The sequence below is a fragment of the Nipponia nippon genome, unplaced genomic scaffold (assembly GCF_047370975.1).
Source record: "Nipponia nippon isolate SJK-2023a ecotype South Korea unplaced genomic scaffold, ASM4737097v1 scaffold_4, whole genome shotgun sequence".
NCBI lineage: Eukaryota > Metazoa > Chordata > Aves > Pelecaniformes > Threskiornithidae > Nipponia > Nipponia nippon.
In genome coordinates, this window is record NW_028262358.1 from 100096653 (window position 1) to 100224029 (window position 127377).

The window sequence follows — 127377 nt, forward strand, 5'->3', positions numbered from 1 at the left end:
ATTCTATGTCACTGCCCAGGTACATCACTTGTGTTAGGCAAATCTCCCTTCTGACCACCTGGGCCAACTTTAATAAGTCTTTCTTTGCCAGCTTGAGTTGTAGCACATAGCAACAACAGAAATACCAGAAGCATGCATAGGATGGGGTGAACACTGTGTAGCAGACTTCATGTTAGCCTGGCAGATGAGGGAAAAAGGGGAATAAGCCCTCACATAACATAGGCAGTCGTTGTGATCCTGACAGGAATGTGTATTTTACCGGAAAAATAATGAATGAAAGCAGGGTAAAGGTATCAGAACTTGGACTAAATATATTATACTATTGAATAAGCAGCATCCATTAATTTTATAGTACTACTGAAAAAGCAATCAATTTTTTGTGTTGAGTTTTACTCGTCATAATCTCTCCTTAAAGGATTTTTTTCTGTTAATGTTTTTTCCATTGGTTTCTCAGGATAGACTTCCTAGACTGTAATTGCCAATATACTCATTTTTCATTCATAGATGAAAGCTGTTTGAACAGGTACGGAAACTGTTTTTCAAAGTATGCACCAATGAACTAACTCACAAACCCAGAGGTCCACAAAATGATTTCTCTTTTGCCCTTCCTATAATCCCAGTAGTTCTTTCTCTTGCTTCTGTTCCTTCCACTGATGGGCTTCAGTCTATCACCTGGGCTAATTTAAAGCTAAAACATACCATGTGAATAATTCTCTTGGCTAGACACGCTAGGTGGGATTTGGGCTTTACAAAAATGAAATTCAAGAGGAAGAGAAAGTTGGGTTCGGAACAAATTCATAACAAAGCAAGTGCTTTGAAAAAATTGGCAGGCTTTTGAGAATCACACAGATCATACTGGTTCTAAATACGAATTTTGCCCACTTCAGTGCTTGACCGAAAACCAGAAATACTATTAGGTCCTTGGTGGGTTGACCTATTACATCTTGTACAATATTTATAACATATTTATAGCTATAGATGTTTTTATATGTATGCATTTATATCTTTTTTTTTTTTTAGTTGTCAATACATTTTTGTTATATTTACCTGTATGCGCGGATTTTGGTCCCCAGGAACTCTCTCTTGAACTCACCAAAATGCTTTTCTCAATAATTTTTTTGCCATCTGGTTAATGGATATGCTGTCCACAAGATGTACACACTTAACTTCTATTACTTTTCCATTGAGAAAAGAAACTAATACAAAAACAGAGCTTATATATCTGTTCATGACATTCTGAAGGATGAGCGTGCTCCTGTAGGACAAATGTATATTTTACTTACATGGAGAGACTCACTGATTGCTGAACTTCTCTTCTGTTTTCACAGTTCCACAGCTCAACAGTTTAAATGCAGGCTGGATTGAAATTATGCCAGGTCCAATAGTGCAAGAGGCTGAGTGGCTTAAGGACTATTCCGTTTAAACTGATTTTAATTTTAATGTTGTAACTGATGATAATATTTTATAAATTAGTTCATCGCATTAATTTTAATCAAAGCAGTAGCATGTCTCATTAAGATATTAATCTTAACCACAACACATAGCATCATGTCCGGAGGTAAAATGCTCTTGCATGCCAGGACAGGACTGCGATGCGAAGGTCCTGGACATATGACCTGTGGGGTCATTGGAGATTCAAAGGATCAAGGGGTCAGAAAGAAGGCAGTTGACTCATGCAAGCATAGACAATCAGCTTCCGTAGACATTTATAATGCATCTTGAAAGCAAATTTTTTAAGATCCAGGCTCGAGCAACATTCAGTCTGTGGGAGCAGCACAGGGTCAAAAAACCAGCAGCATAAACTGGAGAAGAAAGTGGTGATTCTTCCACATGTGCCAGGAGTGCAGCTGGTAATTCTGCCTGCACTCACCGGCTGGCACGGGCACTGCCTGGCCAAAACAGCTATGAATATTGCATGGCAGGGAAGAATCACTGTGCGTGCTGATTGCTGTGGGTGCTCACACAAGCATGAATAATTCCTGGAGTATTTCACAAAACGTAAGTGACTGTGTGGTGGCAAAATGTGACCAAGGTTAAGAACATTGGAGCATTCCTTTCCCAATGATGCTGGCATTCATTCTCAGCTATTTGAAATACGTGGAGCTAGATTTACAAGAGTAAAAATAAGAATCACAGCAAACCCTTTGCAACAAAAATATGGCTTTATTTAATTTCAACATTTATATTATTTCTAGAGAAAATATGCTGTGTTATTTTCAGCATCTCTTAAACCAGCAAGCCCTTCAAGAAATCGTATTTCAATATGGCACATTCATGTGTGTATCTCTGGGGTTAATTATGCTAGTACATAAGATTATCTCTTGAAAGAATATTTGATTGTTATTATTGCTTTGAATTAGCATACTGGAAGCATTTTTTTTTTTTTTTAATGGTGCTTTAAATAACATTTGTGCCGTTGATTCCTTCTTAGTATAGAAACAGGCCTCAAAATACTCTACGGCTTTAGCTCTTGATCCTAATTCGGGGCTGCAAAAGAAGAGTTTTCACATGAATATGACTAGTCAAAAATACAGATTGGTAAACTGTATAACATGCACTCGGGTCACTTAGTTTTCCTAATTTATATGACCTGGTGATCTGACTAACATGTAACTCATAGTATCACAGAAAAAAAGGCTTGAAGAAATATTCAGCCATCTCATTTGTGGTGTAGCTGTGTGAGAAGATGACAGCTGGCAGACCAAACCTACCTTGTGAGATGCTTGCCTGTCTTTGCAGCAGCCTGATGTAAACTGAGTACTTAAATTTCCACAGAGCTGCAACCATCGAAATTCTAAACTAAATCTCTATTCCTGAAATTTAGGCCCTTTTCTTTTTCTCCTACTCTGAGGAAGGATGGAGAAGTCACTAATATGCCTTTCTAACAGCCCATTATGAAGAGATATAAACTGCTGTGCCTCTGCTCTCTCCCTATTTCTTTTCTTCTGTGTGAAGACATTGAAATCATTACATCTTTTCTAAAGCTCCCATCTGTTTTCCACATCCCATTCAACTGATTCTCCACTAACACTGAACAGTGGTGAGTAATTACCTCCATCATATTATAAGCACTCCCTTCAACATCTTCCTTGAGTGGCATTTTTCTTAAGAGCATCGCCTCTTCAACTCAAGATTCAGTTTGTGGTCCCCTGTACGCCTCAGGTTCTCTCTTGCAGTAGTATTGTCATTCCTTTTTGGTCTCTGTTTTTCATATTTGCTTGTATTCGTCTTCAATGAATTTTATCATATTGATTTCAAGCCATTCCTCTAACGCAAGTGACATTTTTTGAATTCTAATCCTGCCTTCCAAGCTACTTGCAAGTCCTCCCAAATGGACATTATCTGTAAATTTGGTAAGCTTACTGTCCATGTGATTGAGCAAGTGATTAATGGCAATGTTTTATAGTGCTAGAGCTAGAAGACAGCACTGTGGCAGCCTGTGTGAGATGTTCTCCCACTTCGGCAGCAAATGTTTGCTCTCAGAGTCCAGCTTTCCAATCAGTTGCACATCTACCTTATGCGGATTTAATTTAGTCCCTATCTGCTTTGCTTGCTTATGAATGTCATGTGGGACTGTGTCAAAGATATGCTGTATCAAATACATCCCCTATATCTGTTCTGCTGTGAAAGAAGGAAATGAGATCAGCTTGATAGGATTTGTTTCTGACGTGTCCCTGTGCAAGTCCTCTTATCTCCTTACTATTCTCTAGATGCCTACAAATGGGGTGTTTAATACTTTCTTCCAGTGTCTTGGAAATTCTATTAGGGCTGACTTTTCTGTAATTCTTTAGATTTTCCTTTCCTCCCTTGTTAAATATGACATTGTGTTGGCCTTTCTCCAGTTTCCTGGGAACTTATCCTGCTAATCACTAGTGTTTGAGAAATTGCTTTGGTTAAGTATTTTATGGGTAAGTTTCCTTAAGCTGTGCCATCCTAAATACTCTGGTTTACCTCAGTATTCCTTTAGGTGTTCTGTTCCTATTCTCCCCATGATCCTAGTCCCAAATTCTTAATAATAACTGAAATAAAATTTTAGTAATAATTAACCTTTTTTTGTGAAGACTGAAACAAAAAAAAAAAAAGGCATCGAACACTTCAGCCTTTTCTATATCATGTATTTGCTGGCCTCCCTTGTTAAGTACTACATTGTATCTGCTCTCAAGCATAACACATTATTTGCAATATAGTATTGTTTAACTCTAGCAAACCATTAACTTTAATGGAACTATGTGGTTATGCACTCAAATATAAAATAACATCTTATGTCAATGACATTACTTCACAATCTAATTCCAGACCATACCTCAATTTCTTCCAACTGTTTGATTGCATCCCACTTAAAATTAATTCAGTTGTGACTTTATTCTGTGATGCTAGGAAGTGGAATTATTCTGTATTGGTAATTATTAACAGAAAATCATTCACCAAACATAGCTGGCTTATTATCCAAACACTAAATTGTATAGCTAAAACGTTCTATCATCTTTTTAAACAAAACCATAAAAATTTGTTTAAGTGACACTAAAGAAGAAGTTACATATTCAAAGTGTGAATGTAATCAAGTCAGAGAAACAGTAATACTCACCATCATAGCTATACAGAACCTCTTTCATTGGCAACCTGTAGAAAAAGGGGAAATAAAAGGTGAAAACAAAGTGGAGAGAAGAATAAGAACAGTTAAGCAGGCACAGTTCTAAAAACTGGTGGACAACTTCATACAGCACCCTGTCTTTTAAAAACATTGGTTTCCTGCACTGTTAATTTATAACTATGCTTAATGAACTTGGGATGATTTTTCATGCATGGACATGTTTGAGGAAGTACACTGCACACAGCAAATTTCAACAGACAAAGCATCACCATGGCTAAATGCACATTAGAGGAGATTTCAGACTCATGTTAGGTTTCCACTTTTTGTTTGGACGACACCCTGGGAGGAGAGAGTATGTGGCCAACCTTGCATTCACATGGCATGGATGTTGTTTTCCTCCACCTTTGCAAGGCTTTCGACATAGTCTCCTACAGTAACCTGGTACCCAAACCGAGGAAGAGGGTGGACTACAGAATGGATGAATAACTGGCTGGACCACTGGTCTGAAAAGATAGTAGTCAACAGTTCAAAGTCTCTGTTCCAGGTGCATTTCGGAGGATGTTAAGGTGAATGCTATTTGACATCTCCATCAGGGACCTGGGTGGTAGGAGAGCCCACATGTCCAGGAAGTCTGTGGATGTTACTAACTTGGAGGGGAGGGAGCAACTCGTATGCTGAGGGTACGGCCCTCATTCTGGAGGACTTTGCCAGACTAGAGGAATGGGCTAGCAGGAGCTTTGTGAACAAGGGGGACAAGGGGGATGGAGAAAGTGAACAACCCCACGCAACAATACAGGCCAGCGACTGACTGGCTGGGTAGCAGCTCTGCAGAGAAGGACCTGAGGTCTGGTTGAAACCAAACTGAATGTGGGTCAGTCTACCCTTGTTCTGATGAAGGATAACCTCATATAAGGTTGCTTTAATTAGCCAGCAGGTTGAGGGAAGTTATTATTCCCCTCTTCTGGGCACTAGTGATGCTGCATTTGGAACATAGTTTCCATTTTTGAGCCCTCCCAATAGAAAAGAGCTGTCAAGCAACCAGAAGAAACCCCATGAAGGACCATCAGGATGGTTGTGGGCGTTCCTTGATTTCTGGGAAAGGCATATGACATATGAGGGGATGCTACAGGGCATGTTTAACCTGAAGAGTAGGCTAAGGGATATCTATTTTCCCTCTCCAGCTATTTAAGCAAGATTTATAGAGAGCTCAGATTTGCATGGTGAAAGGAAAGGAGGCAACAAGTGGGGAAATTTTAACTAGCCATAAGGAAAAATATTTTTATCATAAGAGTGGTCAAACACTATAACTCATTTTTCTCCGATTCTGTGATTCTCATTACTTATGCACAAGTTAAGTATTGAATAATAAAAAAGCCTTCTTCAAACTACAACTGTGTTCTTGCTACCTATTCAGGGCAAGCTCTTTTTCTCTAAAACTATTACACAGCACTCTTGCCATTATTTAAAGGGGACCAAATACAACAGCTGTTTCTTAAAGCCAAAAAGAATTAGATTAAAATATCAGTTTAAATGACATACTGACATTTCGTACTTTCTCTGTATCACATTTATATTGCTACCCTTTCAGTCTTTTTAATGTAAATTTCCCATATAAGTAATATATTTACAGTAATTCTTTTTATAGCAATCACATTAGAAATAAAATCCTGTAAACGCATAGAATGCTTTTTTCTTGTTAATGCATGGTGACCTAACATGCCCTTTTGTGTCAGTAGGCTATCATTGAAACTTTTTACTTAAAACAAGGAGATATCATTGAAGCTGGCAAAAAGTATTGCTCAAATACCTGTTGCAAGTATAAATTTCCTGTTGCACATATAAAGTATTAAAAATTATAAAGTTTAAAGCATTGTTAAAGTATAAAGAAAATAGAAAGTATGTCTGCTGATATTTAAAGGTTTTATTTGAGAATTTACAAATGTGCATTTTTTGGACCTACCTTTCCATTTATAAATGTCCGAAGACTGCAGTTTGCTGTTCCCTTTTAGTGGCCCATCCATTTAGGAGGTTAAAGAATTTGTAATAGCTAACATCTGAAATTCTTATTCCTTTAGTAAAAGCAGTAGTTATTCCTACTGTTAATGCTCATTTGCAGGGTCATTAAATTTTCAGTTAAATGAACTGTTATGATGATATGGAGAGAGCCTACTGCTGCAGTCCTTGGCTTGGTCAAAATAAACTATGGGTGGTAAGACTACCACTTCGGAGAGGTACTGTTCATTTTGTTCCAAAATATTTTGGAAGATTAGTTCTCATTTTGGAGGTAAGTGACATCAAAGGATTTTCTAATTTGCATCATTCGAGAGCTTTTCTTATATGTATTGCTATTGTTCTTTGCTTTATTAGTTGCTGCCTTAATGTCTATGCTTAGTCTCAGCCTGTGCAGCGTTCTTTACGAATTGCCTAATGCCCCCTAGTTCATTAGATAATTCATAAACTTTGCAAATCAGAAGTGCTGTAAAGACCACTCTGACCCTGCATCCCAGGTGTGGGAACAGAAGAGATGCTGACTGTGTCACAGTGTAACACCCACATGCTCTGCAGCCTGGCTAGCTATGGAGCTGGCAGCGATGCTCTGCCATACTAGTGTATACCAGCTCCTCACTGTCTGGAGGACACGGCTGTAATTTTATCCAAGACTGAAAGTAAAAAGTGAATAGTGTGTCCGCAATGTGATGGGTGGAGAGCCTATGTTTGTGGTTCCAAGGAAAGCACAAGGAGCGACAGTCTTTTGCCCCTGTATGTCTGCATGCAGGGAAGGACCTGACCCATGACCAAATGGAAGACAAAGGTGCGTGAACAAAGGAGTTGACATTTGAGTAGGAGCGGCTGCTGATACAGTTCCCTCTAATTTAATCTGGTATCCACCATAGCCCTGTTCTTGCTTTGACAAGGATCTTCTTTACCAGTTAAAAAGGTATCAAAAAGTACGTGAGACCTGGATCATTCCAGAATATCTAAACACCACCAGCAGCCTTCCCCAGGCTGTCAGGATAAACTAGAGGAGAGGGCAACCTGGACCCTGCCCACATACCTTCCCACCAGAGGCAGGGAAGGGCAGACCTCTGCTATGGGCACAGCCTGCACTCATCCATCCCCACTTCATAGTGATCATGATGTCAAGCAATTTGGGGGGGGGGCATTTTGTAAGCTCTGGGATTTTCTTTGTAAATCCAGGGTACAATGCCAGTATTTTTAACTGGAAGAACATCACTCAGCTCTGATACTGCCATTTGGGTTGGAGCTTTGGTCTAACATAAAACCCCCTACATAAGTTCTTTAGCACAAGGACTCTTTCATAAAATGGGTGCATTTTCTTCTTATATGTAGAATCTATCAATGATTAATACTGACGTTGACCTCTGACCAGGAACACTCCTTAAGTAAATAAAGACTAAGAGCGATGTATAACAGAACTTTGGACCTATTGACATTTTCATAGAATTTAAAATTTCAAGAACTTTTTCTATTAAAGTTGTTTAAAGTGGATCAAAGCAGATTGTTTCCCCTAGGGAAAAAAAAAAAAAAAAAAAAGAAAGAGCTTTTTGTACTGAAATTCTCAAAAATTTGCATAGAAGACAGTCAGTGAAATCCCGTCACCACTGAAGTCCATGGAAACATCTTTTTCTCATGAGGTCTTTTTATGAGTGTTGACCTTACAGATGCTATTGTTGTCTCAAATAATTATTGCAGATCTTTCAGGAATAACAGATAAGACAGAGTAACAGCTGCAGCAAAAGATTACATGAATTTAAAGTAATTGTATAACAGACTTGGGATTTTGCAAGTCATATATGAATAATGGTAATGAGTATATACTTTTAGTACCTGCATGCAATGTCTTTTTATGACATATGCCCCGAGTTCGCTCTAAATATTCTGACTCAGTAAATTCTGGGAATGATTATAACATCATTCACACACCATAACCTGGGCAAACACTAGGTTTACTTTAAAGGAAGACAGTAAGTATTGGAAATTTCTGGTATATCTCTTGGTTAGGTTTTACAGGATTATCCTTCAGATCTTTTTCAGCTGAAAAGGACTGGTTGTAGAGAGAGATTTCACAAGGAGGAGGATGTCCCTTATTTATTGTCCTGCTTTCACAGGGAAGTGACAGATCTGATTTGCTTCATGCTGTTACAGAATGAAGCTAAAGCTGCATGAAGAATAGAATGCTGTTCTTCTGAATACCAGGGTAACTCCTGTTTTTTTTCCCCCCAGTAAATGCTTCACTTTTAGGAAAACAATATGATTACTAAGTAGAAACTAGCAACACCTTTCCTTCTTCCCCTCTCTCACTTCTTCCTAAAGGTCAAGGAAGTGCCTATGTTTCACAGAGCATCTGCCCACCCATTCTTTTTTGGAATTGCATAAATCACTCTGACTTTCTCTCACTGTGTTTTTAGCTCTGAGGGAGGAACATTGCAGGAGAAGAAGTATGAGCCTATACATAATTTTAGATAAAGAAGAGCATTTTGGTGAGGGCAGAGACTATAGGACAGAAATCTAAGGTTCTTATTACAGCAGTAAGAGTAATGTTGGACTTATAACTTGACAGAATTTTTCCTAATCCGTTCAGCATCCAAACAGGACTTCACTGATAATAAAGGGCATTTTAAATTGCATGGAGACTTGTAGGTTATGTAAACTGATAAAGTGCAAATTCAGCATCAACTGTTCCTAGAGTAAAGATAGGCTCCTAAATAAGAAGGAACAAAACAGGTGCCTGAAAGATGTTGTGATTTTAAAAATCATCAACCAAGGCCTACCTTGTTTTCTTCACTGTACTGAAAAGGGAAAGTAGCATAACACATAATTTTGAAGAAACAACCACATAAAAGAGAAAATGGTGAAAATTTCGTGGTTCTTCAGAGACAGCTCAACAACAACATATCTCAAAGAAGCCACCACCTTCAGGACAGCTAAGAAGAGTGTCCCAAATGTTTTGATCTGCTCTTGGATCTATGTTGCTTTCCTGTCTGTCTCCAAGATGGCATAAATGTTGATCTCCTTCTGAGTATCAGTGCTGTATACTTCTGTCTCCAGCAATAGATCTCAAGGGAAACAGATATCTTTGTTCAGTCCTTCTTGACTGAGAATGAGCAAAGAGGGTTGTCTCTAGATGTATTTGTGTCTTCTCTGCCACTCCCTAAGCATTGAAAGCATTGCTCGGTCCCAACATGGTCAGCATGGTATCCCCTGGTCACATCCTCCTGCTAAAAATGAGATTAAAAATTGGGGAAAAAAATTAGATAACATGCCCTGTACAAGTACTTTGAAAAGTTCATTGGAGAAGACTTCCTTTGCTTTGTAATAGAGAGAACAGAAAACCTCTTGAGGTTATTTCCTGACCAGCTTGTGGTGAGCCTCGCACATTTCTTCCCGCTGTGTCTACATGTGGACTGGAGTCCACCTGTATAGTCATAGTCAGTTATGTGACAGTCTATAGGGAACCAGCACAAATACTCAGCTTGCTCAGCTGTACCAAATGGTATCTGACACTGTTTTTTATTTTAAAGCTAACTATTTGCCTCCAGCTAACATTATTTTAAGTGGTAAATGACCATCACCTAATCACTAGATGTTATCAGGGGAAACACGAAGAGTACTGATAACAGCCCAGATAAATCCTCTTCTTTCCAACTGATTGTCTTTGGTCTTTATAAATGCAACCACAATTTCATCTTTATTCTACAGGTCATGGTACAAATGTTCCAACTGTTGGAGTACATTTAAGCTTTTCAATAAATTTGTTGATAGAAATTATGTTCAAAATGTTTGTTTAAAATAGAAGGGAACTTTTAGAAGACAGTGCTGTATATTTTATCTGCCCTGGAACAGAACAAGTTGGCCTCTAACCAAAGGAATTTTGCACTTTTGTTGTCATTGTCATCAATTCAGAACATGCTACAACCTCATGTTTTCAAGGATATCTCAGTCACAGTAGTCTGACTTTACTATGTCAGTATGAGATGCTTCACTTTCTGTGCTAATCTTAATAATGTATCAGTTAAATTGTGTCTTGTTTCTTAAAAGATTTCTCTTTGAAAAGATCTCTTTCTATTAGATCTGCAAAGCTCTCCCTCAACATGTAAACTGTAAAGTAAAAGGATGAGACATGGGGATCTAGCTGTTTGCTTTCCCCTATCTTATTTTCAAATACAGGAAAATCAGCTGTATCATCAAAGGCTGCATATATATATATATACACACACACATGCATACATATATGTATATATACACACATAAATATACACATATATACACATTTTAGAGTGCCTGATGTAGTGTAAATCTCTTTCATCTCAACAACAAATTTATTCCCAGAACTATTCAGTCCCTCTCATAACCCTCTAATGAAATACCTTTACTTCAATAATATTTCAGAAACTTTACAGATGAGATGGAAAAAAACAACCTATCTGAGAAGCTCAGAAAGGTATCTGTTGTCTAACTTCATTTTGTGAAGGCATCTTGGGGCTTCCTTTGTCTAGATCCACAGCAGAAAGCATAACAACTACTTTCGAGAGAACCAAGAAGTGGCTCCTGGGGCAAAAAGGGATTGATGGTGTAGAAACAAGCAGAAAGGTCAAAGGCAAGTGTAAAAGGAGGTGGCTGAAAAGCCATGATAAAGATTCAAACAAAAAGAGATATGAAGTAGCTCTAAGTCCCTGACCCTGTGCACAGAGAGGCCAGGGATGCACATAAGAATAAGAAGCTATGTTCGTGTCTCACATACTCCTGGTGCAGAATAGCAGTCCGTTGATCCACCCAACAAGTGAGATGTCTACCCTTATTTTTTTCTTTCTTTTATTTTTTTTTAAACCTTTTTTTCAGTGGAAACCAAGATAAACTGTAAGGATATATTGACGGGCTCTGTCAACAAACTCAGAATTCAGGCAAACCCTCTGCTTCCACCATGTGAAGGGCTTGACCTCAAAATTCCCTCAATATTTTTCAAAACAACAAGAAAGTTATTTATTTGGTAGCAGTTATTGGCAAACATCCATTTCATTTATTTAAATGCTCATTTTGCTGCTTTTAGCAAGACTAGAATCTAATTTTAAAATACTAAATTAAAAATAAACTGTGTTAAGAAAATGTAATTATCATTCCTACCTATACTGTTAAACTCATCAAAAAACTTGTGAAATATTTATGAACATGTGCCTGGTAACCAAAGGAGGTCTTGGTAGTAAAAATTCATTCTTGTGTACATAAATACATAAATGTACTCATACAGCTATTACTGGTAGTAAGTTATGCCTTCTTATGTGAATTTTTAAAATAATGTTGAAAATGTCCTTTAATTAAAGATGTTCTATTACATTCCAAAGTCTGCAGTAAAGAATATGATAGTTAATTAAATTACATATGTTCATTTCAACATTGAGGCTATAATTCAGCTTCATGTTCATGACCTTGTTGGAAAAAAGACTTGTGTGTGCCAGCAGAACCTTTTTTAATTTTTATATGCTCTGTCTCAAGAGAAAATTAATGATGTGTAGCAGATCGCTTCAGATTTCACTGAGTGAATTATCTAGGTGGTAACCACTATGGTCCTAGAGTTTAGTTATGTAAAAGTAGTAGGGAATTGGCTACTGAATTTAGACTTCAAGAATATTTGGGTCCTTCTTCAAAGTCAGATAAAACTGGCACTAAATTTTGATACTGGGCAAATTTGCACTATGTGTTGTCTTATGTTTTCTTGACAGTCCTTTACAAAATTCTCAATAACTAATTATCCTAAGTGCTTCTGGTAGTTGTAGTATCTGGTATTTAAAACAGAAACTATACCAGTGACTGCAAATTGTGGAATGTGTGATTTAAGTGGGGCTAACTGCACAATTTAACATATCCCGCTTAACATCCCAACAGCACATAGGAGGAACCTGAAGTGTAAATGTTAGTGTTACTCCAAATTCACATAAGCAAGAGTCTGCAAAACAACTCTGGGTTTTTTTTTTTTCATTAATCATCATGAATAATTAATGCTTATCTAGTCCATGCACTGGACAAAAGCAGATTTGGGAGCTTAGCACATTTTTGCTCATCAACTCTACACAAGCTACATAAATAAAAGACAGAGCTAACATGCAAATGCTTAAACCCATTAAATGTCAACTGATTACCTCCTTAGAGCTGAGTGTTTCATTTTCTGGAATAGGCACTATGGGATGACTGGGCTGCCGAGCCAAGATGTCACAGGTTGGAGAGCATGAAGTTAAAAACAGGAAAAAGAAATCTGTTACCATCAGTTCAATTTCTGTATAAAATATCACTAAAATTTAATAATGAGAGCCAATACCCTCAGTCATGCAAAGGATAGCAAGACAATGAGATCCCATTTGTGTTCAAGAGGCTCCCTGTTGAACAGGCTCTCTCTTACTACTCCTTGTCTGTATGCAAATCTATTTCAAGGTAACGCTTGTTTTCTGTCACATCATATTCTCATAATTAAAAGGGTAGGGAAGCGATAAATCACTTTCCAATTTGAAAGAGGCATCTCAAGTAAAAATCACAACAAGGGCACCTACCTTATAATACATTTAGTATGAGATAACACACATAATGTTATTTAAAACTGTCGCTGTATTTCTGTCACTTTGAATACCTGTCTTCTTAAATTTCCTTCAAAAGAGCTCTCCTTAATCTTAAAATTCATAGACATAAATCACAAAAACATTTAACTAAAAACTGCTGTATAACAGTAATTAGTATGTGCAGAAAGGAGTTTTAGATCTCAGTAATTTTCCAGTGTTTTGAGTATTACATGATTTGCATCTGAGTAATGAAGTTTGATGGATGTGACTCAAATGAAGAACCATGCCAATTTCAACAAGATTTTGACTAGAATACAGGTAAATAGATAAGCTGGAGCTCATAAAGGCAATGTTAAGATCATAAACTCATGAGGTTTTCCTATACAGTGACACAGAGACATCCTCTTTAGATCAAAGGCTGCTGAAAGTATTGGGGTTTGGGTATTTTAGGATTGTACACAAACAAGGTTGGAAGAAGCCCGCTATTTTCAATGTATCAAAGGCATTACTTTGTTTTGGTATTTAGATCAAATAGTAAATTAAAAAATAATGTGTTGCTTAAAAAAATATTGCTCTTGACCTAAGAAAATTCATTTTGAAACTGTGCTTTTTGAGAAGCAAAACTGATCTGCTAAACTGGCCCTATAAAGAAAGAAGCATACTGAAGTGGAATATACTCTAATTTTCTGTAATTACACTATGGATCTGCTATGTATTGCTCTCTCCCTTTGTAAATTTGCCTTGATTCATTTTCAGGGAGGCAGGAATCAACTCTAACAACAACCACAGCAGTTACAGAATCTTTGAATAGTTTTATTTTTTTTTCCCCCAAAAAAATGAAAAAGAAAGTGAATAACTTTAGGCAATGTTTCTTGAATTTATTTATTCAATAAATTTAGACAAGGGAATAATTTTAGGCAAAGGAAGGGTAATGAAGGGGTAAGGAGCCTAGATCCTTTCAGTGGCAACATCCCTCCCTCTGCCGCCCACCTGCTCCCGATTTTGGCCAGCACAGATGCTGGGGTGGCCCCCAGACCTTACGCCACCCCACTGCTGCAGCACAGCTCTTTGCAACAGACACAGGAGGTGTTTAACAGTCTACGTGGGGGACAGAAGTCCTGTTTCCAAACCCAGCATCCTGCAGCTACCGAGGGTGGGCAACCCTTGATGATACACAGGTACAAAGTTCTAGCAACACCTGTGGCATCTTGGCAAGCTTATTCATTGAAATAAACCCTAAAGTTGAGTTACCTATCGCCTCACCAGAATATGGCATCTCTGTATTCCAGGCAAAGTACAAAAGGTCAGTCACAAAGAGAAGAGGGAAAGTATTGATCATTTTCTGTTTACTTTCTGATGTGCAGCTAGGCTCTCCGAGAAGAATTGTCCACTGCTTGCAAGAAAGAAAAGCTCCCTGGTCAGGTAGTGAGCCAAGAATGCAACAGCTCTTTTTCTCAAATTGCACAGAGAGCCAATCAATGAAAAATGCACTTTTATTGTGTTATCTCATCCTGGCCTTTCTTGCTGGTATTCATTGCCTACCATGTTAACCTGAAATGCTCCTCTGAGTCATGATTCTGCCTTACCTTGTTCCTTGAGTATGAGATGTCAAGTCCCTCCTTAGACCCGACAAAAGTAATGATCTTTTTTGTCCAAGAAATATATCTGCTTCCTTTACTTTGATAGCATCCTCTTTTCACACTAAAGAGCCAACATGTATAACAGTCTCCATAGAGAGGGAAAATTATCTGTATTTTCTGGACAGATACTCTTATATATTTATTATTTTGGAGAGGCTTAATTGAAAGAAGACAAGCGAGAGGCAAACAAGGACTTCACTGATTAATAGTGGGGGAAAAAAGTTAATACAGTCTTAAGACTTGGAGAAAACCTGAACAATATACAGTTCTCTCTGTTTTCACAAGGCTCCTCTGACATAAACCCCCTGAAGTTATCATAGAAGAGTTTATACGTTCTGCTAGTCAGGTGTCTGGAGACCCGATTTTGCCATGACGTGGGGTCTAGTCTTAAGGAAGTCACATATGGCTACATTTATAAAGAACTTTATGTAGTACTTTAGTGAATATGGAGCACATAAGCCAAGTGTTGTGTCCTTTCTGCTGAAATAATGCTTAGTCTTGCAGGTCTCTGAAAGCAGGGTGTTGGGTTTTTCCCTGGAATTGTACAGTTCTGTCTCTGCCAGCTGCAAAGGAGCTGAGTGCCTGGGCCTGGGTGACTTCATCCTAACGAGCTGGAGGCCTGTTCCCTGTGTTATTTCCATCAAGTGTCAATGTAATCTGAAATGTGTCAGCCTTGCTGTGGAAAATGTCCCATGCCTGTTCTCCCAGAGTTTAACCAAGAGGCTACAGAGCCTTATTCTTTCCTCCTTGATTTTTCCTTACAAGTATGATTTTTGTGTTCTTGAATGCACACCACTCCAGTCCCACAAAGCAGGATGGAACTTGCTGTCCCAGGGCACTTGCTTTCTGCAGCTCTGTGGGTAAGGACTCTTCAGAAGAGAGAGAAGTTCAAATCTCTGCAGGGTGAGATGAGCACTGTTATCAGGTCTCTCACTATCTGGGCAAGTACTAAAAGAGGGCATTGGCATCTCCATGTTGTCTCCTCTGCGTGGTGATCAGCTCAGGGTGTTCGGAGGACACTTAACAGGACAGATCGCCTACCTGATTAAACTCAGCCTTGTACTTGAATCATAGTACAACTTACGGCCCTAAGCACAGAGGAAAGATCCTCACAGAGTATGGTCATCTCTCTGCAAAGATGAGCTGTCAACATCAGTGTACCAGACAGTCAACTTAAAAGTACCAGAATGCAAATTAGGCAGAATGAGGTGGGATTAACCCTTCCTTACTAGACGTGGTGTGACTATCATCCCTCAGAGTCATATAGGAATGTGCTCATGTCCACAAGATCTGAAGTGTGCATGCAACTTGGACTATGTACTTTTTACGGGTGTGTTGTCTTAGTGAGACCTCAGCAAGCTCTGTCACTGACAGTCTTTCATCTCCAGGTCAAAGCAGCTGGCAAGAAGCCCTATTTTATTCCACAAATGTAAAAGGATTACATCTGTTGATGGTGGAAGATCACAATATTTGCTTTTATAATTTCTATTCTTGTTTCCTTTGCCAGTTACAAAATTCTGCATTACTCTTACAAGGTTAATTAATAATGCTTAACTTTTCCAGATGTTACTCAGTTTTTCTGGTAATGTGACATTTTCTTTATTATTTCTAAGAACAGTGAAAGAGCAAAATAGACAAATCTGCATTTGTGGCTGCAAAAATTTGACTGAGGAGAGCAGAATATCCTGACAATATATAAGTATTTGCAGCATGCAAGTTCAAAGGGAAATTATATACCTGGCCAAAATAACCCCTTACAGACTCAGTCAAGGCTTAGAAAAGAAGCGGTTATATAACATCTTAGTTAGACCTTTGTTCATTTAGCTCTGTAGAGTAATCAGCGAGACATATTTGCCTTTGAAAGGTCAGTTTATTGTGCTATGAATCACAGCTGCCTCTGAACTAATATAAAGCTTTCTGAGGTGTTCTCAATATAAGACCTTTTTCATAAATCTAAGTCACTCTCTAGAGGGTCTGCAACCTTTGCTAATTGAGAAACAGGTTTACAATTCTTTGGAACCAGTGAGAGATAATATACATAAGAATGTTTCAACTATAGTAACCAAAGAACAGTCACATGTACACTATTCTTTCAAACTACTCTGTTAAGTCTTTAATCCACTTTGAAAACAAATTAGGTACTCTAGACTCTTAGGAAACATAGAGTCATTCCTTCACAATAGGAAAAATTACTGATTTCTCTAAGACTAAAAATGTTTATTTATACACGCATAATAAACAAAATTTTTTATAAAACAATTTTATAGATAACCACTTTTTCTGAGTATAAGAACATGAAATCCAGGGTACCAATAAATGGTAAAATACTCACAGCAGCAGAGCAAGGACTACCTTCAGCTAAGGGGAGAGAAATTATATAATGCAAACGGACAATTTATAATTATGATGTTTCTAGTCTCTCTGAAATGACACAGCGTAAAAACCTGTTCAAAAATTCAGTCAGTTAAGCATCCAATCCTTTTCCACGTTTCATCTCTCTATAAAAGGAAATGTAAAGTAGAAATGGTGATCACAACAAAGATTTATAATGTGCTTTCAGTCACATATGCAGTGAAACATCCTGACTAACTTGCAAGTCATTATTATACACTACTGTACCTGTGCATTTTTAACCTGAGGATTTCAAAACTCTCTCCAGATACTGATAAGTACCTGCACAAGAAGGACAACTCGCATGCAGACATGGTTCCCTGACAGGTTCTCACAGGACACAGCCCTGGAGGGCACCAGAGTGGGGTGAGACTGAAAGATTTCTCTCTGAATAGCAGAGGCTGGAGGAGTTATGGGGCTTTGCAGTAGGGATTCCTTATCTCTAAGTGGAGCTGGAGGGAGGGAGATGCACGCAAGCCCAGCAGTGCATCGATTTTCCTTGGGCTGCCTTTTCCCGGGCCAAGTTCAACTTCTCATGCAGGGCTGGTCTACAATGGAATTGGCTGGAGATTTTCTGCCAAAATGATTTTTCAATGAAAAATACTAGCAATAGAAAAATGAAGCTTTCTGCAAACGATTTTGATGTCTCCTGCAAGCTCTCACTAGTCATTAAAATGAGGTGTTTAATTGTAAGAAATCCTGTCGTAACTGGAATATTGTGTTTTCTGACCTGGATGTTTCATTTTGTATCACCTCCATAAAATATTAAAATGTATTTCACTATCAGTGCACTTTGTGGCAATCATGGTAAGAGCCTCTATTTTCTCCTGTGGGCTAATCAAGCTCTGCAGTTCCCCACAGGGCTAACAGGAGCTGGTGGCCAGCAAGGGTACCAGGCCCGTAACAAAGATTTGAGGCATGAGAACCACAACCTACATGCCCATAGAGTAAGGCAGCAGAGAAGACAAACATCTTCTAATCACATGGATTAGAACAATCTGCTTTGAGTTAGTTTATATAACTCAAATGATGTATATGGATTTCTGGAGTATTTAAATGTTTTCAAATTTTCATCTGTATTGGAAAGAAAATTTCAGAATTTCGAACAACACAAGTGTTTGAAATTTCCCTCAGCATATTGACTGTGAACTATTTATGGACTCACAGAAATCGAGTCATTGCTTAGAGCAGACGATGCTTCCCTGCCCCAGGAAGGGGCTCATTGCTCATTGACTGATAACAGCCGAAGAACTTTAGCTGCTTTCCAGGTGAGAGTGTGAAACGAAATGGATTTAATTTTCAGAGCTGACCTTCCTCCCACATATTTTCTTCCCAGATTAGCGCAAAACTGAATAAGCCCTGTTTTCTGAGTAAGCTTCTCATGCTACGGAGATCTTTGACCTCAGCTACTTTAAGTCCAAACCACAAACTTGGACTTATACTTCAACAGTATACACATGTAACTGTCACCTACTATATTAAAATTTGTATTAAGATCATAGTCTGCCTATCATATAACTACTGAAAAGACAGCCACTGTTTAATTAAGAAAAAGAGAAAGCTAGTACTATAATTTACAGTTTATCATATATGACCTCTTCATCCAAGTTCAGAACACTTTGCCAAAAAAAAAACCAACACTAACGCCTTGAAGTTCATAGCATCTCTGTAACATAGGTAAATACTGGCTACTTTAATTCAAGCTCTAAGTACATACTTGGAATTTCACCAGAACTAATTATATTTTATATATTTTTCTACCATAACTGAAAGTGGAGTTGATTAAGGCCATATTTCAGTGTACACATTATATCAATACCTGCAATAAAAGTTAAGTGAATGCTAATTGTGCCAATTTATCCTTTAAAATGTAGAGTTTCCAAAGGTTTATCAGCTCACTGTTTACTTTTCCTTGATACCTCAGAAGAGTTTTTTACAATCTAAAAAAGCAGTAGGAAATTGTCTAGAAACATCTGTGTTCAGTGAGGTCGAAGATACAAATTTCTCTATAGCTCTGGGTGTTTTGGAATAGTTTCCATTAATTATGATTTTTTTTCGTTCAGACTTTGTTTTCTCACTGTCTTCAATAAAAAGCACACAAGTATGATTTTTGTTTCTCATAGAGATTACATGCCCACCAAATCGTTTGATATTTTTCACTCAATAGTATATTTCTGCTTTTGCTGTTAATAACAGTCTTTACCTCTGAGTGGCTTCTGTTCTTTGTAATTGTGTCTTTTTTTTTTATTAGTGTATTACAAGCAAGGACATGTCCCCAGATTGCAATTCCCATTTGCCAAATCGTTAATAGAGATTATTTTTTAACATTCCCACTTCCTGTGGTTTCAAATTCCCCTAGAAACTGAGTTGTATCCCATCCAAATCCAGTCATGGATCAGGATCCTAGCATCAGAAGCAGCCTCAGAGCTATGGCAAGCTTGCCCCCGTCACCATGGGGCATGTCATAGAATCCCCTTCACAAACCAACAGAGACATTAGAAGCAGATACTAAGAGTGTTGTAGTATTTGGGCTGTTGTATTTCCTTTGATTGTTGTCCTAAGGTGTGTGTTCACATATTAATCTGAAGATACAGAAGGCTAAGATGAAGACATCTCAGAAACGAGTTGTTAGCTAGGGCTATTATATTTGATATGGTTTATGTACTAGAAATGTCTGCCTGAAATCTACTATGCAGAAGACCAGACACAATCATCCTAGAAAGCCAGGCATAAGACTGAACTCAAGTTTTATATTATGTAGAGACTTCTAAGAATGATGACAAAGCATTTTAAAGCACTTTTTTGGTTCTTGAGACTGGTTTAAGCTATCCCAACAGAGACAATCTGTATAAATGAGAAGGCGGAAAGCAACTGAAGTGGCTGCAAGTATGTTCCAAGAGGAAACCCGGACACTTCCGGGCACAGCATTCACTGGGAAGCACATTTCAATTTCTAAGTATGAAAAATGCCTGCTGGGGTTTGATCCTACTGCATTCAAGAAAACAACTTTTTGTGTGCATTTTCTAAATGAACAGAAGTACACCAGAGAAATACCAGGGTGCTACCATCAACAGCTTCTCCTAGTGGAAATAAGACAGCAAGGCTTTCAAAATTGCTTAACTACCCAGGCCAAAAGGAGTGACACAGTAATCAATTCCCTTTTTTCCTTTGGAAGAGCTGTCTCTGCAGGAGTGGGTAGCAGAGTTCTTTCCAGGCAGTGCCAGACTTAAGACATCTCCATGTTAAGTGCATGCTGCTATGTCTCCTGTTGAGCCTAAGCTACCTTCATGTTCTGTTGCTAATTTGATGGCTTCGAAGAAAGCAATTGATTACCAAGTTATGATCCTTCTAAAGTGCTTTAGGAGAAATGCCTTTCTTTAAAGATGAGCTGAGCAAGAACTCTAGAGGCATTTTCTGCAGGCATTATCAAACCAAGTCCAAAGTGACAGAAGTATTATTTAAGTATGATATGATTAAAATAGCTCACTAAGCCCAAGCAATGCCATAAAAGAATATGCAAAGGAGACACAACAATATTAAGCATTATTATTTTCCCAACAAGGAGGTCCAATTTGTAGTACAGCACTAATGAACTGGCTTGTTTGCCTCTGATTTCTTTTTTCACATTGAAGCAATTGTTCTGGATCACAGATAGTAGAAGGTTGATCAACCACAATACACCTACACAAGTACAGCATTTAAATATCAAAGTTCAAAAGAGAGAAAGAAATGCTCTTCTAGAAATAAAAGCAGCTGGGATGATGTCTGGGAGAAAAGTGCTTTTCCATGGCAACCTTGAAAGGCTGCTGCGTTCACAGAATGTCAATTCCCACTATGCTACTATTAATCAAACACAAACTCCAATGAGTAGGAGATTGGATGGTGAGGCAAACACCACTGATTTAATTTAAAAAATAATAAAGATTCCCTTTAAATGTTCTGCTTACCTATAAGCCTGCAGACCTGCAAGTGATTATGGAAGGCTGACACTTCCAACATGACAACATTTAGTGATTTCAAGAAAACTCCATTTAGGTCCAGGAAAAAAATTAAATTAGCTTGAGCCCAAAGTTGGACATTAAAGAAAACTTGTCCTCTGCAAACTTGGAACTTTACTCATATAAGTAATGTCTGATTAGTTACATAAATGGCAATTTTTTAACATTTCTCATACCTCTTGCAAAAAGCCAGTTCCCTCCAATCCATTTTCAAGGCTGTGCTGCTAAATATTTAACCAACATGGAAATTTTCACGGGGATGGATATGAATCATGTGCTCAGCCCTTGCTGACAGAAAGAAAAGGCAGTTTGAAAGTTAATAGGGACTGAAAGGTGGTCCCCAGCTGAGGGAGCAACACCCACTCATCCCCTCCCTCTTCAGTTGGGCAGGTCATTCCTTTCTCCTTCAAAATGACAGCCAGTTTCCCAAAATCTAATGCTTTCTGCCCTGACAGGTATTTACACTGATTGTGCCTCCATATGAATCATAGAATCATAGAACAGCCCGGGTTGGAAGGGTCCAATCTTTTGTTGGAAAGGGAGCCTAGATGAGGTTATCTAGCACCCTGTCCGAACACATCTTGAAAACGTCCAGTGACGGGAACTCCACCACATCCCTGGGGAGGTTGTTCCAGTGATTGATAGTGCTCACTGTAAAAAAAATTCTTTCATATAACAAGATGAAACCTCTCCCAGTGCAAGTTGTACCTGCTGTCCCTTGTCTTCTCCATGTGGCTCCCTGTGAAGAGAGAGTCTCTGTCTTCTTTGTAGCTACCCTTTAAGTACTGGAATACTGTGATGATGTCCCCCTTGAGCCTTCTCCAGGGAGAAAAGGCCTAGCTCCTTCAGTCTTTCCTCATAGAGCAGGTTCTCCAGCTCTTTGATCATATTTGTGGACCTCCTGTAGACTCTGTCCAGTCTGTCCACATCTTTTTTAAACTGCGGGGACCAGAACGGGACACAGTACTCCAGGTCCAGAGTTGTGCTCTTCCACCCTACACGGTCCTCCATTAAAGGCTGGAGGGATTCCCAGCAGAAGTATGCTTTGGAGTTAAACACAGAGCTAAACGTTACCTCAGGCTCTCCATCACTGCAATAGTTGTGCTCAAGTCCAACTTCCTGAGCTGTTTTATTCCAATCAAAAGGAAAAGGAACTTTTTTAATAATAAAAAGTTCATGTCACATAATTAGTCAAGACCAAGGAGTGTAAATAAGCAGCGCCTGGTACCTGGGGGCAGAGTGGGGAAGGAGAGGCACAAGGGAGATGACAAGGTGATTGAGAACAGAATCAGCTCACTTGAATGTGCAACATTTTCATTTCAGAAGCAGCCTGTGCACAGAAGAGAGGAGAGAGCCTTCTCTGCTCTTCTCCAAGCAGAAGGACAGACACAGTACCTTGGTTCCTTCTGCCTCCTCCTATCAAAGCTAAAACCACGTTGTGAAATGTTTTGGGGCACAGCTTATGGATTTCATCACTCTGAACAGTTATAATCTACAAAATCTGCCAAGTCTATCTTTCAGCTTCATCTGTGTAATTCCATCAGCTATAAAGATTCAGGTACTTGGTGGAGCTTCAAACAAAAACAACCTGGCACAGTGTCCAGTCTGCCTAAACACCACCACAATGTCCTTTCAGTAAAGCATTTCAGATAGAGATAGCTGTTATTTTCTTATGCCCTGAGCCAACAAATGAAATGATACTGGTTTTAGGAGCTCACTATATCTAGCCTCCCTACTATAACACGAGTGATTATTCTGTTTTTTCCCACATCTCATTTCCCATTTCTGAGGGAACACTTGTTTAAGGTAATTTTTTAATGAAAGTGCAGGTGAAGAGTAGCAACTCCATTCACTGGAACATCCTGTCCATCCTCAATAGTATATTTTCAACATATTTTAAATGATTGTAAGAATTTATGTCAGTGGGTTTTGCCCTCTAGTGGAAGATAAAGCAAAATACAACATATAGTTAGAAATGCAACATATACATATAGACTGACCATGTGGACATTGACCATGTGTTTACTGGATGACTGGAGAGTCAGCAAGCGAGTCACAGTGAGTGACCCAAGGGATAAGGAGTGGAGAGGGGGAACTCCAGGGAGTTTACAGAGCTGACAGTCCAGGTTTAGTAGAGAATGGAAAGAAATTCCCATGATGTCAGGATGTTGTTTATAGAACAGGGTTAATAGTTTGAAAATTCAACACCTGATACTGTGTCTACTGTACTGTGTTTTCTGTTACTTTGATTATTTATGATAATAAATTAAATAATTTCTTTTAAAAAACATAAATAGCTCAGACTGCAGTTGGGTGGTGCAGAAGATAGGGTTATTGCAAGAAATAATAGGCAAATATTGTCAGGGGTTTTATCAACATATATGGACTCAAATGTTAAATATTGATCCTGTGAATAAGACTGAAATTAATCTTCCTTTGGTTATCAAAGAATGTTAATACTATAGACCAAAACAGAAACATTAAAAATATTTTAGAGTGGTGAATATTTACTTCTTGTGTAAATAAACCTCAGTTTGTATTAAACTAGCCCAGTATTGACATCTGATTATTCTGTTTCCCAAAGTATTGGGCCACACCTACCTAGAGACTGACATCAGTTCAGAAATACAATACATTTTACTAAATGTACTTACTAGCACTACCAGTAATGCTTAAAAATCTTACCCACCTCTGACAATTGAGTTGTCTCATTTTATATCAGTTAACCTTATCCTCATTGTCTGAGACTTTAAAATTATTGCAAATAATTAAATAATTAAAATTACTTTAAACACTAGGAAACAGTCAATGGTAAACTGAGATATACTGAAAATTCTCCAAAGAAGTCTCAAAAAAGGTATTAGTCTCAAAAATCTTTGTCATTCTCACCAGTCCTGCTTCAGAAGATCTAATTATTGAATTTTTTGTACTTATCATGGTTAACATCATAGATTCCTGTGGATTTTCACTAAATCTTACGGGACGGAAGAGAGAACTTGCTACATTAACTAAATTAAGGGATGCATTTGGAGAAACAAAAGCATTATTTGCCTTCTTTGCCTCAGTCTTTAATAGTCAGACCAGTTGTTCTCAGGGTATCCAGCCCCCCGAGCTGGAAGACAGGGACAGGGAGCAGAATGAAGCCCCCATAATCCAAGGAGAAATGGTTAGTGACTTGCTACACCACCTAGACACACACAAGTCTATGGGGCCAGATGGGATCCACCCAAGGGTACTCAGGGAGCTGTCAGGGATGCTCACCAAGCCACTTCCCATCATCTAGCAGCAGTCCTGGCTAACCGGGGAGGTCCCAGTTGACTGGAGGTTAGCAAATGTGAAACCCACCTACAAGAGGGGCCAGAAGGAGGATCCGGGAAACTACAGGCTTGTCAGCCTGACCTTGGTGCTGGGGAAGGTTATGGAGCAGATCATCCTGAGTGCCATCATGTGGCACATACAGGACAACCAGGGGATCAGGCCCAGTCAGCATGGGTTTATGGAAGGCAGGTCCTGCTTGACTAACCTGATCTCTTTCTATGACAAAGTGATCAGCTTAGTGGATGAGGGAAAGGCTGTGGATGTTGTCTACCTGGACTTTAGTAAAGCCTTTGACAACATTTTCCACAGCATTCTCCTGGAGAAACTGACTGCTCATGGCTTGGACGAGTATATTCTTTGCTGGATAAAAAACTGGCTGGATGGCCAGGCCCAAAGAGTGGCGGTGAATGGAGTCAAATCCAGTTGGCAGCTGGTCACAAGTGGTGTTCCCCAGGGCTCAGTGTTGGGGCTGGTCCTGTTCAATATCTTTATCAACGATCTGGACGAGGGGATTGAGTGCACCCTCAGTAAGTTTGCAGATGACACCAAGTTGGGCGGGAGTGTTAATCTGCTGGAGGGTAGGAAGGCTCTGCAGAAGGATCTGGACAGGCTGGATCGATGGGCTGAGGCCAGCTGTAGGAGGTTCAACAAGGCTAAGTGCCGAGTCCTGCACTTCGGTCACAACAATCCCATGCAAGGCTACAGGCTTGGGGAAGAGTGGCTGGAGAGCCTGGTCGACAGCCGTCTGAATATGAGCCAGCAGTGTGCTCAGGTGGCCAAGAAGGCCGATAGCATCCTGGCTTGTATCAGGAATAGTGTGGCCGACAGGACTAGGGAAGTGATCGTCCCCCTGTACTTGGTACTGGTGAGGCTGCAGCTCAAATACTGTGTTCATTTTGGGTCCCTCACTACAAGACATCAAGGTGCTTGAGTGTGTCCAAAGAAGGGCAATGAAGCTGGTGAAGGGTCTAGAGAACAAGTCTTGCAAGGAGCGGCTGAGGGAACTGGGGTTGTTTAGTCCGAAGAAGAGGAGGCTGAGGGGAGACCTTATCGCTCTCTACAACTACCTGAAAGGAGGTTGTAGTGAGGTGGGGGTCAGTCTCTTCTGCCAAGTAACAAGCGATAGGATGAGAGGAAATGGCCTCAAGTTATGCCAGGCCAAGCTTAGATTGGATTTTGGGAAAAACTTCTTCACTGAAAGGGTAGTCAGGCACTGGAACAGGCTGCTCAGGGAAGTGGTTGAGTCCCCATCCCTGGAGGTATTTAGAAGACGTGTAGATGTGGTGTTTAGGGACATGATTTAGTGGTGGACTTGGCAGTGCTAGGTTAATGGTTGGACTTGATGATCTTAAAGGTCTTTTCTAACCTAAACGATTCTACGATTCTATGATTATCATTGTATGTGGTCCTGACCAAAGTCAGGAGCCTATTTCACTTACATGATGAGAGGTATGGCAGCGGGAAGTGCCCAAGTCTGTGAACGTTTTTGCTTCAGTTGTCACAGCAGGTCAGTACTAGGGCCTCATCTATAACACGGCCATCCCACTTAGCTCCCTGATGACACAACCATTCAAAATGCTGCTGCAGAAGTGTTTGAAGTAAAATTAAATTATCCTCTGAGCTTGTCTTTGATAGAATACAGCACTCTTCAGTGACTTCTGGGCTATATATGATGCTGCTCAACCCTGGAAAGTTACAGTCTTAAGAGTCAGAGTTCAATATAGAAATAAGAATATATAAAATAAAAAACCAAAATTGTTTACAGATGTGTGAAGCTTACAGAAAAACCATGTGAAATACCTTTGCTAACAGCGGACCGTAAAAAATGACCCTAGTAAGAGAGCAAATTTATGTTATGCAGGGAAACGGAAGAAATCAAAGAGATGATGTAGCTCTCATATTTACATTGTACAGGAAGAATCTGTGAACATCAGAGAGGTGTGGCTGCATTTAGTAGTTTGCAAAGCTCACAAAGGTTGTCTGGAATGACCAAATTGCCTTGAGATAAAAAATTGTGGATGAAGAGGCCTCATAATCATCACCATATGGGTGGAATGCAAATACACAGGTTGGGCTGTCCTATGACCTCTGCATTTAAGAGAAGAGTTTTGGGTGCACAGTGCTATGGGAAATCAGAGCAGCAGCAAAATTTCCTTATTTCAGCAATTATTCAGCAAGAATATCCTTGTTAGAGAAAAGAGCTAACATGATATACCAAACAATTACATTATCTTAATTATCTTCAGACAACTTTTCCCTGCTTTATTTGCTTTCCTATACGAATTTCTGCATTTCTAGCAAACAGCAAATACCCATTTTCATTATAAAAACTGGCTTCAGCAGTCATATGAACTGTTTGTTTGTTCATGTGAATGCCCTGCAATGAACCAGGAAACTTGTCAAAAAATACTTGATCATAAAAATCATTGCTGCCTAAATAAACATGTCAGCCCAGTTTAGTAAAAATTGAAACAGAACAAAACCCAGTCTAGCAGATTTGAAAAGGTGCTCTTGTTCATGATGCCTCAAAGACAGAATGGAAGGTTGGTTATAGTTTTAGTTTTAGTTCTAGTTCTAGTTTTAGTTTTAGTTTTAGTTTTAGTCCATGCTAATAAGTGGGTAAAATGGTAAATTCTATAAATCCCACAGGACAGAGGGGCCAACTTCAGACACTATTGACACTGCCTATTAACCTAAATTATGTTTCTACTCAATGGGGAGATAAATGTGTTTCCAGGCATTTCTTCAGAGTCTGATGGCTGACCCACATACATTCTCTGCAGAAAGGATACTTCTCTCTAAAGCTGTCTTGGGTCCCAATGTGCCTAAAACTAGTAACATGTATTTCACCCTGGTGCTTCCCCTCATGAGGAAACCATGACATAGCCTAAAGAAACAGCACCTAATGACTCTGTTTTAACCTCTTGCATCGCAAATAAAGCACATTGTACGTCTCAGAGTGGGATTATGTCTCCTGGCATCAAGGTTTGAGCATTTGCAGCCAGATTCTGTTAGAAAAAAAGGACATGGGAGGGATGCAGTTGAGGGGTCCAAACAGCGTCTTCTATGGACTTCCACAACTGATGCTTTTCTAACACCAGACAGGAGCTCTCTTGAGGTATTGTAAATACCTCATACCAGCTGCTCTTCGAAAAGACTTCAGTTATGACATAGGGCCCAGTTTTCACCTTACAAAGCTCATTAGCGAGCCCTGTCACGCACACTTGGACTACAGAGATTTTGTCTAACTTCTTCACTGCTGTTTCAAAGACAACACAAATGTCAGCAAGGGTGCAATTCCCTTTGCATTGCCAAGAGACAACTGCTTGTCAGGATGACAGATAAAGCCACTGGAAAAGCCTGTATTTCTCTCAGGTTAGCCTCCTTTCCCTCAGTCCCCAAGAAAAAAGAAATAGCCCATTACTTTAACACAGGTAAATGTAAAAAGTAATCTGAGCATGAGGGATGAAATAGATTATTCCTCCTTTAGAGAACAAATAGCTTGAAAGAAGAGTGGTGGGAGCCCTGTCCTAGCTGATCTGGAGGAAGCAAGCCCTGACACAAGCTGTGCTGAGGGAAAGTACTGTGTCTCCAGGGGTGCTGGAGACACAGACATCTGAGATGCGTCTTCCAGAGTACCTGCCAGCACTGAATCCTAATGACTCAGATGAATTCTGCCTAGAATCAAAAGGATAAAAGCCTGACAAAGCTCTTGAATCACACCGCACTTGACGCTCACCTTATTGTACAAAGAGTTGTGACTGTAAGGGCTATAAGGGTTCTCGTGAACGCCACACGTGATGGAAGACAAGTGGCTGAAAGGTCCAGGGTTTAAACAGTCAGCAAGGGAGATGAACGGAGGACGCAAAGGGGACTTAGTTGGAGGGATCAGTTTAGTTGGATACAGAGGGTGTAGGAGAGCAGTCTCCTATGAAAAAAAGAAAAGTAAACAGAAACAGATTAATGGATGCAAAAAAAGAAAATTTGGACAGAAAGCAAAGTGCTTGTCTTGCACCTTTTTTACATTTCATAGGGCTTGATGATTAACTAAGAAAGATACTCTACCTTCATGCCAGCACAATTGCTCTATATTAAGCATTTTCATCAGCATGAAAGTACACACATGAAAACCTGCAGTAGATGTCCCATTAAACCATTAAAGTTATGCTTCGACTGGGATCCAGTGCATCTCCCTCCTGCAGCTCAGCTGACACTCAAGTGACAGAAAAGGAAAACCCAGAAGGATCTTGTGCTAGGTTAAAATGGCCACATTTTGGAACATTTTCAGAGAGGGTGGATTGGAAGCAAAACCAATCTGAAAACAGTGTCTGAGAGGTACAAAAGAAAGACTACCTTATCTATGTACTAGCAGGAGCACTTCAGGCTTTTTAACAAGATGCTAACAAGCTTTTTCAGCTATTTAAGAGTTAAAGCAATGAAGGTGCAGGCACAATATATTTCACTACTGGAAGTTGTCAGCAGTTAATAGAGTTTCTGGTTAAAAAAACCCAATATGTATGTGCTTTTTGCACCTAAAGGATAAAATCCTTTAAAAAAATTGATGTTTAAAAGATTTGAGATAGAGTCAAGGAGGCATACCCAGCTTTTGGCACAAATCTCATGCTTAGGTTTTGTCAAGGCCATTGATACAATACATCCTGAATTCTCACCCACTTGGCTGGCTGAGTCTAGACAAGAAACTCCCCTGCACACTGTGCCTTTGAGCTCAAGACCCAGAAAATTTGTGACAAGAGCTGTGATTAGTTCCGGCAGAAGCTAATATATCGCCCCCCAAAAGAGTGAGCGTGAGCAAACGAGCAGATCAGAGCCCTGCAGCAGCGAGAGCGGCTGGAAGGGGACCAGGCAGCAGTCGCTTCACACTGACCTTGCCTCCTGCCACTCCTCCTCAGAGGCATCAGACCTACTTCTATTAATGTAAACCTTGGCAAACAGCCTCACAGCTTCATGCCAAGTGTAACTAATACATCTTTAGTTCATCATCTTGCTCTTCCATTGCCCAAGGTGGTTTATTTTTTTTAATGACAAAGGACATTCTTGTTAAGTATTTGCAAGCGCATGAATTCTCTAACATTCATTATGAGTTGTTTTCATATTAGTATGTAACAAAATGCCTTATTTTTTCCCAAAAAAAAGATTCTGCTTCCCCAGTTTGAAACGAAAATTTTCATTAAGCCATCATGTCAGTGCTGCTCACGAGTTACACATACTTCCAGAATATTTTATGGTGCTTTTTTGAACGAACTGGAGCATACTTGCAAAATTCCTGAAACGTTACTGAAATGTACTAAGCAAGAGGAAAAAAAATCTTTCTCATGATGGGGACATTACCATCTCCAGTAAGGGCATCTAAAAATGTCGAAAGCTTAATACTGTCAGGTTGGACCTTCAGAAATACTACACTCTCTCTGCAGCAAGTGTTTGATGGGGGGATATCCACTGAATAGCCAGTGCTACAAGTTGTATATATCCCCAGGGGAAGAAAAAAAAAAAGAAGGCAGCATAGGCTAATATCAGAAAAAGCCAAAATAAAATGGGATTTTTCCCTGGTTTATAAATTAATTGGCACACCAGTGTCAATCTATATACAGTGTACTCAGAACACAGATAAAAAGAGCTATCTGTGAGCTGAGCTACATCCTTTCCAGATGATCTTTACTATTTTAGAAATCTCTTTTTGTCTCCATCCATGACTTTGGATTATCTGCATGAGAACAGCTGCCTGTTAAAGCAAAAATCACTATTTTTTTACAAGGGAAATGGCCTTTTCCACATGGGGACATTTCTTAATGAAGCAAACAAGCTATTCTCTGTTGTGCAAAAAAACATGTGTTCAACACAGGGACATGAAGTTGAAGGTCAGCAGTTACAGCTGCCTGAATCGTTATGTCTCAAACTGAATGTCACCCACATAGTCACCAGTGCTCAGTGTCACACTGGGAGGTTTGGCAGGAAGAGGAGGTACTGCGGAAGGCTAAGAAAAATCAAAAGAGAGAAGTTAATAAAGCTGATGCCATCTGGAACCTCATCTAGTCTGTACCATCCTCACAGATGCAGCCTGAAGAGTCTGTCCTTTCAAGATGGGCTGGGTGAAGGAGCAGCAACGTCACCCAGGGAGGGTGTTCTTGGCAATGGTATTAGAAAGAAAACGCAGAGAGAGGGAGAGAACAGAAATGTAAGAGCTGAACCTCCTAGCAGGACTGGCAAAATCTCCAAAGAAAACCAGGGAAAATCAGTAACAGTATGGGCAGTTTTGCCCTCAGCTGCAGTAGATGCCTACTAAGTTCTTATCTGAGGACAAGTGGACTAGCACCAGCTCTTCCACAGAAAGCAGAAAGCCTAGCTGCTAGTCTCCTAGTTTTAATCCACAACTTCCATGTTCCATGAAAGCAGTCAATTTACCTAATTTCAGGGTAATATTGGTGGGAACACCTCCCACTCTTTAGAAGCCAGCTGCTGTGCAGCCAAAAATGCTAACTACTGAGAGCAGGTGAAGAGGGAGAATGTGTGTCCTCATAGGCTAACAGCCCCATGGTTAGAGACGGCCACTGCAAGTTTCAAACTGTTGTCTGGGCACAGAGCCCAGTTTCACAGGCAGTGAGGGCTGCAGCCCTCTTAGAGGCACTAAAACCCCTCAGGAGAGTTTCAGAGATGCTGTAAGATTGTGAACATCCTCATGTGGGCACCCAAGTATTCACGCAGAAGGGACTTGTATCAGCACCATAAACCTACTCTGAGAGGCAAGAGCTGAAGGCTCTGAAGCTGAAGGCGTGTGCTGTGATGTAAGCACGTGCTTTAGTGTTTTCCCTAGATCTGGCTATTATGATATTATTAATTATTATAACAGACCACCACTAGAATCATATAACCATTTTTCACACAAACAAAACCAGTCCCTGTTAAGTCAATGAATCCGTCTAAGCAGTTCATTTTTCAGACCAAAGGTGCCAAAGGTCCCCAAAATAACAAGTATTTATAACAAGTATTTTACAGCAACTTGAGGTATTTCTTAGGTAAGGATAAAAATGCTAATTTATCAGTACTTCAAAGCATTTATAATTGTTCTTTTAAATAAAGGAAGCAAAACTGAACATATTCATTGTGAAATTAACTTTTCCATCTATCCAAGTCAGTGCACTATTTTTTTAGTTAATTTCAATTGATAGCTTTTATATTAAAAAAAAAAATTGGCTTTTGTTATAACAACCACATTTATTCATGGACTTATGACATCCTCAGTACTTCAGTAATATGTACCATAAGTAATTTATAAGGGGTAAGCTGATTTGTTTTCACAATTAGCTTCAAATGTCAGAAAGCTTCTGAGTATGCCAATAACCTCAGGTTTGTATTATTTGCCTGAAGATACAAAGTTTGGTGACTGTATCATTCCTTCATCAGGAAAAACTATAGCCAGCAGAATCAGTGCCCAGCCCTAATGAACGGGAGGTATGAGCTTCCCCTGCTTTTGCAGTGAGGTCCTGCTGAGGTGGCCTAGAGCAGAAGTTCTCTAGCAGCAGCTCTCAGTCAGCTCTCCTCCTCTTTCATCCCAGCCAAATGGCAACACAGTGCCTAGGCATCAGAAGGTTTTCAGTATGTTAAAGCATGAAAAACTCACTATGAACTCACATGTAGTCTCTGAAGTCAAATATTCACTGTCAACCTCAAAAGTTCAGAGACAAATTGTTAATAATAATTTGTATTCATTTTTTCTTGTATTTTATAGAAACTCTACATTCTGTAGAAAACCATAGAGTGAAAAACCTTCTAATGCCAGCCATATGTGTTGCTAGAACCCACTGATGCTACAAAAAAATCTTTCTCTGTTTGTAATGCTGCAGTACTCGAGAAATACTGGGAATGTCCTGCAGTGTCAGAACTATGGGGAGGAATGGAAAGAACTAAAATGAAAATCTTAAAAATTTCAGTTCTAAAAGGAAGAACAGAGGACTGCCATTGCTAAAGTCTCTCTCTAATGTGACTAGAGAGTCATAGAAGTAAGAGAAATTCAATTAGTAAGGTATTTTATTCACATCGTGTCTGGCAAGAGGACTACTGACTTCATTTTACTGCCCTCCAGATGTAAGATTCAGAACAGACTGGATAGGTTAATAAGCTCCTACAGGGACATTCGGATTATGTATTGCAGTTAAGGTTTAATTCACAGTAATGCACACAAACAAAAATGCACAAGAAAAGGCTGACAGAATCATTTATCTGGGGTTTCTCTGAGATAATGTCTCATACAGGTCAGCAAAGTTCAAGATGTGTTTTTGCAAAGTGATCCTACGGCTTTATGCAGAGATCTGTGGGAGAAGATAGCACTTTTGCTGCCCCGTGGGCTGCCTGTTAATGACCCTCATGTGCAGTAGAAGAGCAGTTCCCTCAAGCTGTGGAGGGACCTGAATACGGACCTGGGGAGTGACACAGAAACTCTCTGGGGTTCTTCTGCAGCCTCCCTCGGAGAGGGAAGAGTGAACCTTGCCCAGTCCTTGCTCTCCTCATTTCTCTTTAGAGAGGATTCGGGTCTGGACTCCAAATGGAGGAAGCACTTTTTAGTAGATCTGATCCAGACACCTGCTTGACAGGTGAGCACAGAGTTTCCACTTTCTTTTGTGCAGTGTTTCCTACGGACATCATTAAAAGACCCCCTCCTCAAGATACAGGATTTTAGATCGCCACAAAAAATGTCCCTGTAGAAAGCCCAGCTGCCCACCTCCAGCCTGGAGGCTCTCCTCCAGAAACAAGGTGCCCCTTGGGGAATCATCTAACTTTGCCAAAAAAAAGAGACCAGGACAAAATAAGGATCTGAGATTATTCCATCATCTTTAAGGAAGCTAGCTGAGGCTACTAAATCCTTCAAAGAGTTACTCACCTGCTCAATATCATGATCACTGATTTCTTCAAGGTACTTTTTAAAAGGATTGGGTTGATAGGGCTCCTCCTTTTGCTGTGCACTCTTTCCTTTCACCAGCACGGGACGAATGACACCAGGTTTTGTCTTGACCCATAGCACACCCAGGAGAAAAGAGATGGAAGAAAAATAAAATAAAATACTTTACAATTTTCAGAATATTTGTTGGACAAGTCAACTCCAATGAGGCTGTAGTGACTAGATTTTTTTTTAAAATGTTATTAATAACATATTTCACCATCAAAATTATTCAGGTGTCATGCTGCCTGGCCTACTTTTAATACAGATTGCAGACAAAAATGGCAAGAGCTGTTTTTTATGCACAGAACCTCATCACTGACATCTGTTTGTTACTAACACAAAAATAGATGCTGGGCTGTCAAACTATTGTTCGTGGGGTTTGCTGGATGTTTTTGCTAGCTGTTCAGCTGCTTCTTGATAAATTCATCAAGTCACACTTTATGCACAGCCATATGTCTGCTTTCATGCTGCAAATTCTGTTCTGGGCTCCTCAAAACAGTAACTGTGAAAAAAGGAAGGGTAACGTGGTGCTGTTAACTTACACCCAGGCAGCAACATATTAGGGGAAAGTCTTTCTGGGGAATAATACCAGTGATTGCATGCTGGATTTTGACAGTATCTTTAAGAGTTCGCTTGGAAAAGTACAATTTTAGAGAATTTAGTCAGCACAGATGTGTGATACCCCTCATTTCAGACAAATCGGATTATTTAATCAACAAGAATTTCTTGGTTAGCTACCAGCCAATCAAAAAATTGACTATTAACTTGTCAATTGAGTATATCTGTGATTTTCAGAATTCTTACAGTAAAGTCTGACATGATGGATTGTGGCATAAACTCTAAACAGAGGCTAGGGTATAATTTTAAAATAGACATCTTGTTCAGTAACCAAAGAAAAGGAAGAAAAAAGTGTACATTCTCACTGGAATTTGGTAAGTATTGAAGTCCTGGGGGGGTCTGTGATTGAATTTAAACTTTTCAATAACTCAATTATATTCTTCTCTGTTACAGCTACCCCATAGAAGATGGGCTGTCTTTTTCACAACTGATATAGATAACAGGACTGCTGCTGAGCTCCTTCTGTGGTTGCAGCCAGAGGGCAGCTTGCCCAGCTGGGACTGAGAAACAGGTACTGTCACAGGTCCCCATCCTCAGTAACCAGCAGGGTATGAAAATGAAGAGAAGAAACTTGATTCACCACTAGATTTTTTTTTAAGAGTTAGACTATGTACATTTAATAACGCCATCTGCCTATTTGCAAGAGCAATACACCTAAGCAGTCCGTCTGGAAAAAAGAGACGTTTACTATGAAAGTAAGCTTAAAGTGATGCAGCTGAGGTTGCTGGATGTATCATGTAAACATAGTTATGGATCTGCAGGTATCCAGCAAGGACAGGGCAAGAGGGGTGCCCACTGGAGGGGAAGGGTGCAGGAGGCAGGAGATGTCCCCACATCTTGTGCTTCTGCCTCTCCCCTGGGAAAGGACAGAGCAGTGCCCAGGGGCTGAGTGGAAGGCAGCAAAGGTGGGAGGAGCACAAAACATCTGGGAAGAGCAAGGCCCAGGCAGCAAAATATCTTCCTTTAGCTTTGTATTTTATCCCCTCCCTCCTTTCCACAGGTTGAGGCCCTTTCATCTGCCTCATCAAATAAGAAGAAACTTACTCAACTGGAAGCAAAAAATAAGCCATGAGGTGATATTAACTTTTTTAAAACAGTAATGACTGCCCAGTTGCATTAAAAACTTAAACTTTTTCATTAAGTTCAACTTAGTGAAAGATATGGTACTCATTTAATGAACTTACAGTCCATAGCTCATGACTATTTCTTTGTAGGATTCACCATAAAATAATTATTTTCCTCTCCAAGATTTTGAGAAGAGTTTATAAAAGTGAAAGACTACTGGCTTTCAACACAAAGGTAAATATAAAAATAAAAAGAAAGCTACAGTTGTTATCAAGTCATCATTATGCAGACAAAGGACCTGTGGCCTTCCAGCACTCCTCCACACCATGTAACCATGCAATTAAAAGCACATTGAGGTACCTGAAATCATCAAGGATAAGCTACTCTCCTTATGTAGGAAACCTCTTCCAAAAGCACACTGTAGAAATGCTTTTAAGGAAGCATTTTCTGAACAACATTACACACTCACGTGCTGACTGAATCATATGTTCATGTCTGATTCTGCTAACAGAATGGCAGATATCAGGCAGCAACCAGAATTTTAAATACTTTATTAGCTCCCTGACGAGTTATATAAAATCTTTGATCCAAAACTAAAAACTTGAACTCTTTCTTTGATAGCAGGTGGCACAACTGACACTGCTGAGAAACAAGCTAAGACTTAGTTTTGCCAAGAAAAATGCTGGTCTTCCTACAGCAACACTGAAAAATGGTAAAGTCTGTTATGGTTGCAATGGGCTGCCATCATTGGCTACAGCCCTATTAGCAAATTACACAAGGCCAAGACACAAACTCCAGAGCTGACCCATAATCAGTTGTACTGATTCGGTGCCAGGGTACTCCCTGGCATGGCTTTGGCCCAGGTCAACAAGTGCACAGTCAGAAATAGGAGGATATGGTGGGCCAGGGCATCTCTTGATAGGCAGTATGGACATGGTCACCCTTCTTCAGGGACAGAAGGTATTTTACCTGTAAGAAAATGAGCCATGCATGATATTTGCCCCAAAAGTCACAAGACTGAACTTCTCGTCAGCAGGTGTACAGGCATGTTCACCTCTAATTTTTTCTTCTGTTATTATGACACTGGTTCTCCCTGAGATCTTGCTGAAACCAGTGAGTAAGGTCCCAGTTGCAACCCTGTTCCTCTCAGCAGAGGCCTAAAATCCTCTGAGTCCCATGTTTCTCCTATCCGAGTCACTGTCACTTCCCCTTATCCAGAGTATTCAGAGATCCACAAGGTATGTAGGGCCAGACCCCTCTTTGATAGCTAGCAGTGACTGCATTCCCTCCTTGTGGTGCTTTGTGTCACTACACAGACATTAAGTCGTTCTGGATACCTGAACAACTTTCCTGTCAACAAGAAAGTTGCCTCTTAATGTTTAACGAGGAATTGGCTTTTTAATGTTTTCAATGCAGTGCTGTTTTGAAGCAGCCTGCCTCTGCGACAACCAGACAAATGAGTAACAAAATTACGACATGATCAGAGAAAAATATATAACACAACAGGAGAGGTAGGCTTGGGATAGAAGAGTTAGCTGCCGTCTTTCTTTCCTTCCTGCTCTGAGTCCGTCGGACCTCGCTTGACAAATAGCAAGCATCAAGTCCATCTGTTTGCCTGCATAGCCTTTACAGCCAACTTTTCTGTACAAATAGTCTCTTGCAGTCTTTGAAGCCTTCTGCTTCAAATGCGATAACCAAAGAATTCCCTCATGGAGAAGAACCATTCCCAGTCCTTTCCAACAAACTCATTAGTTTTTGGGGAAAGGACCGTGAGGCAGATGGGGCATGTATGCAACGCAGCACGCCCTAGACAATGCGGTCGTCTTCTGTCAGCACTAAGACAAAGTCACCTGAGGAGCCTCTAAACTGTTGAGAGCACCTGCTTTTGGGCAGTGAGGAACTGGCTCCTTTGTCATGAAGAAGCATTGCAGTTTCCACTGTCAGCAAAAAGATGCTTTTTGCCCTAACAATAAAAACATAGATGCTTTGTCTAGTTGAACTGTGAATCACCTTAACATATTCCCCTTCTATTTCTTTTCTGCCACAAATTAGTCTTCACAAAGGGAAATATGTTGTTGAACATATTAGTTTATTTTCCCTTGTAGAGGCCTTACACTTGCAAAAATGCAATAAAACATTCCAGGCAGTGTATCAGTCTACAATGAAGTTCTCCCTTAGTACATTTGAAGGTGTGAAGGCATATAACTGTGGTCAAAAATATTTCCTCTTCCCGTGGCTAAGTAGTAAATTATTCACATCACTTTGAAAAGCCTAGGAAGGAAGGATAATTATTTTCTCCACCTCCATGCTGAAGCAGCAGCACGTCTTGCACCAGAGCACAGAGAACAAGGACAGTCACCTCTTTGAAATTCAGGTTGTGTTTATTTTTGTTCATACTGAAATATTTGCATTTCAAGAAACAGCTGAATTTTCAACAAGATGTCTGATGCTATATTGTATCATGCTTTCCACTGACTCTATGCTAAACTAAACCAAAGCTAGAATCAGTACAGGGATGAGTCTTTTTCTTAACAGCTGGAGAAAAGCAACAGACCCACAGTGAGAGTAGTGTGAAGGAGGCACTCACATCTGCTGCTGTTCTGGGGAAAGGGGACCAGAAAAGGGAGCAGGTTTGCCCAGGCACTGCTGACTGCCCAGGCTGGTGGCAAGGAGAGGGCTAAGGGCAAACCCTCAGTCCTGAGGCTGCTCTCTGCTTCCGTCTCTGCTTCCTTCCCTTTCTTTAGGAAACTCTTTTAGCACATGTGCATTCCCTTCACACACATTTTCTTTTGGTATATCAGGAATCTCTTTCATTTCCTGCTTTGCTGTGTGATGGCTCTGTATGGCCCACTCCTCGTTATACCTGACATATTTCACTTCAGCAGTGCCTGCATTTTGGTGCTTGACAAAGTATAGATGTAGACCCATGGCAAACACTGCCTTCCAGAAGTCTTTCATCGGTGCTCAAAGGTCATGAAATGATTTTAGGTGGATAGATGCACCCATGACCCCTGATTTTATGCTGGACCTGACAAGTATGCTATATTTGATGTTATTCTGACCTGAAGTGGATCTTAAAAGTTGCTGAATTTTAAGCTTTGATCTCAACAGCTTTAAATGTAGGAAATACCGGAACCTCAGTAATACATGTGCTTCAAATTAATTTGAGAAAAAGTACTTCAAGCTGCCAAGTCACACCTAAAATACCCCAGAACAAAATAAGCCATAGAAATATGTATAGACATTAACTGAAACACCCCAACTTTATCTCCTGGACCAGACCATGGGGATTGTTATCTATTTTTCTCTAATGTTTTTCTTCCTTTCAAGTGCTTGAACTCATACTCTGTCCAGCCTCGAGTCCCTACAACTCCTATCCACAATTCTTTTCATGCAAGAAGCTGCACTGTGTTCTTTCTGTCACTACCATTTAAACCTGCTCACAAAATACAGAAATGCCATTCTGTATTTGGTGTAAATATATATGACTCCTTTTCTACTATTTTTGTATATAAATATACTTCTATAAATCCTTTCATTGCACACTCAAAAACCATGGATGGCTGATGTAGCATTAAAATACCTGAACCAAAAAGACCTAGAACAATAGTACCAAGGTATGCAAGACTGGCCCCTTGTGAATTTTGCTTTATTTGCATGATATATAAAGAAAAAAGTTACTATTAATGACAATGACAATATTGTGTGTTGTTTTGGTGTGCTGGGTATGGCTTTGTACTTTGTTGAGTCATTCACAGTCACCTTTTAAAAGAGTACAAAAATTGTTGATGAGAGTCACAGTGGCATGCCCAATGCTTCACCTGGCCATTGGATAAAAGTCACATAGCTGAGAGATATAGATACAACATTTCTGGTCACCCTAAATAATCGGTCCCTGGTAGAGCTAGCAACTCCACAAGAGGAGAAGTAATTGGCTGAATCATAAATACTGCAAAATTTCTAAGTAAAAATGCTACTACTGAAGAATCGTCATTCATGAATAGAGATCACAATGTGCTCAGAGACAGCATTGCTCTCTGAACAAAAAACATGCACAAGAATTCCGCTGTAGTAACTGCAATTTTAAACAGGTGAAATAAAATATATGGTTAAGTAATTAAAATAGCTATTGGGAAAAAAAAGAAAAAAAAATCAAAGGAGCTGCCAAAAGGATGAAATGGTTATAGGTGACCAGAATACTGCTTAAGACAGTAATGTTTCAGAGAAGGTGTGCATCAGCTTATAAGAGTTTAAGAGAACAGTAAATTGTGGGATGTTCAAAGAGCAGTGCAAAAAGTGAAAAAAGGAATAAGGAGGAAAAGGCTCCAAAGACAGAAAGCTGAGTTTAAATACAATCTAGAGAGGGGAAAAAAAAAAAAGAAAAAAAAGAAAATCTAGCCCATAACATAAAAATGTCATATATTAGGCCAAGAAAGACTTTGAGAAGAAAAACTTGCTAAATTTCCTAACAACTAAAAGTCTATGGGGACAGTAGATATAATCAAGACATAAAAAAGATGCACAAAGATGAGACCAAGGCTGAATATTAATTCCTCACTTCAACTTTCCTCACAGGAAGACTTTGGGAGGTTCTCACACTGGCAAAGAAACAATTTGGAGGAACTGTCTTGAGTAAAGTGTCAATAGGAGATATTTGAGAACAAATCAATAAAATGAGCAAATAAAGTGCAAGGAATAAGTAAAGTTGTGAAGCAACTCCAGTGTGAAATTGCCACACCATGAATTGTGGTATTTAATTTCAGACATAATCAGCACCAGAAGAATGAGAAGTGGCAACTATGGGGCAGGTTTTACTGCAGGATCCTGAAGAGGACCAGGAATCACAGATCATTCTGTGTGACATTTCAAGCTGTGCAAAGTAATAGGAGCAAACTATACTAAAGAACAGAATTAGTATACATATGGACAAACAATAGGGAATGGCTTTTGAAAGGGCACTCATGCCTGATAAATCTTTTACAGTTATTTTAAAGAGTCAGTGATGCGAGAATGCTGGCCGATACAGCAGATGTAGGTTATGTTTAAACTACCAATATGAGAACATTTTGGCACCTAGGAACACAGATTAGATGAAACCAAGTGAGAATCAACAGACCATCTTATGTGAGGCTCAGTGTTTGTTTTTTTTTCCCACTGGGTCCCTAAATGTATGACCAGGGATAATAAAATGAGGCTGCATCACAGAGTACAAAGTCCAGCGGATGTGCAGCCATGCTGCATGTGGATTTCCAAAGGCTTTAGTGAAGGTCTTTCAGCAGGGTCTGCTAAGGAAATGAAACTGCTACAGAGTAAAAGAGAATATTTCCTATGGACCAGTTAGAAGATTGGAAGCAAAAGGCTGGAATAAATGTTTAAATTTCACAGTGTAGAGAAGTCACAAATAGAGTTCCTCAGAGATGTGCTCTGGAATCTGGCCTTTGAATTATGGATGTACATCGACTAGAAAAGAGTGGCTAGTAAGGTGACAAAGTTTGCTGGTAATACTGAATCATTCAGGGGAGTAAAAAAATATCAGTGCAAAGAGTTGCAGAGAGATTTTATGATACTGAGTGAATGAATGACAAAAAGGCAGGTGAAACTTAACTGAATTCAACATTGATACATTTCACAGGGGAAAACGAAACTACATCCTAAATTTACACATGCAGTGATGAACTAGTTAGCTCAGAAAGTAGCTCTTACTACTCAGAAAATATATCTTGGGTTTATTGTATACAGTTCTGTGCAAACATTGGCTTAGTGCTCAATGCAAATAAGATGAACTAAATAAATTACCAGGAATTGTTAAGAAAGGAATAGAAATAACAGTAAAGAAACTTATCACATCATCATGTAAACAGGAAGCGCTGTGTTCAGAGCTAGACAAGAGCAGTTCATGGTTTTAGTCTCCCAGTCTCAAAAACAAAAACCTGAAAAATATATAGAAAAGGGCAACAAGGATCATCAAAGATATGGGACAGTATGCATACTTTTCAAAGAGTGACTAAGCAATTTTGACTTTTCTGTATGAAAAAGAGGTGACTGATAGGGTATTATGGTTAATACCTAGAAAATAATTTGTATTATTTAGAAAGTGAAGAAAGAATAATTATTTGCTGTTTCAGTACAAGAACTGAGGTCAAGTAGTAAGTTTAAAACAAAGAAATAAAGTACTATTTCACACGATGCATAATTAAAAAGTAAACCCTTTTGCTACAAACGTTGTAGAGACCAAAGTATAACAAGATTCAAAAAGTAACTGCAAAAAGTCACTAAAGAAGAAGTGGTCAAAGATTACTATACAGAAGAAATTGATTCATTAGCTGAAATACAATGGGGAAAACTTCTCATCCACATCTCATTTTTTCCCTAAGCATTCATTAGCAGTCACTGTCACTTGGACAGGCTCCATGACCTCTCTTCTGACTCTTCTTCAGGAAGTTTGGCTCCAACAGGACTAAATTGTGATCAGAGCTAAAATGAACATCTGATGCATAATCTCCCTTTCTTTATTTGATTTTCCCCTTGCTTTTCATTAGTTAAGTCAGCTTCAATTTAAACCAGCGTGTAAGAAGAAAATAGATGCCAGAACGTTGTTGCATATAAACAAAATTGTAGAATTGGAATATTAAGAGTCCAAGAACCAGCAGTAGACTCTATAGTTGTCATACACCTCAAGATTCAGCAGGATTCTAGTTTGTCATGTGGTCCATGGGTTTACAAGTAGTGTCAGGATTTACAGTTACTTAAAACAGGTGTGTTTTCAGTACAGAAGAAAGCAATGCAGCTCTGTAGAAGCAATTCAGCTTTGCAGGAGGACATTGACTGCAGCTTCTTTCAAAGGACTAAGAAAGTAAATAATAATTACTTTAGATTTTGCGCTTGTGCAAATTTTGAGAAACAGCGTATCACAGCTGTGCAATACATACCAGCTGATTCTCTGTCACCATAGGTGCTGATTTGTAAAGGTTGGCCTGCAAAAAAGGTAAATATATACAGTATTACATACAACATCATAGTGATTATAGCGATGACCGAAGAAAAATCCATGGACAGCAGTATGCTTAGGTACAGAAGCTTTTACCACTGATGCGGTGACATGCAACTGGTACGAGAAGATAAAATATTGTCATTTCCAGTTTATTTCTAGGTATAATCAAATATGAATACCTGTTGTTAAAATTTTAGGGATACTTTTTTCCAAGTGCAACAAAATTTCACTTTTTCATCTCAATCTAATCTCAAAATGTAAATCATGACATTTCTGAGCCTGCTAGACATTTCTGAGTCTGTTAATTTGCAGCATCAATCTTATTAACACTATCAATTGTATTGGGAGCTCGGTTCAACCTCTCATCCTTCTGACTTCGCATTATGAAAACAAGAATAATCCTAATCAAGCATTACTTTTTTTTTTTTTTCCTGAGTATACATTGAACAGCAGAAGCCCTATTTTCCAGATCAAGGCTAAATGGGATGAATGCAAAATATTTGTGTGTGTATGTTAAATAGCCATGTGGCACATGCTTATTTGCCTGCGCAGTGGTGAGATTCAGAATTTCTGGTGCATTGAACCCTCTAATCAACTCCATCAAGCTCTGTAGTAATTCCACTAGATAACATAGTGTTTCTGTAGAGATGACATGCCCTTCCTTGATGTAGGTGTGATTTGGAGGCCTTGAGACTCTAAAATGTGAATATTCTTCAGTATGGTGGTAAAAAAAGTACTAGATACAATGGTTAGATGTTATAGCTGTAGTAGAAGACAAGTCAGTGCCATTACAGCCTGCACTCTCCGCAGAAGGACCACTACAGTTGGATTTTTATCAACTCAACTAGATGTTCCTCTCACTATTTCAAGCAGAAAAGCAATTCCAGCACATTTGGAGAGGAAAGAACATGCTCTTCCTTTGTTCCCCTGTGACAAAGACTTTGCAGAGATCTGGCCACAGAACTCCAGATGTGATCTCCCAAGTGCTAAATAGAGATGTTTAATCACTCCCTGGAACTGTTGGCTCTACTCCTGCATTGGTGACAAGAACAGCATCACCATGAGTCATGATGGAGGACTGTGCTCCTCACTGAGAGCACTCACATTTCTAAACACAGCCACTGGTGGAGGAAACCTTTCTACCTTTCTCACCCACACGGGGACAGCTGTGATTTAGCACTAAATATACAAGAAGTACATCTTCTGCCCTTGACAGAGTAAACCAGAGCTTTTACTAGTGGTTACTTACATACTAGGGACTCTCTTTCATACCGTTAACCAACTGTGACGAGCAGTCTCACTGTGAGCTTAAAGACATCAAAGCACTTCAGAATACTACAGATACAAGTGGGCTGGAATTAAATTCTCTCACTTCAGTGGTGCAAATTAAGAGTAAATCTCATTTCACAGGGGTTACCTGAAATGTATACAAGCAAAGCAGACCATAGATAAAGAAAACTGCTACTTATTTCTGCATGTCTGTGAGCATTTTTAGCTGCTTCATGTTCTCTCATTTTTTCACTTGTGTGTCATGTCTATAACACTTAAAAAAGATTTTTTTTTTATGATAGAACTGTCAAGAAGAGCAAAAATGTCAATAATATGCAAAGTAATTATTCCAATTAATCATGAGAAATTATTTTTAAAATAGTTGTAAGTGGGCTAAATGACAAAATTATAAATTTGCTAGAACTTGAAATTAAAGTTAAGAAAGCTTTCATTGGTGCCAGTATTTATATGGAAACACAATAACTAAGTATAAGGGCACTCAATAGCCTTAAAAGTAATTTACTGAGAGAATTATTATATTATTATATTACTATTACAAATCAGCAGTATCATCCCTAAAGCCAACAGAGATGCACTATTACAAAATGGTGAATGGGATCATATCAAAGACCATACAGTTTAAAAAGCTGTTAAATGGCAACTGTAGTACTTAGTTGTCAGCTGGTACAAACTGCTGTAATTTCACTGAAGTCAGACATTTTGCCATATTTTTTATACACACCCTTTTGTACACCTATTTGTACAATCATTTACATCCTTAAAAGGTTTTGAAGTGCATGAGAAGACAAAAAATAATTGAGGCCCAGGTAATTCTACGCCATTTTAATGGTTAAATGGCAGGCTCTTTGAACATATTTGTATAGTCTACTACTTCATATAACCTATTGAAGTAATTAGTAATATTATCATGTGTACATACATATATATTTATATGTGTGTGTGTTTATAAATAATACTTCAGCATGATGACAGATTTTCCTATCCCTGACTCATAAATAAATTAAAGCTTCTTTTTAACCAAAAACACCTCCTAAGCAACATTTTGACAAGTGTCTCAATATCAGACATCATGAATACAAAAAGATTAAGAAAATTATATTGCTAAATTACCATTTTAATTCTTTCTAGTAAAATTAATTCAGTTGCATAAACTAAAATCCTACTTCTAAAAGAAAAAAAGATTTGCAAAAAAGGATGGTTGAAAATCTCCAAGACAGCTCACATGAGACACCACAGACCTCCTGGGGGAGCTCACAATTTTATATTACAAGTGTTCATATAACACTCATTCCTGATTTCTACTGGAGACACTGTTAGATTGGCTCAAAGTAGGCACCTTGTTTCACAACAGACATCTTGTACCAACTGTGAAGAAATGTTGGCCCCGGACTATATCTCCTCTAGTGAACAAAAGTCAGCACATACAGAGGCTCAGGAACAGGTCCTTTCCAGTTAATGGTTAGCACACTCCCTTGCATGTTTTGGTCCACACCAACTACCACTCTTCCAGAGAATTCTCCATCATGGTCTGCCTGGTAGCATGGACCATGCTGCTTTCGGTGAGCTGAAGGGATGAGGCCACCCTGGGTCTTGTGCTGGGCTGGGGAGGGGAGTAGGCCTTGAGGGGAGGGAAAAGGAAGGCGAAGAGGAGAATACAACTCTGTGGAAAACCACCTCAGTGTGCCCTTACCCTAAGGGACAGAGGACAAGCCACCACCTGGTTTATTAGCTGGGACAGAGACAGCCTTTGTACGTCTTACCAAGGAAGCAGAGCAAGAGAGAGGTAAAGAGCTGTGATATATGGGGGCTGTTAGGGACACCTGGCTCATCCCTCAGGAGCCTCTGCTGCAGAATGCATCTCTGCAGTGATGGCAGAGTCCAAGAGACCCTGGACCCACCAAGTTCAACCACCACAGCACAGCCTGGAGACCACGGCCTGTTTTCTGACACACAGAAAATTCAACATGCTTGTACAATTTATAGGAAAGGTTAGCCTACCAATAATCCTCTGCATTATTCCCAAATGTATTTTTAAATATTTATTTGTTTCATTTACCTAGAAAGTTCCGGGGGAGATGGGAAAGGAAGACTTTATAAGGGTGATTTTCTGTCCTAGCAAAGAAAACCTAACTGTATGCCTAGGCATATAAGTTGGATACCTGAATTTATGGTATATGTCAGCCACACTTTTGGGAGCTGAAGATCTGCACTGGAGTGGTATTAAATATATTCTGTTCTCACAGACTACCTCTGAAACACACTCTTTTATTTCATTAAAAAGCTGTCTTCCAATATCCTTTCTAATTAGTATGAGCCAGTACAATCTGTCAAGTAAAAATCACAGTATGCAAGAAAATATGCATACCGCCACATTCAAGAAGCAAAATTGAATTGATCAGTCAGGCATTGTACTGGCATAAAACTGGAAGGCCTCTATTGCTTTGCCAGCACTGCCTTGATTTGAGGTTCAATAGAAAAGCTGAATGATGAATAGTAAGCATAGATTTCTCACCACATGACTAGATGAGCTGTAAGTAAAATATGGAACCTGCAGTAACTATGTGTGCTAGTGAGAATTAAAATGTTAATTGGGTTTAATGTTTCAATAATTGAACACATGACTCAATATAGAGATTATCTTTATATGTTGGAATGTGTGTATATGTAACAAAACAGCTTCTATTCATCTAAGGATAAACTGTGGGTTTTCAGCCAGCTCTGTACCTTGGAAAGAAAAGTTTGAGTCAACCCCAGATTCTGATGGATAGGCAAGAACTAAAGGACTTCTACCAAAGCAAGTCCCCTACAGTGCAGGCTGAGTTCAAACAAATGCACCCGTTAGCACCTGTAACAGTCTGTTTGCCAAACAGTTGAGCTCTTGCCCCATGCCTGAAGCAAACAACAACAAAGTATGTGAAGAAATTAATTTTAACATCATATTCACCCAGGTAAAATTATGAATAGACACCACACTGAAGAGATTCCAGCCATGATGGATTTACAGCAGTTGAAAGACATGTCAAGTCTCAATTGCTCTAACATACTCGCTTCTCTGTAGTAGTCAACACCTCATGTCATGCGTAGATGCCTGTGCAGAGTCACCCAGTATTGTAGCAAGAGCAGACAAATTAGACATTTTTGCATGCAAAATGTAGAGTATTTAGGAAAGTACTTACATATCTGGTTTCACGCCCAGCTGCTCTCTGCAGTGTTGTTGAGACCTGGTACAAAATAAGTAGATATATTAAGAGCAGAGTTACTCTGAGGAGTAACTCAAAGAGATTTTCATCATTGTGGCAAGTTATTAATGGCTTGAATTCAAGAAAACTTCAATTTTCTAGAAAGATTCATGCGATACATAAGAATAAGGTATATTAAAGTTTTGCTTGATATGTTTATTATAGAAAATACTATTTCATTTTTACTGCTCAAAAACATTGATCCCACTCTATTGAGGATGGCCTTTAAATTACCTCTGAGAACTGTCATAACAAAATGCTTATTAGTAGATAGCCATAGGTGTGATTGCCCCATGAAATTTAAGTTACATTTGTTCACAAAATAACCTGAAATGGCACCTTTCCATGTCCTCATTTGCAAGAATTTGCTTTCATCTGACTAATCCATGCTGTTTCTAAGGCATTTACTTACAACATACACTCTTTTTTCCTTCCTGTCTATGACTCTTTTTTACCCCCATTTTAAGCACTTTGCTCTCTCATTCTGAGGTCCTCACAACCTTTGGCTTGGACCCTATGCTGCATCCTGTTAAACTCACCTTTTGCCCCCTTTATTTGGTTTCATGATTGTTAACAGATGCCTTCCATTCATTCAAGGCTCAATTCTCCGTTGCCCAAGGAAGCAGGTTATGGATGCTATAGCTCAACTTCGTAGCAGCATTTTAACCACTTTGGATTTAGCACAGGCATTGGAAAATAATCCCTCAGTAACAGTCTCTGCCTGCCTCTTCAGCTACTATCACATTCCATCTTTCAGTTGCCTGAAGCCTGATTAACCACTGCGTGCTGTTTGACAGAAGTAATTTCAGAAATGAAAATTAAATTTGAAGTGTATATTGAATATAGCCACTCAGGAATACCGGTTCTGTGCCCTATGTTTGCATGGTGGACTGAACATTGTGCAGGATATTTTGAATGCATTAACTTTTTGATGTGTTCCTCTGCCAAAAATCCCTTTCCTCCCGTTTCCAGTTGGATTTCTGCCATCTTCAGTGTCTTATAGTTACCACAACCAACTCAAATTTACCTGGGGCAAACTGAGTACAGGATCCTCTTCCCTTGGTTAGTCATCCTCCTGAACCCAGAAGGCACAGCAATATAACTTAGGGAAACCATAATTTTAACATCAGTATGGAAAGTTATCCCTGCCTCTCACTACCTCTTTCTGAGTTATCCAGGGTAAATGGATGTAGCAGACATCCTCCTCCTGTGAGGTGCCAGAGTTAAAAGGAAGTCAGCACTTAAGAACAAGTCTACTTATTCATTTAATTATTCCATTATTTGAAAACCAATAATGAATATGAAAAAAAAAATGTTGTGAAAGATGTTTCCAATTATAGAGGCTAGAAATATTGGCTCCTCTGTAGTAAGGACACATAGATGGGACAAAATCTGGGAGATGGCCAGAGACCCTGCAATATGGAAGACAAGGTATGAAGGATTTCTTCCTTGTGGATCCTAGCCTCTGAAGCCTTAATAAACAGTTTCTCTTTCATAATATAACTCCTTCTGACTTCAAGAAAGCATCCTGCAACAAAGACTGCACTGACTCCAGGGCTACAGTTCTGTCCTTCCATGTCTTTTAAAGCACCAGACACTTCTGCTGATGTTGCATCTCTCAGCTGCAGCTTTCTGTTGTCATAGGCTTTACTGTTGCCATAGGCTCTATTGTAATTTTGCTTGCTTTGATATCTACCTGGAAAGACCACTTGGTGTGTGGGTGGGCTTATTCACCTACCTTGCCAACATCTGACTCCGTGCTCATCTGCAGAAAACTTGGAGAAGACTCACATCGGCGCTGGAAAATTATTTTCAACAGAGAACAGACTTGTTATGACAAGAGATAGAAGGAAAGGAAGAGAAAATGTCAATCCCACATACTGATGGGTTACCATAGTCAACGGGTCCTGCAGGACTTGATCAATGACAGCACACAGCTCTTCTGTTTGTTGTCTGAGCTGGGCAGGGGAGCACATCTGAAAAAGGAGGATGGATCACTCAGTTAAGCTTTGCTTTTTGTTTTCAAGTAGAGATTTGAAAGAATATAACAGCACTACCTCTGAATGGGTGTCCAAAACAGTGCCTTCAGTCATACTAGCACTCTTGGCTGGCTCTTCTAATGCCTGCAATTCAAAAGATTTTGGTGTGATACTGAGTTCAAAATTTTAAAAACCAAGCAAACATATACCTTTTGCAATACTGTGTTTCCAAAGTTGGCACTTTCTGTTTCACCATGGAAAGATGGAAAAAGAAGAAATTACAGGCAAAGTAAGGTTCCTCAGCTTACCAACTTCTGATTCTGAATTAGAGGGGGGGTTGCAGAGAGGGAGAGAGAATATTCAAGCTAGGTGAATTGTCTCTGCTTTTAGAGATCAGAAACTACCAGTTTAAACTGTCTTCTTCAACAATGGCCCCCTCCTTTACAGCAAACGTAACGCAGTGAATGCACGCCGTGTGCCACAGAGGGGTCGGGGGGCTGCCTGTTGCGCACCATTGGAGGAAAGCCACCAGCTGTAAGCAGGTGGACAAGGCAGGGGTCCAAGCATGCAGGAGGCCCTTTCTTTTCCTCCAGTAGACATTTCCTTTAAAAAGTGCCTCCTGTTTAAAGAGGGTGGCAATTCCACATTGCAACAAAAACAGTGCTCGATGTTTTTGGATTTTAGCCCGAAATCAGAAATGTATAAAGCAAAATACGTGTTAGACATATGTGATATCAAACTAAGCAGGTATGCAGTCTCTCCAAAACAAAACACAAGCTTCTTGTGCTTAGATATACCTCCTGCTTTCCTACGCCTGTACTTGGAGCAGGTTTGGGAACAGTGGGAATCAGTTTCCTGATCCCTCTGCTTTATCAGGAAAGTCACAAAACACCCTCAAAAGCCAAACTCCAGTGCTCAGTTCCCTTTCATCTTTGTCCAGAGTCTGCAAGGCACACTCTCACTGCCATCACCCATTTTTGCTTTGAAGTGATTTTCAAATAGACTCCGTGCTGAGACCAAAAATTACTCTGGAAGCCTGCTAATGCGTGAAGCTGGACTACAGGGGAGGGACCCATGGGGTTTGTGGTTTTTTTGTTTAACACATTGTGTTTTTCTGAAGTTTCTTTTCGCCAGTTATTTGGAAAAAACAAAAAACAAAAACCAAAATGATAGTAAGAGAAAAAAAGACCATTCCAATAAGGTACTTCTTCATGCATGTGGGATTCTGTGGGAACAGACTGATCCCAGTGAGGTGGGTATGAGGGCTATCAGTCACAGAAGACATACATGGAGCTAGGAGGAAAATGGCTGAATCTTTAAAAAAAAGAAAATAAGCATATACTTAAGTAATTATTTCTAAGTTTAATTTTGCTGAGTACAATTTTTTTTCTTTCCTTGTCCAGCTACTGGCAGCATACATCTATGTATGTGTAACTGAAAGGTTAATGACAATTTACTGTTAATATTATTTTAATACCATCCACAAATGATCCTGTGCAGAGGCACATTTATGGAACAGCATGTCTTCTATCAGAAAGTACAGTAAGAAAAAATGAAGAGTACTTTCTTTCCAAACAGATTTCTTCCCTCCCCTCTAGCTCTAGACAAACCTGTTGGCCTTAGAGTTGTTGTACTTCAAAAGGAAAAAAAAAGTAAAAGAATGATTATTTTTTACATACAGAAATTAATATAATCTTATCCCAAGACAGAAAATGAAAAGATAAGTACTCTCTCTCATCTTTGCTGTCTCATCACTGCTACCCAGCTAAATTCTCAGATCAACAGACAGTCCTGTAGAAAAGGAGGACTCAGTTGAAGAGGGCTCAGCACTACACTAGAGTACTGCATCCCCAGTTCAGCTTCAGTCTAGATTACATCCTCTTGGTAAACATAAAATGAAGTTATAAAATTAAGTAGAAGAGTTATTCCAGTACCTATAAGGGCCAAGATTGCCAAAGCAGCCTGTTGTAGAGAGATGATGAGTCTGAATGTGAGTTAGGAAAAACAACAAATTTTAATCCGTCATGGGTTTGGAATGGAGAAATTGCTAAGCTTCTCAAAACTCCCAAGAAACCAGTAGGGTAATGAACAAAACAAGGTAATTGTTAAGAAAAACTACATGTTTCTGTTTCATATTCACTTCACCAGAGCAGTTGGGAGAGGGTGAACACAATCAAGGGTAAGAAACAACTACCCAGAAGATATTGAGAAATCTTTCTAGAGGAACTACAGCCACTTGCTGTAGAACTACAGCCAGTCTGTTCAGAACCAAGATTCTCAATAATTTAAGTACCAAACATCCATCAGTTTCAGTAGAAATTGGGTACCCAAATATCTTTGCATTTAGGAGCCTTCATTAACTAAAGAACTCAGGTGAGCACAGCACCAAGGTCTCTGCACCCCACAGTCCCCCTGAGATACGGCCATCATGCAGGAGCCATGCTGGAGAAAGCTGCAGTTTTCTTCTCCCTTTTTGAACCTTTGGGGAAGGAAAATTTTGATCTTCAAAGTGATCCATCTAATTTCTTTCTCTGTTTTATCTCTTTTTTTCTTTTTTTGTTTCTTTTTTCTTTTTTTTCTTTCTTTTTTCTTTTTTTTTTTTTTTTTAATTTGAACAGCCTGAGTCCTCCAAAGAAAGAGAAGAAACAAAGAGAACTAGATTTTAGGCATCCCTATCACCACTACAAAGAAAAAAGGTTCTGTTTAATCTGTTGATAGCTTTTCAAAAATACAACTCAATTTTTTTTCCAGCAGTGCATTTTTTTTTACTTTTCCTCATAGAGAAAAATGTGAGATTAAAAAAGTATGACTGGTGTTTCTCAACTCATTACTGGAGTTATCATGCAATAATGTTATGATTAATTTAAAGCATTAGTGCTATCTACAGTAGTGTTGATTAATACTATGAACAGTATTGAAGTTTCACTTCCTATGCTGATGGTCTAACAATATTAAAAGTGGAACATTCCTATTTAGGCACTCAAATTTTTTTATTATATATGAAAAACAATAGCGGAACCACAATTTAAAAGAGTGCAATTTAGAGAATGAAAATGTATTTGTGACAGAATTTAAATGTTCAGATGAAATAACCAGTTGTTGAACCAGTAATTTTTTCCTTGCAAAGGGCAACTTTGGGAATGTGACACATATATGTCATTGATGTCAGTGATGATGACATCACTTCTCTCCCCCAAGCTATTTGATTGCTGAAGCCATATCAGAGCTGAAAGGATACTGGTAAATGATCCAAACAGGATGTCCAATATTTTATCAGAAGAATGAAAGCTCTTGGCAACATATAGAAAATATAGAACATTGTTTCATCCACCAATGAACCACATCAATAGTAGGAGAAAAAACGAATATTGTAATCTGGATCTGACACAGCTTCCTTCTTACTGTATTATGAAACCCCTGGGCTGAGCAAACGCATTTCTCTTGTATATTTTTCCCATCAATATCTTTTCCTAAGCCCTCAGCACATGCAAAAAAATACCTCTGTATAACGGAACTTCACATACCATGAGTCCCTTTAACTTATCCCTTGAAGATCCTGGGAGATGATACTGAAAAGACCTGACTACTTTTCCTCTGATAAAATAATTAACACTAAAAGCTGCAAGGCTGTTGAAAGAAAGAGGGAGCTCATAGCCTGCTCCTACATTGGCACACTTCGTTATTATTACAGATGAACTAGGTCCTTTATCACTCTACAACTGCACAAATAATTTTCTTTCTTACTACTAGGTATTTATCTCTAGTGTTGAGAAGCATTTTGACATGAACACGTAATCTAGATGCAAGAAATTCACCTAGTAAGTGCACACCAGAAGTACTTGGGGAAAACTAAAATCTTTTTTTATCAAAATATTCTCAACAAATTGTTGTCAGAAATGTTTTCCAGGTCCAGAAAGGTCCTAACATGCTTGATAATAGTCAATTGTCCAGCAGTTAGGTCTACCATCTGAGTGTGGGAAAAATTGGCTTCCGATCTCCTGCTGTATGATTTCAAGGAGTGACTTTAATCTGCATTTGCCATGATCAGTCCCTATACCAATGGATGCTTGATAATATAATAGGTAAGAGTTCCCTCAAGACAAGAACTTAAAGCTGGGTCTCCAATGCAGCAGATCACTGTCATATTTCCTCAGTTGCATTTCTTTCTTTCCATGAAAAATAACCCACCCTCTTTTTCCTTCTGCATGAAGAGGAAAATGTGGGTGTTTTTTTTCTCTTTTTTCTTTTTTTCCTCCACAAGGAGAATATACTGCGTTGCTGTTAGTCTGCTGTGTAGGTGATGGGATGCAATTACTAGGTCTTTGGAGTTTTCCTAGAAGCATAACATCATATGGAAAGACTGTTTTAGACTCTCTTGAGGTTAGCCAAATTGCATTGTGACAAGAGAAAATGTGAAGAACAGCCATAAACAGGTAAAACCAATAACATAAAATAGATCTTTTTCTACATTTATTTAAAAATGAATTTATAGTTCTCTACTTTTCATTAGTTGATAAATACAAGCCAGGTAAGACAACAGTGCTTTCATTTGCACCTCTTCCGCCCATAGCCAGTTATACCTAGTGCTTTTCAGAAGACTCTGTAAGTGTGGGATAAGCCTCGACTGTGAAGCACGTGTGCTTCATGGCACACCCCATTCACCACAGTTCAGACTGGGGGAAGTCTGAACAGAACATTTGCAGCACCTCTTCTCCCCAGGTCTATATGTCCAGGTTTCCTTCCCATCAGAATGATGCCCAGATAAGGGAAGTTCACCCGAGTCAGCATGCAGAGGGGGTGTGTATCTGGACAAACACAGCAAACGCAAATTCCCCTGTATAGACCTTGCTGTAGACCAAAGACCACTGAATTGTTAAGAGAAGACTTTTTTGGTTTGCAATTCCAAAGCGTCCAACAGTTTTTTGGCTTACATCTCAAATCTGATGTAATTCTGAAGATGAAGTAGGATCTGGTTTAAGAGACTGTCTACTTAAAGTTAAGAATTTTTCTGTAGCTCCCTGAAATAAAGTCTTCATCACTGTCTATTTTGACTGAAAGATATTTTTATAGGTATTTGATAAATACAATCTTTAAATAATAGATGCATTACTTTTTAAATACTATCTGATTAGGAATGGAATTTTGAATTAGACTGTGATCACGTCTGTATACTGTAGAAGCTATAGAAGAGTGAGTGTCAGCAGAGGGGTGACTCACTGACTCAACATTAATAAGGCCAGAAGGAACCACAGTGATCTCCTAGTCTGACCTTTTCTTTGAACCACAGAACTTCCTGGAATTACTGTATGAAACGCCAGAAAAGTGTCCCATCTTGATTTTTCAATTTCTGTGATAAAGAGCCCATTTCAGTCTCTGGAAATTTTTTCTAATGCTTAATTAATTATTTCTGTTAAATTTTTGCCGTGTGCCTACATTAAACTTGTCCAGCTTCCTCTTCTAGCCAGTGGATCCTGTCATCTGCTGGGCTGAAGAGTTCATTGTGACAGTCTGTGGACTTGCTTCATTGCTACAAATCTGTGTGGCTATGATTGCACTGCTGACTGACCATGGTTACCACCACCTCAGTATCACCACCTCTGCTCTCCTTTCTCAGGCACTGTGGAGCTGTGCCCTTGCTGGTGAGGACACTGTCCTGCCAGCCTTGCTGTCACCCTGGATCCCGGTTCACCTTCCCTGTGGAGCAGCCCACTCTTGCTGCTCCCTGACAGAGCCTGAGCATGCTAAGGATAAGTCCCTTAAAAACCAGTTTTTGCTCTTCTGGCTGTGAAGGAAGTTACAGCCCAGTCTTCCAAGAGGTATCCTGGATTGGGTTTTTTCTGAGTAGACCACAGCTGATGTGAGGAACATCAGGTTCATACAAAGTCAAATAGCTGGAAAGCATGCCTGTTATGAGATTTGATGAGCCACTCACTTCTGGGGTTGCCAAAGTATAATAGTCAATAAACCTTTTCTTCTAATGAGCACAGATTTGAACAACTCACTTTGAGTAAGAGTACTGGAGGATAAGAAGAATATGTTCTAGAAAAACCATTAAGATGATGATAGCCTAATGGTTTCATAAGAAAAAGTTGAAAAATGGTGGCTGAAATTAAAACATCTACACACACATAAAAGAAAAAATTGACTTGAGAAAGAAAGTTAGACACAAGAAGACAATTTAGAGGCAGACAAAGCATTGTACCTTACATGACATATCAATGGCAGTTTTCTGTCATGGGATCTAATTAATACTGCATATGAATTGTCACTAGGATCACCCACATCGCAGTTCTGACGAATCTTATTTCTCATGACCACTCAAATTAAGTAACATGATTACTCACACAGTGGAAAAAATTGACTTCTGAGAATGTGTGTTTCCAGTTCAATCGCATAGCAAAACACTTTTTTAGCACTTTAGGCAGATGATGTATTCCTAATCATGCATTCAGCTCAGTAGTACCTGTGCCTTGCAAATATTACGTGCCTTCCTTCCTTGCTAAAAAAAGCCACTCAGAAACTTCTCCACATAACCATTATTTTAATGTTAATAAAACGTCACTTATGTAGTTAAAATCTTATTGTCTTGAGTCTCTCTCTTTTTAATGCAGTGCATAAAATGCATTGCATAAAATGGGAGCAACATAATTACTGTCATTGAGCTACAATGTAGCGTGAGTTCCTTCCCAGTTCCCTCCCCAATATTTTTGAGGCAAAGAGTTGGATATTAGGGCTTGGTACAGTGGGGTCTATGTGTGCCATGTAACTCCTTCATGCTTCCTTTAAGAGCCATACTCTAAATGTATGTCAGCTAACACAACAGGACTAGCTTAGGAGCACTATAATTAGCTGCTGGTACAGATCAATAGGAGATTATTATCCATAATTCCCGAGATGAGAGAAAGCATGTAGTCAGGCCATGCTGAAAGATACAGTTTACACAATAAATTAGTCAAGAGCCTCTGCTGAAGGCAAATCCTGTAGCAGAAAACTGACTTCTTGTTAGTTTTACATGACTGTGCTTTTGCTACTGAAGGATACACCAAGGCTAGCATTTTTAATAAAGTGGTGGATAACAAAAAAATCTATCTAAACACAGATATCTTTTGAGTCATTACTTTTTCTACAGATACTAGCATTAGATTGTACAATTCAGTTTTATGTATTGGGGATAAGTAACACGCAGGCTGTGAGTCAATGCCCCGGAGAGCATCAGTGAGACCATCAAAAGGAATCCCCTTTCTTCTGAAAAACTGCAATGAGATGGCTGACATTAACCCACTAGTTCACATCAGAAGCGTGCTCTTAGAATGAATGGCCTGCTCAAAGTCACCTACCTGGTGCAGAGTGGCACAGTCTTAGAGTGCACAAACTGGATGCCTTTCAGAAGAAGTCAACCATGAAGTGGCACTTCAGGAGTCCACTAAATGCTTCCAGCCACTAACAGGCACTCTGCCCAAACAAAACCCTCCCAAAATACATTCTGTAGGGGTATAGGATCCCCTGCATCAGCTATTTTCCTCTACAGAGCCATTTCTATTGGACCGCATTGCATGCTAAGGCAGACATAACCTTCATTAGTGCTTTCAAGCTTTAAGTAAGGGAAGGATCAGGTTTTACGCAAATGATTAAAAAAATCATTCAAGATTAAAAGGACATTGGAAAAGAAAGCAATGTCCCTTTTTTGGAAAAAAAAAAATCTTATTTATAGCAGTTAACTGATAACTACTAGAATACAATCAGTAATATTTCAAGGACAAAATTATGATCTTCAAAATTTTTACACAGTTAAGTTCACCCTCTCCAATGTCTTCAGGCTCTGCAAACTTCTAATGAAATCAACTGAGCTGTGTATGTGAGTACATACTTAAATGTTTAGTCAGGAAAGCTTAATCTTACAGAAATTAAACACAGGCTAAGTTCCTGAACTAGGACCTGAACAGGAAGACTTTTCTGATAAAGCTATAAACTGAATGTCAGAGTGATTAAGCATGTCTTTAAACATATGAGAAACCTAGCTCATTGCTCATGATAGAAAATTTTTGTTAAACTTAGTGGACTATTTTGTGCAAAACTAATTTGGGGAAAAAAAATTTAAAAATAGACATTGATGATTACTGAAGGTGAACCCTTCATGCAAAATTTAAATTTTCAATTGACTTCCAAAGTTGCATTATCTAAATAAGGACTGTACAACACAGTCTTTGTTGGCTGTGGTTTTGGTAGTAAATAAATGCACTAAAGACTCTTCTTTGGATCTATCATCCTACCCTCTAGAAAAAGTTTGTTACCCCAAACTACATACTAGGAACACACCCCTGGCCCATGCTACCTGTTAAAGTGCTCAGGGAAGTTGTTTGGGAGAATGGTAGTTAACAGAGGCCAGTGCATTGGCCAGGACTGTTCTCACAGTTTAACAATACAGCTGGTTAAATTTGTGTATCTTGGGATGTTAAATTTACTAGTATAAGCATAGCCACTGAATAATCACTAACTGACCAAGACCTACTGATTGGTAGGTCCCAGAATAGCAGTGCTCCAGACACTTTCCAATAACAAAACAGACTTTGAGATGTTGCCATACATGGCAATTCCTCTACGGCACTTTTTTTTTTTTACAGTAAATTTATTTGCAGAAATGCAGATTAGTGAAGGCTTTGATCTTCAGTGGAAAGTGGTTGACCCTGAAAAATGGTTGGAATTATAATCCTGAGCAGTTAGTTCCCAGAGCTTACATTCTGCAATATCCCCCACAGAAATGTCAGAATATGTACATAAGGTTGAATGGTCTCAAACATACAACGCAATTCCCATGTCTTTGAGCAAACACTAACCTTCTGTTCCATAAGTAATGTGTTTGTAGGGATTGCTGCAAATGCCTTGTAGCTTGTCTTGATCTTGTACTGCTAAAAGGGTAAACCAGAAAGCAGGAAGAGAAGTAAAACAGGGTAGAAGAGGGAGAGGAAAAGAGAGGGAAGAGAGGGGAAAGGTACGACAGAATGAAAGACAATTCCAATTGTCTTGCAGACACGTTGCAAAAATACAATGCTTATGTATCACCTAAGAAAGCTATTTCTTAAAGAAAATCTAGTGTTTTTGTTAAGATTTTAAAGGACTGTAATGTACATCTTTTGGTTTTAGGAATGAAATAGGATGAAGTGAATTCCCTGTATCAGCTTATAACTTCCAAAGTGGCTTTGACCACTTTCTACTGACTGTTATTCTTAAATGAATATCAGGAGAGGCTGTGAGTTTTTTCCAAGTTTGCTTGTAATTTGTTATGACAATGCACAGCTACTGTTGCCAGTATATACACCTCAACAACTGCTGCTGTGTGGTGTGATCCTGGACCACTAAGTAGAGGGATTTCTGTGATTGACTTTAACGAGACTGATTAGGATCCTTAAATGCTGAATTACTTGCATGAGTGGCTAGATCATTTAAGTCATATTACAGCTTTTCATCTCCTGAATAAGTAACTCTACCACCCAAACAAATATTTCAAAACAAGTATAGGAACTTTCACACTCTAACCAAGCATACAGAACTGACAACCTAAACCATACAAAATGCATAGGTTTGGGTACAAAAATTCTAAGATCGGCCTTAAAATTTTTTTTTAAACAATTTATATTTTAGACTATATTAGCTCACCCAGTTATTTTTAACTCTTTAGAAACTATACTTTCTACATTTTCTTTGCAATTATGGAGGTTGAATTCAGTAATTTTTAAATGATTGATGAGATTCTTTTATAGTTACACGAGTTCAAGAGCTAGGATTCTTAATCACATGACTGCTAGATTTTTTGTTTTTAACAATTAAATAGGGATTCGCTACATAGTTCCCTTTTCAGCAACATTCTAATAAAAAAACATAAATTTACACAAGAATAGTTTTAAGTTATTGATTGATTATTTCTGCAATAGTCACACAGAAATAAAGTTACTCGTTAATCAGTACAGGTTTTTTAATGTACTGCTGTCTGCAACAGTTAATACTGGTGATTATGAGATAACAGGCTGAGCAGCATGCTGTACTTTGGGTTGTTCTTTTGTCATTTTTTTCTTTCCTTTGTATCTAATAAAAGTCTTGATGACAGCAGAGGGGCCAAAATTTTAATTTAGATAAGCGAAACTTATATCATCTTTGCACCTCTCTTGAAATATTGTAGGACATCACCTTTTAATTCTTTCTATACATAATATTATGTTTGCTTTTGACTTTACTCATATTTCTTAGTCAGAAATTGGAGGCTGACAGACATTCAAGAAGTCAATAATCACAATAATAATATTGAATGAACAGTCTGACAAAGTAGATGAGTGTAAATACTGGAAATGCATTTTTTTTTCTTTTTTTGGGGGGCGAGGTAGTAATTTATCTGACATTTAGTGATTCTAACTTGGATGTCTACCATTTAGGTGCTTCGGTCAAAACTAATGCCTTTTATAGTCATAGGCATTTCTACAGGATAATTCATCTCATCCCAAAATAGGCACCTAGAAAGGTAAAATAAAATCATCCTGTAAATACACCATATTCTTTTCCTTAGCTATAATAGAATTGCCCAAGTTGTGCTTGGATATCTAACTTTCAAATGTCAAAAGTCATGTGAGTTGAATCCTGCCCTTTGAACATTTAGATAGTAACACTTCGCTATAAATGTGTGTAGGTTCACACATATATTTATGTATATACAAAATCTGTATGCAGATAAGACAGAAAATACTGTGCACTGAAGTAAGATGGAAGACCAAAATTCCAAATATTAAAATTGGCATATGCACAAAAGGTATCTTTGCTTATAATTGATATTCAATAAAGAAAATTATATAATTGAACATGTAAACAAAATGTAATGTCTTCACTAGCCCATGGGCTTTTACACATGATGAGATGGGCATCTTATATGATGAGAATGCTGTGACCACTTTGAAGTTAGTTGTAACGTTATATGAACTAAATGAAGACATATCAGACTGTTAAAATGTAAAAGTTTCTATACTGCTTTAATGTGCTTTATCACTTCCAGATACTGTAGAACCTGTGAGCAATATGCTATTGTCACAGTGTCTGAGATGAGTGGAAAGTCTTTAATTCAGTTTCTCATCTATATGAATATGTTTCTTGACACATTAGTTCACATTACTTAAAATTATTCTTCAATGCCTAAATACATTTAATAATCCAGTTCATAGGAATCTAGCAGTATTTTTAAACAGCCATGGACAGTTAGGTCTGCTGGCCTGCACCATGGTCCACTCAGAAGCAAACCAACTCCAATATCAAAGCTCGGGCAAATATCAGCCTGGGGAGTTTTGGGGAAAATGTCCTACTTTTCTTGCTGAATCACGTAGGGCACCCACAGGGCATTGCTAGACACACACCTATACAGGCTTAAAATCAGCGACGAACCATGAGAGTGCAGAGCTCCTCATGAGTAATCTTTCCTGCTTTGTGGTAGGTTTTGCAGCTCTGCTGAGCTCCGTGTTGCTACAGTTTTAGTTTGTTCCCCAGCTGTTTTGGGTAGATCTACATGCATTCCTGTGCTACATTCAAGCAGGAAAAATCAAAGCATATGTAGGAATGATAGCCCATGAAACCACTGCAAAGGGTTTTCAAACAAAAGCCAGAAGTTTTTATTCTAATCTGTTCCTGCAGAATTAGCAATTTTTATGTGTCTCCACTCCATCCTACTGTTCATTTTGCTATATTAGGTCAATGAGGACACTATTAAAGTGTCTGCCAAGTCCAGGGAGAGGGTTTGTATTTCCTGTCGTCACCCACAGTTCACACTTCACACTGATCTGTGGATTTATGTTTATACTCACTTTGCAAAACAGTAATATTTTTAAATCATTCACGAACATAAACATATAAAGCATGAGAAAGCACATGTGTTTATATATACGAATGCAAACAGTTAAATAAGTTCACAGGTTATTCTTTGATTTGCATGAATTGGTGCATGCATAGGCATAGGCATAAAAAAGCTCTCCATTAACGAATCCTTTTTGCATAATTGCTTTGATATCATGCTAATGAAACAGTTTGATGTGAATACTGAAAAGTACATCTAATGTAAAAATTCTGGTTTAATAAGTGTTGGTTTAATACATGTCTTAACATTGCTTCAATCACTGTTGAAGCAACATTAAGGTTGCAAAATTACATGTTAAAGTCAAGCACTTCTAGATGCTGTGCTTTTCCCTTGATAATCACTTAGTACATTCATGCATGCAAAAAATGTGTCATGCATCAACAGTCATCAGATAGAGCAACCTGCTTTTTGCCTAGTTCTAAAGTTGAGCTGATTGTACTAAAGATACCTAAATAGGATGTTAATGTTGTCTCTCCTCAATCTTTTCCTTTTTTGTCTGGAAATATACTGAGATTTGAGGCTGGAGTGTTATCAGAGAGCCTGGAACCATTAACACATCAGCAAAGTTCATTGAGCTATGCTGTAAATTAGGTATGGAAATAAATGAGAGCAGGAGGAAAGGGAGGTGTTGAATGCACACTATTACTAACTGTAAATGAAGTCTCAGCCTCACATTTTAAAGCCACAAGAGACCTTTCCTGCACTGAACACCCAGCTGCATTTGATTTAGAGATTTCAGACCTTCTGCATCCCCAGTAGAGCCAGCTTTGTCTGCGTGATTAAAAATTGCCCCAGACTAATGGTCCAAGTCTGTTAAACTGGCCAACATTCTCCCAGTCTCAATGGGGTGATGGGGCAGTTTCAAAAGTGCTACCATATTGCATGGTAAAGTAGAATGAGCAGGAAAAGGGACAGCAGGGAGGACAGAAAGGGTATAATAACCTCTGCAAATATAAATCCAGGGAACAACTCTGTATCACAAGCAGGGAATTTTCTTACTGCCTGTGACTTTCACAGTGCTCATTGCACTGACTAGCAGAAACTGCAACTGCTTTGCAATCTGCAGGCTCAGTCATGCCTTCCAGTTTTGTCTCGGGGGCTTTTTTCTTTGAATTTCTACAATTTCATTTCTCATTTTGTTTCATTAAGTAATACTGACAGGGTGTAGCGACACTGTACAGCTGTGCTTGGCACAATGGTTCCTCTTGGGTCATTTGGGTTTTTAAAAGAACCATTCATGACAATTGCTACTTTGTGCTGATTTAAACCTCTCATTTTCAATTAACATTTTCTAAGCAGTTCAAGTCACCCCTGCCATGGCCAAGCTGTTAGGAACACATCTGACACAACTTGATCTGGCAGACCAGGCTGTAATTTTGTGCTGTGAACAAATAAATCAATAAACTATGATAGCCTTTCTGCGATGGGCAGAGCTCAAATGTCAGCAAGAGGAGGCACAAAGGAAGCATGGAGTGAAAAGATAAGATAAAAAAGGCTGGAAAGCCTTCTGCAGCTCTGATGTCCTCTGCCACCAGCTCTTTCTCTTTGCATAGCAGTTCCTTTTGTTTTCACCTACCTGCTGCATTTTCAATCAGCTTTGCTTTCCTTTCCTTCCCTTCCCCTTCCCATTCTTGAGATTTATCTTTAGGTTTAAAGTGTGACTGGTTCCCAAGCCCTCCTGCAGCAATTGCCATCATTGCTTATTCTCACTCTGCTGGGACTCTCCCGTCTTTGGGCGGATGACAAACAGCAGGAGCGTTGCTGATCTGTCGAGTGTGAGACTTTCATATTTGCAGGAGCCCATGTTGTAGGAAGCTTGGCTGTTTTTCCCTCTCCCTCATTCTCTAGCACAACAAAAGGGAAGAAGGATGAGACTGTCCTTGTCTTCCCTCTCTGGCTCTTGGCCCCATAGTCCTTGCTCAGGCTGAGCTCAGCCGTGCCCCTGGGCTGGTCCCAGAGAGGTGTAGAACAGCTGGGGTGAGTACAGCCTTCTGGGGAGCAGGGAGGACAGGTGGCATGGGGTGCTTAGGAAATGGTTGTCGCTGAAACAAGCAGTTAACATCAATCAGATCATGCTTCTAGCTCAGCCCTGCACCTAAGATCACCATACTTCTATTGGTTTCAGTGGGAATACATGTGGATTTACATTAGCATGGGGTGTATAGAACATGTTTTATGGTTTATTTTTGACACACCGGTGTTTTAAGTGAGCTTCAAAAGTAAGTGCACCAAATGTATATCAGAGCCACTGGACACAAATCCATCTTCAGTAGTATCTCCTCCCACTCATGAATAAAGTATTTTATTTTTATGCTAAAGGATTCCCTACAGCATCTTCCCCTAATACAGAACACATTGCTAGCAATTTGATATGGTAAGATTTAGTCTTTGTTATCTTCCCTGTCAATAGAAAAACAGTTCCTTTTTAAACATTTTTTCCACAGCTCATGTATTTTACTAGCATTGTGCAACACAGATGTGATTTTTCTTACTGGGACAAAGAACTATTAGAAAATAAGCATGCACCAAGAGTACCTTGGGTTTGATGTTTTCATGGTCAGGAGGCAGGGAAAAAGATTGTGGTGAAGTCAGCTCTCTGGGTCTTGATGGCAGTGTGCCTGGCGACTTGTCTGAGACAGGAGATCTGCACTTTAGCACCAGTGAGGTGGCAGATTCCTCAGGTCTTGGAGAGGAGGAGTTAAACCTATAATTTGTGTGCACCAATGAAGAACTAAGCTGCAGTGGATGGAAATTAATATTACCAGTTTGTGGAACTGGTGGAGTAGAATAAGGACGTGAGAGAGACCACTGCTTTGAGACACTTGAAGAGGTAGGAGAGGAGGTACTCATCTCCTGAACAGACATTTGGGATGAATCTGATTTAGATCTAGAAGCTGAATGCAAAAGACTTGGGGAAGGAGGTGAGTGTTTTTCTAGGGTGGGGGAGAATACACCACTAAGACTGGTAGAAGAAAGCAAAGGATATGACTGGCAGGTAAAGATGGGTGAGTAAGTGTGTACTCTCTGAGACTTCTGAGGTGCCCGGGACCTGGAGACAGCATATCGCAGGCCTTCTGGAGAAGGAGAGGTAGGGTGTGCAAGGGAAGAGGGTCCTGGGGCACAAGGAGGAGGCAGTGTAGACTGCAAACCTGGAGAGGCAACTGATTTTCTATGGGAGGAGACAGGGGATGACAGAGGACTTCGGAAGTCTGGAGAAAGCATTTGGACTGGAAGGTGCTTTTTAGGAGAAAGGGACCTCGCCCTAGGGGCAGGATGAGGCTTGGAGGGTAAAGGCAGATGCCGAGCCCATCCTGAAAGCCAATATTCCTCTCTGCTGGGAGAATCTGGCCTTATCGGAGGGCTTGAAACAGATTTCTTGGGGGTTGGGGGAGTTGTTTTGGACTTTTGATCTATTGCGAGTGTTGAGGAACCAAGGGAGCTAGGAGAAAATGTGGGACAAGAAGCAGGGGAAAGCGGTCTCCGCTGAGAAGAGCCTGATCTCAAAATAGCAGTTAAGAGGGTCAGTCTGGTTGGCAGAGGGGATCTGACTCCTGACTTCGCTAAATTTCCTCTAGATGACATTTGTGTGCAAGGCTCATTTATACTACATATGGTTGAAGAGGAGCCATAAAGAGAGGGTGGAGACAAAGGTTTAGGGCTAGGAGATAATGAATGTCTTATTATATGTACAGGGATAGGAGATAAAGCATTCAATATTTTGGAAGAACTGGGGGATAAAGGCTGAGCTGAAGATCCTTGAATTTCAGCTGAACGTGGAGGATCGGGGGAAAGACTTGAGCTCTTTGCTGGAACGGAGGATGTGGTAAAGTCTCCCATTTTGCAAACACAGCCAGCGGTATAGAGACTTGGTGTTTGTAGGTTATCATAGAGGCGAGGAGTGGAGTAACAACTATTTGATGCAGAAGAAGATATTTTAGACATGGAGGAGGGTGAACTATGGGAAGTAGACTGAAAGTAGAGAGATGGATCTTGCTTAGAAAACCCAGTTGCTGACTGCCAGTTGTTACAGGAGTCTTCCAGCGAAGAGGCTTGATTCAGGTTAACCATGGCACCACACACTACTTTCTGATTAGTTGGAGAAATTAAGTGGACAGCAGGTGGTTTAGAGGAAAGATGATCAGAGGTGGAAAGAGTAGAAATTAACTGGAGAAAAAAGAAAAACAGAAATGTTAATATAGGTGGAACCTGTGGAACTGATAAGCACCCCACATACCAATCCTGTAGTGATGCATATAGTGTTTCCATTAGTACTGCTCTGTGGGTTAAAAGCACAGGGCTGTCTTAAACTCGGGAACACAGCCTGATGGATACGGCTCTCAAGGGAGGTGACTGAGTGCAGACAAGTTATGTGTTACTTTATTTTTATGAGACCTCAGTTTTGTTGACATAAACAAGGTTCAAGGCTACTGTATTTTTCATTTGATGTAAAACCCAAGACAGTTGTGCCATCAGTGTCCAGAATCATGTGATGTCATTCACACTGCGTAAACACAACATAAAGTGAGAAAATTGCAATATTGTCCAATCTCACTTTACCAGTTCAGTGGAAAGTAGCCTTTCTGTAAATGAGATTCAGGTCAAGTACTCATTTTCACATTCAGTAAACACCACCTTCTGCAGCACTGTGATATCAGAACAAGAAATTTGCTCAGAACTACTTAAATCAGACATCCAGTTTGTTTTTCACTTTTCTTGTCGTTCACAGAGCAGTGCATTTGACAGTTTGCAGGCATATAAGAGTCCTTATCCCATTCTCCACAGTCATACAATACACTAATAAAACAGTAATGAGCTCTTTCATGAGTGCCTTTTTTCTTAGGTCTGTTCTAATTAGGATTTGTCAAAACTAATTAGAGCATACAAGTATATTATCAACCTTTTATACAGTTTTATGCTTCTAAAGAAAGAATTTCTCTCAAAATCTTCCAAGTTATTATAATGCTGAAATTAAAAACTGGGGTATACACAGTATGAATAAAACATATCAGTATGAAATAGTGAGCTAAGTCAACTGTAAAACCAAAAGGTGACAAATTATCACCTAACTTTTGACTGAGCAATTTGAAAGCAGGGAAATTGACTCTAATTCCTACAAACTTCATATAAATATAAGAACACCTATTTATCTATTGTCTGATACCCTGAAAAGCTTAAGCAATTCTATAAAAGACAATTATAACATCTCATTTCTACATACATGACTTGTGCATGGCTTTGGCTCAGCTTATGAATCCTATTTTTTAATACAAATATCTTCCCCATAAGAGAGAGGAATTATTATTATTATATCACATAGTATTGATACATCACAAAACAAAAATAAGTACAAAACATAATTTTCTAGTGAGAGCACATTCTGGAAGAACCTGTGAAAGCAGAGCAAGACTTACAGGCTTTAAAAGGCTAAACTACACCTAAAATGATAAATATGGGCTAAATAAGCACAACAGAACCCTATTAGCCCATGCAACTTAAAATAAGCTCTTCCTGCTAAATGATACCAAACAAATAGCAAGCTTTGTAAACTGAAGATATTTTCTGTATAAAATACCTTCAGAAAAGCCTTAATTGATAAAAATAAACACCAACCATCAGAATGCCTTTACAACCACACTAACCTCACCTTATTTTGTACGTGTGTTTCCGAAATGGAAAGCCAATGGATGTATACAGTACAAATATTAGAATATAAAAATGAATGTCCATGATACCATTATACCATATATTCTATTGGATTAAGAAATTATGACTCTCATTGAAAAAGCTACTAATTAAGAATAAGAAAAAATACTGGAAATTGAGAATAATTTACCAATATTTAAGCATCATGAAAAATTGTTATTAAACATGTCACGAAACAGAAAATTATTTAACAAGTTAAAAAGCAGCATGGTAATATATCTGATAATTTGGAGCAGCCTGATAAATTTTACAGTGAGTTGATCAACTACCAAAAAAACCCCTGAAATCTCTATTGAAATCTCTATATTTCAAAATAGAATAGATCAATTTCCCTTACAAAGACAACAGATTAAAAGAAAATGAGGAACAAATATGAAACTCCATAATGAAAAGGCAGGATGTGCAATGACTTCTAATTAGTTAAAACTTAATAAGAAAGATTTATAAGCAGCTAGGAAAATGTTCATAGTAACAGATGATAAATATGCTCCTGCAAGTATGATAAAGACATTGTGCTGTAGTATTCTTCCAGTTTGAACACCACTGAACATTTATATGTTTAGCTAATTGATCCATTATTCAAGTCTTCTGAAAAGATTTTGCTATTGTATTACCTACCGGGTTAACTAAATCTATAGATTATTACCCTCTTATTTACAGGATCAGAAAATCATATCAAAGTTGGTTGGAAGTGACTCCTCGAGGTCATCTAGTCCAGCCTCCTACTCAAAGCAGGGCTTTCACCAACACCAGCAGGTCAGGTCAGCTGTGGCCATGTCTCACCAAGTCTCTAAAGCCCCTAATGGAGGCGGCTCCAGCACCCCCAGGAAGCCTGTGTCAGTGCTGCACCACCTCCCAGTGAGGAAGCTTCTCCAGAAGTTCAGCTGGGACCTCCCATCCTTCAATTTGTGGCCACTGCTCTCTCACCTGCCACTGCAGGGAAGAGTTTGGCTCTGTCATCTCTGTAACTGCCCTTCAAGTAGTTGTGGGCTGTTCCTAGATAACTCCTTGGCTGCCTCTTGGTGGGAGTCAACAAAGCTACCTCCCTCAGCCACAGCTCACATGTGCCCAGGCCACCTTTATAGCTTTGTACTGGACCCCCATTCCCTTCTTCACATCTCTCTTGAATTTGGGGGTGAGGAGCCACCAAACTGAGCATGGTTTTACGGGTGCAGCCTCACCAGTGCCAGCAGATGAGATATAACAACTTCCATCCATCAATGGGATTGTTTTGCCTTTTTTATCTATTCAGTTTCTCTACTGGTTTAAAACACTTGTGTAGTTCTACTGGATTAGTGCAGAGGAAGTGAGTGACAGAAATGGGTTTGTGTTCCTATGGTCTGTGATTCAACTACAAGCCTTTTTCTTTTCTCAGGAGCATCTTAGGTATACATTTCCCAAAAGTATATAAAGAAAGTCGAAATAGGTGGCAAGGTTACCTTGGCATGAAGGGATCAAGGAACTTGAAAAAGATATTGTTGCCTCATAGATGATGATCCCAGAAATATCAAAGAGGTCATAATCTTAGTATTGAGTCTTGCCCAGGAGACATTCAGCACATTTGAAATGGCAGAGATGAGCTGGACACAAGGCAAATGGTCTTTCTGGTAAGATCATTGTTTTGGAAGGGCACAAAAAATGTGGTTACTTGTACCAGCAAGACCCTGAGAGATGTGCTGGTCAAACAGGAAAGGGGAAGGAGTGTGACAAATGGAGAGTCCAAAAGGCAGAAATCATATCTGAGAGAGGTTGTGGCTTGATGTAGACCTGGTCTTGGAGTGAGTTAACCATGCTTTGATCTCAGTAGAATTTGATTCTAGATAGGAAAAAAATAAAGTAAATTCCCTACCACAGCCTGCAACCTGAAAGCCAGAAGGACAGAAAGAAGCACTGAAGACTGTGGAAAACTTGGGAAAATCTCTGGAAACAGCACAGTAAATCATCCTGCGAGCTGAGACCCAGTTAATATAGATGCCATTCAGAACAGTCCAATTTCTCCTAACAAGGAAGGTGCATTCTTCCTGGCAATGGCAGGAGTTTGTAGGGACTCTTGACTGAGTTGTCTGCAAAAGCCAAACCAGATGACATGCACTGGACAGAGGAATGCCAAGTGACTTTGACTAGCTAAATAAGCCTTCTGGCTATTGATGCCCCATAATGAGTCAAGAAGTTTCTCCAAGCTGAACTGATGTCCTGGCATTCAGGGGAGAAGACACATCCCCCCTCACCCCAAAGAGCGCACTCTCGAGGGCCGGAGTCAGTCTGCCTCTCTCTCACGTAACTAGACTCTCTTTAACATTAAAAAAAAAAAAAAAGGCACAATATATAAGCAGTAAACTAGCACCAAAAAGTTCCAAGTATGACCAGAAGACCAGAATAACTGATTTTTTTTTTTAACTGGTTATTTTTTCAGACTTTGAATATGGCATAGCATTTTCCAACATCAGTCAGGACCTTTACACCTCAAGGAACAATAGAAGCTTCCATTTTTTCGATGCTTTTCTTTTTTTTTTTTTCTTTCATTTTAAAAAAGTCAGAAACAAATGAAGCTGTAGGAGCCCTATGGTTCAGTTGGAGTGATCCTCTGTACAACACAATAGTTCCCAATGCTGGTTCTTGTTTTTCTCATCTCTGACAGGAAACCCATATTCTAATTATGCTTTTAAATGAACATAATGTTTTATGTAATTACTCTGAAGTGGGACATGATACTGCCATTATAATCCTAGAATTGACAAGGTAGCCCCTATATGGAATCCTTTGTACATAAGAAATCTACCAAAAGATAAATAATACATCTATTTAATCATTTTGTATTTTTCCTTTATTTCTGAACTGATAATACTTCATTAGATAGTAAGCCAGAAGGAGTGATGCCCAAGGAAACATTGAAGAAGAATCAGAACATCAGTGGAAAGCAACTTCGTGAAAAACATCTTCTTATGAAGAGATAAGAGACAGCTAGAGATATTTAGAAAATTAAGACTAAGGAAGTACAGTCTTGAAAAACTGCAACTTAAGAATAATGATGAGATATGCATTACCCATACTACGTACTGTCTCTCTTCACATTCAGATGAACAGCTAGTAAAGTTAAGCTTTAATTCCTTGTTCTTTGCAATCTGTATTTTCTGTTACTTTACCAGGCAAATCTCTGTTTACTTGTCAAGTCATCAAAAGCTTAGGAAGGCTACAGCATATGAATTTTTCTGTATAGTCTTGCAAAAAATCCACATAATTTGTAGCTTTTAAATAAACCACCCAAGTAAGCCTGGCAGAATCTGCATACTGAACATTGCCGAAGTAAATTTGTATTTCCCTAGGACAATTATTCTTTTACAAGCTGCTTCCCCTACATAGATTTATCTATGCTTTTACACCTTCCTCAGGTAAAATTCTCACTGACTTCACTGGGAGTTTTTTGAAAGAAATTAATATTTCATAATGCTGTAAATCCCAAACCAGACTGGATTCCTTATTCACAATTTCCTCAATCAAAAATTGACACTGAATTTGATGAAAAATTGAGTAGCACAAGTATTTCAACACAAGATAGGAAGTTCTATTCATTTTCAGAGACAAAGTAGCCATGCTCAACATTTTTTACAATATGATCAATGAAGAATGGCATTTTCAACCCATGGAAATCCTGTTGAGGTCAAAGGAAATGTCTGAATTTATTCCATGTGAGAAGGATGTTGCTATTTTACTAAAGGCTGAGCTTTCCACTGCATATACAGTCTTGAAAACTATCAGTGCTTTCCAAGATGAGAGATATTAACTTTTCATGCAGTAAATTGGATTGATGTGTTTTGAAAATGAAACATTTCAAAGACCCTTTTTTGAATTCTCCCGTTGGCAATTTAAAATTTCAATAAATCAATAAATGTGCCCTATAAAGATGAACATAAAATGCACTTTTCAACTTCATTAGTTCATTACACTTGTGCAAAGTCAGTGCTAACTAACAATCAGAATAATGGGATTTTTACAGCTTCTTTCTCCAGCATAAAAGGCCGCAGCGGGTGCTGAGAAAAAAATAGGCCTGAGAAGTCTGATGCTAATAATTCAAATGATCTACTGGCTCCATTGATTTCAACGACCTTAGTGAATTTAGACTAGCTAAGAATCTAACACCTTCTGATTAACTTGCTGTCATGTTGACCTGCTCTTAAAGGAAGGAACAATAGATCTGTATTACCTGCTCGATTTATACACCAGAGCTATAGGGAGAGGCAGTAAGTCAGAAGGGCTGGGACAACTCCTTAGAGTCCAAATGTTACAGGAATGGCCAACAACAATGCTAATTAAAGAACAAATTGGCCAAGCTGCTTTATAAATTGACTCCGTGTCCATGTCCATATCCTGAAAGCTTTAGAAAGCAAAGGTTAGCTCTAGAGTTTAAAGAGCAGGTTACCTGATGTTTTTGCAGATCAGCAGTGCTGTGGGAAAGTGCAGCACCTGGAACGTGCCCATCACCAGGAGGTTTCCCTGCCCCGGTGCCAGGGGAAACGTGGGATGTGGCCAGCAGCTGAGCGCTGATGGGACCGTAGCCATTGGAAGGCAGATGAATGTTGTTTGAGGCAGCGGCTACTTCATCTTCATCACCAGAGTCCGTAATCAGGATAAACTCAGCCTTAAAAAGGTCATTCTCCTGCATTTCTCCTTTGCTTGAGTTACACCCCAGGGACTGGAAAGCTGTTCCGGTGCTGTCTGTACAGATGGCAGACACACGGTCTTGTCTGGCCCCGCTCTTTAAGGCCAGCTCATCAGAGACTACGTTAGACTGCAAAAGATACAAGGAAAAAGATCCCAATTAGCTGCATTTTATTTGTGTTCCCCCAAAATGCAAAGTAATTTTGGCTTGCAGCAGTGGTTGGCACTGTGCTACCACAAGTGCAGAGGGTGAATGAAGAATTTGGGCATGAGCATCCAGAAGAAACCAGCTCCCCGGGGAGCCCTCCGCTTCCAACCCCCAGCCGATGCTGCGGGGGCTGCCTTCCCAGCGACCTGCAGAGCAACAGGGGACCCTGATCACAACAATGGCCCAAGCCTGGAGCTGGCACGGGAACCGAAAAGGAGGGTGCAGTCAAGCCGAATGAGCTGTCAGACCAGACTACACCAGACACGATGGGAAGGCATCCCAACTGCAGGATCCACGGGAGCGGACAATGCTCCTCAGAGGAGCCTGACAGACAAATCTGGGACAAAACCTATACATATTAATGAAGAAACAAAGGCCTTTAAGCCAGGGGATTCTCTGAAAAGAGCAGACAAAGAATCTGAGGTCAGAGAGCTTTACTGTATGTTCAAGCTTCTCAGCACAGACCACAATTGTTCTTCGTATCTTCTGCAATTTCCACTTCCAGTATGTAACTTCTCAAGCATGCTTTGGATGAGAGCAGGAGTAGTGCAAGCTGGGCATATGACATGCACATCACCAAATCATTCAGTATTGAAACTACTATGGTAAACCATATTTCTCTTGAAGGAGAAATCAGGTAAAATAGAAATATTGTGTACTGCAAAATAAAGCCTGTAGATGGGGCTCATATTTGAATCCTGATTGAGGAATACAGTAATGACAAATTTCCACTGGCAGCTCCACGAGTCCCTGGAGCTCAGTTCTTTAAAAAAAAAATGGATCATAAAGGGGAATAACACCAGTATTACTTTGGAGGTGTTCTTTTCATTATCTGAAGTTGGTTGGTTTTTTTTAAATATTTTTCAGGTTCTAGACATTTTAGAAAAGGGAGTAATCAGTGCTATGAAGGCCTCAGTACTGCATCAACTGCCAGGAAATGTTTCCTCTGCCTACAGAGAAACACAGAGAGACAGAGGTCAGGAATACCTGATTCTGCATTACCCAAGGAACTACTTACAGCAAAACCAATACTGAGTGGCTGGATATGTAACTCATGAATCAAACATCCTGAGGATAATATTCCAGTGCATGTGTCTTCAAACATGTCCATTCTCTGCCCAGACCAACTGCTTTTTTAGTCAGATAGGCCACTGAAAATGCTGGAGCATGTTCAGGTCAGAGGACTGTGAAAAGTTTATTAGCACCAAGAAGTGCAGCCCCAGCAATGTCCCAGGGAAGGAGATGTTACACAAGAGCAGAATCACCATAAGCATTAATATTAATCTGAAGGTTCCAGTTTCCGCTCAAGCAGCATGGAATAAAATAAGAGGCTGTTAAGCATTGTGAGACAGGAAAGGAATAACAAACACTATGGGCTGGCTAAGGGCAGGAGAACCAGGAATGTTGTGCTGCTGGCTTCACCGTCACGGGAAATCGTCGGGACAAGCTTTCAAAAACAAAAAGCAAGCTTTTACTTTGATGCATTACTACACAGCTCTGAAAGGGATTGGCACCTTTGCTGGAAGCCACAGCACTGGCATTTGCTGAAACCAGGATCCAGTGACCAACTCTTGGTTGATTCTCATGTGATAACACTCCTCACACACCACCCTTGCTCCCATGAAGATTAGGAAGGAATGCCTCCTTGTCTGCCAAGAATATAGCCCTTGCATGACTGACAGAGGACAGTATTGAGATGGGCAAGGGTTTCCTTCCAACATAAACTCTGACAAAGGCAAAACAATCTGTTGAGCAGATATCAGCCTTCTCTTGCACAACGATTCTGCATCTCTGGTAGGCTTTGTAATTAAAATGAAGCACAAGCCAAGAAACAGTTCAAGGGAAAGAGCTTCAGTTCAGGATGCTCAGGACAAAATTTTCTGTATCTTTTGAAAGAGTGGAAAAATTAACACAAACAAAAATCTACCTTATTTATAATCTCTTGATTGCTCAGATCCTTTGGCTCATCTGGAATTGTCACAAGGAACTTAGAGACATCTACAACCTCAAAATGAGTTGGAAGTCTTCCAATGGATGGTACAAATGTGAAGGTCAGTGGTTTGGTTCCAGATTCTTGAGAAGTGACCTACAAAACACATAATTAGTTCAACTTTTTTGTCCAAATAAAAATTATTTTTGTCAGACTTGAAATAACATTAGTTACTTCATCTACATAACTTACAAGTCTATTATTAACTATACTGGTCATTGGGTTTTTTAACAGGTCATTGTATATTAAGGTCTTCTTTAACAGACAGAATACTGCCTTGGTTATACCCAACAATATCATATATATTCTAATGGCGTGGCACAGCAGACAGGAGAAAATTTGTTCAATAGTTTGTTATTCTTTCCATTTTCCATACCAGAAACAGAAAACCATATTCAATTCATTTCAAGGCTGCTTTGATCTTTGTTTAACTCCACGTTAGTAGAACAACAATGTAATTATACTGCTGTATCTGGACATAATAGAGCCCCTAGAGTATTTGCTTAACAACTTATAACAAATTGGAAGAACCTTTGCTCTGCAAAAAGAAAGCAAAACATGTTTACATTTTCTAATGCAAATGAAGTTAATTCTGAACAACATCTGGGATGAATTCTGATTCAAGGAAAGGATTTTCTCCCATTTTCTCTGGACTGTTCAGCCACATACACCAACTAATTCTGTGTCTGTCTTCTCATTTCTCCATCCCCAACTTGCATTCTCACTAGGACCGTGTATGTAGGGCCTGAATGCACTGAAGAGAAGAGATCTTAAGAGAAGGCAATTTGACCTAAATGTTCAGTTTTATGGCAGCGCTCTCCCATCACTTCCATCTCCTTCACAGGAGATACTGGACAGGAAAAAGAAGTCCACACCATGGTGAAACTCTCAGTTGCTTTGCCAGATACCAGGGAGAGGAACTCCAAAGACCTTGGCAAGGTGAGTACAGGGAACTACATCCCAAACCACTGAACCTGATATGCTGACTTTCCCATTACTTGTTGGTGTAGAAAATCCTTCTTTCTGATTCACAACTATGGAATGTATAGATTTTCCCTTGTTTTATCATCTTATTTTATGGAATAGATCCTCCTAGAAGCTGTGCTAAGGCACAGGGAGGACAGGGAGGTGATTTGAGACAGCCAGCACGCCTTCATCAAGGACAAGTCCTGCCTGACCAACCTAGTGGCCTTCTATGATGGAGTGACTACATCAGTGGACAAGGGAAGAGCTACGGATGTCATCTATCTAGACTTTTGCAAGGCCTTTGACACAGTCCCCCAAAATATCCTTCTCTCTAAATTGGAAAGATATGGATTTGATGGGTAGACTGTTCAGTGGATAAAGAATTGGCTGGATGGTCACATCCAGAGGGGAGTGGTCAATGGCTTGATGTCCAGATGGAGAACAGTGATGAGTGGTGTACCTCAGGGGTCCGTACTGGGGCCAGTGCTGTTCAATATCTTCATCAACGACACACAGTGGGATCAAGTGCACCCTCAGCAAGTTTGCAGATGACACCAAGCTGAGTGGTGCAGTTGACACGCCTGAGGGACGGGAGGCCATCCAGACAGGCCTGGACAAGATGGAGAAATGGGCCCATGTGAACCTCATGAGGTTCAACAAGGCCAACTGCAAGGTCCTGCACCTGGGTCAGGGCAATCCCCAGTATCAGTACAAACTGGGGAATGAAGGGATTGAGAGCAGCCCTGCTAAGAACAACTTGGGGGTACTGATAGATGAAAAGCTGGACATGAGCCAGCAATGTGCTCTCGCAGATCGGAAAGCCAACTGTATCCTGGGCTGCATAAAAAGAAGCGTGGCCAGCAGGTCGAGGGAGGTGATTCTGCCCCTCTACTCTGCTCTGGTGAGACCCCACCTGCAGTGCTGCATCCAGCTCTGGGGTCCTCAGTACAGGAAGGACATGGATCTGTTGGAGTGGGTCCAGAGGAGGGCCACAAAAATGATCAGAGGGATGGAGCACCTCTCCTATGAGGAAAGGCTGAAAGAGCTGGGGTTGTTCAACCTGGAGAAGAGAAGGCTGCGGGAAGACCTTATTGCAGCCTTTCAGGACTTAAAGGGGGCTTATAAGAAAGAAGGGGACAGACTTTTTAGCAGGGCCAATAGCGATAGGACAAGGAGCAATAGTTTTAAACTAAAAGAGGGTAGATTCAGACTAGATATAAGGAAGAAATTCTTTACAATGAGGGTGGTGAAACACTGGAACAGGTTGCCCAGAGAGGTGGTAGATGCCCCATCCTTGGAAATATTCAAGGCCACTCTGGATGGGGCTCTGAGCAACCTGATCTAGTTGTAGATGTCCCTGCCAATTGCAGGGGGGTTGGACTAGATGACGTTTAAAGGTCCCTTCCATCCCAAAGCATTCTATGATTCTATGATTTAAAGCTTATGGCAGTTAATTGTGTTTTCAATGAACTCTAATATGCAGAACCTTGAACTGTATTGAATCATAGAAAAAAACAGGACCATTGCTTTGACTCTTTTGGCTTACTTTTGTTTAAAGTGAAACAAATTGGAGAGCTATGGCTCTCATTATGCTTCTTTGTAATTTGCATCCATAAGTAAATAGCAATTATGGAAGAGAGTGGGATTATGGAATACATTCACATGACTCTGTCTTCTTGTGGCTGGAACATTAAAAACAATAAACACAGATTTCCAGTTTTTAAAAAATCTAAGCAAATATTAGTTACTTCCACTGACAGCTGTCTCCTGGAGAGCTTGAGCAAAACGGAGGCAGTTTATTTATAAAAACACTGTCAACTGCTGTTTTCTCTACAATTTAGGAGAACTCTGCTCTCTCAGACACACCCAGAATAAATTTCCATGGCCTGTCTCTAATTCTGAAAGAATAAGGTGTTTTGATGTTTGAAAGTGAAAAATCAGAATAAATGGCAGATATCTCGGTTCTGAAATCGGACCTTTACATTCACAAACTCACATGAGTAGGTTACGTTACACTGCAGGATTGCTACCCAGTTAGAGGCGTGCACTGCAAGGCTGCAGGGACAAGGTGGTCTCCTAATTTCCCCCCTCCACTTCACACAAGTGGCCAAGCACCAGAGCACACGATGGATGGCCTGAATCAGTAGCAAAAGGGTGGCTGCTAACTGCACCATGCCAGGACCTCTGGATGTTATTTTGTGTGAGGGGGAAACAACATAGTTCTGTCCTTCTCTCAGCAGCCATGGTACCTGAGTCTGAGCATTCCTCTTCATAAAGCAGCAACATAATTTTAAAATATTAATAGCTGGCACATTCAACACAGTCCGTGCTCCTGATACAAGTCAACAGAGTAGCATCAGTACTCAAGGACATACTCATTAGCCAGCAGCCACCAGTCCATAGAATGCAGCCAGGGATGCAGCCTCCATCCGAGCACCTGCTCTATCCAAAGGTGCTCTTCAAGAAGCAGGATTACCTGCACACAGGCAGGAGCACCTGTGTGCATTGGTGCATTGGCATTAGTGATTTCTGTACAGCTGACACTGTCCATTACAGTCTTACACAGCACCTGGGTCTCCACTGAAATCAGGTAGAGAGGGTCTTTGCTTTCCTGCAGGTCTGCGGCTCTGTTTTCACCTTCTCTCTCTAACTAAGAAATGCAGTTAGTGACTCTGGCTACCTCGGTTGTCTTTACTAACATTTTTCCCCTCTATCTCACCCTCTTGTCATGCTCTTTTTTGACACTTGACATCCGTTGTTTTGTATCATCAGCAAGTATTCTCGTGTCAGAGCACAAAATATTCTTATAAAAGAAAAAGGAAGAGAGAAAGAAAAAGTGAGCAAATAGCAAGCCCCCACACAAACAGTTTAACAGAAAATTCCAATCAAATGTGCTAGCATTGCTAAACTCCCAGTACTTTATCTGCATATTTATAACGAGGAAATACAAACAAAAAGCCAAGTTATGAGACTCCAGACCATTGCATAGTAATGGGGAGATCTTGTCAGCACCTACTTCTATACTGCGTCTTATCCTGCACTTCCAATTTTATTGTTTTGATGGAAAAATTAAAGAATACATGAAGAAAAACTTGTTATATTTGGCCTAAAATTTGTGGAAATAACCATCAAAATTGCTTGCAAGCTAAAACTAAGACTGGAAAACACATATAAAGATGTGCAAGCTAGAATATTTTCTCAGGTGGAAGATGCCATTAAAGCATGGTATTATTTATATTCTCCCAGTGTATTTTATTTTTCCCAGAGTTTAGAAAGTATAAACCAGCAAACAGAATTACAGCATTTCAGAAAGTTTTAAGTTGCCAGACACTGTGTGAGGCAGTGTGGAGGAATGCGCCCCACTTAGGTTCACTCATAGCGAGTGGGAAACAGGAACTTCTAGCAGGTAAAACTAACTGGTCATGCAATTTAGGCTGCATCACAGAAACCTAGACAATGAGCAAATATCACAAGAGTGGTCAGAAAACCCAAACGTTTCCACTGGGGAAAACAAAAGAGAAAAACCTTTTGTTTAAAAATCTCTTTTAAGTGGTTGTTTTCATTTTACAGACTTTGAAAAACAAGTAAAAATATTTTGACATTTTAAAATTTAAGTTTTAACTGGACAATGTGAAGCAGAAGGAACCATTACATACTTTTTTTTTTTTTTTAAGGTGAAGAAAAGATTTTTGCACCTTTTTCATATACTAGCTCATTTACTATATCTCTCTGGCTGATGTTTCTGTCCTTGAAGAACTGAAAGAAATGAACAGGGTGGACTTTCAGCATTTAATTACATCTATTAAAAGCCACACTGACATGTAGAGGTAAATAATAGCAAAATAACCTTAAAATTAAAATATAAATAAATATATCAGTGAAATTTTCTTGCAGATTATCCATCTTTTTCGAGACCCAGTAGTAACAGCAGAAGGAATTCAGTGCCATACATTCCCTGCTGCTGTAATTCATTTGAATCAACAGAGTTACGGTGGCAGAAAAATACCATATGCAATGTCTATTCAAGTTATTACTAATGAATTCTGGTTTATATAATATAATCAACTTTATGCACAATTAAATAATTGATTGTTTTTAATTGCATCCTTTCATGTTAATTAGTTCTTTGTAGAATATAAATTATAGAGTTTAATATAAATAACCTTTGAATATCCATTGGGGGCTATAGGCTGCTGCATAATACATTGTCAAATAGCTTCAAAAGGAGAAACTTATTCTAGATTACTTCCATAACTTCCTATGTCATCAATTTACAAACAGGTTTGTTGCATACTTAATACCATCAATTTAGAACTGCCCTGCGGATAGTAACTTAAATTATATTAATTATTGTTTTCATTACTGCAGCTTCTACAGTCCTTACTTTTTATTGTCTCGGTTACCTTATGAAGACAAATGAACACTTCTATTTAATCTCTCCCATGCTCTATATACATTCAGCATACTGCCTATTTTGTAATTTAAATTGAGGTCCCATTGTCAGTGATTGATTCCCAGGATTTCCTTCTGGAATACAGATTGCTAAAGTGAAATTTAATATGCTGGTTCACATTACCACTTCTTCCACTGATTTGCTAATGTAAGTCATTTTGCTAATAAAACGACACCCTGAGAAAACCTCACTCTTGAAATATCAAGTACTCGCTTTTGAGGCTGTTTATTTGTTTAAAGGACAGAAAAGGAAATAGATGACAAATAATAGCAAAATAACAAGCATGTGCATCATACCATAGAAACACATTGACTGACGCACTGTTTTGGTCAGAGCACAAATTCACAGGCCCACAATTCCTGCGTGATAAATATAGCTCTAACACACAGAGCACAGCTAAAGCCGCTCGCCCAGCAGGGAGAGGGGCCATCCAAAAACACGGCCCGGGTTGTGTAACCTCTACTCAAACTCCTTTTCTGTGTTCAGACTAAAGTCAAAACACAGAAGAGACATTGTCTCCTCCTTGAGACAGAGAACAAGGCTAGTCTACTACGCATGAAATGATCAGTTAATGAGATGTAGGAATCTTCAGCATATCTTCATATCCTGACTTATTATAGCTATCACAGTAACCTAATACAGATTAGCTGATTATTGTGAAATATGAGCTCTGTCTTATCTAAAACTCTTTACAAACAGCAGCAGATGATCATCTGAACACTGACTTTGTATCTATCATCTGTGAAACTTCAGGGGAAAAGCTAAATCCACTCCAAAAGTCCAGGATGAAATAACAGCCCAGCTGTAGTTTGTGCCAAAATTTCCACCGATAGCTGTGGTCTAGGAACTTCCCCAAGCGCTGTGATGTGCCCATTTTATCACCTTCAGCAAATCACTTTTGCTTCTTTCAATACAGCACCACATACTAAAATGCACATGCAGACAAATATCTTTTGAAAACTAATGTGTGTAAAGCACTAGAAAGAGCAAATGAATAATAGTATAAAATTGTAAGCTATTATTTAAAATGCAAGAGCTCATTCAGCTGAAGTGTTTCTTTTCAACAATAATTTTAATTAGCTCTTTAGCCCAGCAGACTTTATACAACTGTAATTGCTCTTTCATAGTGGCCTACACACATGCAGCTAAGCATGGTGAAAAGTAAGTAAAGATATCCTTTCATTTCCTCCTTTGCAAAGCAGGGTAAAATGCCTTGCCTGTTATGTTTAATTGATTTAATTAAATGCATTTTGACTAAATGGTCAGAAAATATTAGACCCTAAGGTGACCTGGGTCTCTAAATCATATTTTAGGATCGCTGACACCCTTAAAGCCCTTATTTGCTCCAGGTTCCTAAATCTCCTAGGCAGCAACACCCTCCAAGGTAAAAACACCTCTGTTGTAACATCTCAAGCTGCAAAGTCCATTACCCATGCACAAACCTCCAGCTAGGCAGTCCCACACCCAGACTGCCTCCAGCTACTGCCTCAGCAGGTAATCACCATTTCCTTCTGTCTGTCCTGCATTCATTTTACTGCATGGATCGATCAGAAATGACCCAGAAATATTGCTGCTGATCTTGCACAGGTTTTTTTTTGTAGTATGGCCAGGCCTGCCATCTGGTCTTGCACAGAAGGCAGTCAAGGACTGGCAAAAGTAGACTGAAAAAGTTTGAAGGCTCATTGCAAAAGAAAATTAAAAAATAAAACCCAAAACTGGTGCTGTCTAGCATGCACATGGACCACTTATCAAATACATTAGCGGCCAGAAGACTCCCTTAGAAATGGGAGACATCAGACCAAGTCCAGTGCCTGTAGATACATAAAAATATGTGCACTTAAACTCAGGTCCTTACAAGGTCATAGGACTTACGAGTTCTTACATAGAGTATCCATACCGGTGTATGCACATTCACACACACTGATACACCTAATATATGCTTATGCAATGTCATGATACTTCTGCCCAACAAAAAAGCTGCAGACCACTTAGTCACATTGGTATAACAGCAACAAGGCACAACAGATCCCAGTTTTCCAGTCCTTTTTTGAACAACTCCATCTCAATTATTCAGTGAGAAATTGAAAGTTAACCTGAATTTATTCTTTTTCCTGTAAAAGTTTCTTGCAATTTCGGCCCTGCAAGAGAGTCCCAGAATGCTGCTGTCATCCTCACAGCAGTCTTGGAGCACAGTCTCATTAGTGCATATGACATAATTCCCCTCATTTTCTTTTTCCAAAAGCTGCACCTTTCAGTAAGCAGGTGTAATTTTCAAATCAAGCACTGGGAATAGAAATAAATCCCTACTTACATCTGTCAGAACTGAGAGATCGGTCTTGTGGGGTGTTGTTAGCAAGGAACTTCAATTTTACAGGAGCATGGATCAGCAATTTGCCCTTTGGTTTCTCAAGATGTCTTAAGTGGTTGAGGGACAGAGGGATTTCAGCCAGACCAGCTCCCTCCCCACGGAGCTGAGGCTCAGATGCGGTGAGGTTTTGCCACCACACTGCTGAGCACTGCCAGTCCTGCCCTCACCACCACAGGAGGATCAAGCCCACGCGGTGCTGCCACCACAGATGAGCACCTCAGCAGTTCTTCTTTCAAAGATGCATTGCAAAGCAAGTTTGGTAACACACCAGTGATATTGTTGCAAGAAACACACTTTGGAAGCAGGTGGTGCCCAGCACCACATCTGTGTCTATACGTATCCCTGCATGTGGCTTCTAATGGATCATTATTTTTGTGCAGTGAACTAACTATGGAGTCACTCCAGAAAAAGGATATATATGTGCTAATAAAACATATGTCATGTTATCAGGAAACCATAGCTTGAAGGCTGCCGAAGAAAAGCAGGGGATTTTAACAGATGCATTCAAAAGTACAAGTACAAGATAATAGCAGAAGCCCTGAAAGTGCAAGTATAAGATGGGGGGCCTGGGGCTACAAGCACAAACCATTAATAATCAGTTATTATTCACTACAGGAATGCAACTTTGTGTGCTGGTATTAAGGACAACAGAGGAAGCAAAGAACCAGTATCCAGCATATGTAAAACATATCAAACACCATAGATTGGGATATAACATAGAATTTGCTGGCCAATGAAGAAAGAACAGGTAAGTGAACTGTTAACAAACACAGAAAAATAACTTCAAGTGGGCTAAAAACGCAGGGGAAGTAAGCCCCACTATCAACATCATACACATCCCTGCAAACAACTGGAGATGCTGGCAGCTTACATAACAATGTGTAGAAAAAAAAGAAGTGGTAGAAATAAGAAAGTTTGTCTAGGTCAGTTTTAACTCTATAATTATTGAGAATGACCTGTGATAATTGGATCATTTGGACTTTAAGTGTGAGTATCACTGTAGCTGGACTAGTAATCATCATGTAAGCCCCATGTACATATGAATTTGTGTGCATTTGTGTGAACAGCACAATGAGGAGGTGCTAAGATAAAACAGTAGATGGAAGAGAGGGTAAGTATGAGAGGTGGTGCATGGAAGTCTTTTCTAAACTGATAAACTCAGGAGATTAGTTGTCCAGTTAGATACACAAAAAATGATAAATTCAGAATACCAAGAGTCAGGCCAATCTGCCTAAGACCACCAGGACACACTGGCATCAGCAGTGAACAAATCGAACCCCATTCCAGACAGCTGTAGCTGCTGTACACGGACAAAGACTTTGGGATTATACATACAAACAAAGAAACAAGAGGCCCCTAACATAACTTTCTGAGCACTCACCTAGAAGCCAAAGGCATAGCAGCAGAACCTTCTGCTTCTGCACAAAGGGTTGCCCTTCCAACCGTGGCTCCAGCTGGGTAGCTATGAGTTAGGGCATGAGTGTATGAGAGACCTGTATGAGTAACTAAATGCACCGTGTGAATAGTTATCCGCTGTTAATAAGAACAGGCTCATTCTATTAATGATAATAGCTTCGCTAATAAAAAGTGTTCTGATAAATATTGGTTGTGATGAGTGCCTCCTCCAACTTGACCCCCTTGTCAGGGAAAAAGGAATTAACAACTTTATAACTCTGTGATTAGACTGTTAATACTTCAATTAGATTAAGTACAAATTTTTGCTTCTCTATGTGTGTTTCTCTAGCTTGCATAAGGTAGCTGGTCTTTCATCACACCCTTGAGGCTTGTTAGTGATTTGGATGAAGCAGATGAGATTGAGCATTTCCCATTTGTGCAACCTTTCTGCTCGTTTTTGAAGAACTACCTTCCTGCTTTGTTTACGCACAACTGAAGGAGTACTGGTACAGCCTCACTTTACAGCAGCTAAGATATGCTTTAAACAGCTCCAGGTTAACAGTTGTGTGTGAAATCCCTCATGGACTCTGATGAGGATGTGCTGGATGTCGGGGCTCTCAGTGCTTCACTATGAACCTGCTGTTAGCGGGAGCGCTTTAGCAGTATTTCAGCGTACACAACAGCACTGGCAGTCTCTCTGTGTTTCCCCAGGTGTAACTCTACCCAAAACACTTCAACACAGAGTGTGGACACGCCTATCATCCAAGTCTGATATCAAGAAATGAACAACCATGGCTCTTTATACCACAGTCACCTGGTATTGTAGCACTTACTCTAAAAAAATTCTCCTCAAACCTGAAGGACCACAGGTTCAGGCTCAAATTCATTCTCACTTCCAGCACTTTCAGCAAAGAAAACCTCCTCTTTCCAGGAGAGGATACAAGACAGTTTCAAACACCGGGAGGTCTCTCCTCACCCAGAGACTTCAGCTCCCTGTGGGTGACTTGAACGTGCTCGTTCTCTCTGCCCCAGGTTAGTAGCTCCTGCCATTGCCTGCTGCCCCCAGATACAACCAACCAGCTCCACCTGCTCTCACTGGAACACCAAAAAGCAGAGAGATGCTGTTACTCACGCACATCCTATAGGTACCATACACATATGCTCTCCACTGACAGCTGTCTCCTCATTCATTTTGACTGTTTCTGGTTCCCTAAAAGTTTCCTTTTCCTCTCATTTCCCTCTTTTATTAATTCTGTCTTTTCTCAGCTAAACAATGTTAAAAGTACATTTAATTTTTTGATAGCTTTTTCAGGTTAATTTTTAAAAAATATTTTCATTTTTGAAAACTCTAAAAAGTAAGGGGTTTTGAGTGTTAAAACATTGTGGCCAAGTTTGGTTTAATTGGAAAGTAACTTTTCATTTAAAAATAATTGATCCGACAGGGGGAAAGAACAAGTTGATGTGATTTGCTCTTGGCAGCACAGATTCTATCAAGTCTCCTGTGTTCAGACTCTTCCATTATTATTATAAAGCTTTCAGTTTTATTTCTTTTAAATCTCTGAAGCATGACATTTTCAATAGATACCTCCTTTCCCAAACTGCTACATCTTGTGGCTGGGCATTTGTCTTGCTAAGGAGCTATATTTTTGGAGCAGGGATTCAAAGGGTATAAACAAACACATAGAGCTGTACAGCTTAAGTTTTCAAAGGCTATGCACCTGGCACCCACATATCAATGACAGATAATAGCACATCTTTCACGTTTAGAGTTATCTCACTAATTGATCATGACATACTCTCAAATATGATTTTCAAGATGTGAAATGCCGTCTGGCATCTGGATTTATCAGTTTTTTGATCAATCAGAAAAAGGTATTTCAGAAAAAAAGGAGCCGGTTTCCTAGATTTCATGAAGTGCAAATTAAAACCTTAGTCTTTATCCACTCTTGTATGACTAGAGTGAGGACTTCTAGTTTATCTGCTGTCATTTTTTCTGCTGCCATTCCAGCAGACAGCAGCAAAAGTCTTATAATACCAGCTAGCCCAGATCCCTCAGCTCCTTTCCGTAAGGAAGAGAACAGAGTTCTCATTGATGGTACATTAGGGATACACAGAGTATTTTGGAAATATCAGACACTAAATTTTCAGCTTTTTAACCAACCATAGGAGGAGACAGTGGTATTTTAATCATTAAGAAATGGATTATTTCATCCTGTCTAATCAGCAATAGGCTTCCCATCAGAAGCCACACCACCCTTTACAGTCATCTGTGCAAGGGATTTAAGGAATAATCAATATGAGCCCATCTACAAGCATTCTTACCTGTCCTCTGCTAATAAAACTCAGATAATTCAGATGCCTCTTTCCCCAGGCTGCTGTCTGTAGTATGTAGAGCACAGTTGGGAGATAAATAAAAAATGAACATAAAAAAGCAGTGAAGAAATGTATGTGATAAAACTGAAGAAGAGGTCATATTTTCCCCTTCTCAGTAAGGATTTTCAGAGGTCCTTTTAATAAGCTGTTTTCTGAGTAGGTCTGTGTGGGCCCAGAAGAATGTTGGCTACAAAGAGTAATTACTCTGGCACTCAGCTACTAACAAACAAAAAGGTAAAGCTGAATGGCTGTTGGCTTCGTCTGCATGTTCACAGGAGAGCAGGATGATAAACTTAGGATCTCATTTTCTACTCTGTGCTAATTGTTAAAAAGCAGCTCTCTTTAAACATTTAACCTTAGTTTTCCCAGATGTCAAGAATACCGCATGTTTAACAGTGCCAGGGTCATTCTCATACAACTTTATCTATTTGGAAGAATAGCTACACTTGCTTCGATTAAGTCATTTTATTTTTATTTTTTTAAAAAAAAAGCATTTGTGTGAAGAATTGTCATTTTACAAACTTGACTTTGTCTCATTAAAAAAAGCCATTTTGAGTTCTGCACTCTGGCATAATCATTCAGCTAAATACAGTCATGTACCATTCCTCGGATATTTTAGAGTGTAGGAGAAATAATAGGAGTAGATTTTCCACAGCAGACTGCACATTTTGTACCAAGAACAAGCATAATTTCTTTAGCCAACAAATCTGGGCAGCCTGCAAACTGAAATCTATACTTTGCCTCAGGCTTTCTATGCAGGCCTGAGTAAGTGCCTATAACCTTGTCTATACTAAAATATTCTGACAGTCCATGGTAAATTCTTCACCATATATTCCTAGATATCCTACAACCACATGACATTATTTGACTAGTTTTGGTGAAGGTAACATGCGTAGTTAGCATGTGCCAGCCTTAACTTAGGACAACTCTCACCTCTCCGGTTTCTGTACCTAGGGATGGCATATGACATCTATCAAAGCTCCCATTTGAGTCCAGCCAAGCAGCTCTTCATAACTAGGACTATCCCATTCAGATGGCCATCTTGACCTAAGTCAAGTTCTGGTTTGGCTCTGCAAGTCATATACCTGCCAGAACAGAGATAGGAATGATGTTGTTTACTTTCAATATCAGGTTTTCCTTCTTTCTAGGCCTATGCTCTTGGTCTTATATTTCAGTGTCAATTAACACATCTACTGACCAGTGATTCCTTCCTTCCTCTTTTTGTGTTGTCCTTACTAATCTCTTATCATCTAGGTTTCTCTCGGTCACTCTCCTCTCCATTTCCAGTTTGCAATCTCTGTTTAAGTTATGGCAGAGTTTACAACATCTGAAACAGACTTCTAGAAAAGTGAGCAAACACAGTGTATTTAGGTTTGGCTTCATGACCAGGTATGCTACTAATGTCAGGCTTCTAAAGAAGAGTATTCCAAATTTAAACAAAACCTCGTCAATTTTATAAAGAATACTTTAGACTTTCAGCTGAAAATGTGTAAATAACACTATCTCTATAGATACTAAGAACTAACCAAAAGGATCACAGTATTATAAAAAGGGCAGGTGACTTAATTTTAATGAACAAATTCTGCATATTGTCATTTACTTCCTACCAAGATTTTCTTCAGAAGTTCCCAGTATAAGAATATAGGTGACAATGCAATGGAAAACACTTTTGCATGTAGTAACAAAGAATGTAGATTCAGTACTTGATTCCTACGTGTTTGTACTTTCATGGTACATCTTCATGCTAAGCATTGGAGGAAGGCATGGATATAATAATCGTAGCCTTAGATTACAGAAGAAATTGAGTTCGTTTATTGCCAGGACTACAATTTGAGAGATTTTATAAACATTTTTATGACCCTAAAATATTTCAAACCCCATATTTCCTATAATACCCCAAAATAAAGCCAGTATAATCAAGGCTGACCCTGACAGTAATTCCAGTATATTCCATATAGATCGTTAAACTACCTTCATCACCAGGGAGAACTGGTTACCCTCAAGTTGTTCATTAAGTGACAAAACTAACATATGCCACATGAGTTGTATTCTTTCCCTCCTCCTGTCCAGCGGTTTAGTATTTTCATAATGTTAAGAGTGTTCTTAAGTCAAGGTTATCTTATACTATGGTTTTTATTTGCTAAAGACACATACCTTCTGCTTCCAGCTATAAGTTTTAGATTCCAAAATTCTGTAGCCTTTCAAAGAGACCTTTGCTCCTTTTGCCTTAGTGGCTGATGACTCTGCAGTCTCCTAAGAGCAGAGCTGCCAGATTCAGGGAGAACGTTGCTTGCTTTTAGAATACTGCTGTATTCTAAAATGTCTGGATTGAGGACGGTCCTGCAAGACTTCAGAAGAAATGCTGATTTTTTAGACCATTCTTTGCTGAAAGTTACTTGAAATCAGTCAAATTTCAGTACAAGTCCCCCTGTACTCAGTACTGATGAGGCCGCACCTCGAGTACTGTGTTCAGTTTTGGGCCCCTCACTACAAGAAGGACATCGAGGTGCTGGAGCGTGTCCAAAGAAGGGCAACAAAGCTGGTGAAGGGTCTAGAGAACAAGTTAGAGTCAGCTTCAAAACTCTGGAAAATAATATTATATATGCACAATTTGCTACCAACAGAGATTGCTTTCTATTTTTCATCCATCTCCTGAAAAACATGTTTCAGGTGGAAACAAAGATTGCAATTCAAATTATAGAAATTAGGAGGATAATATAAAAGTTAAAAACCGTAAAGTGTTTCCACTATCAGTTTGTTGTTTTGCGATATTAGTCAGTTTTAATTTCCAAGAGCAGGGATCATTAAACCAAACATCAAATATATAACCTTCGTTTAAATTCAACAGGAAAGACCCTATAACTCATGTATCACTTTTTCACCCAATGTTTTGACAAGTTAGAAGATTTACAGATAATAAACAGATTTGGACTTAATAAAACTCCTTCTTATGTTTCAGCAAATAACTCTTGCTAGGATTCTTTATCCCAGAGATTATATAATTTCTGTGAATGATATTAAGAAATCACAAGTATTTTTAATATAGCTCTCACATCTGTATGCACAAGGCATCATACAATCTGAAAACTTCATAATCAATGTCTTCTGAACAACTTCACAGGTTTACTGTGTATAATAATACAGATGTATATCTAGTCTCAAACTAAAAGAAAAAAAAAAATTAAAAACCCTAAAACTGTAGGTCATGCATCAGCATCTTAAGAGCAATGTATCAGCAATCCAATGTAATTGTATTTATGCATGCTTCTTATTAAAGCTTCACGTTATTTTAAAATTGTCTTAACTTAGTTTTTAAGAAAAGGGCATTGCTGTGTATTTCTGTCAAATTCTTTTTCATGGTGTTAGATTTTATGATCCTACTGACTACAGCTCTTTCTTCAGGAAAAAAGTGCTTAGGAGCTCAGTCTTGCCAACATTATCCAGCTGAGGTTTTGATTACAGGAGAGACTACAGGTCAACGGGAGAGCTCAGGCACTCAAAAAAAGCACAAGGCAGATGTGCCCACAGGATCAGTCCTCTTCTCTGAAATGCTCATTCTCTGACTTTTAAAGGAAGTGTAATAAACGACACTCATTTTACCAAAAAAGTAGTTACCTCACGCTGTACATGTCTTACAGCTCCAGTCTCTGATTTTGCATCTGCCCTGCCTACTAGGTCTTGTTTGTTAACTAGACAGAAATTGGCACAGAGAAAAGAGTTTGAAAGTTAAGGAAATGAAACAAGTTATTTTTGGAAGTGACTCAAAAGCCCTCTCAACCAAGTACTTATTTCTCCTCTGCTCCCCCGAAAAGATTCTTGCAGGAAATTATCAAATATACTAGTAGCTGGTAAAATTTCATTCATTTAAAAGGTTGCCTTTAATTTCCGTGGAAGTCAAACGCTGTGTTTGTTGCATGTAGTATTGCCTCAGCTGATTCTATATCGCCATTATACATAGGAAATCTCATTTCATTTGCAGTTCTGAAGTGGACCAGGAATTTTTAATTTAAGTATTTTTTCCACATAAAAAAGTCAGTTTGATTGAATAAAATATTTTAACAGAACATATTTGCTTTTACTCACTTTTCGTCTGGAGGGTTCCTTGAACCCAGGATGGACTGACTAGTGGAAACACCAGGATGGAGAGACAGAACTGCTTTTTTAACATGCCTCTCTTTGAAGGACAAGATGGAAACATACCCCAAGTTTCCTACAGCACTGATGAGTGCCCCAGCTACCAGGCTATTTTCAGATGTCTCTTTCTCAGACGTGTTTTTCAGCACAAGCTTTGAAAGATGTCTTCCTCCATTAGCATCAGAAAACAAATTGTCAAAGATTGAAACTTTCCTTCAGATAAAGTTTTTTCCTGGCTAGAAACGTCAAACCCAGTCATTGAACATTATAATGGTGATATGACCTCCCAGGGTCGGGGAAGAAATCAGCACACAAATCCCGAAGCTAAGGCCTTGGGTGAAGGATTTGAGGAGCAAGCAAGGAGCTTTAGGCAACTTTGAGAGGACAGCTTTTGTTCTGCAGCACTCGCTGGCACCTGCTTTTCGCCAGTGAGCAGCTGAGACTCACTGCAGCACCTGAAGTTCACAAACAAGCCAGAAGGCTGCAGATGAAGGGTCTGGACTGAAGGGTTGTCGTCAGCCTTTATTCTTCTTCCAAAACAATGCATTTGAGGAACGCACATGGTCACAGATAGATTTGAAGTAATTGGCAGGCATTTTTGTTTGGCTTCTTACTAATGATAAATAAACACAAGATTTAAGGCTGCACTGGCGCACAGCCGTTCTTGGCAGAATTCGACAGCAAAAAAGGCTTATACAGAGGATTTCTGCTACAAAACCAAAATCAGGCCTGCTTCAGAGCTCCTTGTCTGCTACACAGGGCACAAACTATTTCTTATTCATTACTCTTTCCCTCTGGATTGCTAGAACCTGAAACATTCATTAGAGCATTCAGGATTAAGAGGTTTTTGGCATACTTTCTGTAGAAAGTGTGTGTGTGTGTGTGTGTGTGTGTGTGTGTTTGTAAAATGAAAGACAGGAGAATGTTATGTGGGTGGAGGTGAAGTGTCAAGAATTTGGGATTTGCTTTTGCAAATAGCTATGTCAGCAGACTATATACTTGTCCTATTAAAACAAATTAAGCCTTGGTCACATGAAACTCTAGACTTTTTAAGGGTTACCTGAGAAAAATTTAGATTTTGAGCCAGTTCTTATAAAGTTTTTGAGATCAGATAAAAACAAAAATAAAATGTACTGTGATACGTTTGCACCTGCCTACTTAAAAATATACTTCATTCCATGAAGACTAGTTAAAAGGCACGGTCCCACAAGAATTATGTCGTATCACATCAAAAGATCAAATTCTAAATGATCAGCTTGTTTCAGCTCTCGTAATTATCTAAGTGGCACGCTTCAGAAGTTGTTTTTCTCATCCAGACTCAGCTTATCTGTCTTGGAGCATGTGTGCATGATTGTGAGTCTATTTTAAAAGGTTATTATCTGTCAGTGGAGGTACAGATAGTGAACCAACCATCTATGGGCTGTTGGACATCTGCAGCTGCAAAATAAGAAAATGACCTTAAAGAAAATGGGTTTATTTAAATAGCCTACCATTACTTCTTCCCTGGGCAGCATGAGAATGTGTCTTCGCTAACAAGGGATAACTCATTTGAATGTGTTAATGAGCATTTGCAATCATGTGACCTCTCCTATCTGGTAAAACAAGCCTGAAACATCATGAAAAACCCTTTTGCCAGATTTCTTAGTCAGCAGCATTGAATTCTGTATCACTTCTAATATATTTAGCTTTTTTTTTTTTTTTTTTTGCTGTTTCTTTCCATTTTAAAACAACTAGTATATAAATACACACTTAGAAAGTATATTCTGGGTAAGAATTTTTATACACTGTATCCCTCACAGCAACTGACTGGCAAGATAAACCCTCTGGTAAGGCTTCATGTTTCTTCTCTGTGCAGATTGAGTTCACACTTTTGCAGCACCCACACAAGGTCTACTAACCGAGTTATCAAACACACACCTTCTGGGAGCCTAATGAGTGCTGGTTCAATACACAGACTTTTTTTTTTTCATTATAAAATAACAATATGATTATTGAAAAATGAAATATAAAATAAAATAAAATAAAATAAAATAAAATAAAATAAAATAAAATAAAATAAAATAAAGGCACCATATTTTTGAGGAATTTGCAAAGAATGCCAGCTTACTCATGTAGCAGCAAAAGAGGGTGCACAAACAGCCACCACATGTTAGTTTGCTGTTAGTTCTTGCCATGAAATGTAAAAGATTTTCAAACACTCAACTAAATTCTGTTCAGAATGAAGAATATTTTAAGAACCATTAAAAAGTTCTTAAAATTTTCTGAGGAAAATTGAATCATTCAAGAAAAAAAAGACGATAATAAGAACATGTAAAAACAAAAAATGTTAAACTACCAACAAAACTTAATCTAGTATGAAGTAGCACAGATGGATTAATTTAAAAATACATAGAAATTCTACAAAAACATTCATGTAAATAATTAATATTTAGGGCAATGCAGAAGCAGCTAAGGACTAGCTGATCATCAGGACATGGGAATGAAAAGGACAATTTAGGTCCCCCACTCTGGCCCAGTGAATATTCAGGTAGTTTAACAACATGAAAGACTTTCATTAGGAGAAACTCACTCAAATACTCTGTGCCTAATGCTAAGGTATTGTAAGTCTCCTGCAAATGAAGAGATCTGAGTTCAGTTCACAACGCTTGCCCCTTTCTCACACTTTTCTCTACATGTCAGCTCTCAGCCACAGCCTGAGACAAGACACTGGACAAGACGGGACTCTGGTTGATCCAGCATGACATTTTTTATAGCCTCATTCTCATAAGAAACTGATATCTAGTTTAGAGGCCTAAATTTGGAAAGAGTCACAGCTAAGAAGGCTGAACAAGGCGAGCTGCTTCCCTGTGGCCCAACGTCAGACACTTACCACTTTTAAGAGCCAGGGTTTAGGCTCTTTTCTACAGCTGGCTTTTCCTGATGGCTCTCTGAGGCAGCTCCCTATCATGACTTCGGGGTGATAACTTTCTTGGGTGATTACTGCAGATAGATCCAAGCGACCCCTGCTTGAGCTCCTGAGGTCAGGAGACCTGAGCCAGTCTGGGTCAGCACCCATGCAAAGCTCAAGCTAATTGTGTAACACATCACTTAATAAGTATAGCACGCCTCTGTGCTAACCAAATGACTCGTCCTCCACACCGAAGTGGCTCCCATCCTTATGGTGCGAAGCACGGTGGCAGGTGCTTGCGTCCTTTCCTTTAAACATGGCCCCACAAGCTGTAGAGGGAGCATGCAGGCAGCGCTGCCCAGGGATTGCAAGAAACCCAAAGCACCTGAAGATTAACGCGACAAAGGCAACACTGGACTAGGAGCCATCGTGGTTCCACCCCGAATGGCTCACAGGTCCAAGCAAGCACCTCTCAGTTCTCACAAAAGATCTTGTGCTCCTGGACTGTTTATGCTCTAGAGAAAATCCTATGCTTACTTTATCTTTCCATAGTACCAGTGTGGTGAAAATAAGATAAAAATCTATGACCAAATGAATTCCAGTAAGATCTAGAGTGGTAAGTCATCATGGATTTGTGCAAGTTAAACCCTCACAGCTCAGATTCCCACTATCCATTCAGATTCCATGCCAGTTACATTCCCCTCAAATTCCTGTACTTTGGAGGGTCATGCAGCTTGCAGTGCATTTTTTCCAGAACATCCCTGTTAGATCAGACTACTGTTATGATACTGGTCATTCACATTCAGAAGTTAGCATCCTCCAATTAATTTTAAATTGCAATCAAATGATTAGCACATTTTAAAGATACATCAGTCATTACATAAGTAATACCACAATTCCATTTTCAACAGAAAATGTATGTTTTTCCAGACATTTAATTTTGACGGAAACATCCAAAATGGGTTTGTACTCTTTGAAAGAGGAAAAAGCCTTGAATGACATTGAATCTGTTCACAACATCTTGAACTGGTGGCAATGAAATTAATTGTATGACAGTCTTTCATAAGAAAATGTTACCTGTAAGCATTTCATATCCAAACCAATAAATGCTATCTCTATCATTAAAAAAAAGCATAAAAATAAGTATCAGATTATCACCTTCTGAAGGAGATGTTAAGGGCAATGCTAACAACTGAACTGAAGCAGTATACAATAATCGTACTCCTGTCACGAAATATGTGATGAATAAGTTGATGTGATATGTATGTTAATACATGCAAAGTTTATTATAACATCAAATCAGAGTCCTAGGTCAATGTTTTGCGCAGTTGATGATAAAAATGACACTAGTAATAGCGGTATCACTTATCAGGATGCAGTAATGTCAGCTTGCTTCTGTCACTGTCAACAGCTAAAATGTATAGCGATAATGCACTAAATATGCTACCCACCTCTCTCTGCCAACATCAACTTAACTTATGTCAAATCTTTCTAGAAAACACTAATCAACATGCTCTGCTACAGAAAGCTGAGATGCCGAGGCTATCTAACTTAAGAAGCTAATGAATAAATAATAAACCTTCAAGCATTACAAGCAAACTGAGATTCTTCCAAATGTAGATATTATAAAACACTGACAATGATTGCAGTTGGACATTCAAATCAGTTTTATATTAGGAAGATACCTCAGCTTAGTAGTACCACATAGAATCATAGAATCGTTAAGGTTGGAAAAAACCCTTAAGATCATCGAGTCCAACCGTTCACGTAGCACTGCCAAGTCCACCACTAAACCATGTCCTCGAGCACCATGTCTACCCTTCTTTTAAATACCTCCAGGGTTGAAGACTCAACCACTTCCCCGGGCAGCCTGTTCCAGTGCCTGACTACCCTTTTGGTGAAGAACTTTTTCCTAATATCCAGCCTAAAACATATAGCACCTACGAATGTGATAATGGCAGTATAATAGAAATATTTGATTATCTACACAAGACCTTGAAATCATTTTACAGATTTACTCCCAGTGAAGATTTTATAAGAGTTAAAGAACCCCAGAAGAAGTATGCAAGAGATATGTTGCATTTTTCTGTCAATAAAGGAGACGAAAAAAGCTTTTGTACCATCATTCTAGCCTAACTACAGTTTTTCAGCTGTGACAGCCTTCATAAAATAAAAATAAAAATACCCCTTAAAAAAAGTAATATGAATGATATGAATGACAGCAGTTTTTCTGTGCCCAAATATCATCTTCAGGAAAGACTAGTCCCTAAATGTCTAACAACTTGGAAGTAGTCCTTGCTATCTCATCTCTACTTAAACGAGCTCCAGTGGACATTGCCTACAGTGGTGGTAGCGGATGCTCACATCGTGGTCACTAACCAGCGTGTTCGTGTGTCACTCAGATGGAAGGATGCTGACGTAGAGATTTATCTGCCCAAATCAATGAATGAGTTCGAAGGTAGGGAGAGGTGGGATGGAAATGCTAGGACCAGAGGTGTCTCTGAGATTTTTGCTATTGATTTCAATGAAGGAAGAACATGTCCTCAAATTTCATCCAAAGTGCTTTAATGAAAATATTTATGCAAGGTCAAATGGAGATCTGTTGTTCCTGCTTTCTCTAATGAGAAAAGAAAGCACAGAGTGAACTTGGGTTGTGTTCTGTCACATGATTTCTCTCTACTTACATACTAATTTTCCTTTAACTATGAAATTACTGTAGTGGGATCTTCTAACAGAAATCTAGTCAAATCCTGGGCAAGATCCTCCCAAATCATGAGACAGAAGACTACATTGTAAACAAGGCTAGACATTATTACTGTGCAACATTCAGAACTAAATAAAACATACATTATAGCTTACTCTTTACATGACCCTCCTTTTTTAAATTATTATTTTTGGCATGACTATCCATCTCCTTAACTAAGACAAATGACAGGCACTAAAAGATTTACAGAATCGCTGATAAATGTGTTAACAATATTATTACTTCAAGAAGCTGATGTTTTAAAGAGTTTAAATGCAGTCAACTTGCAAGATATTTTCTCTATGCTATCCAAAATCAGGATCAGTATGCCTTGTGGTGACTGGAAGTGCACAATAAATATTATAGATGGTCAGAAGTAAGGTATTAATTTGTCAGATTCTAAAACGGCTGCCTAACCACTAAAAAAAAAACTTACTAAGTTTGCATGAATAAATTACATCAGTAGTCTTTGTACTAAGTATCATCTAAGACCAGGTTTTACATTTACGGTGATTAGCATAAGGTTAATCTCCATCAGTCAGCTGCAACTGTAATAAAATACACTGAGAGCCCCTGAGCTTACTGTATGCAATACTGCAAAAGCAATTACTTTTCTCTGTCTGTTATGGAAGCGAATTTTTTTTATGATAGTCAACCAAGTTCATTCCTAGTGATACAGAATAGCAATGGTATAAAGGCAATAGCCTCAGGGATCTGTCTATCCGTTATCTCCAAACAGAATCAATTTCATGTTTATATATATATGTAAATATGTATAAATATTACTGCACCTGGTTGAACCTTAATTCTCTAAAAGCATTCTGAGAGAACATACTTGATCCATGCAATAAGTACTATAATGGAACAAAACTATAAATCAAACCAAATAGCCTCAAAACTGATAGATGACATGACACTGAGAAATGGAAATGCTAATGATACTGTACTCTTTGATTCAGTCCCCATGATTTGTAGGCAAATCCTAAACTATACATCAAACATGATACAGAAAGAAAGTAGGAAATTACTTTCTAACCATAAAATCACCATAATATTAACTCCTTTGGGATGGATAATGGCAAAAGAAAAACAAAACTTTGTTCATTAGCACAAATCACTGAGAATATTTGATGAGGTCTGGCTTAAACTAGTGATCACCTTGTGGTCAGCTTCAGCCTTTTTATCGTCTATGCTATGTGTTGATATATATTCCCCTATAAAACACTATTGCACCATTCCCGTAGAATACTCTGCTGCAGAGCAGCAATTTAGGATCCTATAAAACATTGCAAGCCCCTTCTCTTTTTCTTAAAGCTTTCTAGTTATATTGGCAGTAGTAAGCAAAAAAAAATAAATCTGACACAACTTTTCCTAGGAGAAAGCATTAAAATAATGATCGTGCGAAGTTTATAAAGAGCTAAAATTGTGTAGTTGGACAGAATGATTCCTATGGCTTCAAAAAGGCATAAAAATCTGAAGTATCTGAGGAGGAATTCATGAAAGAGGTAAAAGTCTTCTGAGGGAGGATTAAGGGACTATGGGCTGCTTCTTCAGCTGGTGTGAACTGGCACCACTCCTTGTATCTCCCAGTGGCTTCACTGGTCCACACCAAAGAACCAATGGAAAAAAAAGGGAGCAAGAAAATATTTCAGCTGGCTATCAGAAAACATTTCCCAGTGCCATCTATCACTCTGTGAAATAATATTCCAGGACAGTAATGAAAATTCTGTGCCAAAGTTCAGAAATCAGGTTTTCAGTAACACAGGAAAGTAGGTAAGGCTCAAAGAGGTATTTCCTATCTGAAATATTCATGAATCTATAGTAAGGACTATTATTTATTTCTTACAATGTTTTCTTTTAGCATATACCCCATTTCTAAATACCTTCCTAAACCTTATTTAGCATACAATTAATATCCTCCATAAGCTATTTATAACTTGTTTGATTCAACAAGTATCTGCAGTCCTCAAGTATTCTTTCTGTTACACCAGGGACAAGGCTGGCAACATAGAGATGGTAACAGTACTAAACATTAAGGCAGTGTATAATAACGGCAGTTGGTTTTCCTTTTAAAACAAGCTTTCTGAATAAAGTCTGCCTGAAGAAACTTAAACCCATGTATTTCCCAACCACCAGGCAAGAGGCTGTTCTTGCAAGAGGTAATGCTCGTTCCCTCTTCTATTACAGCTGCTTTATATCCAGAAAATATTCAGTATTTATGATTGCTTTTTGTCCACTGACAGTTAGGACACATTCTTAATACAGAGTGAGATTTGGGTTTTGCAATGCATCTTCAGGTTGTTTTAAACAAACTATCCAGTGACTGGGTCTCCAGGATGCTGGAGGCCCCCACCCACCAGCCCCACCCCAGTAGGATGTCTTCTAAAAGGGGCCAATGACTTTTCTTTTCTCTTTGTATTAAACAGAAATGGCCACCCGTGCATCTCCATTCTGTGAGGTGGGCTTAAATCAAACCCATAGGATCAGAGGACTTGTCAAAATAACTCCTGCTTTCTGCATTCATGATGGGGCTATGGTTTCAGACAGGCACCAGAATACTCAGAGTATACGGTAAAACAAAGTCATTGAAGCTGAAATTGATGTGCTTGGGAAATTTTGATATGAAAAAGCCTTGAATGCCCTTATGTTGACAGTTGCCCATGACTTGAAGGGAACTAAAAATGAGCTTTTCCAGAATTTTGACTGAGACATTTAAATTCTGTCTGAATCTTACTCTGGATGTGAAAGGCTTTTCAGCTCAGGTCCTAGAGTAGGAGACTGTTCCTTGTCTTGCACTGCAGTAAGCTAGCCTGCAACTATGGTCAGTAAGAGCCGTTTACTTTTTTTGTCTTTTGCCATCTCTAGTTAAAGAATTGTGGTATAAATCTGAAAAACAAATAGGAAGAGACCAGATTTGTTTTAGACTAAACAGACTAAAAATAATCTACATACCATAATATTACAAGGACTGCTTTGATACATTGCTGATATGTTATCCTAAGGTTTATAGGATCTTCAGAACAGGGTTTTCAGGGTGAGGGAGAAGAGCAACCCGACCCTGACAGCAAGCCAGTCCAAGAACATATGATGCTCTGATATGACAGTACCAAGCGCGTCTGCCCACTGGTGTACAATGGGCCCTGGAGATGCTCAGTACCTCTTGTCAGTTAGAAAACTTGAGATAAATGCTTGTACGTCCCTACCCTAACCCAGCTATTCTCTATGCACTGTGCAGAGGAAGGGCTGTGGTACCAAGTAGCAGAAAGGCTGTTCAGGCAGCCTAGGCTATTTAATCGCACTTGGTGTCATTTTCAGCTTATCTATCTCTGAAAACATTGCCAGGAGATTTTGCATGCCTGTGAATCTCCTCTCAAAAGACAATTGCCAAGTTCATTAGCCTGTGTGTCTGTCTAAAGAAGTAATTCTCAAACGCAGCCACGAAGGACCGTATGGGCAGCTGCTGTGTGAATGCTTATTCACTTATAACTTGGCTTTGACTGTCAAAAATGATATGGCTGTGGATTTACTGCTGTGGTTTGTGCCCTCACCTTTCTTAAATATTTTTTTCTCTTTGCATGGCTATTGTCTCCACTCCTATAATGTTGAACTGAATTTAATCACTAAAGGCAAGGATTTGAATGTGCAGGCTCTGCTTGGGAAAAAACATGCTGGGAAGCCCTTCATCACTCTGGGAAGTCACGTACCCCATCAACACCTCCACCAGCCTGGTGGGACACGTGGCTGTTTTCCACTGACATTAGCAAAGGTTTGGGACTTTTGTCCCGACTGTCCTTACTGTTTGCCAGTAGCGTGCATCATGCTAAGCCGTTGTGTTCGTAAGGATCAGGTTGGGAAGGCAGACAAAAATGAAGATGTCTTTCCAAGACTTCCCTTTGGGTCTGCGAATTAAAGAAATGTGGATATCTTTTTACAAAGGCAGTGTGGGGATGCGCGGGGAGGAGAAGGCAGCCAGCTTCATGGTCTTATGCACGTTTGGTGTCAAATGGAGGTACAGAATTTTCTAGAGAGCCTGGAATAACTCCATATCAGCTTTCGGTAAAACTGACTGATTTTTTTTTTAATAAGTTCTGACCAGAGCAAACTGAGACTAACAGTTTTATATATACATATTTCCACTTCATACTACTTAACTTCAACCAATGGCTCAGTTGAGCCAGCTTGATTTGCAGAGCCTGTAATCCAGTGAGCAACGTGACTGAGAGAAGCAGCAGCTCCCTTCCCACCCCCCCCCCACCCTTCTCACTGCGCCTGCACGCACAGCTCTCCTCCAACCTGACTCCTTGTCAGCAAGTGATGTGCTTTGTCTCCTTAGTGCAACTGTCCTGCTTTTTGCCTTTCCTTAAGTAATGTAGATTTTTCCCCTGAAGAATTAAGTTTCCTCTGTGCAAAACAGTCTACCAAAAAAACGTACTGCCAATGACTCCTGATTTCATCCCAATAAGTATAAATCACAAAGGAAATCAGATGAATCCTAGGCCAGGAGCAATGAGGCAGAATATCTGGTTAAGTTATACAGCTACTAAACGTGTTCACCTGCTATGGGTACCACGGTTGATATCTTTGACAAATCTCATGGATTTCATTCCCGTCTCTGTCACTGTGTGGTCTTAGACAAGCCACACTTCAGCTTACCCTTGCATATAACATGTTTGACTTTTTCTTGTTGTGGACACTTCAGGTTTGTAGAGTACATCACTCTTGGTGATGCAGCACAGCGTGGCTGTGTGCATTAACAAGGCCTATCAGGTGAGATGTAACCCAGTCCCTCTCCCTTCCTACAAAGGAACATCCTTACTTCTTTATTTGTAGACAGTGTCCTTTGTGAAGTTATTTTTGTTTAAATGAGAAAAGCTACTCTTTCTGTAAAGATTTTATGTTGCAAGGCACTTTTTTCTAGAACTAAATTGTTCTGCATTATGATTTTCTAACAGAAATGGAAAACTAAATGAGAACAATCAACTGGCTCCTCTGTTGCTGTAATTCCAGTAAATTCTTGCAAGAAATTATGCAGAGCTGCTGCATAATTTTACTGCTTCGATTCATACTCAACAGAGTATATACACTATGGAGCTAAGCAAAATTCAAGCAATGAGAGTGGGACGTTTCCACATATTTCTGTCCCTCACTTTCATGAAAAAGAAGTAGAAAAGTTCTCTGCAGCCCAAGTGAAACTTTCATTGATTCTTTGAAGGAAGACGGGCTGACTGGTCCAATCTGTGAATACATACTAGTTAAGTACTTTGAATCTCCTTCTGACAAATTTCTACTGGGAGAAAAGCATTTATTAAGTGTATGTAATTCATCCCATTAGTATAAAGACCTTTTCTCCATATTTCTTAATTCTATTTTTCCAAAACAGAATAGAGTTTCCAAGGAGAAAACAGATAGTTCTTTTTATCACACAGCCAATTTTTTTCTGAACATGGGATTGCCCTCTCTCAGGACATGTCATGTCCCTTCACATTTTTTTCTTTCCTCACTAGGAAATCACAGAAACCATCCTGAATTCACAAATACAGCAAAGACAGTAACCTTCCAGGACTATTCTCTTTGATAAGACAATAAAGGAATATACAAACTGTGCGGGTCAATCCCACTGCTGTAGTGATGTCTAAATGGCAAGGTTCCCTGCCAGGAAGGGGTTATGGTTATTACGACTTGGAAACTGCAGTACTTAAATTCACATAATTAACAGTACAAATTTATTGCTTTCCTAATCATTTTATCCTTTATTGTTCAAGTGAGAAACATGAGCCGAGCCTTGTTAGGTTGCCAAATGTACCAGAAAGAATATTCAGGACATAGTAGAACATTTAACCAGGTTGTGTGAAAGAATGACTTTGGAAAACACGAAAGAAAGAAAAAAGTGTGTAAGATAATAAATGCCACTGACATACTTAACATGCTGAAAGTCCTCTTTCAGACTGAAACCCCCTGTGCTATCAATCAAAAAGAGTGGCTCTTAAAATAGACTAACACTTTTCACAGGAGTAGGAATGTCACTGGCTATTTCTTGGGACTTTGCCCAGATTTCAGTCTACATTTTCTCTACATTTTCACTTGTGTATATCTTGAACTTCCCTCGTAAAATTTTGGTGTGTCAGCTGATAGCTCTGTTCCACACCAAAGATAACTCTGAGCAATGAATGAAATAATTTGAAAGGCAATAAAATAGCATTGCAATAATCTGAAAAGCCAAAGTTTCTGCAGACTTAAATTGCAGTTTCCTGTACAGATAGTTAAGGAAATGTAAGTACTTACCACATCTACATTTGAGCTTATTCAAGGCTTCATTATGGTCAAAGAAGAGAACAGGTACTTCTTAGTAAAAGATTCATTTCACCATAAGATAGGCATCTAAACTACACCAGAGAATAATGCCCGAGAAGCCCCTATTTCCATCCACTGACTACAACAGGAGTCTAGACAACCTGTTCAGATGTAAATGCAGCTGTCTAAACTCAGGAGAGATTAATCACAACCTATTGACTAGCCATGTTAACTAAAACGGGAATTTCTAAATTTCCAATTTTAGGGAATGAAGATTGGGTAATTAAAGCAAGATCACACTCTAAATTAGTAGGAGAAAAAGGACTGTAAGTTGGGGCCTACCCACTCTCATCTCTTTGATTATTCCTGACTACTAGCAAGTAGAATATTGAAATCTCCTGTAGGTCTCAAACACCTAGAGCTTGACTTCCACATCCGAAGTTCATAGCATAGGTCTTAAATAAACTTACAATGGTACTCTGATAGTTTCTTTACAATTTCTGTATTGAAATCTCATGCTGGCACCTGAAATTTCTGTGGGAAGGAATGCTGAAATGCCAGAAAAACCAAGAAATGAGCATGAATGTCTTTTTTATTTGTTTTGAAGAAAACATAGCACAAGAATGCCAGAAAGCACTACTAGAAACTAAATGCCATTTTCTGTTACAGAAACTGCAAAACCAGGGTAAGTCAAATGCTAGAGGTTCTTGAGTGCTTCCTTATTGGCTCAGTCTAGGATGGTTTATGTCCTTGGATCAATTTTCCTCTCCTATCTTTTCACTGGAAAATAGTTAAAATCAAAATATCATTTCTAATTACCTAGTGGAATCAAACACTATGGCGTCAGGATCAGGAAAGATTTGACATCAAAAGGGCAACATCAATTGCAAGGCAGTATGTTTGTGCCAATGTGGGGTATGGCAGCGACAGATTCCTCAGCCGTCAGGGAGATCAAATTTTTGGAACGGATTTGAGATGGCAAGCTCTCAGCTAAAGGCACACCACCAAGGCATCTGCAAGCTGAGGCTCACTATCTCCCGGGTGCAGGGACCAACTTCTCTTCCCCCGGCCCTGGGATCATCTCTTATTCTCCAACTCACCGTGCACCATGTGCTTGTGAGGATAACATTTACATGCCACCTTGCTTTAGTTAAAGGAGCAAAGTGTTTTTTTCACGTTACCTTGCTTTTTCCATGCTCTCTTTTCCTCCCTTTTGCTAGCTGCCAAACATAAACAAGATAGCATTAATCAAAATGTTCTGGGCAACCTTTTAAGAGACAGTGTGCTGGAAACCCTCTTTACAGTCCAAATGAAACACTTACATCATCCCAGGAATGGGGTCTCTTGAGATTATAGAAAATTTCACAAAAAAACGTGGATACACCATGATGTCAGGCATTAAGGAAAAAAAATAGTTTTAAGAGTATGTAATTGGATGAAATTTCCTTGCCATTTCTTTCTCTACTGCAGAAGCACCTTAGCTAGTGCCCAAAGGGTCTAGCTAACACCTGCCCAAAGGGTGTCCGAGGAAGGACAGCAAGTAAAATACACTTTACCAGCCTATTACCTGATGAATCATTTCTTAAAGCACAGTTGTTTCCCAGAATTATGTATATTACTTCTTCCCTAGTGAATGACCTCACTAAGAGGTCACCTGACCAAATGCAAAGGTGTCCAAAATAGAAATCTACATCAGAGTTGTGCTCTCTTTATATGCAACAGAGAGAAGTCGGCACTTCCAAGATGCAGTTCATCCTACTCAAAGGTAAATGTCTAACATGAATCAGATTAATCATGCTCTACAATTCCTGTGCTTGTTTTTTTTTTAATTGAGTGTATCAGATGAGTTTCTCACTCAGATGTATATTATAGACGTCTAAAAGAGGGGATATGAATCCTGTCTAAGCAACATTAATTGGACCATTCACGCACAAGATTCCCTGTAAATATGAGCCAGTGGTACCTAGGCCAAGACTATGCCTACTGCAATATTGTGTAGAAAAGCAAATATGTATAAAGGTCAGTTTTCGCTACAATGCCATAGATTCTTGGTATAAGACCAAAATTGCCATGAGGTACCACATGAATTTATCATACAATCAAAATTGGTAGGGTTTCATATAACACGTAATTACACTATGAAACTCACTGCTTCAGGAAGTTCCAGATGCCAAAAAGAAAAACAGTTCAAAAGCCAAGAAAATACATCCACAGTGAGTAGATCCACTCATTTACACTAAGGCCAGGAGGAATAGGAAGGCACAGGAATATCAATCCTTTTCCTCATGTCTTTTTTCCTTAAGTATGAACTGCAGGCAACAGCTGGGGACAGGACACTGGGCTAGACAGACCTCCAGTTAAGTCAGTATGTCCATTCTTATTTTCTGACCTAATATTGCCAACACTTTTCTTATGGCAGCGAGCCAAGCAAGGAATATTATAACCCTGCCTCACACATACCATTTTTCCTAGGATTACTGAATGCAGGTTGGGCCTCAGTTTTACACCAGGAAACACACCCAAAGCACAAGCACAAACTCAAAATGCAAGCCATCACCCCACCTGCTTTTACAATCCTACCTCGAAACAGTTGTACTTTGTCCAATTCTCTATTCCTGGTACATTATTTCAGTACAGATATTTACTGGTGAGGACAGTTAGTGTAGGAGCCAAACACCTACTTGACATTATCCTTTCTGTTTGTCATCAATATGACTCATCATCAGTAGTCTCATCTTCCATCCTTTTGGGCAAGGTTGAAAAATTGCTAAGAATAGCAGCAGAACTCGACTGCAGAGTGTTTTTCTGGGGAACTCAAATCTTAGACTGTGACTAATGCTGCTAATTCATTTTTTACCTCCATCTTGTTAGGGGAGAACACAAACAGTAAGAAATAGGGCTGCTTTTTATAATGTTTGTTTCTACTGCATTGTCCGTGTCTCTTCATTTCAAGACAATGAAATACCAAATCATTACACAAAATCCTCTCCTGAAACCCCTGCAACTATTTTTCCAAAGAATCAGACACATGGGGATTTCCCAATAATAATCTGGAGCTTAGTGGTGGGCTATCATTGCGTCACAAAATAGCACATAAGCTCTGACCTATTTGTGATAAAAAATATTTCACGTATGGCATATTCTGTTTTTTTTCCTCCCCCTCCCAAACCCCCCTCCTCCTTTTCTTTTAAATTAGCCATCAGGTTAACTACTGTATTTCAGCAGTGACTCTTGCTATGCATAACCAAATCTGAACTTTTATGACAAACTCAAGTGGACACATACTGTTCATATTAAATACTTCTCCTAGATGACTGGGAGAAGTATGTTGGGGAAGCAAATTTGTTATATTAAGCTAAGACAATCACTTTTGAGTCCTTTTAAGTCAGCTCTACAGAATAAAAAAAAAAGTGAAAAATCCAAATAAGCACAAGAATCCTAAAAATATTTTGCACTCAGTAACTACTATTCCATTCATCCCATACTAATCCAGAGAGCAATGAATTACTGCTATCTTCCAGTACAATCAGTGTAAATTAATTATTTCAAAATTGGGTAGAAATAGACCCCCCCAAACAGGACTGTTCAAATGCTGCTAAACCCAGGAAATAGTTACAGCAGTTTACAAGAAAATCCTTCCAAAAAAAACCCCAAAATTTCTTCTTTGGTTGGTGTGTTTCCCCCCCCCAGATTTTGTCTGTGTTTACTGCAGCCAACCTTATACAGAGAGCCCATAAAAACAGACAGCACCAGGAGCAGGGACTATTTCAATACGCAAGCTAGCTAACTAGGGTAAACCTGTGTTCAGTAGTGGTAAGCTTTAGAAAAATATTTGAAGTTTCAGTGTTTTGGGGTTTGTTGTTGCTTTTTTTTTAATCAAAACAGGACAGTATAATAATCAAAACTGGCTGCATTTGTAGAAAGGGAGCCACATGAAGCTGAGCCCTAGCAAATAACAGCGTGAGAGCTTTTTCTAATGGCAAATACAGTCAGCACTTACATTCATCTCTGTATTAACAGCCAATCACACAGTGCTTACAGCGATCATTGCCATGGAGTTATCAAATTTTTCAACCACAAACTCTGATCCCTACGGAGATTAAATCACAGAAGCAATCCAAACAAAATCAGTGGAGTGCTTCTAATGAAGTGTGTGCGTAGATCAGCACAAAGTAGTAGCCCCAAGTATTTATCAGACAGGAATCGGGCTAGTAACCAGATGCCAAAAAAATAAATAATATGTCAGAAATTAAAGACTAATACCAGTCAGTCTGTCATTGCTGTAAGTGACAGAAGACAATTGAAAGGAAAATAAAGGAACCAAAACATAACCTTGTGAGATCCCACAAACAATCAGGGCAACCACACAATCTAATTTATGTTATCGGATATTACTCCAGGCTTCTTAATGCTGAAAAAAAGCGAGGTTATCTCTAGACTCAAATAAAGAACCAACCACGGGACTGAAGAGCACTGCAAAGCTGTGAAAGGACAATTCTTGTTATTATGCCCAAAGCTCCCGTCAGGCTGGAGCACAACGGCTGCCTCACGTGCCTGGTGTGCAGTGAACCGGAGTGACACAAATCCTGTAAACACTTCAGAAGACAGGGGAGAACAAGAGGTCAACCAAAAATGTGACATATTGCCTAGTGCTGATGAGTGAGAAGGCAACCTCAGCACTGAAAAAACAGCAGCAAAGGGGGATTGTCTGCGGATGGTGGAGAGATATTAACCACAGAAATAATAATAGCAAAATAAATCAAGCAAAGAGCTGAAGCATTCTCACTTGAAGATATGATGGAAAGTATCACTCCTGGCTTCCTGAGTAGAAATATATCTTCTAGTTACACGGCAATCCTGGGATACAAAAGTCTTCTTTATACCTACCTATATTTATATAGATCAACATAAAATCATTTGGATAAGACTGAGTAACAAGTGCAGTCAAGTGCTTTATATAAAGTGCTGGAGGGAAAGGAGGGAAATCTTGTTTACAGTACAGCTAGGCTCAGGTATGGGAGTCAATGGCAAAACTTGTTTGTATGGAAAGAAAAGAGTTGTCCCTAGTATCAGTATCAACCTACGTGGAAAGCTGTGCTAATGAAGCCAGCAAGCAAATGCAACAGCAAGAAGGTTTTGGTTTCCTTACTGAAATCCCTTATCCTGCAATACGTGAAAAAGCACAACTAAACTTTTTCTTGGATGAGGCTTATAAGTGTCTAGTGGGGAATTAACACATGCTGGTAGAATCACTTCATCAATGTGAAAGGTTGTTATAAACACATTAACAGAAGGAGTTTTTCCTGTTAAGCCATGCTTACAAGCTACTTACTGATGTTCTGGCAAGTAATCTGTGAATTCTACACAATTATTTACCAAAAGCATGAGGAAACTTAATATTAGGTGCAAATGATGAAGTATTAGATCGATCAATAAAATGCAGCTTTTCACTTCACACATGTCAATTATTAAAAGGATAAGGCTGCAGAATACTCAGCCCATCACGTCCCCTATTTTTTGTTTTCTTTCTCTATTCCCGTGTTTCTTGAACTCTTTTTATTCACACTTATCTATTTAATTCTCACTCCCACCATCTTCTAGTGTTTTTACTTCGTTTTTCAATAGTAATTCTCCTTTTTTCCTTTTCTTTCATTTCTCTCATTTCTGACTCCTATTACTTTTTCTCCACCTTCTCATCATGATTTTTATGACTTCCTACCTCTCCTGTCTTACTATCAGCTTTCTTCCTAAGCCTCGTCTAATGTGTATATTACAACTACGTCTGTAACCTGCAGACCAGTACTAAAAAAGCTTGTGGTGTAGGCCACATTGCTCGGGACTTCAACCAGGTTAATTCAGGTACTAACACTGCAATTTTCACATTTTGCCGCAGCACTGCTGAGTGCAAACACACACACACAGACTCACACCGCTTTTTACTTCACCATTACTTTTCCCTACAGTACTGATTTCACTGGCCTACGCAGCGGAGGAGTAAAATGATTTACCAAAGTCCCATTGCTTCAGGAAACAACTAAGTACTGAAGCTTGCACCAAAACCAATTTAGCAATTCAAAACAGCACTTAGGCCTCAAAAGTGCTCCTAGGTTCAACTTTTCAATCCCTGCTCCTCTTCCTTTCAATGTCCAGCCCTTTTCAGAACCTGCAAACCCACGTGTCTAAATGTGGGGACTAAAATGTCCTTAGGTACCTATGCTACCATTATTGCTTGTCCAAAGGTGCTGCTGCCTTGGCTCAGCTCAACATTGAGGTGCTCATCTCACGCCCAAAGTCAGCCTGTGATTTATCAATCAGGTATCACAGACCTACATCTCCTGATAGGCAACATGCAATGCTCAGGAAAAGCCGAGATGCCACATTACAAAACCAGGCACCACAGAGCACACCCAGGTGCCCGAGGCATTTAAGACAGTGCGGCATTGCTGCTCAGCTGGAGGAGGGCAGAGCAGGACGCAACATCATGCTAATGGGTGAAAAATGTGAACTTAACAGGTAAGAATATAATGAAACAAATTTGAAAAGTAACAGGCTGTTGCAAATAACCTTCACTGAGAAATAAATGGTTGTTCTGTGTCTATTTTTAAATGTTAAAAAGTAGCTTTCCATTTCTTTGTAGGCTAATAGTACCAAATACCCTAAGTACTCGCCATGCCACATAATATCTAGCTAGTCGTTTCAGTCATTTTCTAAATAACTGATTTCAACGCACAGCTAACAGACATAAATGTACTTTCTGATGATTTTTCTGTCAGCTATGTTCATTCCTTTGAAATGAAAGCAACAGAAAAAAACAGTTTAAACTTATGATATAATTACTGTTTTAAAACTTCATTAAAACCACTTTAAAATGTACCTCACTTTCCAGCACAAAAACACACAACAATTGTAATTTATGGCAATAACTTTCTGTTTATGAAATCTACATATTTAAAATTACACACATTTAATTAGAGAATTGTTTATTGAATTCAAGAATATCAAAAATGTTGGGATGTTTAGCCATGAATTAGAGGGGAAAAAATGAGCTGTTTACAGTCTTCTGAAGATTGTTTCAAGATCACATGAAATAGCGCTTTTTCCATATATTCAACAGCAGCTTAAAATAAACATCTGAACTTGACTTGAAAGACATTTACAAAGAATTCACAGGAAGAATTTAGTGTACAATAGCATATGCGGCGTGTTCTGGAGACAAGAGTTGTCATTGGTTACGTATTTGCTCCTAACCTTGAGCTAAGAGGCCCTGATGTAGATGATTCATCGGTGAAGTTGCAACATATATCATATAAAATTACAATATTAGTAATGCTAATGATGATGCAAAGATTATTAATACTTAGGCAATGATTTAGAGTCTCCACTGGTTTCCAAAACAACCATTTTGAATCTTGAATATTATCTGACTTGGTTTACTCTATGTTCAATAAGCTGGAGCACTAAAATCTCTCTCCCAATTTCCACCACCCCTACAGATAAAAAAAGAAAATGTGGCTAGGACTCGTCCCAGAATGGCCGGATTCTTTCAGAAGAAGGCACAGCCACACTACAAACAAGCCGTGGTCTCTTGAGAGAAAAAGCTGCTGCACTGAACTCGGAAACACCTAATAATGCTTACAAATACCTTTGGGTTCTGCTTCAAAAGTGAAAGCTGGTTTACAAAACAGCTTATCAGCTCCCTTCACACTTTCTGCCACAAATGCTGTCCCATACCTGCATAGCCAAATACAAAAATACTGTCCTTCGTGGTTTGGCATCTGTTCTGATGTAGGGCAGTATTTCAGGCATGCCACACAGATCATCATCACTTTACCTAATGTAGTCTATATGCAAGAAGATACGCACATGTAAGTAACAACAGATTTACTGGAAAATGATCATCTGCTCACTCAGTCATTGATTGAAATGAGTTATCTGTTTTTGAAGGAACTTAAATATTTGGGGGTCATTGGCTAACCCTCTAAATCATTTACATGCAATGAATATTTGATAAATTCTTGGACTACACATGTAAGCTGCTGGATATCTGTTTAGAAATTGTACTCAGTCACAGACATTAAAAATAAGGCACTACAATATAAGACTATGATATATCTCTGCACTTGAAAGGAAGCCAAACAACTATCGAACTGAATTACTGCTACCCTGAGATAGCTCAGTGAGACAACTATTGGTAACTATTTACATTTTATTCAAAAGCCATTATTTCAAAGATAATTCCACTATTGGAACAAATTATTCTTGTTTACGAAGTCTGAAAGCAAGCAACTGAAATATTTAAACCTTTTCCTGCATCATTAATGAAGAAACGTCTAAATCTGTAAGATTTTTGTATGAGAAATAGTAATAAAAACAAAACTCAGGAACATTAATTGCAACATTATGATATACAATTTCATAGATAAATAATGTTTTACAAGATATCTACAATACACAACAAAAATAAGACTATATACGTAATTCTGTTCTTAAGAGCATTTTCTATCAAGACAGTTATGCATAAAAACAGAAAGGAGATGCTTTCACAATACTTGGGTCAATATTTCGAATGAGATTAAGTTCTGAATTTTAAGGAGTATGTAATATTAATTGTTATGCCATAGTATATTCTGAAAAACCAACATCAGCACGTGTCAAAGCACATCTTGAAACTGCAATACCTGATCTCACACCCCTCCCAAGCCTTACACTGCAGAGAGCATCATGACATTTATTTTCAGACTTTTTCATGACACTCACATCTGCAGGGCTCGAGCACTTCACAGAGACAGTGATACAGTGTTCCTAGGAAGTCAAGTGGTCTGATCATTTCTACTTCTAAAAAATTACTAATATCTACAAATTTTGCTAGTTTTAAGAAACAGCTTTAACTTGTCCCTAGTAATTTTGAGAGTGCCACTCATGTCCCTTCCTGCCGATGGGTGCTTTCTGAGAGCATTTTGCACTGTGCAGAACCATTTTCTGAACTCATCCCTTTGACTGCCATTGTGTGGGAGGGTGAAAATGCCAAGCTTCCTTTTCTTTGGACATCTCAACCATTTGACTTACATTTTCTGCATGTGTCAGGAAGCACACGTTCTGAAAGTGCAAAAATATTCAGTTGGAAACAGAAGAATTAAATATTAGGTTTTATTTTACTGTATTTTACTTACAAGATCACTGAGGGTAACTGCTCTTTTGTTCTGATCACATCATATCCTGACGTAGCTGGTGGTGATTCTGAAGCACAATCACCATTTGAGAAAAAAGAAATAGCCCATAATCCTATTATTGACATTTATGTCATAACACTTACGAATAAAACAAAAGGAAAATTAAATTTGCTCAGATAATCCTACTTTCCAAACTTTAAAGTGCATTTTTTTGGATGTAGATTCTTAGAAGCCATAAATACTGGAGTCCCTGAAAACCCCAGGCAATCCATCACATGGTGCAGCACTGTGTCACCACAAGTCATTGGCAAGGTTAGCAACCTTGGAGCCCCTCAGCCCTGACTTCTGCTCCTTAGAAACTGTGGAGGAACTGAAGGTTGACTTCATTACAGGAACAATTTATCATTGCAGTCCTTCAGCACATACACTTTCTTTCACAGAAAAACACACTATAAACTAGGATACCTTGCTTTTTAAAAAAAACCCAAAACTTTCTTGTTAGATTTAGCTACTCCTCTCCTGACAAATAAAACACTGACAGTTTCATTAAAGTTTTTTTTATATGCAAATATCAGTGTCAGTTCACCTAATAGATTGTAAATAACATAACTATAATGAAAGCTGCTGTATTTTCAACTGATCAATTTCACAATATCAGTGAAAACATCATCCGCTAAAGAAAAACAGAGCGAGAAACAAATCGTGTCCTTTGCTGGGATTTCAAATACAAATACTTTGCATTTGCTGCTATTGTCTCAGACTGAAAGACAGAGCACAGTCATGGCTCAGGAGCTTTGCTAAGAATTGCCATCTCTTTGTTTGATTTATCATTTGGTTCGGTTGATGCCTGGCTTTTGATCTGGATGTATTTCCAGGTGCATTTACTGAGGAAGGATATTAAATAACTTAGTTCTTGCTTGAGGCTGAAAAATCTGATGATTTTTTTCTAGCATGTTTGTTATATAAAATCATCATCAACAGCTACATTTGTAAGCAGCAGTAAAATGGTGATAAACGTGCTGTCAGTAACTTTTTATGAGATGTATGGAACCAGAACCACTATGAAAAAAATTTAAATCTATTCAACAGGGGAAAAAAAAATGACGGCTCTTTCCAGAATCTTCAATTTTAATAGGTTCAAGTGAATCAAATAGATTTATTTCACATCATTTAAAAACATAGCATTTAAAAATCCCTATAATTTTCCCATGTTTGATTTCCAAATTTTCTTCATGATCAAGATAAGAAACATGAAACAGCAAAGACAGAATGGTAATCATTCAATTTCTGTCTCATAGAGACAAATGTGAAATTGTTTTTTGGATTTCTGTAAATATGTCAGTTCTAGAGTATGAACACATTCATTTGTGTACAATTCAAGAAATGAAAATCTTTGGCCTGCTGCTTTCCGCTTTTCAGAATCCTGAACAAATTAAAAGTTGTTGAGCAAAATTAATCTTTCACCTAAATTCAGCAAATCTGCTTTTGTCCCTTTTCCTCAAGAATGGATCTTCATTAGTTCAATCTATATTTAGTTAATCCTTTTAAGCTTACCAGGTAGGGATGAATATAGCAAAAATGCCATCGGAAAGTATTTTGCAGTATGTACTACATGTCACCATCAGTCCTTTGGAAAAAGCTACTAATTAACTCTCAACAATGAAGTATTTAATGCAGAAAGGTTTCCTGTATGACCATCACATTCAATCAAGATCAATCTTGTCTTAAAGCAACATCATCAAATAGATCTGATGACAGGATGACCACTGCCAAAACATAAGACACAGTTTTTGCTACTGGACAAGACATCTGATAGTTCAGCTATCTGTTTCATGATAAACATTAAAAAATTAGATGTGAACAAAAATTTGTTGTGAAAATGCAGAACCATTGTGGAAAGCCTTCTACTTCTGAACAGACATTGGCCTGCAGATTTGGCTGCGCAGTATTGCATATGCTGCAATGGCATTGGCAGGGCTGCATTACAGTAACTCCCCTGCCTTGGCACACCAGAATATGCTCCCTGGTCTCCTGCCACTTGGACTGGCACAGCGTTTGACTCTTGGAAAGGCAGGGAAGGCTGCGGACTGCCTACTACAGCACTTAGCATGCAATGTGGTGGGTCGATAAGCTAGCACACTTTTTTCCTGCCATAAACTGCATTCTGTCTATGGCAGGAAAAAGGAGTTGCAGCTCTGTTCCCTTGATACAAAAGAACCTAGGCAATTAGGGTAGTGCTCACCTCTAAAGGAGAAACAATGGGAATCAAAGGTGTTGGACGGTCTTAGAAACTAAGGACCACCAGGCATTGCTCCATTTTCCATCCTGTTAGGAAGCAGTAGGTACTCACCAGCGCCTTGTCATTTGCCTGCAGCGCAAACTCACTCCACACACAGGTTGCGTTTCTTCAGCCTGCCTTTGCTAACATTAGTGCAGCAGACTATATATTTTAAAAGTGAAAAATAAGCCACCCTACTCCCACTTCTCCTCATCCAATGGAATCTTCTCCTCAAGGAGAGATGACAAAAACCAAACATCACTTGACAGAGACTTGATGCATTATTTAGAGTTCCTTTAATAGTCAACAGTACATTATAGGACCACATTTTTTTTTATTAAAAGAGAGAGAAAAAGTAACCACTGCCTTCCTTGGGAGAGACTTTTGATAAAATGCCCTGATCAAGTTAATACATTCACTTTTTGGAGAAATATCAATGAAGTCATTGCACCATTGCTGCCACAACACCGGCCTTATTTCAAAACAAGCAGAAAAACAGATGCCCTGATATTTCAATCATTTTCCTTTGAAAGACTTTGTTTTTCCTGGATAAGTTAGTGCTTAAGGTTTTTAGATTCAATGTCTAAAATGCGTTTAGGAAACTTATTTTGAGAAGCAATCTTTAATTATCAGCCTTTAAGTAGAATCTAATGGTGTATCCAGGGAGGGCAATAGGGCAAAACATACTGAAATGTTATAAATTTCATAGGTGATACAAAGCAAACATGGAAGTATGTTATTGCTTGTCTGCCTGTTGCCCTCAAAGTCTAGCTCAGTTAACGTCCACCTTCTTTCTCCCTTTCATTAATCACTTCTTTCCTTTTATTCTGTTCATTGTCAAGTAGCTCTGTTTCTGAGAATTCATAGTAAAGTAAACACATGATTTTTCTCAATAATGGTCTCTATATCCAAACTTATTTCTGGAAATGGTCTCTCACCCATTCTAACTCTCAAGCTAAATGTAGTTACCATTCAGGCAAGTACCAAACGAATACCACGCCACAGACCAATCTTTCGATTTAACTGAATTCAGGAGAGTTCCAGTGCCTAGAAGCATTTCCCAGAACGGCTTTAAGTCATCAGCAGGGGCTGTCTCTCTATACTAATACTCCTGTCTTTGCTGCCTCCCCAAAATGCAATTATTTGAATTGCCCTGCATGACTTTGTTGCAGCAGTTGATCCAGCGGTTACAGGGGCTCATATCTTTCCTCACCCCAAAAAGTTAATATATGCAATTGCTACCCATTCCTAAAAAGCCTCTTTTACCATTGCATCCTGCCCTCCTCTTCTGAATCCCTGTTGAGATTGCATAGTAATGTTTCATGTAACCTCCAGCCAAAAATGCGCTGATGACATCACTCCAAGATAGTGCTTTTCCCACTGATGCAACCAAAGCCTACCTCAAGTGTTCCAGCAGCGTCTTTATATGACTGGCGTTAGATTAAAGAAAAGGTAGCATAAACTCAAGTAAGGCGAGAGCTAAGTGACAGGATTAGAAAGGAGGGCAGACCGGGATTCAGTGCTTCCTGCTTGCTTTGGTCCTGTTTAATATCACATCAACAGTGCTAAAAATATGCTGCTACTTGCAGCCTCCAAGTTTATTCCTTCCTCCTTGGTGATTGCTTGCTGGAGTCATCCATGCCTTCACACAGCTAGGCAGGAATGTCTCAACTCTAGGTATGCAAGAGGAAATAGCGATCCTCTAGCTGGGGTGCCGTCTCGGTCATCTTCTTATACCTGCACAGTGACATGCGATTGCCTCCGTGCTAGGATCTTATCAATTTCTTGCTGTAGCCACTACAAAGCCTCAGTCCTGATCTTCAAAGCTCAGGGATATTTGAAAGTGTCTCCCATGACCAACTCTTTTAGCCAAGGCTGCTGTAATTTGGGATAAGGTAGCACAAAACGCCTGAAGTGTGACAACTCACTCAGCTGAACTCATCTGCATGACAGGACTTCCCAGGGGAGGTCACAAACAACCTCCAGAGCAAGCAATAAAGCTTTCCTCTTAGATAAACGTGAATCATTTAAATGTATACACACATAAAACCTTCTCTGACTCCATAGTTAGTATGTGTGCTTATTTATTGTCATATGCTATGCAGGAGATGAGCATGATGCTCATACTTCAGTGTTGAATTATCAAACTGAGGAATGGATTCAGGCAGGCAAAGTATTTTTATGACTTTCTTTTCTCAGTAGGTGTGTTCTTACAGTAAACAGAAGTAGAAAAGTCAAGATGTAAAGTAAACCAGTTAAGAAAGAGGATTTAAACAAAAAAAAAAATCTAATTTTATCTCTCACCTTTACCCTCTCATCTGAACCACATAAATCAGCAGCCTAGCAGCCACCAGCCTGTCCTGTTAGGGGAGAGAACAGGTAAAGAGGATGAGGGGTTTGTATCTGGCAGTCCTCCGTGTACGTGCCACTGGCTTTCTCACAGAGCGTAACCTGCTGAAGCACCTATATGTTCTGCACTCTGAGCTGTATCACTGTACCTCACCTCCTCTTAATCTCTGCCATCCTCACCTGCAGGGATTATCACCTCCTCTCTCCAAAGAAAAAGAAGATGCCTGGCTGACCTCAGTGGTGCTGTTCTGTGATCTTACACTGCTGTCCTGGCTAGACACATACAAGCATGCAGACCCTGAGCCGTGCATGGACGTGAGATACCTGATGCATGACGAACCTACGGACCTGCCCCTCTCAGAGACTCCAATGCAAGTTGTCCCTCCCAAACCTTTCCAGGCTTGATTCCCCCACCCACTGCAGTGAATCTGGAAGGGCATTTGCTTGTGGATACCAGGAGGAGAGGCTCACAGGCTGGTGTGTCACACAGGCATAAGCACAGTTCCTCTCCAATGCCATGGGCTATTCTGTTGTTATTCAACCATAGAGATTTCTGCTGTTGCCAAAGGTGATCCCGTTGTCTGGGAGTTTGACTCCCTGTATCTACACAAAGAAACACTTTCTCTTCCGTGAGCTCCTGTTCCTTCCCTGATGATTTGCACTAAGAGCTTTTACCATGCCTCTTTGACCGGTACTGCAGCCACCCCTGCTCACTCAGCTGCCCACGCTGAGTACCACAGCAGCTATCAGGCAGCTGGTAGTACCTGCTCTGAGAGCCCAGTGCATACCTGGAGGTAGCGTGACAGAGCACTGGCTGTGGGGTCCTGCTCCTGCCAAAGAAGGGACAGCCTAAGCCCAGAGGTTGTGCTGCCATCTCTGCCTGTCTGACGCCAGCCCCCACCAGCACAAGAGCGAGGGTGACCTGGTAGAAGAGGTCCCCATGGGGCGATGATTGTACCCGGCACCTCCTGCCATGCCCATTCCCACCAGCCTCCACCCAGCTCTCCTCCTCTTTTCTTCTGCTCTTCAAACAACCCTTCCCATCCCATACTCGCTTCTTACCTGGTTTACACATAGTTAAATCAACAACTAAACCTGCAAGCAGGGCCAGTTGTCACCATATTAGTCACCATTCTCCATTCTGTTTGGGCTCCCTTAGGTGGCAAACTTCAGGAAATGGGCTGTCTTCTCTGAGGAGTCTTTCTTTACTTCCCACACTTCCCACAGAGAGGACCAGTGTACAAAGATTAATCGTTGTTTCACTTGGGTGGGCTTGATCCAAACTGCCTTGCTCTGTACAAGCTGTACCCACATACGGTTTGTGAAAAGCAAATGCTAATTCTCTGAATGAAGTCCTGCAGCCCTTTCTTACAGAGTACATCCTCTCATCCAAAAACTAACCTTAATGTCATTTCAAGCAGTGCATGGCGTTCTTTCTGATCCATATGTTCATTTGGTTTAATTTATTTTCTCTATATGACTCTTCTTTTCTTTAGCGCTACTTAATGTAACGAGAAAGTAAAAATATCCCTTATAATGCAAACTAAAGTACAAAGATCGAATGTTCCCTGTTAAACACACCAATGCAAACATTATTTTAAATGCAACGTATTGTACATACATGTGCTGTATTTTCATGGGGAGAGAAGAGATCAAATAGGAAACAGACAAGTGTGAAATATAATTAAAATAATTTCAAATAACAGAGGCAATATGCATTAATGGAGGAGGACTTCAGAATATAAACAGGCTATTTTGAGCTGAGCCATCATTTCAATAGGGGAACTCTAGAATTACTCTGTCCTTCTGAGCTATGCTAAAGTCACAACTATGAAAAGGAAAATTGAGCCCATCTGCTTAGTCCAATCTATTTTATACTGAGTCATTCTATTTTCCCATCACAACATGGGCCCTCCATTATATTCCATTTCCACAGTCAGCTTCACACAAAGACTCTTCAGGATTCTGGCTGCCGAGGAGTCTTCTTCCAGGAAGCAAAGACAAGAATTTTTTAATAATAAATTTCACAAATATTAAGTGAAATAGCCTGAAGTGGTAGAGAATTTTATATTATTTATCTCACCACAGTAAGCAGTGAATGTAAAGGTACAATCCCACTTAATAAAATTGTCTGTGAGGTTGCCCTCTATGGAGGCTATACTTTGAGCATGAACCAGTCTCTATTTAATTGACACACAACAATCAGAATATTTTCAGGATCATATAGACTTTGTTCTTTTGAAAACAGGTAGAAAACTTCATAACAAAGTACACAAAAACAAAATTTATCTTACACACATAAGTATATATAGGTCATAGAACTATGACATTGTAGGAATAACTGAAATGTGGTGGGATAGCTCACAAGGCTATAATGCTGCAATTGGTGGACACAGGCTCTTCAGAAAGAGAGACAGGCAAGATAAGGAGGAGAGCATCTCTCTGTGTGAAGCAGCAGCTCAAATGTGGGGAGCTCTTGTACAGGTTGGACAACAGGGCTGAGTGAGCGCTTGTGGGTCAGGATCAGAGGAGAGGTCAGTGAGGGTGACATCAGGGTGGGACTGGCCTACAGACAGCACGACTGGGGTGAGGAAGTGGGCAACGCTCCTCACAACAACGTCTTTAAACAACTCAAGGAAGTATCTGGACCACCGGCCCTGCTTTTTATGGGAGACTTTAGCTTCCCTGACACCTGCTGGGGAACAAAGTGGCAGGACGCAAGCAATCCAGAGGATTTCTGGAGGGTGTCAAGAATAGCTTCTGGCACCAGATGGGCCAACCAGTGTCATGCACAGCTGGATCTGTTATTGAGAAATAAGGAAGAAGTGGCTGGGGATGTGATACTTGGTGGCAGGCTTGGCTGTAGCGACTGTGAAATAGTGAAGCTCAAGATCTTGTGGGGGACTGAGGAAGGCAAGTACCAGAGCACAGACCCTAGGCTTTAGGTGAGCTGACTTTGGCTTATCCAGAGCTGGTAAGTGGGATCCCATGGGAGGCAGCTTGGAAACACAAGGAGCTTGGGAAAGCCATCATATCTGTGAAAACAACCTCTTACACATACAAGACTGTCCATGCTGATATTCAGGAAGACAAGCACACTTATCAGGACACCAGTGTAGCTAAACAGGGAGTTTGCAACTGAGCTGCAGTGCAAAAAGGCCGCACAGGAGGTGGAAGCAGATACGGATAAGGCTGGGGTGAGTCAGTGATGTCTTTGCCTCAGCCTTCATCAACAAGGTCTCCCAGAACTCTGTGCTTAGCAGCAGGGGTCAGGAAGGAGGAGAGCAACCAGCAGTGGATGAGGATCAAGGCAGGGATGGCATGCGTTAATTCAACCCATTCCTGCCTGTGGGAAGAAGGTGGTTGGGAACAGCACTTGGATTTACCAAGGGGAAATCATATCTGACCAACCTGATTGTCTTCTATGATAAAGTGACTGGATTTGTGAATGAGGACAGAGCAGTGGATGTCATTTACCCTGACTTGCCTCCAACAGTGTCTCCCACAATATTCTCATATCCATGCTAGGGCATGATAGCCTGGTTGGTGGACAAGTAGATGGCCAAAAAGCTGGTTGGACAATTGGGCTCAGACATGCATGGTTAATGCTTTGTACTCCTCTTGGAGGACAGTAACAAGTGGAGTGCTGCTGGGCTCTGTCCTGAGATCTGTCCTGTTTAACATCTTCATCAATGACTCAGAGAAGGTGATGCAGGGCACTCACCAGGTTTGCAGATAACAAACTAGGGGGAAGAGTCCTCCCTGAGGGCAGGGCTGCCATTCAGAGGGGCCATGGCAGGTTGAAGGAAAGTGCCAACGCGAGCTTTACCGACCTGGGAAGGGAGGGCCCCTGTCAGCAATCCAGGCTGGGCCTGACTGCCTGGGGAACAGCTCAGCTGAGGAGACCCTGGGGGTCCTGGTGTGCAGTGAGTTGAGCCTGAGCCAGCAGTGGGCCCTGGTAGCTGGGATGGCCAACAGCATCCTGGGCTGTGCTAACAAGAGCACAACCAGTAGAGTAAGGGAAGGAATTCTCCTCCTCTACTCAGCACTCACTAGATTACATCTAGAATAGGGCATCCAGTTTTGGGCCCTCCAATAGAAGAGTTTGAAAGATTGAAGCAAGTTCAGTGGAGACCACCAAAGATGGTCAGGGCTGGAGCACTTGCTCTGTGAGGAGAGGCTGAGGGAGCTGGGCTTGTTCAGCCTTGAGAAAAGATGGCTCCAGGGGGACCTAAAAGCAGCCCCAGTCCCTGTGGGAGGTTATTGAGGAGTTGGAGCCAGGGCTTTTTACAGCAATGCATGGCAGGAGGAACAAGAAATGAACAAAAACTGAAACAAAAGAGATTTTGACTTGATAAGAGGAGAAATCTTTTTTTCCCATGAGGATAGCTCAGCAGTGGAGGAGGTCGCCCAGAGGTTGTGCAGTCTCCATCCTTGGAGGTTTTCAAGATCTGACTGGATAAAGCCCTGAGAAGCCTGGTCTGACCCCATAGTTGCTTTAAGCAGGAGGTTGGGCTGGAGACCTCCTGAGCTCCCTTTGCCCCTGAGTTATCCTATGCTCCTATGAAATATACATAAAAAAATAAAGCATCATCCGGTTACACATATATAAAGTATCATCCAGTTTATAGGATATAATATTGAAAATGGATGCCTCGTGGTGCCTATAATATGAAATAGTTTATGTATTTGCTATAGTGAAGTTAAACACGTGAACAGACATCAACAGTAACATGTACAAATAGTATCTGTACCACAGATTGACTCTGCTCCCATGCAGTGTTTGAATATTGACCTGATCTGCATGTAACAAAGAGAAAAGGACAGAATCAATAAAAGCCCAGGAGGTACGAAATCAGGGAAAAAACGTGGGGGCAAAGTGAAATCCATCTAGCAACCAGAAAGAAAGGCATTAATACTAAACAGGCAAAGAGAGAGAGAGGTGGGACGGAGAGGAGCTTAGGGCTCAGCTGGATGGGGACAGGGAAAGGGGCAGGAGGACTGGCGCTGGGCCAGGGCATTCCTCCACTGTCAGCAGAACGACGTGAAACCCGCCGAGCCAGGGCCTCCTCCACCACTTTTGCTGAGCACCCGCAGGGATGTGACCTGCCGCTGCTAACAGGGACTCTCTTAGCTCCATGTGTTAGGAGGATTCAGCTTTGAAACTACTGAACAGAGGGCGACCTGGCATGGGCGTTAACGTGGCTCCCATCAGTGGGGTCCCTGTTCGCTCCAGTTTGCCATTCTTAAAATTAGTAAATCATGCACATAGAGAAAGTCATCAGAAGATCATTAGGGTTACAAATGAAGCGCTCTGCATTTTGGAAAAGCCTCACTTAAGATTGCCTGTTCAATTCTTTGTGCATCAGGATGCAGTCCGCAATTAGATAATCATACTGTCTGATTACATTGCTATATAATTTCTCCACACATGAGCTAGAACAAAATTTCAAAGGTTTCCTGAAGCTTTTGGGGATTTTACAATTGCTTTTAATTTTGAAGAGTTTTCCTTATATTTTATATATCAACCATAAGTTCAAAATGAGGTCACTGTCTAAAGTATTAATTAATTAATGAGAAAATGAACAAGTAAAACATTAGATAATATTCATACTATAACTTTATGCTGAAGCTTTAGCAATGCCGTTTCGGATACTACTCTTTAGATAAATATTTCTTTTTGTAAGAAAAGAACAGGTACTTTAAGGCCAGGTCATTACTTTGTTTCAGCACTTCCCATATTTCCTACCCAATGCACCTTGCCTCAGTGAAGTTGGATTTAAAACTATTAACTAACACACAAGCTTGCCAAATCTCACTTAACTGAGGCTAGTTGAGGCAAACGTTGTGATCAAATGAGTAAACGCTGTCCCACCGTGAAACCAAACCAACTCAACGCCACCGCTATTTAAGATAAGTGCTAAAAAATTCAGTGCTAATTTGTTTCTTAACAAAAGTGATGGCCACCTTTCTTCACAGCTTTGCAAAGCAAAGAATAAACTGCCCTTTTTGTGATATCAAGAAAATAACCTTGTTAATGCAAGGAAAATTATAAAATGCATTTCAAGCCTATGCTAATTAGGAATAAACCGTGTTTGACTGTTTTCACTTTCTCTTAATAATTTGTTTTGGTCACACGTCTTTTCAGTAAGCTCCAGGCACAGGCAAAGAATTTCTTCTGCCATTTACTGATCTAAAGTTACAGAAAATAATGTGCAAAGACATTAATTAGTCCCTCAAGAGAAATCCAAGAAAACCACAGACTATTAGCTATCAGTCTGGGTTACAATAACAAATCAATGTTGAACGAGATTGCAGTTTTTGCACTTCACATGCACACAAAATGTGTTCACAAATTTCTGTAATTTCCACAGAAATGTACCATCATAATTAATTTAACATACATGAATGAAGTTTTAGTCTTCAAGGTCAATGGTTAAAGGAAGCCAGGAAACACTTCTGTAAAGTACAACAGATGATTTGCCTTTCCTTCTTATCATTAAATTAAAAAAATATCAACATTTCTCAACATATCTTACCGTTTGCTTTTCCTCTAACGCTTCTCTTCCTGAGACTTTTCTTTCATGTTTTCCTAACTCCATTTCCCAGGGGAAAAAAAACACCCTAATATCCTGAGCAGAACTGATTTAACCTGACTACATGTTACATATCCCTGTACTTTTGGAGTGGGGAGAGAGAAGTATCAGGCAGCACTGTGGTGATTTCTGGTCAGCGCATGTTTCCATTTATAGCCGTTGAAAATCCACAAATAGAAGTGTGGAGAGAGGGCAGGCAGCTGCCTCTGATAACAATAAACATTGGTTTGGCATCACAGCAAGTTGTTCAGGAAGGATTTTGGTTACCAGCCCCATTCACTCCCCCCTCGCCCCCTCTACCCTAACAGCTCATACTGAAAAAGTCCATGAAAACGAATAGCTATGTCTCAGTAGCACTAACTTGTGTTCACGGAGATTGTTAAGCAAGTAAAACAACAAATATGATTAGCTGGCAACCACATGTTGTTACGTAGAGACAGAAAGCGTACAGAACATTTTAAAATATTTCCTTTAAATAAAGGAAATTAATTTTTTTTAATTAAATTTTTAAATTTAAAAAATATTTCCTTTAAATAAAGGAAATTTCCTTTAAAAAAAGGAAGTCTTCAAGGCACAGGAGCAGGTCGTCCCCATGTGCCGTAAGACGAGCAGGCGGGGGAGAAGACCGGCCTGGCTGAACAGAGAGCTTTGGCTGGAACTTAGGAAAAAAAGGAGAGCCTACCACCTTTGGAAGAAGGGGCTGGTGACTCAGGAGGACTACAAGGATGTTGTGAGGTTATGCAGGGAGAAGATTAGAAAGGCGAAGGCCCAGCTAGAACTTAAACTGGCCACCGCCATTAAAGATAACAAAAAAAGTTTCTAAAAATATATCAGCAACAGAAGGAGGGCCAGGGAGAATCTCCCTCCTTTGTTGGATGTGGAGGGAAACATTGCCACGAAGGATGAGGAGAAGGCTGAGGTACTTAATGCCATCTTTGCCTCAGTCTTTAATAGTCAGACTGGTCATCCTCGGGGTTTTCAGGCCCCTGAGCTGGGAGATGGAGATAGGATGCAGAATTAAGCCCTGGTTGTCGAAGAGGTGGCAGTCACCAACCTGCTCCTCCACCTGGATGCTCACAAGTCCATGGGGCCAGATGGGATCCACCCGAGGATAATGAGGGAGTTGGCAGAGGAGCTTGCCAAGCCACTCTCCATCATTTATCAGCAGTCCCGGTCAACTGGGGAGGTCCCAGATGACTGGAAGCTAGCAAACGTGACACCCATCTACAAGAGGGGCCAGAAGGAGGATCCGGGAAACTACAGGCTTGTCAGCCTGGTCTCGGTGCCGGGAAAGGTCATGGAGCAGGAGCAGATCATCTTGAGTGTCATTACGCGGCACATGAGGGACAACCGGGGGATCAGGCTCAGCCAGCATGGGTTTATGAAACAGAGGTCCTGTTTCACTAACCTGGTCTCCTTCTATGACAAGGTGACCCGCTTAGTGGATGAGGGGAAGGCTGTGGATGTTGTCTACTTGGACTTTAGTAAGGCCTTTGACACTGTCTCCCACAGCACTCTCCTGGAGAAACTGGCTGCTCATGGCTTGCATAAGTGCACGCTGCACTGGGTTAAAAACTGGCTGGACGGCCGAGCCCAGAGAGTGGTGGCGAATAGAGTCAAATCCAGTTGGCAGCCGGTCACGAGTGGTGTTCCCCAGGGCTCAGTATTGGGGCCGGTCCTGTTCAATATCTTCACTGATGATCTGGAGGAGGGGATTGAGTGCACCCTCAGTAAGTTTGCAGATGACACCAAGTTGGGTGGAAGTGTCGATCTGCTGGAGGGTGGGAAGGCCCTGCAGAGGGACCTGGACAGGCTGGATCATTGGGCTGAGGCCAACTGTAGGAGGTTCAACAAGGCTAAGTGCCGAGTCCTGCACTTGGGTCACAACAACCCCAGGCAACGCTACAGGCTGGGGGAGGAGTGGCTGGAGAGCTGCCTGGCTGAAAAGGACCTGGGGGTGTTGGTTGACAGCCGCCTGAACATGAGCCAGCAGTGTGCTCAGGTGGCCCAGAGGGCCAATGGCATCCTGGCTTGTATCAGGAATAGTGTGGCCAGCAGGACCAGGGAGGTGATAGTGCCCCTGGACTCAGCATTGGTGACGCCGCACCTCGAGTACTGTGTTCGGTTTTGGGCCCCTCACTACAAGAAGGACATCGAGGTGCTGGAGCGTGTCCAAAGAAGGGCAACGAAGCTGGTGAAGGGTCTAGAGCACAAGTCTTATGAGGAGCGGCTGAGGGAGCTGGGGTTGTTTAGTCTGGAGAAGAGGAGGCTGAGGGGAGACCTTGTTGCTCTCTACAGCTACCTGAAAGGAGGTTGTAGTGAGGTGGGGGTTGGTCTCTTCTCCCTAGTAACAAGGGATAGGACGAGAGGAAACAGCCTCAAGCTTGTGCCAGGGGAAGTTTAGGTTGGATATTAGGAAAAAGTTCTTCACCAAAAGGGTAGTCAGGCTGCCCAGGGAAGTGGTTGAGTCCCCATCCCTGGAGGTATTTAAAAGACGGGTAGACATGGTGCTTGAGGACATGGTTTAGTGGTGGACTTGGCAGTGCTTGGTTAACGGTTGGACTCGATGCTCTTAAGAGTCTTTTCCAACCTTAACGATTCTATGATTCTACGAAAATGGTGCTTTAGCATGGGTATTGATCTTTCCCTGATGAGTGTTTGGGATTGAGCTATCCTAACATATGCTCATGCAGAGTGTACTCTCCTTTTCTAATATCAGGACATGACATCTTGAATTTTTGAAATGCAGAAAGAATTGCAAAACTTTCAGCAGGCACTATCAGCACCCCTAAATACAAGAAATGACCAGTGAGCATCTAAAATGGAGCTAATACCCATAGAGATGGTGGTTGTGTAGTCTGTTATTTGACTGTAGAAGAATAACCTGGCTCTGGTTCACAACGATAAAGTCAGGAGGCCAATATTAGAAACTCAGCGCGGGGGGAACCTCTCAGCGGCTCTGCTGTGGATGCCAAGGTTTATAACACACACACCGGTTGCCACGTCAACTGGGCTCATGTTGTCTCGGGGGCGATTCACACGCAAGGCTGCTTCTGCATGTACCAACAAGGGAAGGGGAAGCACAACAACACAAAATCACATAGAAAATGGTTGCTACAAGAATATGCACTCTGGTCAATCTGTGGTTTATTAAGAAAAGCATAGCCCTTTGTAAAACTGGCAGTTTAAGCATCTCACTAAATCCCTAGTAAAGAAAACACACATCCTTTCCCTCTCTTCCTCTCAACACATTGGTAAAAGAAGACTCTTCAAAAATAAATAGATAGATAGACAGATAGATAGATAACTATAAAAACCTTTTTCATCTATCATTTTTCAGTTGTCTTTGTGGAAATGACAGCCAAACCTAGGCACACTCCTTTCTACTCTGCTTGTTTCTTGATAGATGCTATACTCACGTGATCTTTAGAGCCTCGGATAGGAAGAAAAGGCAGTCAAAGAAGTCGTCACACAACAGTCTATACAGTTTACATATGAAAAGTTGACCAAAAAAAACCACCTTAGAGAGTTCCTGTTCTGAAACATTCTTCAGAACAAAGAAAAAGTTACTCCAGTGACAATTATATTTCTTTAGTCCCTCTTTTACCTTCGTTTTCAGAAGTCTAAGGCAGTCAGTAGACGAGTGAGTGCAGCAAGGCAAACACAAAGAACCAGTCAAATCTACAAGAGCTGCTGGAGTAGAGGGAATAAAGATGAACTTGATGTCACAAGAGTAAAAATACATCTCACTGCATCTCCTGGAAATGCTGGGATAAAAGGAACAAGAGTAAGCGATGTAATATCCAGAGGAAAGCTGTAGTTCTTCCCTGCTCTTCAGCAGGAAGGCAAACAGTAGTAAGTTCGAATCTCCAAAATCTTTTCTGTGAGGCTGAAACTTATCCCTGCGGCGAGGGACTTACATAATGCCTATGTACCACTTAACGTCCTCAAAGGAGGTCTTCAGTGTGATTCAAACAGCAGCTTACATTGAGCTGCTACTTACATTACTGACCATTCTTGTGGCACAGGTGAAAAACCTGAAGTGGCTCCACTCCTGTTAACCTGCTCATTTGCAACAGTTTTAAATCACGGGCAAGGACCAGAGCATCTCAGGCTGGCACGTCCAGCTGCACGTGCTCAGTGCACTCCCCAGCCCTGTCTGACCAGTGGCTGGGATACCCCGGCTGCCAGCAGGCTCCCAAAGGGCGGCTCCCGGGGGAGTCGCTCCTTCCTCGTGCTGGGGAATGGATACCCATGTCAGTCAAAGAGCAGGCTGTCAGTGGTGCAATGAACCAGCAATGTAGCACTCAAGACATATATAAGTCCATACAGACTTACACCAGCATTGGTGAATTTTACCTGGAGTTTATGCTGTGTGTAACTTAGCACTCATACTAACCTCCTTAAGACTTAATCTTCATTCACTTTCATACACTCCACTTCCAGAGCCTTAAACTGTTTTCACGTGTCAGCTCACCCATGTGAATGTCAAAGGTGATTGCTACAGAAAGACCCAAGGAAGTGACTATGAATTGACTTTACTCATAGTAATTACAACATAAGATGCTGATGAGAGTATGCAGTTTTATGATTGGGTTTTCCATCAACATTCTTGTAGAGGTGTCTAATAGCACTCACAAGAAAAAAATTAACACCTTCCCCTTTCACTGTGTGGCTGCTACAGCCTGAACACTGGATTCCACAAAAAGAAAAAAGTGAAACTTAAAATACTAGGATAGGGGAAAATCTAATTGCTCCATTTCTTGTGAATGGAAATTTGTATTCTGAATGCATCATGCTGCTGACTGTCCAAGTGCTATGGAGTTGGAGCAGATTGCATTGGAGATGGGAACAGGAGCAAAAAGCTAAGAATGTGACAGAATACAACACCAAAATTCACGCCATTGCGTTGAAATCAGGGAGCACAAGAAACACCAGATGCCGGGCTCTTCTGTAGCCTGGATGCTAATATATAAGGACCCTGGAGATAGCATAGAAAGGCTGACATCGCCTTGTTATCTACCACACCTTGCTCAGCATGACATTTCAACACTAAACCTGATGAACGACGTGATCCTAACCATATGAGAATTTGGTTTTATATAATTATGGGAGTACATTTCTTACTCCTGCATAGAAATAATAGCTATTTTACTCCGAGGACTTTCTATTTCCTGTTTTACTTTGCAAGGGAAAACATAGTAAACAGGTGCTAAGCAAAAAGCATGTTATTGCCTAAATTACTATGCTATTTTCAATTACTTCTTTGTATTACAGTCACTGGTCTTTTGACACCTGTTTTTCTTCTCAGAGCAGAACCTAAGCAGAGGCCAAGAGATGAAGCTGACTGGGGGGGGGGGGGGGGGGGAAGGTTGTGGGGTTTTTTTGTAAGAAACAAGCACTGAATACTCAGAACAGTAGTATTGTGTAAATAAACCATTTAAGCAGATGTATTTCTTGTGCTCACTTGATCTATTGTTCTTGGAGAAGGAAGTAAGTTACTATTATAAAGTTTGTGTGTCGCTCTCAGCTGTGTTTTCACTCATGTGGCTACTGCAATTCTTCTACTTTGCACATTTTCATTTTCAGCCTGACACGGCTGTAGCCCAGGGCTGCCAGCCAGTGACTGTATCACACGCGATAGATCTGCGGTGCTTCTTTCTTAAGCCAGTAGCTTTTATTTGCTCAGGATCAAACACAACATAAGCATTCAACAGTCAGAAGTATTAATTCTGACCCTGATGTGCTCAATCATATTGTACTCAGCCGAAAGCCACCTACTGAAGTCACACATACCAGTTAAAAAAACTAAGACTAATATAGAAATTGTATCTGCAGGGATTTTTAGAGCTCTGACTTGGAGAGACAGTTTCTGTCACACACTTAAAACAAGTCAAAAAGTTAAAAGAAGAAAAAAACCACAAAACTTAGTAGGCTTCCTCATGGCTTGTAGCCACAAGTTAAGCTCTCCAGGTTATTTCTGGTGCCCACCCTCCTCTCAGCCCAGCACACCATGCCTGCAAGTATCCCTACGTTACTCCAGCATGCCCACCCAAGGTCACACACACATGCCTGGAAACGTCAGGACCTCCGCAGCGTTTCTAGCTGGTATTTCATGGCATGTTCCTCACAGAAACGAAAAGCACGCCGGAGCCGCCGGGGCTGTATACGGAGCAGGCTTACCTTCCAAGCTGAGGGAGCCGAGGGCGGGAAGCTGATCCTTAGGAGAGGTGGGTCCACATTCCTGCCGCGGCAGCCGGCAGCTGCTGCTGTCGCTCCCTGGTCCACCCCGC

General features: G+C 39.8%; 1 protein-coding gene across 5 annotated transcripts; it reads right to left on the bottom strand.

Annotated features, from left to right (window-relative positions):
• Positions 1–2149: 2149 nt before the first annotated feature.
• MLIP (muscular LMNA interacting protein) lies at positions 2150–121183 on the bottom strand. Of its 5 annotated transcripts, none has more exons than XM_087775082.1 (15): positions 121028–121183; positions 73019–73177; positions 70645–71013; positions 63060–64688; positions 57475–57543; positions 48719–48784; positions 48554–48637; positions 48400–48459; positions 46599–46643; positions 42071–42115; positions 33399–33524; positions 28245–28433; positions 12748–12801; positions 4586–4620; positions 2150–2487 (listed from the first exon to the last, which is right to left on the bottom strand). In XM_087775082.1, the coding sequence occupies exons 1-14, from the start codon at positions 121088–121090 to the stop codon at positions 4594–4596; spliced, it is 2985 nt and encodes a 994-aa protein (XP_087631208.1). In that variant the 5' UTR covers positions 121091–121183; the 3' UTR covers positions 2150–2487; positions 4586–4593. The 5 variants fall into 5 exon arrangements, with proteins under 5 accessions (XP_087631208.1, XP_087631207.1, XP_087631212.1 ...); XM_087775081.1 differs by having other exon boundaries at positions 57475–57546; XM_087775086.1 differs by lacking the exon at positions 63060–64688 and having other exon boundaries at positions 57475–57546.
• Positions 121184–127377: the final 6194 nt, after the last annotated feature.

What these genes read in the sequence shown, in the direction of transcription:
- MLIP (XM_087775081.1), bottom strand. Translation starts at nt 121,090, where the DNA reads ATGGAGTTAGGAAAACATGAAAGAAAAGTCTCAGGAAGAGAAGCGTTA. An exon ending in TTTTGGACACCCATTCAGAG is followed by an intron (nt 48,638 to 48,718) that starts GTAGTGCTGTTA and finishes CTCCTTTTTCAG; the next exon opens with ATGTGCTCCCCTGCCCAGCT. An exon ending in AAACACTCAGCTCTAAGGAG is followed by an intron (nt 4,621 to 12,747) that starts GTAATCAGTTGA and finishes CTTTTTCTACAG; the next exon opens with GTTGCCAATGAAAGAGGTTC.